The sequence below is a fragment of the Coturnix japonica genome, chromosome 8 (assembly GCF_054131305.1).
Source record: "Coturnix japonica strain WE chromosome 8, WE-NBRP24, whole genome shotgun sequence".
Lineage (NCBI taxonomy): Eukaryota > Metazoa > Chordata > Aves > Galliformes > Phasianidae > Coturnix > Coturnix japonica.
In genome coordinates this window covers 17,673,373-17,817,551 of record NC_140670.1, presented here as the reverse complement: position 1 = coordinate 17,817,551, position 144,179 = coordinate 17,673,373, and the positions used below count along the sequence as shown (strand labels likewise).

General features: G+C 41.5%; 4 protein-coding genes across 11 annotated transcripts; 3 read left to right on the top strand and 1 right to left on the bottom strand.

Moving 5' to 3' along the window:
• Positions 1–2,523: 2,523 nt before the first annotated feature.
• On the top strand, positions 2,524–13,931 carry DRGX (dorsal root ganglia homeobox). Its single transcript, XM_015866524.3, has 5 exons — positions 2,524–2,755; positions 2,874–2,975; positions 5,140–5,312; positions 5,809–5,921; positions 13,548–13,931. The coding sequence occupies exons 1-5, from the start codon at positions 2,579–2,581 to the stop codon at positions 13,808–13,810; spliced, it is 828 nt and encodes a 275-aa protein (XP_015722010.3). The 5' UTR covers positions 2,524–2,578; the 3' UTR covers positions 13,811–13,931.
• Positions 13,932–25,365: 11,434 nt separating this feature from the next.
• On the bottom strand, positions 25,366–100,624 carry C8H10orf71 (chromosome 8 C10orf71 homolog). Of its 3 annotated transcripts, XM_085555086.1 has the most exons (4): positions 75,647–76,407; positions 74,729–74,832; positions 32,938–33,103; positions 25,366–31,277 (listed from the first exon to the last, which is right to left on the bottom strand). In XM_085555086.1, exon 4 carries the CDS (start codon positions 31,099–31,101, stop codon positions 26,530–26,532), a length of 4,572 nt encoding a protein of 1,523 aa, XP_085411212.1. In that variant the 5' UTR covers positions 31,102–31,277; positions 32,938–33,103; positions 74,729–74,832; positions 75,647–76,407; the 3' UTR covers positions 25,366–26,529. The 3 variants fall into 3 exon arrangements, with proteins under 3 accessions (XP_085411212.1, XP_032301228.2, XP_015722255.2); XM_032445337.2 differs by lacking the exons at positions 74,729–74,832; positions 75,647–76,407 and adding an exon at positions 100,276–100,624; XM_015866769.3 differs by lacking the exons at positions 74,729–74,832; positions 75,647–76,407 and adding an exon at positions 42,595–42,983.
• TMEM273 (transmembrane protein 273) lies at positions 72,681–92,355 on the top strand. 5 transcript variants are annotated; one of them, XM_015866782.3, is made up of 6 exons: positions 72,681–72,824; positions 77,199–77,246; positions 77,981–78,091; positions 79,385–79,409; positions 90,374–90,400; positions 91,083–92,355. In XM_015866782.3, the coding sequence occupies exons 1-6, from the start codon at positions 72,770–72,772 to the stop codon at positions 91,126–91,128; spliced, it is 312 nt and encodes a 103-aa protein (XP_015722268.1). In that variant the 5' UTR covers positions 72,681–72,769; the 3' UTR covers positions 91,129–92,355. The 5 variants fall into 5 exon arrangements, 4 of the variants coding, with proteins under 4 accessions (XP_015722268.1, XP_085411213.1, XP_015722265.1 ...); XR_014948870.1 differs by lacking the exon at positions 91,083–92,355 and adding an exon at positions 81,327–81,435 and having other exon boundaries at positions 72,696–72,824; XM_015866779.3 differs by lacking the exon at positions 79,385–79,409 and adding an exon at positions 81,327–81,435 and having other exon boundaries at positions 72,696–72,824.
• A 7,051-nt stretch (positions 100,625–107,675) lies between the features above and the next one.
• VSTM4 (V-set and transmembrane domain containing 4) lies at positions 107,676–139,638 on the top strand. 2 transcript variants are annotated; one of them, XM_015866776.3, is made up of 8 exons: positions 107,676–107,833; positions 112,797–113,195; positions 118,834–118,902; positions 120,326–120,433; positions 123,297–123,330; positions 127,917–128,023; positions 128,447–128,505; positions 137,159–139,638. In XM_015866776.3, exons 1-8 carry the CDS (start codon positions 107,779–107,781, stop codon positions 137,282–137,284), a joined length of 957 nt encoding a protein of 318 aa, XP_015722262.1. In that variant the 5' UTR covers positions 107,676–107,778; the 3' UTR covers positions 137,285–139,638. The 2 variants fall into 2 exon arrangements, with proteins under 2 accessions (XP_015722262.1, XP_015722263.2); XM_015866777.3 differs by lacking the exon at positions 137,159–139,638 and adding an exon at positions 129,782–134,113.
• The last annotated feature ends 4,541 nt before the right edge of the window (positions 139,639–144,179 follow it).

The following is a 144,179-nucleotide window of genomic DNA, read 5'->3' as shown; positions in this document are numbered from 1 at the left end:
GTTCGGTTTAGGTATGGATTACTATTTTTATTTGTCTTCTGGATTTTTTTATATGACTGCATGTAAATTTGAACTTTTTTTTTTTTTTTTTTTTTTTTTTTTTTTTTTTTTTTCTTGCTGAGGACATTGGTTTCCAACCTGATCACAGCTCCCAGTGTGTATTTGGATGCTTTAGAAAGAAGACAGCCTTTAGGTTTTATTGCTGTTTCTTTTAGGTAAAACAGTCCTGTTTGATTTGTCTGTTAAACAGCTCATTCCTAGCTCTAAGTAAGTGTTTTTCTTTATATTATTATTTACTCCTGAGGGAAATCATTGAAGTGATTATATGTACTGATAGAAAGATGGATAAATACGTGGATAGACAGATGCATAGATGGATGGATGGAAGAGATAATCAGATGGATTGGTGGATGCTTCGATAGATGCATAGATAGCAGAATGATAGGTAGATAGTTAGCTATTTGAAGAGAAAAAGGAAGAGAAAAAAAAGAAGCAACAAACTTTTGCTGGTTCTGATTGCTGTGCACCTACCATGGAGTGTTCTGTCTTTGGCTTTTCAGCTCACTGCAAGCAGCTTTAGATAGGACTTTCTCTGCCCTATCTGGGCTGGCTCTGGGCTCAACAGGGAGTTTCAGGGTGTTTCCTTCTGGCTGTTCACCTGCTCTGTTCTTTCCCTCTCTGTCCCCAGGTCGGCAGCAGAGCCCTCGGCGGTGCCCGGCGGGGGACGCGGTGCCGACGCGGGGGTCAGCGGGCTGCAGCCCGGCAGCGGGGCCATGTTCTACTTCCACTGCCCCCCGCAGCTCGAGGGTGAGTGGGGCCGTGCGGGGACGGGGCTGAGGGTTCGTGTGTGCTAGGGTGGAGGGGTTGCTGCGCTCCGGCTGTCCTCGCACAGGGAGCGTGCCGAGATAAGATGTGGATCTATATAGAAACAGCCCCATCTGAAAGCGCCTCTTTTTCCAAGAGCAAACACAACCCTTTGCCCCCCTCCCTCTTGTCACAAGGTGGAAAGAAAGATGGCATGGGTTTGGGTTTGTTTAATTTGATTCCTGTTGGAAAGGCCTTGTTTTTACAATCCAGCAACCCCCCCCCTCCCTACCCCCGCCCTCGTTTAGCCACCTGCCTCCCCTTCGCGGATAGCGATCCCGCAGTTGAGCCTCAGGCTACGAAAGAGATGCTTTTCTCCCCTCCCAGCACAGATGTTGGTGTCATGGCTGTAATCGGGACACTTTCAGGACGTGGTCACGCCTCCTCCCTCCAGCCAAAGGGACCGCATAAATCTTTCATGTTATTTTACAAACATTCTGTGGGAGGATGGGGAAACACGGGGCACGGTAGAAAAAAAAAAAAAAAATCAAACAGACACACATAAAAAAAAAAAAAAAAAAAAAAGGGAGAGAGAGAAAAAAAGAAACATTTGGGAGGGTTCTCTTTTTGAGCGCTTTATTTGTGAGGATGTTTTTGATCGGGTGGGTTGTTTCATTTTTCGTTTTGTTTCTTTAAGAAAAAAAAAAAAAAAAAAGGCATCCTTCGGGGTTTCCCCGTGTCGTCCTTGCATATACCTGCAGCTCGGTGCGGGCCCCCGCTCCCTGCCTCGGCCCCGGCCCCCCAACGCTCCCTGTCCCGCTCCTTGTCCCATTGCAGCGCTGCAGGAGCCGGCCCGGCTCTGCCACCTCGCACCGGGCGGGGCCACCACGGGTACGCACGGAGGGCGGCTGCGAAGTGTGCTCCGCGAAGTTGCCGTGCTGGGCGTCACCGAGAGCCTGGACGGCTTTGTTCGTTAGTTTTTGGCAGAGAGCTTTGGAAACACGCTTCTGTCTGTTTGGTGGGAGGAGAGGGGGGTTGTTGTTTTTTATAACCGGTGAGTGCTTTTGGCGTCCCGAGCTGGGGAGCAGCCCCCGAGGACAGAGGGCGGCAGAAGCGGAGGGGGGGGTAGCTCGGCTGCCCTGTGCGGGGTTACAGCGCCTGGCGTGTAGCATCCCAAGTGACAATAGCAACGCCGCTTCCTTACACCCCCAAAAACAAACCCAAGAAGCGGCAACAGAAAAGCCCTTTCTGAGGATGTCTTTTCAAATGCCCGGAGGGAAGCGACTAGGTTCCGGGGTCACCGGGACGGCGTTTGTTTCTGCGAGGAACATGGTCAAGGGCTGCAGCGAGGAGGGGACCAGTGGTACTACGGGCTGAGTGTGCTGCCCAGCCCCGATGGCCCGATCTGGAGCGGGGCCGTAGGACACGGGTGGGGGGGCTCTGCGAGGGGGTTTGTGGAGAAACCTCAGTTGTGTTGTTGGGGGCCTGGGGCTTGAGGACTTGTCGGGGTTTGCTTGTTCGTTTGGTTCTGTTTTACTCTGCATTGTCTGGGAAGGGAAGGGCAGTGATGTTTAAGCAAGGCACCCCAGACTGCTGCCTTCTCTTTCCCAGCCTTCCCACAGGGACAAACTCGTGCTCAGTCAACTCTTTGGGCCCCTTGAAACACCCGGCCGGGAGGGTTCACCCCTCCTCAAACACACCTTCTACTGTTTTGAAACCCAAGTAACCCGAAATCTAGCCTTTCCGGGGGGCAGGTTGCCCCTCACCCTTGGGGATGGTAAGCTGGGGCCGGCAGGACGGGATCGCCCCCCCCCCATCTTCCTCGCGACCCTACCGCGGCTCTTCACCCGCAGGCACTGCCCCCTTCGGAGCGCACTCCGCCGGCGACTTCGACGACGGGTTCCTGCGCAGGAAGCAGCGTCGTAACCGCACCACCTTCACACTGCAGCAGGTAGGTGCGCGATCTCCTGCCCTCCCCAGCTTCGCTTTCCCCTGTTACGTGCCGAATCCTCTCCACCCCGAGTGGAAGGAGTTGCCCCTGACACCTCCGCTTTCCTCCTCTCCACCAGCTCGAAGCACTGGAAGCTGTTTTTGCTCAAACCCATTACCCCGATGTGTTCACTCGGGAAGAACTGGCGATGAAAATCAACCTGACAGAGGCCCGGGTGCAGGTAAACATCCTGGGGATGATTGAACTCTTGGGGATTCAAACCAGCAAACTTTTTTTCTTTTTCTTTTTTCTTTTCTTTTTTTTTTTTTTTGACATCATGACTGCAGAGTGCACATTTGGCCAAAGAACGCAAATGAAGACGATCTGTCATTTTCATGATGCACTTTAATAACATCAACATAATGTGGAATATTAGATTAGGTTGATTAATCGGTCATTCATAATTAACTAGTGATAATGTTCTACACTAATTTGTCCGCGTCTCCAAGGTACTAAATTACATCCATGCACATCCATTTCCTTGCTTTTGGAGGGGGTGTGCATGGAGAAAAGAGCTGAGATGTGGTTCTGGCGACCACTTGGACCACTGCAGGCCATGGGCTGGGGAAGCTGGGGGAGCCCTGAGGCCAGCAGGAGCCTTCCCACCTCCTCAACTTTTCTCCCTTTCCTCTACTTTTGAAACACTTAATTCTGATGGTTAAGGAGCCTGTAGAGCAATTCCCATGCCTTTTATAAGATCCGATGAATGCCATTGGCCATGATCACTCTTTTTCCTCCTCTCTTCCACATTTTCCTTCTTCCCTTCCTTCCTTTATTTCTCTCACCGCCTCCCCGTTTTGTCCCCCTTTCCCCCCCCTTTTATTTTCCTTCTATTTTTTTCTTTTTTTGGCCTAAATCAGAGATTGACTTTGTCTAAATGTTTGCAAGCTCTACTAAGAGCAGCACTCCAGCAGTTGTAAGAGAGCAACTCTGCAGGCATCCACACTGACTTGCAAGTCATTTTTTGAACCCGATTATGTATTCATTTTATTTATGGGGCTTTTCTACTTGCTGTTTCTGTTTATTTTTCTTTATTTTTCTTTATTTTTTTTTCCTTTTTTCTTTTTTTTCTTTTTGTTTAGGTGCTTGGGGTTAAGACTATGCAAAGATCTAATTGTAGGAAATATAATAGCTTGCCTTTTGTTCCCTAGGGTCATGTTAGTATCTCTTAAAACCCAATGGCTGAAGAGAGATAATGGAATTCACCGCAGTAAATTGGGGATTGTAAACAAATTATTTCTCCTATAATCAGATTATGCGATCCTGATTATTAAATCTGAACATGAATCATTGGTCATATGCGGGCAAATTAAACTGATTATTATTTGGAAATGAAAATCTCCTTTTGCCAGTGCATTGTAGGTACTGGCTTAAAAATAATAATAAAAAATGCCATTTTGGCTATTGGTGTCTAAAGACTGAACTGCAAATTGAGATAAATGGGACAATTATTGAGCATTCAGAAGTGGAAGATCATAACTTCTTCCTGAAAGGTGCAAGGGTGAGATAGGGGTGGTGACAATTGGATTGCTGAGAACGGGTGTTTAGCCTTGTTGTTGGCTATTATGCAAACAGACAATAGATGCAAGCATTTGTTTAGCCTGCTTTCATACAGGAACATGGGGAAACACAGAGGATGGGAGATATGTTTACATTTATACCCCTTGCTCATTCAAATATGATTAATGTGCTATAAAGCAGAGTCTTAATCGAAGATGATGTTGTCAAACAATAACTAAATAGGGAAATAAACGACTTCATCATGCTCTTTCCTCAGAAGCAGGAGAACTGTCAGTGCAAAGTCATTAAAATATGATAATGAAAAATAGCTCAATTAAATGTTGTTATAGCTGTGACCTTCATTCAATTAAGACGCAAGGAAGTGTCTGCATTTTGCTTTGCATTTAACTGCTCTAAATTTAGAATATAGATAAAATCATTATTCAACGTTTGCTGATATATGCAATTAAAAGGCAGCTAACTAAAATGGTGTTGGAGGAGGAGAATAATAACAATCTTGCCAATACTTGAAGTCATGTATTAAAATGTGGATTCCTTGACCTCGAGGGAGGTTTGGCGCTTTCCACCTCAAACATGGTGCTTTCAGAGCATCTGCTCCAAGGTAGCTAAAAAAACTCTTAAAACTCCTGGACCTGTTTTTGGCTTGTTTTCTATACAGATAAGTATTCAAGGGAGAAATATAATATTAAGACTCATCTAGGATAGAAACATGGACACAAATAAGGGGAAATTTTATCCTCATCAGTGTAAAAATTAATCAACTATTGACTTGCTTTACATTTGGCTAAATGTGGCACTCAGACTGGCTTGAACTCCTGCTCCAGGTGTGGTTCCAGAATCGAAGAGCTAAATGGAGGAAAACAGAGAGGGGGGCTTCCGACCAAGAGGGCTCTAAGGAAGCAATGGCAGAGGTGGCACCTCCTGTCAGGAACTTAAATTCCCCTTCTCCAGCTGATCAAACCAGGAATAAAAAGGAGAGCCTGGAGATCCAGCAGAGGTAAGAATAATCAGCTGCTGCTCTTTGGGACAGGCATGCATTGTGTTTATATACATACCTGCATTGCTAGATGCTAAGCCTGCACCTGGATAGTATCAATTTCAAGTTCATTCTAAACCATTGGAAGATGAACAACCATCAACTCCCTTATGCCCATGTGGGTATGAGGAACTGGTGGCTGTGGGAGGCTGATGTTACACAGGCTTAGTCCCCTCCAGTTGGTTCTCAAGACAGCAGTACAGAATCATAGAACCACAGTATATCCTGAACTGGAAGGGATCCATAAGGATCACTGAGTCCAATTCCTGGCTCCACACCAGGCCCCCCAAAAGTCAGACTATATGTCTGAGTGTTGTCTGGACACTTCTCACACTTCATCAAGCCATGATCATGAAATTGATACTATGCCCTGGGGAGTATGTTGGTGTGCATCCACATACACTGTTTTTGGAGTCAGCTGTTCTAGTTCTGAAAGCTGCTTTCTCCTCTCCCTCAGCCTGAGTCGAGCAGTCGGTCCTGCAGGACCCTTCTTCCCCTCCTGCCTGCCTGGGACTCTTCTCAACACGGCCACCTATGCACAAGCTTTATCCCACGTTGCCTCTCTCAAAGGTAAGTGACTTTAACTTCAGATAGCAGCTTAAAGAGCATCTCCATCATGTTTGATGGATACTCCCACCTTTTCCAGTGAAAAGCCCTTGGTATGTGGTAGATCCTTTCTGTTGCAATTGGTGATAGTTGCAATGACTGATGCTATGGGTACAGGAATGGTTCTCTTCTGGTAGCATGGTTTGCGGATAAGATCATTTTGCTCAGTTATTTTTAGTGAGGTCAGGGTTTGCTAGCAGGCAGGTATGGTTTGGTCCTTTAAAGTTTTCTTTGCATGTGTTCTTTTAAGAGCCAAATTTATGCTAATAAATTAATTATACACATCCTTTTGCATTATACATTGCTTGGCACTGTTACTAATACCTCATCCACTCTTCACATGCAGTTTCCTATGTACTATTTCTCTGTAACTGTTAGACCTTTCTCCTCTTGACCAGCGCATCCTCTTGAAAACTTGAACATGGCAAGTGCACGGTGACAGAGAACTATTCAAAGTAATTCCACATTCCATGGGACCCAGGCATTGGGATGCTTACATCCAGTGTCCATATCCCTTTGGTCTGCAAAAAGCAGCAGTATGCATCTTTTAAAAATAAATCGCCAGCTGATCCATTAGCTGTTCCTAGTCTAGTAATTTCTAAGACTAAGGGTGTAAGCAGGATGAATTCAATTTATAGATTTATAGGATGTACAGTCTCATAGCACTGCCAAGCACAAAGTGGCACGTAGCTTTGCTTTGTGCTCAGAGTGGTGCAATATTTTGTGAGGAAAATGTCCCCACTGAGGACCTTCTGCTCTGAAAACTGAAGTCCTCTATAGTCTTCTGCTATGCTCCATGGCATACTTCATTCTCCTCATGAGTATTTTGGTTTGAATCAGTGCAAAGTGTATTCCTGAAGAAAAGATTTGAATTGCTGACTTTCGCATTAAGTATAATGTCCTGTCCTCTCTTCCCTCTTTCCCCACGTCTTTCCGAAAAAAGAATAAGGCACAGCAAGTGTCATTTTGGTAGGTGATTTTGATTCAAGAAAGGCCACAGAGGAGAGACCTAAGCCCTAGAGCTCAAAGGATGAGAGTCAATCCAAACCGTGTGGCAGACAGTGGCTGTGGGACTGTGCAGTCCCCTCCACTTCTGCTCTGTGACCATGAGCTTCTCTACTGAGCAGGAACAGCCTCTCTGGAGTAGATACAAGCTATGTTAGGGGGGCAAAAAAACATTTGCTGACATATGTCATCCTGGGTGTGAAAATAGGAATGATTGTGTTGAGTAAATAATTTCAGGTGGAAGTGGATGCTTTCCTCCTTAAAATTTATTTAACTATTTATTTATTTATTAAATGTATCAATGCCTCCTCATGTTTCATGCCCAAATGTAGCTAAATTTTAAGGAAAATGATAGAAATAAATTGCTGCTCAGCAAAATGAAATAAAAACAGACTAAACATTTGTCATGAGGATTTTTAACGTTTTATTTATTTGGAAGACCTATGGATCATCTTCTCTGTGATTTTACAGAACAGTCACTGAATGGATAAACTAATAATCTCCTTTTTTTTGCTTGATAGCAGTTCAGGGGACAGGAAAAATCCTATTCCCCAATCTCAGGCAAATACAATCATTAGGCAGTCAGTTGTCCAGGCTAACAGACAGTGTCCCTGAAACACCATTCCCAGATGAAAATACAGATTTTTTGTAATTCAGCTAGAGATGGGCAGCTATCTGGAGTACAGCTACACCTTCAGTTCCTTGCTAAGACACTTTGGTTTACATTTTCTGTGCGACTCTAGAAGCCTCCAGATATGTGCAAGGAGATGGGCATATTGTAAGGTATTATGATTTTAAGAAACCCAGCTGCAGATCCTATCATGAGCTCTGTGTATGTCTGTTGGCATGTAGTCATGCTTGCTAGGTTGAACTGCTTCTGTCTTCTGCAGCTAGGTCTCAGAAATGTCAAATGTTGGCTTTGGTGTGTTCTTCTGTACCTTTATAAAGTCTCTGAAGCATCTCTCTTCAGAATCTAGTCTCATTTTGCAACAGAAATACTAACTGAGCTCTACCATGATGATTCTGAGAGCAGAGAACTTTGAGCAACACAAAATCCCATCAAACTGAACACAGGGCATAAAATTCCAATATTTTGCTTTATTTTTTTTTTTTTTCCACAAGATTTTGCATATTTTATTGAAAAGTCATGTGGCTAAGAGCTCTTCCTGGCACCTCTCTTCATGCTGACCACAATTTGAAACTACCAGGAATTCTTTGTGCTTTTGAAAGCAAAATAATTCCTCCAGAGACAAAGACTCTTCACTAGCAGTGGATGCATAGCCTGACTTTCTTCTATTCAAATTTCAAAGGAAATACTGATAAAGAGGTCCTCTATGTGAGTCCTGTAAATAGATGTATATTCTCTCAACTGGGAAAGCAATTCTGGTATTCTCCAGTAAGACTGTAAAAACTATCTGCAAACAAAAGGGCACTCTGAGCACATCAGACACCACTGGGAAGTTTAGGCTGTTTCCTTTTGAGAAGGCAAGATGTGCTTTGTTGGGCTTGTGAGCCAACACTTTGTTGGTGTCAGTGAGTAATATTTGACTGATGCTTTAGAAGAAGACAATTAAAATCAATATAGTGAATAACAAGTGATGATGGTGATGTAACTAATTAACAATTATTTCATCTCTCAGGGACCATTTTCATTCTGCCACCTGAGAATTCACTGTCTTTTATAAAGAAACTAATACCTCTCTCCTTCTCTGACTTTGATGGTTTGGCTCCAGCCCCAGATTTCCAAGGCTGCATAAAGTACATAGGGTACATGCTATCTGGATATAATTCATAATGTAAGGATATAACAAGCACAGCTTCTCAGATGAAGTCAGTCTAGCAAAGACAAGAAATCTCAGGATAGCTTAGCACAGGGCAGCAGCTTTGCTTTTGGACAGGCTGCATGGTGCTCTGTAGGCTTGCTTCACACTCTGTGTGGTTCTGCAGCCCTTCAACAAGCAGCACTCCTGGGTCCCACACATGCTGCTTCTGGGTAGCTGGTGGATACAGCTGGAACATGAGATTGGGTCTGCTTTGGAAGCTGAGCAGAAAACTGTTCTCCCTGTATAATTTCTCATTTGAATAATTAGCATAATGTCATAATGCTAGTGGATTATTGTGCTTCCTACTTCAGGGTTTTAGTTCTTCACTGCTGCCCATAGTCTGGAAGAAGTGTAGCTCACACAGATGAAATTTTGGCTGTTTGTTACTTTCTGAAATTGTCCTAATTTGACAACAATGCTACTTCATTGTGGTGACTTTGACATTTCCATGGTCTTCCAAGATGAATCACTTACAGTAAACTATGCATCTGCAGTCCATTTAGTAGATTTAATTGCAGACCTCAAATATGAAGGGAAAATACTTGTTTTATTTATGGGCTGTATAACAGTAGAGTCATCAGGAGAAGCTAGCATTCTGTGCACAGAGAGACCTCAAAGTACCTTCTTAATGGATGACAGCATGAATGCAATTCATTAATGCAGAAGATGTTATTAATGGGTGTAAACAAGAATCTCCGGTTTTTAGCGGAAGTGTTCTACCATTTCTGGTGGCTGAGGCCAAAAGTGTATCTGTTACCTTCCGCTGAAATTTCCCCAGACCCTGTGATTCAAAGTGCAGTGTACGAGGAGAGAAATAATTACACTTGTCAGGGAATTACTTTCATAATTCACTCCTGGCTCTGCTCTGTGCAAGTTATAGCTCAGTTGGTTTTTATGGCACCTCCACACCACTCACTGATAGAAAAGCAAGACTACATTATGCCCACCAAAGTGGATATTCCAGGGCATCATTGATTACGTTCCTTTATGGTTTGTTGCTGCCGTGGTTGCTGTTGTTCCTATTAGGGGAAGCTTAATTGCAGTATCCAGGAAAAAAAAACCAAAACATACCAACAAAGAAACCCCAGCTAGAGCTGTTCATCCATTACATTTTGATTTCTATTATGAAAAGATGAAGAGAATTTGCCCAACATCATTATGCTATGTAGGCTGAGAAAAAAGTGTTCAAGGACCTGATTTACCCCTGAACTGGTGCTTACTGAATTGAAGTGCTTCTGTTTACCTTGAGACTGGGGAACTGGAATCAGAACTCAGGAGTTCCTCTGTTTTCTCTGTCATTAATTTGTACTCAGTTACAGACATACTGGCTTTTCTCAGTGTGACTATGGCAGATCATGTAAAATAGCAAATTAGCAAGTGAGTTCTGTTTGACAAATGCCTTTTCCACAACTTCACAACTTCAACAGGCTGCTCTAAATGACGCTGGAAGTATCTGGTGTCTCCCCATTTCAGCATTTAAGTCCATATCTCTCATATTCTCCTGAATCTTTTATTTCACAGCTCTAAAAGGTTTGGATAAAATCACCTATGTTTTACCCACTTGTTTCTCAGGCTCTACTAGACATAATGTTGGCAGAGTATATGAAGAGCAAGAGGGAGCTTCCTTTTGAATCAGCTTTCACTGGCAAAATGTGAACTCAAGGTTGTTGTTGACCTTCCAACCTTCGTGGAGGTGATTTTAGAGGTTTTGAGGACTTAGAATTCGAGCAAACCTATGTGACTATAAAAAAGTATATTTAATATGAACGTAATATTTTCACCGCAAAGTAAACAGAATGCATTGGCTAGTGAGAATTTAGAAGTGAATTTTTCCTAATGTCCACCTCCACCCCTCCCTCCCCCTATTTATCTTGCTGTTCAGCTGTTCACATTAAATACTAACATACACAAATACTGCAAGAGGCAGTGAACTGAGTTTCTGCATTTTGGAAGGACTGCCTGTTAAATCCTTTAAACTGTTGGGCTGAAATAGAAAACATATATTTTAAATACTCATGTATCAATATGAGCCCCACTCCCAACTCACTCTAAGCTGAAACTGAACCTGGGAACTGCGCAGAAAGGTCCACAACCAAAATTGTAGATCAAATATCATTACAATTGAAATGTAATGTTGGCAGAGACAAGACAGAACTAATTTAATTTTTCCTGTCAGTCTCTGTAGTAGATCAATTAAACTGCCAAGTGGATCAAATATTTCAGACTGTATTTATGACATTAAGTATTTATGTTCAGGCTGAGCATTTAAAGTATGATCTCATATTGGAATATGTGGAGGTTCAGATCAATTCAGCAGAATTTGCTCTAAGTTAATGGAAATCTAATTGTGCATTTTAATTTTGTGTACAAGAGGCAGTAAGTTCCTGAAGGAAAGAAAACAGCTCTCCGTCTGTATTATAAACCTGCTCCAAATCCCATTAAAGTGATATCAGACTGCAAGAGATGCTAGAAAAAGCTGGATTGAGTTCTAAAGCTAAAGGTCTAACCCTCACTGATTTTCATGGGAGTTAGTTGGGTGCCTAAACTCCTCTGAAGATGTTAAGTAGGAACAATTCCTCCCCCACTATAAGCCCAGGTCTACTCCAATAAGATATAAGAAAATACCAATGTCTGCTACACTTGGATGCCTCTTTCTTGGGTCACATCCCCATCCATCATAGGCTGACTGAATGGGCAGCTGATTCACATACTGTTTGTCCGGGCCTTTATGCCAGAAAAGTCCAATGGATTTCATTGGATTTGCTGCCTGCATATACAGGCAATTGCAAGGTAGATTCAATCTTCCTTTTACATTAAACAGAAATAGGGCTAAGACCTGTTCTCTTATTCTCCAGCAAGATTGTGGAGCAAATGACACTAGCTGCTCTGTATTTTTTTCAGGTGGGAGCTGTTGTTTGCAAGTGTTTTAACTTGGAAGTTTTATGTGAAAATGCAAGGAGTGATTTATGGGTGAATTATTGCTAGATATCCTAGTTCCCACTACAGGTAACTCTGCACCCTCAGGTTGCAGAGCCCTGGGTAATATCAGCTCTAATTATTAAGCAAAGAGCTTAGGTTGGTACTGAAGGCTGTTAAATATTTTATCCCTCTCTAACAATGGAATTAAAATTATTCTTAGGAGCTGGAACTGGTTTATGTTCTTTTGAAATGGACTCTTATCCACTTTTCCCCTCCTCCTGCTTGGCAGTGTGTTCATTTCTGGTGGAACACCATAGTGTGTGAGAGAACAGCAGTGCAAAGACAGCTGATGAACAGGGAGACATTTATGTGCTCCATTTTGGAAACCAACCTTAAGTTAGTGGGACTTACTAGCAGTGAAAAAAAAAAAAGACTTTCCAGAGCTGAAAGACCTGCAGACTGCAGGGACTCTAAATCACCAGGCCCCCTCTCCTCTCTCTTGTGAAAGACCTGGCCATTCAGAACCCCTAAACTGGCTGCATTTCAGCAGGGCAAAACATGACCTAATGAGCACAGTTAGTGGTATCAAAAAATGTGTTACTGAGTGGATTTTGCTATAAGCTTTTGTTGTGTTCAAAACAATCACAAAATTCTTTTCTCCAGAACCTTACCTGCAAACTGCAAATTTCTAACAGTTGTGGAGAAGTCTTGCCAGCATCCTAAAAACAAACAACTGTCTGCCATCATCCCTCACAAATGGGTGCTGACCCTTGGCTAGCAAGTGCAGCAGTGGAAGAGAAAAACTACCTGCTCCCTGCAGATTATTAGTTCCATCGGTTAGTCATGAGCCATTTAACTCAAATATTAACTGCAGAAATTAAAGCAAGTCCTTGGCTTGGAAAGATCAGAGGAAGACACTGTTGTGTCAGATTGTGTGCAGCCCAGCTGTTGCCTGCTTTGTGTATCAGCTGGGAGCCTCACACGCAGCAAATGCTGCTGCCCAGAATGATCAGACTTCGGTGTGTAGGCAGAGGGCAAGGGACACCTCCAGCACGGGACTGAGGGTAGACACAGAGCAGTAACTTGGGATAGGAGCTGGAGACAAGTTTCGCCTTGGCGGTGGGGAAAGCTGCATAATCTAATCTTTGCTGCTCATTTCTTACTCTGCTTGCGCTCACTTGCTCCATCTGTGACCTGGTTGTCTTGCAATATATGAACTCTCTACAGCTACCTGAAAGGATATTGTAGTAAGTGGCAGTTTGGCCTCTTTTCCCAGGTAACTAGTGATGGGACAAGAATCTGTGGTCTTAAGTCACACTGTGGGAGGTTCAGGTTGGATAGTAGGATTAATTTCTTCTTAGAAAAGATTGGAACAGGTTGTCCAGGGAAGTGGTAGTATCATTGTCTGTGGAGGCATTCAAGAAAAGGGCAGATGCTGCACTAAGCGATATGGTCTAGAGTGGTCACAGACATGGGCTGATGGCTGGACTGGATGATACTATTGGTCATTCCAACCTTAACAATTCTATGATTCTATGATTCTGCCTTTCTCTGTGGGCCCCAGCAAAACAGGATCTAGCTTTTCTAGGAATAATCTACATCTTGAAAGCATCTACATACCTATTAAATATCAACTGAAGAGGGGACTTAGGCCACCTGAGATTCCAACCCCATCCCTGCCTTCTCCAGTTTGACTGTTGACAGAAAGATAATGTGCATGCTGTGGCACTTGCAGGTGTGAGTCACTCTGGCCAGGTCAAAGGACCATCCCCCACAAGGGTGCCCTGCTATTGGGAGTATCCCTTCCCCAGCAGTGATGCTGCCTTGTCTTCTTCCTTCTCAGGGAGTCCACTGTGCTCATGCTGCGTTCCAGACCCCATGGGCCTGTCCTTCCTGCCTACCTACGGCTGCCAAAGCAACCGCACTGCCAGTGTGGCTGCACTGCGCATGAAGGCCAGGGAGCACTCAGAGGCCGTGCTGCAGTCTGCCAACCTCCTGCCCACCGCCAGCAGCCCCACTCCTCCTGCCAAATCCAGCCCAGAGAGCAGCCAGGACAAGCAGCCCTCTCCAGCCAAGGAGCACATGGAAGGAGAGAAGAGTGTATGAGGCCAGACTGTCACTGGCCCCACAGCCTTGGAGCCAAGACCAGACACCGGGGCTTTGCCATCAATGGAACTTCAGAGTGGCCGTGCCACAGTAGCACATCAAAGGGCCACCAGGGACCTGGCAAGTCTAAGTGACCACTCTGGCTGCCTTTCACACACCTTTGCTTCTTTTGCACTGCTGTAGGTTCATTCTCCTGATTTATTGGCACAATCTGTGTTTGGAAACATTTGTGAAACTTTTTAGCTCCCCTTCCACATCCCAGAGATGCCAAAATGCCCCCCCTTGATCCTGCACACCCCAGCCATGCTTCCCAAGGCTGCATTTCTCAGCAGTAGCAGGGCCAACCCCAGCTGTCCCTGGGACTTCAATCACTTCCACCTGATTCTGACCTTGCCAAGAATAAGAGTTACCATGTGGGGAGCAGGGCTGCTCCCTGGGGATCACCACCACTGACAGTCCTTCATTCTACATGGCTGCCAGGTATAGGGTCTGGGGCAGGAGAGGCCTCCAGGCATCATTTACCCACATTGTGCACAGGCACATGAAAGTGAGTGCATGTTTATACCAGCCTGGTCTGATGTTTTCTGATGGCATTTAACTTCTTAATAAAATCTACCCCAGGCAGGTGAGGTGTAAGAGAAGCAAAAAAAAAAAAAAAATAGAACAAAATTCTTTGTAATTTTTCCTTCTTCCTTCCTTTCCCCTAAAGCCAAGCCTTCAGTGGGGTAGATTACTGGGGAATCATTGATATCAGCTTATCCATAAACAAAATCCTTGCACAGGCTCCTATGTGAACATTAGTCTCACCATTCCCAAGGTTTGACATAAAAGACACAGAACTCCAGAGCAGTGTTCTTAGCTTCAAATGGTAATGCTGGTGTTCTAATGGAGAGTGCAGTTATGTCTATATGCAGAAAGCTGGAGGGATTTCAGCATCATTCTTTTGGAAAGAAAGACTGGAAAACAAAATCATCCTGAATAGCAACACTGCAAATATGTCCTTGCACGATGAGTTTTTAATAAATAGGAAATAAAACTTGGAAGGATATTCCACATTCATTGCTGACCCTGTGGCTTGAGAATGTGTTTGGAAAGGCAGCCTCAAATAAGGTTGGCAGAAAAAATTTCTGTTCCCTACCCCAGTGGTCTCAGCCCACAAATGTCACAGGACCTGGGATTTCTCTGGGTCTCACAGGAGCCTCCCATGATGTTTTCTCTGAGACAGGGTGTGGTGTCAGGACCCACACATAGGGTGGAAGCCCTGCTGTTCAAGGGATGGATTGACAGCACCAAGTACTTTCTTTGTGCTGGGAGTGAAGGGTGCTGACAATATATGCAGGATGGGATCCATTTCCTCTGTTGATGAGCCATCAGGGAGGGAAATGCTAGCTCTGACCTTGGGCTTAAGTACAAAGAAAAACCTGACAAGGTCTACATCCCTCTGCTTGAGTCATTTTGCTTTACATTTGCAGCACAGATTTTTTTATTTTATTTATTTTATTTATTTTATTTATTTATTTATTTATTTTCAGGCAGTCCTGAACTGTCCTAATTGTGGAAGTAAACATGCAGTAATCTGTGCTCCTTCAATGTGCTCCACCTTCAGGAGCTGCTCTGCTGAGCTGTAGAAGGAGAGCATTTCCCTGACTTCAAACTGTGGCTTAGTTTGAATGACAGCAACAATCTTCTTCCACCAAAATAAAAGAGATTGTGATGTGCTTTGTTGTTGGGGGCAGTTGGAGAAGAATGAATCACTGGTTTCTTAGTGATCTTCCCAAGCATAATTTGTTTTTGAGATTTCCATGGCTTCAAAAAAAAAAAAAAAGATTAAAAAAAATTAATTCCACTCCAAAGAGGAGGCCCAACTTCATTTCAACATAATTACCTTGCATTCAGTTGAACTTCAGCCCTTCTGTACACTAACTCTTCAATCTAATTGTTTGATTAAACTCGTATTTCCTCCAGAAAGGTACATAAATAAGTGAATTGTTGAGCAAATTAAGAATACTTAACAGTATTGCATCTGAAAAGTAGTTATGCTGATTAAATTTTCTGTCCTTGAGGATTTTCAGGAAATTACTTTTGATCGTCAATAACACAATTAAGTAAACTACACGCACATTAGCATGAATAATTGATAAGAAATTATGTATTACCACGAAGCACTGATTTAATAATTCATGATGCGACACTCTAGTGACTGTGCAAAACTGGATAACATCGACAAGTCTGCCTGATGTTGCTGGAAATGCTGCAATTACAAATGAGTCCATAGTTTTGTTGTACAATAAAGAAAAGTATTCAATGCATGCTGTAGTTTCTGTTTGTTTAATACATGAATAAATTTAGAAAGAACACCCTGAAAAGTTTCTGTCCTGTTTTCATTCAGATCAATTCCTCTATCCCATCTTCATAGTGATAGCTCTCCTGTTCTGCTTAGACCTCAGTGAGGTTGCAGAGTGGGGAATCTCTCAGATTTCCAGCTGAATCCTGGGTATTTCACAACCTGCAGAATTTGAGGGTTCAGAGTTTTTCAGAGCCTCCTGGTAGGAGCAAAGCTGCTTTAGCCACCCCAAAAGTCTGAGCTCAAAGTCTTTTGGATTCCACATGGGCTGATATTGCTATTATTATTATCACTGTTCAGCAGGATTTTGTGTGTGGTTGCTTTGTCAGCTTTAAATGAAACACTTGGATTATGTATGTTTTGAACCTGCACAATGCCATGTTAAACTCTCAGCCCATTCACCTGCTAGTCTTGCAGCCTGCCTAGCATAGGCAGATATATATATATGTGCACCCTTGTTGATGAAACCAGAGGATGCTAAACCACATTTCCCTTCTGAGTTTTTGTCTGAAGCAGGGCAGCACAGCCCATGGGAACTTGCTGGAGTTTGCAGGGCAGTAGCACTAGGGCAAGAGAAAACTCCAGGGATGTGTCCCTGTCTTGCCCTCATCCAGCCACCAGACTCCGCTCCTTTCCAGACACACTGTGAAGGATCTACCTGCCCTCCTCCTGCGCTGTCATATATCAGGCTATCTCTCTTAAACCACTTCTGAAATGGCCATCTCGGTAGCTTTGATTAAGCCTGGCATTTAAAAGTTTATAACTCAGCTATAAAAAGCCACTCAGGCTGAACCCCAGTGTGCAAGACTCCAGCCCAGGGGGATGATTAACATGCAGCCTGTTCCAACATCAGCCCTTTTTAAAGTTCTGTGATAGAAAAAGAAAGCCCAAGGTTCGAGGGACAGACAGAAGACAAAGAATTTTTTTTTGCTTGATGATCACTGCATTTATCACTTGATCCCATGCAGTTATTCTCTATGTATTTCCACACTATCATGAGCCAGGCATAGAGTGAATGGCCTCTATGCAAATACCACTTGCATGATTTTAGTAAAACATCTCCTGGGCTCTTTCTTCATGTGATCACAGACATCCACAATGCCCAGGCAACCTCTGTGTGGGCCATCTCTGCTGTCTCTGCGTGTGCTGTCCCCACTCTGCAGCCCCCCTCTGTCCCATACACAGCTCATGGCTTGCTGCCGAGGTCCTTGCAGGATATTGTTTTAGGTTTGTTAATGGGCTTGGTGCAACACACCATGGGACCTTCATTATAAGTCTGTGTGGCATCCTCTCAGCCCTCCATGTATTTTCTGTCTTGCAGATCTGTTTAGGCCTCTTTCTGCCCACCTACAGTATAGCAGGAAATGAGGAGCAGAGAATGCACCTTCACTCTGTTATGCTGCTGGCTAGTGCTTCCCTCTCTGCATGCTGGATAGTAATGAGACTGTTAGGCTAATTGGCTCTTTATTAAGAGTATTATTTACAATGATGCTGCAGGCCATGTGCATGCAGAAAAGCACAATCAAACTCTTCCTTCTTGTTATCGTGAGGGCCAGGGATGTCCTCTGCCCAGCTCCTGGGTCTCCCTTACCCACTTATCCATGAAGTCTGAACTTGCTTATTAGGGGTAGCATTCATCAGGGCCGTGTGTGTAACTCCTCTCCATGAGGAGACTGTAGGGGAGACTCCATACAGCTTTAAAACCCCAAAATGTTTCTGCAGTGAAGCACTCACGTGGATCTGAAGGCAGGAGAGCTGTTGCTGAATGCCATCAAGCCCTCACATGTAGGCAGGGCAACTGCTCTCCCAAATTCAGAGAGAAAATCAAAGCCTCAGACCATGCTTCTCCAGCACCACTCCTGCCTCCCTGCAGCAGAACCAGGCAGGGCTGTGTGGGAGGAAGTCATTTGCTGTTGGGTGGACCACGAGGGAGCAGAGGATGGAGATGAAATGCTTGCGGTGCGTTTCTGTGGCATGCTCTGCCTTTCAAGGAGCTGCTACTCAATAAAGATCCTGTTGTATTGGTTGTCTGTGTGGTGGAACCAGTGGGTGAACAGGAGGAAGTGAGAAGCCCTGAAAGCATACCCAAGCTCTCAGCACACAATTTAGACCTCTCCACTGAAGGTGTCTGACACCCCTGCCATAATTAAAAGGGCAGCCTCTTCTGCTTTGTGGAGTAAATAATGCTTTACTCTTTGCAGTTAAAAACTTCCTTTTCATTGCAGTGAAATATTGACTTGGTGACCATACTACTTCAATAAATAAATAAATAAATAAATAATCTTTTCCTGATACACAGTAATGAAGTTTTTTACATAGATGTGGCCTGTGAGAATGAGAATTTCCTTGGCATATAGCACATCCAGCCTTATTTTAATGACCCAAACACAATGCCCTTGTTGCAGCCTTGAGCTTTCTGCCATGAGACAAGCAGGAGCTGCTCTGTTTCCTCAGATGTCTGGGCACCATTTTTTGGTGCTGTGGCAGGTCTACTCTGGTAAACAAGAAGCAGCTACAACTCACCAGAATTTAATACAATGTTCTGCATAGTTTTTTTCAGTATTTAACCCCGGTGTTTTCTTATGTAGCCAGTGATTTTGAAGTATTGCTGCAACAGCTGAAACTGAGAGGGATCAAGATGTCATTCAGAGAGACTTAGACAAGCTGGAGCAGTGGGCACAGGACATCATGAGGTTCAACAAATCCAATCACAAGGTCCTGCACCTGGGCTTGGCCAAATACAGCTCATTGGCTGCCAAATTCTATTCAGTTACATCAGCTTCTGCATGCTCTGGGCTGTGCCCTTTGACCCAGGCTGGGACCATGGTGTGGTCACCAGGTATGTCCTGAGAGCAGCCTTAAGAAGGGCCATCAGTAGGAAGCCTCAACACAGCCAGACTGAGATGCTGATCCTGGGGACTGTCAAGGCCAGGAGAATCATTCATTTCTAATTACACTGCTTTTGCTTTGTCAGCTGAAGTGGTTTACCTTTTAGTTCAGAATTTTTGTTTATTAAACTCCAGCATTCACTATTGGCCCTAGAGACTAACACTTGCTGTAGTGGCAAATTTATTAGGCCTCCCTTAGCTATTGAGTAGGCTGAGGTTTTTTATTATATACTCACAGCTTCTTTACACCCGCACAGTACATGAGACAATGTATTAAATAAGATCCAAGGCCCATTAAATGAAGAAGCCCATCTCTGCAGAGAAGACTCCCCAGGAACCAGAACTCTGCCCGTTATATCACAGCTGGCTCACCCCTGCTCCACCGTGCTGGCTGAAGCCATTGGGTTTTGGCAGATGCCTGAGAACCAAGATGCTGATGTGATCACCAGTCCTTGGCAGAGTGAGGCACAGGAGCATCCCTGGGAGTTGTTTATTTTTATTGGAATTTTTTCCTGTAGCAGTGTGCAAGAAATTGGCTGCCGGCAGAGAAGGAAGATCTACATGAGGATGAAGTTGACCCTATTACTTGTCTGAGACATTACTCCAGATCAGAGCAAGATCTACTTGGATCAGAGACAGGGGTTCTCCAGGGAGAATTTCACAGTCACAGTTCAGTGGGGGTCAGAAAAGAAAGCTTCAAAACTGAGGAACACAAATACCTGAGGCATTCTGCAGGGCTGAACCCAGGAGTTATCCAGATTTGTGCTGCAGCTTGTTTGGACAAATGCCAGTGAGAACAAGCAGCCAGGCATTCCTTGGTGTGTATGCACACAAGTGGGGGTGTTAGCAAACACAGCTTCATCCTTTTTGATGGGTTATTTATGAGCAGTGTTACAAACCCAGCTTCATCCTTTCTGATGGGCTTTCCCTCCAAAGGCCTCAGGACCTGCACTTGAGGGAGACACCTGCATGCCAGCTCCATGCAACCTGAGCAGCCCAGGACTGCACACAGTGTTTATCCCCACTCTGCTCTGTGGGTCAGCGCTCATGGCCTGTGTCCCAGGGTCTACTTTAATAACCGTCCCAGACTCCACTGTGTGTGACACCCCCTCAGTGAAGGCTCACAAGCCAATTGCTTCTCCATGCCATACTGCCCTGGCTGCCTTCTGTTGACACCAGGAAAGAGGAGCAGCATGTATGAAGGTGGAGATATTGTTTGCCCTACAGAAATGAGAGAGGTCAGTGTGGAATTTATTTATTTATTTCAGATAATGATGGTCAGATTCATTATATTTTGTTAAAATGACTGAGATCTGCTGCTCTGCGCAAATGTTGAGTATCTAGAGAGCTGCCAAGGCTGGGAAGCCTCTTGTTTATGGGAAACTCTGGAAAACTTCCAATCTCTATTCAGCTTAGATCAAATCAAGCTTTCTGAAAAAATAATCCAGTGAGTTAAGAGCCATGCATTTGTACTAGCCCTATGAATCAGAACTTCATATTAAAATACCCTTGGTGACACCAGTTCTTTTCTATTCCACAGTATGTCATTTGCCAGTCCAACAAAAATTCTAAGTCACGGCTTGAAGTGGTGATTGATCACCTTGTAGGAAGGCAGGGCCAACCCAGGGGAATTCAGGTAGATGCGATGCACTGAGAGACCAGGTGGGGTGGAGTCAAGATTGATGCCTTCTCAGTCCTCATTTAAGGGCTGGCAGTGGAAGCAAAGGGATCCCTGTGTACTCGAGACCTTCTAGAGATAAGCAGCTTCTTTTTTTTTTTCTTTTCTTTTTTTTCCCCCCATCATTTCTGCATCCATAGCTGTTGTTTTTGGGCTTATCTTCATTTGCTGTAGCTAAGGACTTTGCTACCCTACTGTTAGTACTGTGCTTTCCATTGCATTGTAGTGTTACAGCCAGAAACTTTGAAAGCCTGAAAGGAACAAGCAAGCAGGAGTCATCATTATTAATTAGATTTTAGAATCTCATTAATGAGCCAGGAGAGAGGAGCCAAGGTCCTGGAGATGCTTCGCTCCTATTTCCCCCGTCACAGGCATGTGACTTGGCCTTCATTTCACAGTCTGTTTCTCAAACTTGTCATACTCAGCCAAAATAGGTTTTGCATATCAGGGTGGGTACATCTGGGCCATGGTTTAACAAAGCTCATGAGAAACCTGCTACAGAGGAGAGTTGCATCTGTCAGATGTTTGGATTTTTTTTTAATGAAGACATCTGTTAACCACTCTGCTCTTCTGTGTCTCCTTTCTCCCTTTATTCTGTCTGTGACCACCTCTTCCCCAGCTCAGCAACTTGAATTGCCACTGATGGGGGGGTGAGAGGGGAATTAAGAGTGAGTGAGCATTTACTCTGATTGGGGCTGGATTTAGGATTAGCTGGGAAAAAAACCCACACACCAATATTCAAATAGCTCTGTCTGTGGCCTCTGAACATCATAGGCTTCCTCCTTCCTCATCAGGGCTACTTGGCCCTGCCCAGTGTTGTCCAGCAGTACCCACAGTATGGATGCAGGCACACACACAGAACCTTTGTTTTTACCACTTGGGTGAGATTTATTAAGAGGTTGGGCTTACTGCCATGGCACAAAGCTGAGTTTTGCTGACAAAGCCCTGCTGCCTGACGATGTGCTGCAAGCACAGTGTGAATATACCTTGTAACAGTGCTACTCTTACAGTGGATGTGGCCAGAAGCTTTTCAAAGACCTGGCTGTTGTTTGGGTTTTTCAGATGAAGCTTAAAAATCGACAAGTCTAAACCACATGATTAGTGTCCTGCTGAGTATGATCAGATAATCTCACTTACTTACCCTCCAGGGACACAGATATTGCACACCATTAAGCATATTGTGGATGCCCAGAAGGATATAAAACCACAACCGGGTTCCTCTACCATTTGAAAATGCATTTGGTTATAGCAGCAGGAGCAGCCCCCAGCGCTGATAACAAGACCTCCCGCACAGAGCTTGTCTCACAGCAGCTGTACACAGAGATGCAGGCAGCCCAGCACCAGAGGGAGCTCTGCAGTGGCTCAGTGGTGACAGCTGTATGTAAGCATGTCAGCATCAAGTGAGAGCTACTCAAATTTTTTTCTAGGAAATGTCTCAGCTCACAAGAAGGCAGCTGGAAAACCCAAACATGAGCAGGAGGCCGAGGCTCGCTGCCTGCATGGCAGATAAGCAGGGTGGTATATGGCTCTTCGGAAACTGTTGGAGCCAGTGAGTGCCAGTAGGTCTTGGTGCCAGTATTCCAGCTGGTATTTGACCTTGCTTGGTGTATGTGAAGGCTCAGCTGGTTGCTAAAGGGAGAAGTTTACTGGTGGTTAGAGCAGTGCTATGGCTGACCTCCTTGCCAGCAGAAGTGTATATTGTCTCAGGCTGATAGTGAAGGGATTTCATGAACGGAAAGCACAGCTGCTTAGTCCTCTGGCAGGACGGAAGGAGTTTTAAAAGCATTCTCTAGGTTTAAACATGTATGACTTTTTGCTGGGGTTTAACTTCTTTCCATTGCCAGAAAAATTTCAAAGACTATCCCTACTTTTCACAGCATCTTCCTACCGCCTTCCAAAGTACCTCAGATGTTGGTTTATTTATCTTTGTTACTGGACTTTGACATGGGAAGGTGTTGAATTTTTAGCACGGAAAACTGCTTCCCCAAAGTCCTGAGTTAAATCTGCTTTAATAAAAACAGAGCTTTAAGCAATTGGGACATAAATGATTTCTCTTCTGCACTATTGAAGCGCTGCTTTGTAAGTATGTTTAGTAACATATTAGAAACAAGTCTCTAATTGCACATAGAGTACCGAAGACCTGACTACTTAATGTAAAAAAATCAACATCATGAAAATATTGAGAATATTGCAAAGAAGAAAGGGAAGACCACAGGTCATTTTCAGCTGTTCCCTTTCCACTTCAACCCCATAATTACATTATTATCTTTAATATCAGGGGACAGTGGTAAATCTAAGATCATCCTACAACTGAAATAATGATCCTAAAGAAGAAATTAATTAATTATTGACCTCTATTGTTAAAATGGGCCTTCACACACACAAAAATCACATTAATATTCAATTTATTCAAAGTGTTCCATTTTCTCTGTATCTTGTATAAGGATCTGACACAGAGTTTCCTCAATAAAGATGACTGATGTAAATGAGTTGCTCCAAATTACACATGTAAGTGTATTCACTAGAGCCCACGTAACCTATCACATACAATATCACCAGCTCCTGATGCTGCTTTTGAGTGAGACAGAGGAGCAAACATAGAGGTCTTAATTTTTACAGGAAGAAAGCAGAGTACATCCCCCATATACAGAGATGCAAATCCATTTGAAGAGTTTCTGGTAAACCACACGTACTAAATTTTTCTGCTTGTGCTCTGCCCTGACCAAAACATAGTAACATTTTCACAGTCAGCAAGGATTGCTTGGCTAGTCAGGATTCAAAGCAGGCAGAATCTGAATGAAAATGCCACTCAGTACAAAAAGGCACAAGGCAGCTCCCAGACCTATGGTTGTGTAGTCCACACATTCTTTGCTGTCATCAACAGTTTTTTGGGCATAACTGGAGATAAAGCTACAGTGAGATGTGATTGTAATGAAATGACTGGTTAGAAGTCATCCCAGTACTGCAAAACAAGTCCTGTTTATTTTGTTTGTTAATTAATAATTATTTATTTGCAAATACAGAATGTACTGATGACATACGTGTTCCTAGAGAAATGGTTACAAAAGCCCTGAACACCTGGGGAGGGGAAGTTTCAACTGAAACAAATGCAGCATTTTGCATGAGGAAAGATGAGTTCCCAGAACTGAATCATGGCAGCAGATTGGCAGAATCCATCTGTTGTGTGGCAATGAGAAAGGCATTGGGGCTGCCCCAGAAAGAGAAAGGCTCAAAGTGAGAAGGTTCTGGTGACAGTGCCTTGCTGAGGGACGCCTGTGCTTCTTTCTGGGCCCGTGGATCTTAGCAAGGAAGATCCATTACTACAACCAAGCCTGGAAGCACAGAGAAATGCAACATGGGGAAACACGAACTACAAGAGAAGGGAGCAGTGAAAGAAATGGCCCCACCCATTCTCAGCCTGCTGTGCTTCTATGTATACAGAGTCATAGGCTGCCGCAAGGCAGAATTCATCTCTGTTTGCCTACACGTCTCTTCATTCTAATTTAATGTCATGGTCATTGGCATCACAATACAGTGCTTTTTTAATAAATGTTTTAGTGATTATTGCACATTTCCCATAGCTTCCTCTCCAGAAGAGATCAATTAACAGCTGTCATCTTGTCCAGCAGACCTAGATATTCCACTACAGCAATGGAAAAAGAAACCAAACAAAACAGAAGTGTGCAAAGGGAGGAAAATATTTGTTATTTGAGAAGTTGCTGATTTGCTACCTTTTAACAGACAACCATTTTGTGTTGACCATCATAGACTTTACTGCTGTCTTCTTATACTGACATGCAAACAGCAGTTCTATAGGTGTATAAAATATATGTATATTTAACAAAAATGTTGGGTTTTTTTCCTACATACATATATAATCTGTCTGGGACCCAAAGCAACACTTGTGTAACAGCATTCACTCCATGCGGCGATGCACTCTGGGGACAGGTCTGAAAACACAATAAGAATCATTTTCAAAGACCTCTGGCTCTGGTTTGCTTGGCCAAAATTCCCTCTGTGACCCATTGCAGAGGAAATGCTAATTCACTGCCTGAAAGTGTAATTAAGCACCTGGTGGGAAGGCAGGGCCAACACAGGGGGCCAGAAGGAGTGGAGCCAGGATCCACCCCTTCCCTGACCTCACTTAAAGGCTGGCAGTGGATGTGAAGGTATCTTGCTGGAGATTCCCATCTACCTTGAGGCCTTCCAAAGGTAAGCAATTTTTTTCTTCCTTTGTTTCTGTGTCCATGGCTGCTGTATTTGGGCTTGTCCTCATTTGCTGGAGCCTAGACTGTGCCACACTGCTATTATTGCTGTGCTTTCCATCTCATTATAGCACTACAGTGTTACACGCATCCATGTTTAGAGATTCAGTTTGCTGTGACTGCAGCTAACAGAAAGGATCGGCTAAAGGTGGTTGGTATTCAAGTTAGTACTGGGCCCTCTTCAGACATCCAGGCTTTGCTTTGCTGTCACAGGAATCAAAAAATTCACTATGCTTTCCTCAAATATCTAGCAGCTATTTACTGTTCCAAGTCAAAGTTCATGGAAAAACTTCAATGTCTGAAGCTGTTAAAATACTCTCGCACTTCAATTTTGGAAAAGAAAAACTATGAAATGAGACAGGAAAAAAAAAGGAAAACAGTTACTCCAAATATATATATTTATAAGCAGACACATTACATTCAGGTTTTTTCCATCTTTTCACCAAGGTTCTCTTATTATCTATGATGATAAAAAATATCTTAAGCAAGGATGAGTTATAGTTTGATACACAGTGATTATCCCAAAAAGCACTTTTTCAGAAATTAACAATTTGGCTGTTATATCTTTCTCTCTCTCTCTTTTTTTAATCACAGAATGCATGAAAACAAAATTAAGAACACCATTTTTCAGATTGTAAAAGTTAGCGCTGTATTTTAGAGGGAGCCTAACACCAAACCAAAACCAAAAGCATTTCAATTATATCAAGCAGAGATCTTTTCATCCTAACAAAAAGTTAAATACTATGGGACTTTATTCAGCCTTGCTCCTTACCAAAATATTTTGGGCCAAATATTGAGATAAATAGAAGTTTAAAGTTGCATTATAAATAACCCCTGGTGCTAGAGTGTATTTGGAAATTATCAACAAATATAAACAATTCAGCAGCAGGTTAGTGGACACTGCAAAAGTATATAAGAAGTCAAGAGCAGCTGCAACTGTATTCTGGTTGTTTAAGTGTTTCTTTGGTATGGCTGTTGTACTGTGCATCCAGTATACAATCTTCTTGTCAATAACATCTGGTTAATCAATGTGCGCAAAAAATGAATTTCAGGTTTGTGGTATCTTTGTAGCTTTCTACCTGCCAATACAGTTCAAAGGCACAGAGTGAGGAAAGTTCAAGAGATGTGGCATCTCTCTTAGTTCTCAGGATGGACAGGATGGTCTCATAGGCTTTACTTTCTGTCATGTATCGTGCAACACATCTGGGCAAAAGCATACTTGCTTTGGCAAACCCAGCCACCCTAATGGCAAAGCAGCAGTAGCAACAAGCAGTGGCTTCATGCTGTTGTATTCATTTGTTTAGCTGACATTGCCCCTTTAACTCACTAATGATTTGGGGCTCACTCAATTTTATACTTCTTCAGAGTGACCATCTCCTCTTATCTTTCAACACTGTCATCCTTCATTGTCCTTCCCACCCAAACCATAATGAGATTCAGACATAGTGTTGTAGAAACATCAGATCTGTGTGTGCTCATGTGTACGTGCGACTGTCCAAATGGATCTTAAAAATATCAGCTGGCTTGTTCTGTTCCTTCATTTTTCAAGATACTCCTTCAGCAGAAAAATTATCTAAATTAGTGAGTGACACTAGGGCTGTATTTGGGGTTGGGCTCATGTCCTTTCCTAAGCAAATGTGAGTTTCTTCAGTATCTTGGCTGCAGGATTGAGAGGCCAGTTCAATACAGGGCTGGGTATCCACATCTCCAGTGTATCTATAGTCTTGTTGGCCATCTTTTGGTAGATCTTCCAGTTCTCCTTGTGTGGTTGGCATTAACCAGGTAGATTCAGAGAGCTGAGAAGGTGACCTCAGCACTGCCACAGATGAAGCTGGTAAAGGCAGTGCTCTAGGGTAGGAGGAATAAGGAGAACTCCTAATTTCGGAAGGTGAAGGCTGGTATACATTTCCTTCTGAGGAAGGGACTGAGACTTGAACATACTTGCCAGTTTCTGGATCATAAAATGTCTTTAAATTAACTTCAGCTGGTAAATCAACTACATAGTATTGGCCAGAATCAGGATCTTGGAGAAGTTTACGCTGGGTCAAAGAAGGTGAAGGGCTTACTGCAGCTGCACCACTAAGTCTTCTTATACTGGTTTCTGGAGGAGTCAAAGTTGAGTGAGGAGCAGGATGGATAGAATACCCCAATGGTGAAGGAGATGCTAGTGTGTGTCCAGACTGAGAAACTTTTCTCCCTACAGCATCTGTGTGCTCTGTCTGATGCTTTTTCTGCTGCTCTTCTGTTTTCTTTCTCCTGCTTGCCAGCTTTTTGGCCCGTCGCAGAGCCTTTTCTGTTTTTGGTGGCACAGCAGGAGGCTTGCCTGCTCCTCTCTCCCCAAGACCCCGTCTCTCAGCTTCCCCTGCAGGATCAAGTAGAAGATGCCTCTGTGTTGGATTCAGTATTTCTTCTGCAGATGTACCAGCTTGACTCTTCAATGCCATGTTCAGTAAGGCAGGGTTTATAGCACCCTCTGTCTCTCCAAGGCTAGAAATGGTTGTTTTATCTGATGGTAAACTGACAACAAGAGAGTGCATTGTGCTTCCTGATCTGGGGCTTGTAACAGCAGAGCATTCAAGACTGTCTAACAAAACTTGTGTATCTTCCATGTCTAGCATGTCTTCTAAAGCTTCGTGGGATGCAGAAAGATATGTGTGGTCCTCTGGTATAGATTCAGTCACAGGGGAAATTGTCTCTGCAGTTATTATCTTTTTTGCACAAGAACCACCTCTGCGATTAAATAAATGTTGGTTCTTAAAGTAATTTACCTTTCTTTCTGTTGGATAGCTGGGGCTGTTTTGTGCTTGGTCATTTTCTAGACCTAAATTTGGCTGTGTTAAGCTGTGTCCCGCCTTCCTAATCTGTGGCTTTTCTTTATCTCTGCAAATACTTTCCTCATTCATTTTCCCAACTTCATTTAACAAAGCACAAGTCTCTTCATCTTTTTCCATAAGCTTCCCTAACAAAAAGCTCTCTGTATCTTCAAGAAGATTGGGGTCCAGTGTTGCAGAAGTATTTCCAGACCCACTGGCATCTCTCCCTCTGTCGGCTGCTCCTTCCCTCACATCCTGCTGCCCTCTGTGCATTGATGTGGACCAGCCTTGCTCCGGGGCATGCAGCACATCCTGGGGTTGCTTGCTGTGTGCAGCTGGGGTTGCAAATCTACCTTCCATTTCCTTATAACTGCTGCTCACTGTATCATCTAGGGAAAAGGATCTAAACAGAGGCATCTTGACAGCTCTTATTACCTGAGGTGACCTAAATGTGTTATCTTTAATCATAAAAAGACAGGGTTTGGCTGAACTTGAAGATGGTCGAGTTTGTGGCTCCTCCAACCTTGTAGTGGGTGTGTCTTTTATGCTGCCAGAAGCAGAATCCTTGCCATTGGCCTCTTCCTTTTTCTCTTGTCTTAGCTTTTCTTTCATCATGCTCCTTTGTTCATTCTCAGTAACTGCACCCTCCTTCCTCTCTGCTGCACCAGTACCAGAGCTGACACAAGCATAATACTGCAGTTTGTCTTCCCCAACTGCATTCTGTCTCTCCTCATGGCTTTTCTTACTTTCTTCACTCATTTCAGCCTTAGTCCTCTGGCTTTCTTCATGGCTTTCCTTCTTCATCAGGGGCTCTGTTGAAAGTGGCTCCTCGTGAAATGGTTGCTCTACTGTGGAGATGAAAGACTGTTCAGAAGAACTAGGGCTTCTTTTGCCTTGTTCTTCATTGCCAGTGACTACCATGTTGGTTTGGATGTTGCTGTAAGGTACATCCTCTGCTGGTGAGAGCTGGCTTGAGGGTGTTTTGAAAGCAACATTTTCATTCAGTTCATCAGCCTTTTCCTCAGCTCGGAAACTGGAATTTTGCAAGGGCTGCCCAGGTGTTCTATCTGCATCGTCTTTACTGTATAGTTTCATTGCTGGATAAGGCAAACTTTTTCTTAAATTGGGCTCTTCACACTGATGCCCTAACAAGGAGTGGCCCTCATTACCCCTTGTATTTTTAATCAGATCTTCATGTGTTGAATGATGTTGCTGCAAATTGTCTCCAGTCTGGTGAAATAAAAGGTCTGCTGTTGTCTGGGGTGAACTCAAAGTCAGGTAATTGTCTGTGAAGTGTCCAGCTAAATCAGTTTTATTGTCCTTTTCATGAACACTCTCAGACAATGCTGAAGTTATATCACTCAATTCATCTTTCTCTGCCGTCTTCATGTTATTTTTTTCTTGCAGATTCTCCTGTATACTTTCCCTAGCCTTGTTTCTATTTTCCAAGACTCTTAATAGAGGAGAAGGAGTATAAATGGTTTTAACACGTTTACGCACATCCTTCAAATTGAACAACAGACTTGATGCTTTTGATTTGTAACTGTCCCGAGACCTGTAATCACTAAACACACTCTCTTCATCGTCTTTCTCTGACACACTCTCAGTGGGAGGAGGTGTGAGTGGGATCATCTCACTTTCCATGGGGTCCATCTCCTGTTTTGGTGGTATAATGGGTGTTAAGAGTTCAGTGATGTTAAAAATGGGACTGACTGATCCAGGGGAGTTTGCTTGTTTAATCAGAGGAGTCACATCCTGATCAGGTTTGGCTCCAGATGCTTTTTCAGACAACAAACATGTTTCATTGCTGACTGGGAACTCCTCTGAAGTCTGTCTCCTGTCTGATGCCCCTTTTGTAGCCCTCAGCCTCCTCCAGGGTGGACTGATGGCTTCCTCTTTGGTTAAGGTGGCTGGGAGCACTCGTGGAGGTGGGACAGGTGCCTGGGATGAAGATGAGGGGGAAGCCATCCTGTGAGACATGGACTGGGGTGAGATGGAGGTCTGGGACATGGCAGGAGGGGAAGGTTGAGCTGGAAGTGGCAGGGGTGGTATAGGAGGGGCTTCACGGATGGGTGGTGTTGGGGGACGGGGGGGAGCTGGGAGAGAAAGTGACTGAGGGACTGGAGGTGGTTGAGAAGGATCCTGGTACATGTGGATCCTAGGTGGGGGTACAGGAGGAAGAGCAGCAGGAAAATCAGTTCCTGAAGGGAGGGGACCCTGAGGTACAAATACAGCTGGGAGGGGGACGCTGAAAGCAGTTTCTGGTGGAATTGGCTCCATCTGAAAATCTTTCTTCTGCTTCTTAGTAACAGTGGCCTTGACAGGTGGCAGTTTAAGTTCACTCGCATGAGATCCTTTAATAAATGGTGCTTCTTCAAGGTATGCAAGGCTTTCCTTTTTTGTTATTGGATCAACAAATTCCTCTTTTTCAGACAGTTTTTTATGATGGACATTCCATGATTCAAAAGCACTATTCTCACTGTGAAGAAAATTGCCTTTTTTTGCTGGTTCATTAACTTTCAAATTTTTGTTTTTCAAAGCGTTTTTGGATGAACGGGAAAAATTTGACTTGGCTACTTTTGACATCTCAATCAGCACTGGATAACAACCATCAGAACCACAATAACTCAGATCTATTTTATTAGGTATTTTCTGTGGCTCTTGTTTGCCACTGACATGGTGGCTATCTTGTCTATCCTCAGAAAATCCAGACAGTTCCTTGTGAATGTTTAAAATGGCTGTGTTATCCCAACATGTCATATCATTTCCATGATTTAATTTACATCTTTGAAAGCTATTTTTAATAGGCTGCTTACTGGCTGTCAGGGAATCTCCTGACCCTTGATTTGCAGTCTTATCAAATGTCTTAATCAGTGAAGAAACTTTTGAAACATGTTTATTGTTCCTTAGACCAGGGACTGGCAAATTCAGCCTTCTCCTTTCTGTACCAAGTGTGTTATTCTTGGCACTCTTTTTCTCTTCTGGAGCACACTTTGGTAACTGCTGGAATGTTGAAGCCCATATTGCATGTTCATTGTTTCTTGCTGCTAGCTTGTTACAGCTTGCTGTTAACTTGATGGCATGGTTTAATGCCCCTGGATGAAATTTAGCAGAGAACTGGTGAGTGAAGTCAGGTGAAATGGCAAGATCTGGTTCATTGTAGGAGTCTTCAAGTTCTGCCACACATAGACTTTTGAAAGCCCGGTCTGTGAGGCTGCTCACTTCTCGGTCTGTGTCATCCAGGAGACTCCCAATACTTGAGGAGTCACTCTGCCCTTCTGTATGTTTCTTATTTCCCTGCATTGTTCATGGAAGTCATGAATGAACTATCCAAAGGATTAACACCAGGTGTCAAACAGGCAGATGGCTGTGTTGCAGAGTTCCAGTCATACGCAATTTATAAACATAAAGCAATTCCTCCAGTCAGTGCTGCAGCATATTGATTCATCTTATGGAGCAGGTGAAGGAATCTTTCTCCTCTGCAAAGACAGATCATGAATTATCATTTTTATGTAGTAATATTATAAGAAAAAGAGTATTTTCTAGATAGATCAGTCACTGACTAATTTGCTGCTGTGTATTTTCTGTTTAAATGCTAGGAACATGTTAAACAGTATGAAAAATAATTATTATTTTAGTCAATTTGGGTAGTTTGCAGTAGATAGATTAGTTATAGGAAAAGGTCATTAAAAGTGATTTCATATCAGATTCCTTACAGACTTAAGAGCCAAATTTCAAGAACTTTTATTTGCTCACTTCTAACACTTCCAAGTGCTGTGGAGATTGGCCTTTTTATGGCCAGAAAGAATAAGCAAATTCAAAAAAGAATGTCAGTGTACATCAGTGCACGCTATGTCTACAGAGGTGAGCCTCTCTGTACCAGTCAAGCTTTGCTTTCATAATTACCTGCCTGAATATGAGAAAAAAGAATGGCGCTGTAAGTAAAGCATTAAAAAATAATAATAATTAAAAAAAGTTTGCTGTGCATTACACGTTCCAAGAAAATATTGCTGAGGGAACATGCTTTAGCCACCTATATTCAGATATGGTTGGATTGATGTATTGAAAATGAAGAAGCTGCTAATATCAGTTTAGCCAGCAGAAGGCAGGAGTGCCTAGGGGACTCTCTGAGTCCCAGTAAAGGAGTGCAGGGAACCTTTGGTTTCACTTCCAGAACTGATGGCAGTGAATGGTAACACATTCAACACAATTATAAAATATCAGTCTTTCATTGATCTCTGATTACAGTGTGAAGGCAGGATCTGCATCAAGGTCTATCCTTACATCAGTCTGGAGACAGAATGGGGGAATCCTTGGGTGGAATGAATATAAGCAGTAGACCCTTCAGCTATGCTTGGAATGTATACTCACTCTTCATAGTTTACTTTCTAAGCAATTTAGATAAGTATTCTCACTCTCAAGGACTTGAGTAGGCTATTGGCTAACTACAGTGACACTAAGTTTATAAGCATATTCAAGAGCCATAAAGAAAGTCTGATCTGTATTTCCATATCCCAGTAGAATTTCATCATTAACTCATAATGAGCTGAAACATGGAAGTTCCCATCTGAAGAAGCATCCATCTATCCATTTTATTCAGGTGGAGACCATCCCCACCTAAAGCTTGGATTCACTGTAGAACTGAGCAATGAAATACAGAATCCAGCTCCTCCAAATGTCCAGATCCACAACTCCACTTTGGTTCAGATCTGTAGGACTCTTGGAAAGGGCACATCTTTCCCCATGATGATTCAGTGCTAGCTAGTGTGAAAAGCCAGAGGAACTGGGGTTTCTCAGGTGAATTACTTGGTTCTTCAAATGAAAACACTCCTTACCTTCCTTTTCTATTTAAAAATTCAGTCAACCTACTTATAAACTGATCATAGTGAATCTTGATTTCTGTCTTCCCAGTCAAAAAAGCCCTATGACTTAGGTAGAGCTACAATAGATTAACACCAGAAATAAAAAAGAGCTTTTTTCTTTTACATTGTACAAAGATTTTTAAAACAGAGTTTTGCTTCCATCACCCCCATGTAATTTCTGCATACAATGCAGCAAGAAAAAGAGAGATTAGAAAGGCTAGCCTGATCTTTGTTGAAATGATCAACTGTTATATGAAAGGGAAATACAGGTACATACCTGCCAGTTTTGCTTCTCATCTCTAGAACTTCCTCTCATGCTTGTATTTGGCTTCATCTCCAAGCATCTTTAGTGTGGAGGTAAAAATAATCCAATGATGTAGCTTCGACAGAAGTAGTTTATTGGGACGTTTCCAACCTCCAGCATTTTTGATCTTAAGTGAATTCTGTAATTTGAAAACATTGAAGACATTTGTTTGCAAAGGATGAAGATATTCTCACATGCTATACTCATTCGTTTGTTCATTCACATTTTACAGCCATTTCAGGAGTGATTTAGAGGATTTCGTACAAAAGAGACACACTGATAATAACCTGATAACTTGTGGGGCTGGTAGCTTGTAGAGTGCAAATAACTGGCACAACCTCCAACACTGGTAGCCCCAGCAGAGACCAACAGGAGTTGTGCCAGATGGCTCCTTCCTCACTGCTTTCTGCCTCACAGCTGTGCCACGCTTCCAGAGGGGCTGCAGAGGAAAATATGTATTTCTACTCCAGATGCATCTGACTTTCTGCTGCCAATGGAGATAGAAAGATGTCCATCTGCGGGACTAAGAAGTAAAGATGCTGAGACCTGAAAGCCCATCCTTTCTTCTGCCTCTGTTGTAAAGGAGAGGAAACGGACAGATGGGATAGTGAGGGACAGTAAACAAGGAATCTTTGTGCTTCCACACACAAGCCAAAGAATGCTAAAGGAAAACTCAGTTATGGTGGACACACACAGCTGTTCCCCTTTAGCTGTGCAGAGCCCCACAGCTAGTTTGTCTAACTCTTGCAAGACAATATTTATTTTCCACAGGGGGAACTGCCTGGCACTAAGGTCAGGTAAATAGGATGCAGAAGTAGGTAAAGTAAAGTAGATTTTCTTGAAATAAGAGCCCCCTTTGAGGAAACTTCTGTGTAAGCCTGCAATAGTAAAACAAAACAAAACAAAAGCCATGACAATACTGGAAAAGGAGCAAGAGCTTGCTCACTGGGATGGTCACCTAAACCTTATCTGTGGAAGGATTGTTGTTACTGTTATCTTAAGGACAAACCTGTACCCAACAGAACTTTTCATGGTCTTTCTTAAGATTGCTGGCTAAAAATATATATGTAAAAGCAAAGAAACAGAAAAATGCCACATTTCATTGCAGCCAGATATAGAAGAACATTCTCATCACAGAGACATTTGATGAGTTATCTCTTTGCTCTGAGGTTAAATTATGATTTTACGGCTTCTATGGTACTCTTAATTGTGCAAAGCCAACATAGCTGTGGGAGCATATGATTATGTTCTGGCTCACTCATCAACAGAGCTGTTGACTAAATTCCAGTGGCACAATGCTTATCACTATTTATTGGTGGTGAGGTCTGAACTAGGAAGAAGCTTGGCTTTCAGAGCTCATGGGCAGAGGTCTGAAGAGACGTCTTGTCCCTTGTAAACTGAGAACATTTGCTGAAAAGTGAGTAGGGTAACAATAAACACAGGGATCATGAAGCAATCCCAGCAATTATTTTCCTAGATGGAGTCACTATTATAAAAACAACTCAGTGCTACTGATTAAAGTAGAATAGTGACTGTCCCTGTCTCTGAAACCTTTGTGAAAATCCTTGTCTTGGCAGGTCATAATATTAGTACTTGGGCAGTGTAGTGGGAAATGTATCCACATCAAGCGTTCAAGATACAGGTCACTACAAGGATTGGACTGAACCAACAGCACTGTACTGATCTGGATATCATTTACATAAATATGATGGCAGCTTCTGAACTGCTGAGGAAATAAGCTATTCACAGTCTGTTTGGTAATCTGATAAAATCATATTTCTCTACTTTTGTGGACAAACAGCAGTCTGCATGCAAGACACAGCGTTTGTGTTTAGTTCAGTATTTATTCAGTTCTAAAATTTCAGATATGTGAATTTATTCTACTTCTTTTCCTTACAGTGAAAAACAAAGCTAAACATATGAAACTGTTTGGGAAATGCTGAAGAACATGTCAGGTACCAGGCTCTGGGTACCATCTGATGTGAGCTACTGAAAAACCTTGTACAGATGTACAGATTTCAAGGAGCTTAATTAGAAGTTAACCTCCCTTCCCTCTTAAAAAGGAAGCTTTTTCAGTGCCTCTTAAGTGTCTAGCAAGCTGTGATGAGGAGGTTAAGTTACAGAGACTATTCCTGGCCTGGCAGAGACTGAATGTCAACTGTTTTCAATAGGCAGGAGCTGGGTGAACCAGCAAACTTGGCTGTAGAGGGTGACATCACTGCTGCTGCAATACATGAAGGCATGGTTTGTTCCTCCACACTCCCATGGGCTGCTATTTGGCTGAAATGCTTTGCCATCTCAGTGGCATTTTGGCAGCGCCCTTGCAAGTTACTTAGCAGCCTGAAGTAGCACTGCAGTAGCAGCACTGCATCCCCCTGAGCATGGGAAGGGAAGGTTTATTACATTTCTTAATCTTTTTGAGCTGTTTTCTTTATGTATCTGGTGCTCTTTGCATGGCATCCATCCAAAAGGAAGCCCCAAATCCAGAGATCAATGACTACTGGATTCTTGAGCTGCCAAGACTGTGTGTATTGTTGGTCATCCCAGGTTGCATCACAGCTAAGTGCTCACTCTGAACTGTCCTGCTGCTTGAGCATCTCCATGAGCAGTACTTCTGAGCATTACTTGGGGCATAAGCTCTGTGGGAAGGATCACAGCACCCTCAGCAAGGAGAGGAGCTCTTTGCCAATAGAGACAGCGTCAATCCAGCCACATTTCCCCGATCAATCAGGAAAGGCAATTTCTGGATTGAGATGGCTAAAAGGTGAAAGCTCTTAGAACAAGTCTCTCATCCAGCATGATCACCTTCACTCATGCTTTGTTGTCATAATGGACAGACAAAGTGAATTCACCTTCTTGGTAGAAGAGATACTACATTGCTGAAGTACAAACACCTGCTCCAACTGAAAGAAGATGGAGAACTGGGTCTGTGCAGTTTGCAGTGAAGATCTCAAACACCGACAGAAAGCAAGAGCACAGAACAAGGTGACTGCAGCTATTCCAGCATCTGATCACTGCAAAGGTAAATCAGTGTAGACTAGGGTTCATTTCCTTTGAGTATTTGGCCTTGCAATTGTGTCTCAAAAAGCTTGTCCTGGGCCAGAGAAGAGGAGACACTGTTCTTGACTTTGGGCCAACTTCTGTTCTCAGTTACACTCATATAAATCTAGAGTCATGTTACTGACGTCAGTAGAATAACTGAGAACAGAATTAGTGACTCAAAATACAATAAGCCGACACTGGTGCATTATCCAGAAGGCTACCTAAGTAACTGTAGCCATAGTACAGAGAAATCCAACATCTCTCCAGAGCCAAACCTCATCCTCATGTGGCATTCAGACCAATATGTGAAGGAATAGGATTTGGAACTTATAGTAAATTGCTAAGCTACCAAATTGTCTCATCTGGAAATTCTAGCTATTGCCAGAATGTATTTGTGGTAATTTTGATATTTCCTGCAATTATAACCAGAGTATCTAGATCTGAGAGTGGTGTGGTAGACATGGTGCAATCCCAGACTGGATTAGCAGAGTTGGTTGGCAACCTGAATCGCCACCATGCAACATTACAGGCCACAAGAAATAGCTCATAACATATATTTGAGTAGTTAAAATTGTCTATTATTATTGTCCTTAACTGAGAGAGAGCAGTTTTGCATGAATTAAAAATGCTCATTTTATTTCCTGCATCAAACAATACTCTGGTGGTGCTGTTATAGGGAATGTGATCTTGTTTTGAAGTTTCCCTAAGTAAATATTCCAAATGATCATAAAAATCTACTCCAACTATTTTTCTAGAGGAAATCCTGTTAAAATTAATGTGACCATTATTTTCTTTGTTTAATCAAAATAGCTTTTTTTCTGAAGAAAAAACAGTTGAAGCCTTTTTCTCTCAGTGAGTTCTATTGAAGCTGGTGTTTCTGCTATCTAGAACTGAGGGCTCATCAGATCTGCAACTCAAAGAAGACTGCTGCAACCTGGTAGAAGAATTAATGTAAAGAAGGTATATACATAGCTGATGACCATGTGTTGCGTATCCTGCTCTGTGTTCTGCCTCCAGAGAGAACCTCTTCCAGGCCTCAGCTGGAATGGTTATTTCTTCTGTTCAGAATGCAAGCCATCAAGCACTGAGACATGAAGAAAAATGGGAGGAATTGAGACTCCTTGCAATACTTATAGAGAATCATGGCAAATTTCTCTACCTTTCTCTTTCTGGTTCAATGGCAAAGACCCAGTGGTTATTTCCAGCTGCTGTCTAGGCTGCCAGTGTCCTCTAAATGCCCCATCCTGTCAAGAGGCCTGTCAAGGCTGGAAGAAAGAGATGTCTTTCAGACAGGGTTGCACTTGTACTGAGGCTTTCTTGCAATCCCTGCTCACTTCTTCCACTACCTGAGCCCTGTCCCTTGCCTTTGTAAAGTTACTAACACACAGAAAGGATGGAGGAAAGTAAAAGGTGTAAGCAACATAACTGACATAGGCAAAGAGCAGGTGCTGCACTTGACAAACAGTTCAACTCTATAAGAATCACAAGGCAAAAGCCTGATGCTCCTTCCATGACTTCCTGCACAAGCAAGTGACATTTAAGCAAACGAACCCAATATCTCTTGATATTAAATGTCTGACTAGATAAGGCCACTGTCTGCAATTACATCAGTCATTATACTCTGAGATATTCATACAGTTCCCAAGTAATATGGTATGTATATACATTGTAGTTATCCATAGAAACATTCATTCTACATGAAGGATTTCTACCTTGTTTACACTTCAGTAGCAAGCACACAACTACAGCTGATTAATTTGCTCAAGATCAATCAAAACATTTGTGGCAGGGCAAGGAACCTTTATTTTCTGAATCCCACAAGAGTAGAATAACCTTTGTCTGTTAAGGCATAAACAGTGTCTTTCTACTGCCCTTTCTAGAGCATGGTAGTTTATCACAAGCTCCTGCAAGAGCAAGGAAGAAGATTTATGGTATAAAACCCTTCAACTCAGTATGATGATGTAGTTCAGAATTATATTTTATAGTGAAAATCAGGCAGATTTGCAAGTGACTTTCTTACTGCAAAGTCCCCATCTCCTCCTCAGGTTCCTGACACCCGTATCTCTTTTTTAGATTGTGAAAACACCATCCCTCCTCATCAGTTCAAAGTGATGACTGACACTGTATTGCTGCAGCCCTTTCACGTAACACTGTCAGGATTCTGCCTAATTAGACAGTTATTCAGCTCCTTTCATTTATACTTAAACAAGTCTTGAGTTGTTACTTTCTGAGTGCAGGAAAGGAGATTTTCCCACAGCAAAGCTGTAGAGTACTACAGTGTTGCAATAGCTAGAGATGAGGGAAGAGGAAAAACATGGATGAGAGAACCTGGTTACCTTGTAAAGGAGTGGGCTGGACAGTCCCATCTTTAGTCAGGGGAAAAATGTAATTCACTTTCATGTATTATCATACCATCTGCACCTTCTAGGTTATGCTTAGACCACTGAAGCCTCTAGGCAAGGAGAGTCTGACCCATACCCACTCAAACAATCTCAGGAAATAACAGTCTTGCAACAAACAAGTATTGCTCTTTTACAGATCTGCTCTTTTACTCTCATCTGCTCCTATCCTTTATATCTTCTGGATATTTCCAAGCTTTGGAAAAGATTTGAATAATCTATTTATTTTCTATTAAATAAATAAAAATTAAAAATAAAAATCAAGCCATATGTAGGTGCTAGGGTTCATGTTCTAAGTAGTTTTATGACCCAGTGAATTCCACAGGACAAGTAACATCATGAAATATCTGTCCTGTGTTACTAAAGAAACCTTACAGATACATCAGTCTTGACTTTGGAAACACGCAGAACTTCTCAGAGGCCTTGGGAGACACAGATTTTCACACACTGTGTTTTGAGAGTTAACCCAAAACAATATGCGACACATTGCCCCCAAAGTCCAGTGCAACTAGTAGTATCCCTGAGAAACACATATTATGGATGATACACACAAACACAACAGAAGAGCAGAGAAGACACAACGCTGAATTGAGATGAATATCAGCACATGGCAACTTGTGACAGGCACAATGCTTGCCAATTGCACTCTGAGTCTCCCTTGACTAGCAGCTAAGGCAGTCCCTCTGAATGCTAGGGTGCAATCAGTAAGGAAACTCCATAACTGGATGATGAGAATTCGTGTACCCAGTTTTAGTTCATCTTCACACACCTGAGCAACAAAGGATGATTTTCATACCATTTAAACTGTCTAAACATGCTAAAATCAAGCCCCAGTTTTCTTCACTGAAGATCTGCACCAGAATGAATTCATCAGCTCCAGACAACCTCAGTTTTTTCTTTACAAAAAATTAAGGCAGGGTCAAGGTGCATAAGTATGATCTGTTAACAACATCCAGCATGATGCAGATCCAATCCAGAGAAAGAGCTCTGCCCTAGTAACATCCTTGCAGTCAGAATCAGACCCCAATAGCTCATACGGTGAACAGTTCAGGCCAGGAGACAGGGACATGCATCTGAGCAGGGAAGAAAAGGCAAAGGCCTTGGTTTTCAAGGTTTTCTGGCCCAGGCTACAGAAGTAGAGATATGTCCTACTTATGCCTTGCTACTGCATTCAAATGCAGCCAAGAGACCTCAGTTCTTGAGCAAGTGATGTGGCAGGCAGGAAAATAACACTTTGGCACATGCTATAGCATATGACTTGAGCACATTTTCTTAACATCTTTCTTGCAATGAAAAACTACACCTCAACCATTTGCAATGATAGCAGAGCCATTCCAGCTGAAGGACAAAATACAAACTCATGCCTGCCACCTGGAAGTCAGTCTGACAGCTACCCACCCACTGGGGGACTCTGAGAGGGCTGGGAAAGCCCAACCACCTGTGCTCCCTGTTGGTACCTCTGGAAGCTGCACTATTTTCTTCTTTTTGAAGAGAAAAAGCCAGCTATTGGGCTCCTCCTGAACAAGATGAAAGACCCTTCTAATTTGCTCTTCAATGTAAAATGTGTTATTTCCCTGGGATGTGGAGATTCCTTTTTCTTATTCAAGCACCGATTCATTGCCCTGATTTAATGGTGAGTCCCTAAGGCCCTTCTTTATTCTTTTACAGTTAATGCATATGCTAAGGCATTTCTTGAGATTATCCTGCAATAGTTATATAAAGACAAAAAGAGAGAAAGAACAAGAAAAGATGAAGTTGTAAGCAGAATCCACCCTTGTTCCCTAAGAAAGGCCATTGACTGGCTTGATAGAGGACAGCCCAGAGTATCCCCATCAGCAACTTCACTGACACTGTGACCACACCTGAAATATGCTTCAACAAAGCAGAAGTCGTCAGAAGTGTGCAGAATTGTACAGTGGTTGGCAGTGAAGTTGACAGACAAGCCAAGCTGACATGAAGGTGTAACAGTTTATGCCTGATACAGCTGTAGGCTGGCAGAGGCATGACTGAGGATCTTCAGTGGCTGTAAATTGATGGGTGCTGCTGTTTGCTGACTGTTTGTAAAGGTGTATCTAAATGTTAACAACATGTATCCCTTTTAGAGATTTTCCTCGGAATTTCACAGATTTTCATCTATAATAAGTGTAAGGTGTGAGCTGAGTGTTCTTCAGGTACCTGGCTATGTCACCAAAACAACTTCAGACATATTTTCTCAGCAACAAGGAGAACAACCCTGAGACAACTGCAAGGTGAGAGACTGAAAAAAAAGAGATGCAGCAACATTTGACCTGCTTAGCTCACAGAAAGGTTGGTATGACTGTTACTGGGTGATTTAGTTAATCATTACTAGCTAACACCTTCATGTATATCATTATTTGCAAGCATGGGAAATGAATAATAAAGAAACCCGGGACTGTAATTAAATATCTGCTTTCTATCCCTGCCTAAAGAGGATCACTTGGCCAGGAAGAGGGAGATCAGGGAAGGGCCTTACTCTGATGGTTTCGGTACTGCCTCAGTTTCCCTGGGAGCTGCCTGGAAGTAGGGTCTCCATGGTAGTCTCTCTGACCACATACACACCCTAGCTGCATGCAAGCCAGAACAGCTAAGCCTACAGCTAGCAATCTCTACATAATTCCCCTCTGCCAGCAGCTTTCTGTGTGAGTAATCCCAGCTCCAGTAGAGAAATTAAGACTGATGCAGTGGTATTTTCTCCCAAGCTGGGACGTAGGTTTAGTTGGCTTTTTACTGGTCTTAGAGAGATTTACATTGTATTTTGCTCAGCTCAAGTAATGCAAGCACAGACAAGACAATTTCTGAGAAGCAGACAGGAGTAAGAGGCTGCAGAGTGAAATCTTTGTATGCAGATTTGTGCTGCAGGGATGCAGTTACACTTGCACACCCTCACATGGCTTGGCCCTTCCAGTTCATAGGTGAGCACCTGTTAATAATGTTTTGCTAAGTAAGCTGTAAAAAAAATTAATGTGATTTAAATATTGTTCCAGCATGGAAGGATGGAGAAATTTAAGTATGGAGCCCCTGTATACTGAGAATCTCTAGTTCGTTAGTATTTTTCACGAGTCTTATCCTCCAAGCAATTAACTGAGCATTTTTGCTCTTTACATAGGCAGTTCTCTGAAGAACTGAAGGGAAAGAACCGCAAACTCTGAGCTGGTCCAGAAAAGGAACTCCTTATTTCTTCTCACTTCTCCTTCCTTCCCACTCCCCCACCAGCAATGGCAGGACACCAGCAAGGGATTACTAAGAGCTGACAAAGTCAGCCTTAGTCGGCCACTGTGGCCTGGTGCAAGGATTTTTTTTTCCCTATTCAGAACAAACTGGATTGCCTATTTACAGGACATATTAAAAAAAGCATATGTGATTTGGGTTCCCAAGCTTCATTTCAGCTATTCCTGTTCTTGCTTTGCTCTGAGTTCTGTGCTAGGCTAACAGTGTGTTGTTCCTTCAGATGGCAGATGAAGAAGTTCTGCAACAACTGGACTCAGAAAAGCCTATGCCATTTAAGAAATTTTCCAGTGATTAAAAGTGGATACAAGTCCTAGGCACAGTGTCATTTATAGTGGCCTCTTAGCGCTGCTGAAGTATTTGAAGTATTTTACTTTTTCAGGTTCTATATTACACTAATTGTAGCCTATAAAATATTCACTGTTCTCTTCCTATTTGTTTAAAAAAAAAAACCAACAAGAAAAACACAACAAAAACAAACAAAAATACCTTTGCAACCCTATACAAATCACTGAAGTTTGTAGGAGCATTTTATCTCTACACAGCAATCATCTAGAAAATAAGATCAATGTATATTTGCTTGAAGTTGCTAACAGCACAATGTGCAGGACAATTTAATAGAACAATTTAGCAGTCTTAAAAAAATAATAAAATCATCCTCCTTTACCAAAATAGTTCTAAGTGTCATAAACAGTAATCACTGCATACAGATCTGTATGTATGCCTTTTTCCATACACAGACTCTCAGAGGCAATCCAGCATTTTTAAGAGCAGAAAAAAGCTGGACAAAATGAAACAACTTTCCACCTCTCATCACTGGAAAAAAATATACAAAAATGCTGTTTGATTTCTCTCATCTGATCAGTTACACATTCACACACTCAGACACCACCATTCTTCATCATTTCCAGGTTTTAAAAATGCCCATATGCTTCCCCCTTACCTTCAATGCTCCAGCTTCCTGATCAGGGACAGTACAGTGCTGTTCTTTCTTCCCTTAAGTCAAAGACCCAGCACATTTTACAGCAGTCTGCTTACTATTAGCACTTCCCATTATTTATGTGCTTCAGACTCTCCTTCTGAACATGGTTATCTTAACAGAAACAGTCGCTGAAAAATAAACAATCAAAAAAGAAAAGCGGAGGAGCTAACCCTTGAGCCCTCACAGACCTGCCAGGCCAGGTGAAGTGAAGTGAGCAAGGAATCCAAAGTTAGTAAAATGTATTTAAATAGTTATCAGGCAAGGGGAAGCCAAACGGAGATCATGGTGGGGAAGAGGCAAACATACGTATTGGAATAACCATGCGGTGTCAAGTAACAGACAGATGAAACAAACAGTCATCAGCTATTTTTACATTCAGATTTGCCCGTGGTAATGCTTGAGAGATAACTAATACAGAAAGTAATGGTGTGCGATTGGCTTGCTACAGCCAGTGATTCAAACCTGAAAGCACTGCATTTTTGTACCTACAGGTGGGAGTCAAAGTGTTTATTAAGGTCACCATGAAATATACTGTGTAAGAAATACGGGCATGAGTAACGCATTACTGTCCTACCAATGCCTTTTCATAAATAGCTCATTTCATCATCAGAGCTGGACAAATGTATCCAGAGTAAGGACCCCATTCCACCCTCCTTCCAAAGCAAACAACACCAGCAGCCCTCCTGGAGGCACATGCCAGCATTGGGTTTCATCTGGCAAACTGCAATAGGATACTGAATAATAGGGGAAATATGCCACAAAGTCAGCAAGCTAAGTTTTTGTACCGCAGATATAAACAATGGATTGCCCCCCTGTGCCCTGCTTAAGGTGCAGAGCTTCTGGCTGGAGTTCTGGGTTTCTTCTGGGACTCAGCATTGTTCAAGACTTGAGCCTCAGCCCACAGCAAAAAAAGAATCTCCTGTGATTATGGCCCAACTTCTGTGCTAGACTAGGGCTCTATGTGAGCCCAGTGCTCAAATGCATTTTAAAAAGAGCTGCTAATTACATTGCTACAGCACGAGTAAGGCAGCAACCATGTCATCTTCACCGCTTGAGATTCTCCAAGCTCTGGGAGGCTTGGGATAAACAACAACTCTCTGCAACCCAGGAGCAGCCTGAACTCACCTGTTCTTGGAGGGGCAATGATCTGCCTTCCCCAAAGCAGCCTTCAGCCTTGATTTTCCCACCTGGGAGAGTTGTACTGCTCCCCACATATCCCAGCAGGAAGATGTTGCCAAGGCCACACTCCTACACTCCTGGTCTATGCTTTTGGTGCTCAGCTGCTTCTGCTAATTCATCCCAAACCAAATGCTGGTCTTTCCAAACATCAGGGCACTTCTGTCAAGTTCTGGTCCCAAACTGTACACTCCAACAGCTACTCATACCCATAACCCATGACAGCACCCATGTTATGATCCTGTGTGTGCACAAGCCATGGCCCCTATCTGCTGAGCCATCCAAGAGAACTGCTGCACACTGCAAAAACAGGTTGGGATGAAAACAAGCAGTGGAAAAGCAGTTTTCAGGCACCTGCTGACACTACTGGAGGCAAAACTGTCTGTATACGTATCCCTGTCTCTCCCACACATTTCTGAAGAAGGGTGGAATGTATTTCTGGAATACTTGTGCTAAAAATAAATCCATCCCTGCTATCTATGAAGAGAGGCAGGTATAGCCCGGGTTTCTGCGAGCCCATGAACTTGTGAACTGCTTAGAGGCTGAATCACAACTAAAAAGACCCCTATGGAAACTGCCTGTAAATGCCCGTGTAGGAAGGGTGGCTGAGGGCTTGGAAAATCCAACAGAGGCAGCTGGGGTTAGTGCTGGGCATGACTAATGTGCTGTGCAGGCTCCAGCTTTGAACAGGCTCACATCTTAGGATAGGCATTATATTTGTTCAAATATGATGATAATAAATACAAATATTTGCAAATTCAGTGCTCAGATGAGACTCTGGGATCAGATGGCCTGCCGTTAAAATAAAACCACTTCTGGGGAAAATTACTGAACAGCACACAGCAAACACAACCCAGAGGCACACAGATGTTGTTACCCTACTCCCAGGGAAGTTAGAAAACAAAAATTCCTGCTGCTTCCTTTCAGTGAGTGTGGAGCAATAACAGATCACATCAAACTTTTGTAGACAGCAATTTGGACTGAAATTCTAAATTTATGTGAAATGAGAATGCAATTAACACAAATATGTCAATAGCAAATGAATGTATGTAGCTTAATGAACTCCATTTTTCACACACACTTTCTCACACATATAAATTTGAAACTCAGTATGCTTGGCAAGGCTGAGAGCACTCACATGAAAGCCTTATGCAAAAGCAGCATTTTTTCAAGATTTTCAGAGTTGTATCTCACCTCTTAACACTTTCTTCAGGGAAATAAATGGAATTCTGCCCTACTACGGGAGCCAGGCTTTTTCTTTGTTACCTTAGCTGCAAGTCCTGCAGAAGCAGTAGAATGCAGAACTCAATGGGATAATGGACCAATTACATGCAAAAGGTCCCCGGTATGTGGAAACCAAAAAGTGGATCTGATTATAAGAAGAAATGAAAATGTGCCACTCTAGACTAGGAAAATGCAAGCATCAAACTCCTTTGACTGTAGAAATTAAATGGTTCATAATTCTCTTAGTGTGGACAAGCATGGGGCCTACTTAATAACCCAGAAGAGCATTACACTGAGTTTTTAGTTGTTTGTTTACAGCACTTTTTGCCCTATGGAGCAATACAGGTTCAGCCCTCATGTGGCAGGGACAGACTGAATGATCTGCTGACTGATTCCACAGTCAATGCAATAACTTCACCTCTGGGCAGAGGACAGATGTATCATACTGCCTGATAACACCTTCACCTGGTCCACATGTACACCACCTGAAGTTTTGCCAAGCCTGTTTTTCTGAGGATGTTTCTACCACCTGCATGCTCCTGGATGTGCCCAGAGGTGCAGCAGTGTTGTAGGGCTGAACAAGGAGTCATGCTGCAAACCAGGCTCTGTTCCATTTAACCCCATGCAACAGCCCAAGTACCCAGTGTTGTTTTCCAGCAAGAGACTCCACTGCCATAGGACCTGTCTGGATGGGGAGGTGGCTGCCAACTTCTGTCCCATTCCTGCATTATGTCAGCAGACCCAAATTCTTTCCAGGCTCAAGCTGATCTGAATGCATACCTACTCTGATAATAGAAATACAGTTTCTGGGGAGGAGGTGTTCAGTTTATTCTTCCTCTTGCAATCTCTGCATTTCACACCTTGCTGGATGAGAGAGAAAGACTGAGAGTGAGGTAAAGTCTCCAGTTTTGCAGTCTCCTTTAGGAAGCACTGAGCTTGTCTGAGCACGTGCACATTTTCTCTCAAGTACAAAAGCATCCCTGCTTCCTCAAGCAGGTGGATTTTCTCCTAAAGCCCTGCTAGATCAAGCTCCGGCCTCTCCTAAATGCAGGAGGCTGCAAAGGACTGAGGGTTCTGACAGAAGTCTTCTTGTTATTGCTATCGCTATAGGTGTTTTTCAACCCAAATTGAAACTAAAGCCACATCTTCTGTTCAGCTACTCTTGTTAGCTAACACAGGCTATGCTGCAACTGGCAGCACAGGAAATGACAAATAGATCTTTGTCATATTCCTTTTTACCTGTATCCTCTTCTGCATTCAGCTTCAATCCACATCTAGATTCAAAACAAACTTTTGTCCAGACAAACTCAGCGGAGCAGATGTAAGACACAGCAGAGCAGTCCCGCAGCCTGCTCCCTTGCAGCTATTTCTCCAACCTGCTGTAAAGGCTGTTTACACTCACACTCCCAAAGCCATCATCCAAAGCTGCTTCTCAAGGGGCAAACCTTGCCAGAGACTCTTAGAGCTCTGACAAGGAGAGCAATTCTGATTTATTAAGTCCTTGGATCTTTCCCTATTTACCCTTATTGCAGCTTGGAAGGAAGCCTAGGAAAATAAAAATTTGCTGTAAAAGGAAGCTCTGAAAGAAATTTCAGCATGGGTCAAACCAAAAGAAACATTTCCTTGACTTTACAATTCAGGATTTTACAATACGGTATTTAATATAATACAAAATCCAAACTGTTTTTGCTGTGCCCTCTGAAAGTATTAGGAGAGGTTTTCTTCCCACTAACCAAAAGTTATAACTCTTCCCTGAAATCAGATTTCTCCTGAAACCAACAATCTTTGCTACATCTCAGCTTTGAATGCACTTGTGAGCTCTGGCAGATGTTGGCTGTGCTATCTTTTGGGCTCTACCTTAAAATCAATTTAATAACAAATCTTTCCAGTCTGATCTGCTTTCTCTGCTGCTGCCCAGTCAGTATCACCTAGTCTCAGCTGACTCAGAGATGGCTCCTCTGGATTCCAGCCCTGAGCACCCTCCTGAAAGCCTTGGGAGGTGCCAGTCTGCAATGGCAGGCCTGGGCTCAGCAATCCTCTGATGGCTCCCAGGGACAGAAGACTCTGAAGGGACAGGGACTCTGAAGACCAGAAGTCTTTCTGACAAATGTTGGCAAGGATGTCAGTCATGGCCACATCCTATCTATTTCCCTATAATGCAGTCAGGAGCCAAGTCTTGCTTTTGACAGTAAGACAGCAGCATCACATACCTTGATCATATCTGCACAACCCCAAAAAGATGCTTCTTGCACAGCAATTTCATTCTGCTGAGAGCAGAAGACAGATAATACTTAAAAGAAACCTACTACAGGAAATGCTAAAGAGCAGAAGATGGCTAAATTACTCTGCAGAAAAGGGTTCAGTCATGGAAAGCACTGTAGTACATAAGCCACTAAGCAAAAAAACCTGCCAGGTACCTAAGTGCGTCTGGGCACCAATTTACCTTGGGAATAATTTCTTCTTCTTTACTTTGGCCTTTCTTGAACCATTAGGAATTGTCAATGCAATAAGCAAGAACAGAGAGAGTATGAGCCTGTCCCAGGATGAGCAACGAAGCAGACTTGCAACTGAATGTTAGGAAATAAGCAGGCTTGTGACAGATCAGATGAAGGAAAAATACCTGTGAATAGCTGCAGTGACCTAAAAACTAGTCCTCCAAAAAAACCCACATACGTTACAGAAAAGCCAGTGACATTTAGAGATGCTAAGACAAATGCATTAGGAATTTTATAAACATAGCTCTAATCCTTATGAGTTAAGAAAAGAGGTGGGAGGAATGTGGATTTACTGGACTAGCATAAATATTTCCTATTTACACATCACAAAGCAAAAACCAGAGACCACAGGCTAATTAAAATAGCTGGACGGCAATGATGGGAAACATAAGCTGCTATTTTTAGGAAGTCATATGAGCACCCAACCAGCTACAAGTCTGGTCAATGTGGAGGTGTCACATGGCTGCCCTGAGCACTGTACCTCACCACCACAGATTGGGGACCAGCCACTGGGACTGTTTCCATTCCCTCTCCACATCTCATCCAGATTTTGAGCAGTTCTTTGCATTTCACACAACAGCTTGGAAGATTTTTCATGGCATTTTTCTTAGGGCCATTGACTGTCTTGTGCCAGGTTCTTCTCCAGTTGAGAGATGGGCTTTGGGTAGCGTTTGCAGGGGTGACCCCTGGCAGATTTTGGGGATTAACAGTGTTTTATAGGAGGGAGCAGTGTCACACTGCAGTGCAGCTGGTACTGCAGAAGTAGCTGCTGTTCAACTGTGGGCTTACTGCTGGGTGGGGAGGAGTAAAGAGGCAAAAGATAAAACATAACAACTCGTTACATGCTTGTGGATTTGCCCTGCTCACAGTGGTTTCCATTCTGTGGTTTGCAGATAATACTTTCTGGGGGCCCAAAAGAGGAAACAACAAAAGAAAACACGAGAATTTAGTTCCTCACCAGGAACAAAGCATACTTATGTTGTCTCCTAAACTCAGAACACTTCACAGTGTACTCAGACAAAATCAGGATGCAAATACGTGTCTGTGTTGTTCCATGCTTGAGCACTGATGGGCAGGGATGGACAGACCAGCCTGGCTCAGGAGAGAGACTCCATTCCAGATGTGAATCAGACAGGGAAGGAAGGCATTTAAATTTGCCTTCCGAAACCAACACTCTTCTGAGCTCAAAGCCTTCCTCAAGAAAGAAGTGCTGGAAACCACACACAAAAAAATTTAAAAAATAATTAAAACAAAAAAAAAATTAAAATGCTTCAGTTTTGCATATCCTGGTTACATTCCATTGCATGAGAAACACTCTCTGCCTGAGCAAAGGCACTTTGTCTTCCCCCCAAGGTTGCTGCCAACCCAGCACCATGGGCACCACTAGAATGTGAGCCACAGCCACAGCCACCGCTGCCCAACCTGTTTCCAGCCCCTTATCAGATCAGAGAACATCAGCTAACCAGGAAAAGCAGTCTTTTGCTTTTTCCCATTCCAGTAATCTGAGGAATTAGACTATTGTATTTCTAAAATGGTACAATTTTAAGTTATGCTAAAGGAGAGCAGATAATCTAAAACTGGCTCTCAGTAAGACAGGAAACATACAAGAGGGAACTAGAACTTGATGGCCAGCCTTTCAGAAAAAGCCAATGTGTAATTGTTCAGGGTTTTGCTGAATGTCCTGAATGGAAGATTAACAAGCTAACAGATGGTGATGATGAGATTATCAGGGTTAGCAGGAGGAATCCAGGCAAACAAAGAACTGCCAAGAACAGCAAAAACCTGCCCTGAAAGATAGCAAATGTTTTCTGTGCAGAGAGTGCTGTATAAGACTGGGAAGAAAGAAGCCAAACAAATAGAAAGCAACTGATGCAGAAAAGCAAGAAAACAGCAATGCAGTCATCAAAATTAGAGCATGGCTGTACAGATTCACTCCAGGCATCAGCTCTTCACCAAGCACTCATCAGGGTCGTCCACCATAGCCCAGGGCCTGGCTGTCACATCCTTGGCTCCATCTTTCATGGAGCTTGGGAAACTGGGGATGGGTCCTCAGCCTGGAGATAAGCCTGGGCAGCATCAGAGAGCCCAACTGTTGGTCCTAAATATTTTGTCACAGACCCTTACTGAGGATTATGCAGATGGGTCCCTGGTAATCAGAGACTTCTCTTAGCAGTACTGTGATTCCTGGAACTGAAACTCACTGTATGAGGGTTGCTCTGAATGTAATGCCTCCTGTTTTACTCGGCTGACCTACAAAGTCAGGGTGATGGCGGTGGTATAGCAGTAGAGGCTGAACCTTCCCACCAGTATTTCATTACATTCTGCTGCTGTGTAACAGACGGCAGCAGAGGGGGAGCCTGACAAAACAATGTCAGACATGGAAGTGCATATGAAGTAAAGGTGCATGACTGAATTCCTTCAGGCTGGAAAAATGGCACCCACTGATATTCATTGATGCTTGCAGAATGTTTACAGAGACCAAACAGTGAAAGTGAGCACAGTGAGGCAGTGAGTGGTGTGTTTCAGCAGTGGTGACAGAGGTTGTGAGGTGGTGCAGAGTTTGATGAGCATGGCATGCAGGTGCCTGTTCATCTCTGGCAAAAAAGCATAGAAAAGATGGTGACTATACTATAAAATAGTGTTTTACAGCTGAGAGTCTGCTCTATCAAATAGTTCTATTGTGCTTTTGTATCTGTTGCACCTTCCACAGAAATAAACAGGAGGCATTACTTTTGGAGCAGTCTGCATATTAAAATGGCTGGTATTAATAAAGAGACAAATGCAAATAAAAGAACTATTCTTTAGTCCCTTTCCATTCAGAAAAGAACATGGTTTGAATTATGGTCACAAGAACCACCGACTTCAGACACTTTTTAAAGGGTTGCAGTTTGCAAAACTCTTTAGACATTATCAAATATTTCAATAAAAATGTAGTGAGAATAAAAAGACAAATAACGTACTTTTTCAAAGTCGCAACTGTTTTTCTTTAAATTTTACAAAGATATTTTTGACAAAAGGTAAAGAATGAGTACAGATAAAAGTTTAATTCCTGTAAAATATATGTGATTAATTATCTCCCGGCAGAGACTAGGGGCCCTTTCCTTAGGAGCAAAACTAAACATGTTTGCAGAATTAAGGCTGTAAGCAAGTCCATAACTTCAATCATGCAGATGCTCTCACTGATTTCAGCAGAAGTGTTTACACACAAAGTAGAGCACAGACTGAAGCATTTAAGCATGTTAAACTCAAAGTGCAGTTTTATTGCAAGAAAGTATTGCTTTTTCAAAATACAGCACTACTCAAAGCCAGGGTATATCTGCAATCCATTAACAAGCCGATTGCGTATGCAGACAGACCAAAATGAAGAGGCAAAGTTTGATGTCTCTACTGATGACATTTTCAACACTGTCCATGTTAGTTGGGATCACAAGCCCAATGATCTCAATATTCCAGCCCTGCTGAAGGACAGCAGATCTTCAGACATTTCAAACGATTTGATGTTCTGAACCTGAATATTTTGGAAATTGATACTGACTGCAGGAGCAGCCTGGCAGATATGGCTGAGGCAGCTCCAATCAAGAGAAACCCTCCTAGAGACATAAGTGGGAGCTGGAACACCCTCTGTTTCCCTACTGCTTTAAAGATGGAACTTATGCTATTCTCACAGAAGGGATGCTAATGATACCTTGGGATAGTCTTTTTCCAGCCTAGCTGAGCATGACAAGCATGAAACATCTCTGTAGAAAAAAATATCACCACAAGTTCTGAGAGCATGCAGACTTTCAGGAAAACAAGTACTGAAGTTCCATGGCAGTAATTTAAATGCAGAAAACAAGAAAGCAAGAATCACAGAATCACAGAATTACCCGGGTTGGAAGGGACCTCAAGGATCATGTAGTTCCAACCCCCCTGCCTAGCAGGGCCACCAAACATACGCTTTTACTAGATCAGGTTGCCCAGGGCCCCGTCCAACCTGGTCTTGAACACCTCCAAGGACGGGGCATCCACAACCTCACTGGGCAGCCTGTTCCAGGACCTAACCACTCTTCTAGTAAAGAACTTTCCCCTAACATCCAACCTAAATCTTCCCTCTTTTAACTTAAAACCATTTCCCCTAGTCCTGCTATTATCAGCCCTTTCGAAGAGTTTACTCCCCTCCTGGGAGTAAGTTCCCTTCAGGTATTGAAAGGCTGCAATGAGGTCACCCCGCAACCTTCTCTTCTCCAGGCTGAACAAACCCAACTCCCTCAGCCTGTCCTCATAGGGGAGGTGCTCCAGCCCCCTGATCATCATGGAAAGGGTAGTGTAACCAGAACTGAGCAGGAATTAAATATTATTTAAACAGCAATATTTTTACATTCTTTGACTTTGGCTACTCTCATTAATTCCAGTGTCAGGATCCACATTTTTCTTTGCACCTTTCATGACTCTACCATTTATGTTGCCTATAAAAAACCCACCCACAGATTCACACAGTCCTGTTCACTCATGATGTGAGTCACATAATTTTGTAAAGTCTCTTATCCATTCATGAGATTTTTAACAGTAATTATCAGTTATCTTACTGGTTTTCATTGTGGCCAGTACCAGAGTAAGCAAGCACTTAACTTTGCACTCAGTGGGGATGATCTTTAGAACCACACCCCAGGTACACCCAGTCCTGTACCTTAAGACAAAAACAAGCCAAAACCAAACATACAAAACAAACACAATCCCAAACCAAACAAAAACCCCAACCAGAGAAACTAACAACTGTCCATTTAAATTAAACAATTCTGCAAAACACATAAAGATTTATATCAAATAGTTGCATCAGATTATTTCTGAACGTCTGCAATATGCCTGTGTAGATGTGATTTAGATTCAAAGCAACTAAACTGTATAGTAAAGCTTACAATAAGAACCAATAGAAGAGTCAGGAAAAGAGTAGATTCCAGCATTATGGACAATTCATCAGATTAAGCTGAGTCCTAGATGGGAAAATCTCTAGGGGAGGATTTTTATTAGCACATTCTGCCTTCTGCAAATTACTTTGATATGATCATAAGGCCTTTGTGCTTTTATCTAACTATTGGTAGTATTTAGAAAGTGCCTATTGCTCTCGAGTCTGGAGCTACATAAACAACAACAATAATAATTAATAACTTTTGCAATTAAATTCTGCCAAATGAAATCTCATATTCAGCTTCAACTGGATGCACTCATCTGTCTTAAGTTGTTGTCTAGGGTTGCTGTGCACTATCTAACTGTTGGTATGTTCTATCCCAAAGGTGGATGAAAAGCTTTGAAGCTCTATAAATAGAATATATTATTATTATTAATACTGAGAGATGACAGGACTGCAGCAGTTCAGCCTCAGGGGACGGAGACACTCAAGAACACTTTCAGCATTTGAATGCATGGATGGTTCACAATCAGTGATAAGAGGAAGAGAAAAGCTCTAGTACAAAATATCCCATAAGAGCATGAAGATGAGATTCAGTGGATGGATTTAATCACTCTCAGCCCTGGACTTTTACACATTTAAGCTGGCCGCTCTGGCTGTCTTTTTATCATTGGAGGGCTCTAGGAGGTCTGAAATGCCTTTCTAACCACAGGAGGAATCACAGCCTCAAGGGGCCAGCTCCTCCAGAAACAGCAAAAGAAGCCATGGCCCCAGAGAAGGACCAAAACCCAGCACTTCCACAGCCAGGACATACAAAGGAAAGATGTATACGAGAAGAAGGAATACAAAGGGAGTGGGTGAACTGGGGTGGGGGTGGGAAGAGAAGGTGAAACAGCAACAGTCACTGGTTTTCTGGCTTTGAAACTCTGAGGGTGGGTCTGATCCTATTTCCCTTGGCTACCAGCACATTCTCTCTGGGAGGAAATATGAACAGAATAAGATTGCACAGGATCAGAAAAAATATGCTAAACAAATGAATTAGACACTTGACTTCCTCAGCGCAACAAGGAAGATCTGGGCCAAACTCTGTGAACACAGTCAAGCACAGTATTGCTGGCTGGCTTTGCTGAGAGCTTTTGCATTCATGCCCGAGTGTTTTTCCTGATCACTGCAGTGCAGTGGGGGTGGACACAGAAGCTGTTAGCAAATCTGAGCAAGATGGAGCATCACAACAAGGTCACATAAGTAAAGGGTGCTGTATCTCACTTCAAAGTCGAGCAGGAAACAGCATTTTACCTAGAGAGATGAATAGAAGAGATATATATATGGGAACCCTTGTATGGGAACCCTGCCAGAGCAGACAGCCTCCTTCCCTGACAGCTATGCTGCTGTGTCACAGTATGACAGCGTGACCACCCTCCCCCCCGACCCTGATGTAATCAGGTGCCTGTGGGGCCGTCTAGCAGAGCCGTCACTGATGAGAATGACAGCAAACCCTGATTTCACCTAAAAAGACAATTGGCTTTAGGTCTGCTTCCTTTCACTGTTTGTTTGACAGCCTTGGAGTGCACAGGTCCTTGGCTCTTGGTTTGCTGGGCTAGGGCAAAGGAGAAGGCAGCCATGGCAGAGCCCCACTTCACCAGTTGTCTGCTTAGATACCACGGGGGGCTGAGAGGTTATAGCTCAGCTCTTCATTCATCCTAGTGAGGAGCTGGCCTTAACTGCACCTCATTCTTCTCCAGAACAAATCCAACAAAGGGCCAGAGCTGTACAGCCTGCCCCTGCACAGTCCAAGACAACATGAGCTGATCTCACTCCTGCGTGTGCCAAGTGCTACAGAGCTTGGAGGTAAAGTAATGTTGACACAATAGCCTGGAGCCAGTAGTCTCACCAGCAAGATCTAGAAAGAGAATGTAAAATCAACAGCCATGAGATGTGGCCATGGGCAGTTTGGCATTTGAGAAACACTCTCTTCCATGCAAACCTATTATGTATTGCTTCTCAAGAACAACAGAAAAAATAACTTGCCTCTGACTCTGGCCAGAATTATCTTTTCACTGGTATTCACTTTGTAGCTCCTAGACTGTGAGAAATGGTAACAACTCACCCCATCAGTCCATCAGTCATCTTTCTTCTAAGCTGAAGAATTGTACCTATTTAATCAATTTTCATTGGGGGGGAGGGGAGGGGAGAAAAAAAAAGAAAAAAGTGCACTTCTCAACTTCTGCTCTTTCTTGTCTAATCTATTCTTGCATCTTTCTTGAGGTGACAGAAATTACCACAGTCAGTATTCAGAATGGTTTTACGTGGCAACACAGTATGATTCTTGATTGCTTTCCCAGTCTTCTGTTTGTCTTTCTGACTGCTGAGCACTAAACAGACATTTCAGAGTCATGAGTCTATCCTACCAGCATGGAGAGACAGACATCAAAGCTAACAAAGCAGTACACTTCAGCAAAGTATCTTTGAAACCTTTGTTCCTTTTAGTTCTATTCCAAGAAGTTCCACCCCAAGTGTGTGTATTGCATTGACCACAAAGTTGAAGCCTCAGCAACTCCTGAGACCATTTGTGGAGTTTACCACCTACTTTAGCTTGTCCATGATCTCCTTAAAAACACATTTTCAGTGCATGATTTCCAGTGCACATTTCCAGTGCAGGGGTTAGTGGTCAAGGCTCAATGAAGATCAGTGATGAGTGGTGGCTCTATACTGTGACTGATGCTCTTTAACAACTTCATCAGTGACATCAGCAGTGAGATTGAGTGCATCAGCAAGTTTGAGGACGATACCACTATAAAAATGATATGAGGAATGGACAGGCTGAGAGAGCTGAGGCCGTTCTGCCTGGAGAAGGGAAGTCTCTAGGGAGATCTGATGGTGTCCTTTCAGTATCTAGAGAAGGGCTGCAAGAAAGAAGGGGATGGACTCTTTAGCAGGGTTTGCTGTGATAGGACAAGGGGAAATGGTTTCAGACTAAAAGACAGATTTAGATTGGCTATAAGGAAGAAGTTTTTTTCACTAGGGATAGTGAAGAACTGGAGCAGGTTGCTCAGTGATGTGATTGATGCCCTGTCCCTGGAGACATAAAAGGTCAGGCTGGATGGGACTCTGAGCAGTGTGATTGAGCGCTGTTCTTTGCATGGGAGTTGGACTGGATGGCCTTTAACGATCCCTTCTAACTCAAACAATAATACCAGTTTACAAGTCTGTGATAACCCTGACATAAAAACTCTTTCCAGTGAATTAGCCATTCACTGCCAATGCACATAAATAGAAAAGAATGGAATTATGCCAGTTAACTTGCATTTAGTGGAAACTGTACCACAGATACAGGAGGAGTCCTACAAATTCTTATGCACAGATTAGGGAAGTTATTTGCAGGTACTTGCAACCTAGGCTAGTACTGGTGAGTTCAGGTCTTGATGCTACAAACACTCAAGTTGCTGATGTTTCCCTAGAAGACCCTGCACATCCAAAGCACGATCAATTTGCCTTGAATTCAGAAATGCCTTCCATTTGTGGAGCTAATTCACAGTCTTAACAACACCACAAGGCAGGTTTTTGTGGTCAAATATATTGCCACATTAATAACTTCAGAAAATTACAGGAAGCACAAAAAATGAAAATAAAAGAATAAATTAACAGAAGAAGCCTTCATGGCACACTAGAGAATTAAAGTGCCATTTTATTACACACACCTTAGAGTTAAAGTTTTAATTTTCTTTTAAAAGACAGCAATATATCATTTTCATCCTCCATGTTAAAAAAATAAATAAAGTACTTAGGTTGATTTGTTCTTTGTTGTATCTGCAGGACAAACAAAATTGCAGTCAAGTGACAATGACCAAATCCTTACAATTTCACAGAGACAACTGAATTGTTGCTATAATTCTTATTCATTATTGCTCTAATAGGAAACTTTCCTCAAAGGATCCTGATGTAGTTCATTTTCATAAAGTGTGGACTCGGAGTCAGAGAGGGACTAACTGGCATTATTTTCAAAGCTACTGGCCTTGAAACAGTTCCTGGTTAGCAGTTTGACTCAGGTCAAAGCTCTAACCCTAAGTCAGAGGCAGTACCAGGAATAATTCCCAGCCCCCTGCTCTGAGCATGCTTCCCTGTCCAGATGTATGGTTGCATTTATTGATACAGTATGAGTACAGTAAGCACTGCCATGGGTTTCACTTGCTCTGCTGAGCCGGCACTGGGGAGCCTTTAAAAGTGGAAAGGCATTCAGAGGCATCTTTTTCTTTTACAAGCTGCAGACATTTGCCTCTTAGCAAAGAAGGTCACCAACCAGGCACTGGGATCTTGGTGGATATCACTGCAGTGCAGTTTCCAAATGGCTACTCAATCCCACAGCTCTCCCCACTGCCTTATATTGCAGCCCAGCAGAGCTATATTTGGAGATAGATGCAGGGGTTATGCTCCCAAGAGCCTCTCATGCAGTAAGTTCAGAGTGTGTTGCCATGATGGACATGCACACATGTGCCCTAGCAGAGTAGAGGTCAGCCATCATTCATGAATGTGTGGAGACCACTTACAGTCCAGTTACAGCATTTGCTAGTAACACACATTCCCTACCCACCCTGCTTTCCCCCCAGTAAGCTGCTACATTTTTAATGCCTCCATTAGCTCTCAGAACAATTGACAGCTCCCAGCCTTTCCCTGCAATGAGCTTCAGTGTGGAAACACCACATCACCCAGCCTTCAATCATAGGCCAAACAGCTAAAGGTTTTGAGACAAGAATTTTATCCCTGAAGGAATAAAAAATTCTGCCTCCTCAACCCTACAGACTTAATATGTGTTATTCATAAAAAGCAATAAATGTACCTAGCACCTTCAGTATCATTCGTCATTGGAAACTGTGTATGCTGAAATCACAGGTAAATGTTTGGGTTTTTATTCTTCAGTGCTTTCACTTCTAAGGCAAGGTTGCTTGTCCTAATGCTTCCATTGAGAGTCATAAGATTCAATGTTTAATGCAGACACATTAGCTAATCCCCACAGTGCACCAATTTTTACATTTCTTTTAGCACAAGAAATGATTATTTCGTTAAATGAGAGGACAGTAAGGCTGAATGGTTTCTACACAAGGCAGTCAGACCTCACTCCTCCAGAAAACACCTGATCTGCTGACATTCAGAGCTGCAGAAGGAAAGCCTGAAGGTAGCTGTGTTATAAAGGTTCAAAGTGCCAAACAAATAGAAATAAAATGAAGCATCTGTTTTTCCTAAAATGTTGAGTTTTAAAGAGACACTGTCAGGCCCAAACATCTTGAACCAGAAAAGGAAAATGTACTCTGTTGTGGATAAAATGATGCTTCTCTAAGTACCATATGATTTAGTCTGGGAGCAGAAAGTCACCCAAGGCTCTTAATTGAAACATCACTGACAATTACATTATGAAAAGTTGGCTCAGTTTTAGTGTAAGTGCCCAGCTATGGAGAGGCATCAGCCTGTTTCCTCTCAGGTGGTTCAGCACTGCACAGCTAGAATAGGAAGAGGTAAAATCATACTTCTGTCACCGAAGGAAGCCGTGCACACAGTTTGAACACCAATTTAAATCAATTTAGAAAACAATTTTGTTAAATCAGATCCATCCCTTGGTATACTTTCTTTGATTTTAGCTTGAGAGTGCTATTTTGGCTAAGGGACTGAGTGAAGCAAGAACAAAGCAGGTCACTCTGAAGCTGCAATTATACATGCTGTGCTGATTGCTGCCAAGCCAGTCAGGAGGCTAGTGCCCAGCAGTGTTCTGGCTTAATCTTACTGCCCATCTTCTCACTCTGGATCTTACTGGCTGCTTTGGATTTCCTAGCCTGACCCTGTAGAAACAGCACAGAATGAAAGTCATCTTAACAAGTGCTTAAACTAACCTGCATCTTTCTGATGGAACTGGGCTAGGAAGAAACCACAAGTAATTAATGTTGGCAGACCCATGAGGACAGTATAAGCCTCTTCATAAATAAGGAGTTATATGTGCTAACCCATATGCTAATTTAGTCTAAGCCTTAAGTTATGCTGCCTAAATCTTTGCATAGGACAGCCTGAGAGAGCAGTATCTAAAGGGAGTTGTAGGAAGGAAGAGGACAGATTCTTTTGAAGGTACTGTGGTGACGCAAATCTGGTGTAAAGTGTGTTAGCTTAAATTCCAGTGTGTGTTTAGGTTACGTCTGGCAGGATGGCAACATGAGGAAAAGTGGGTTGTAAGGACATGTCTCTTGAGATGAGTTAGGGATGATGAATGAGAAAAGGCTGCCTATGCCTGGCTTCCAATGTAGGGGTCCAGTAAGGCACTTCCCACTCCCACTGCCTGGGCTATGGGGTTGTTACTCTGCCATCAAGTCACTCATTGCTCCCTTGAACTTAGACCTTCCAGACAGTGTCAAAACACGCAATCAGACCTCACCCTTTAATCTTAATGCACTCACTCCAAAGCCCTATTTTCAAAAACTACACAAGAGTATAAGAGAGTAAGTCTCAATGAAAAGTGATCTGACAGCAACACTAAATCTTTTTGGCACATTCAGAAATGTATCTTGACTTCTGCTTGTACAGTAGAGCCAAGAAAACCCTTTTATGCAGTAGCTGACAGTCTGTCTGCAGAGCACAGCTCTTTGAGCATCTAGAAAACCTTCAGTTCTGAACAAGACAGTGCCAAAACAAGACAGATCTCGTGTTAGCAATGGAATAGCTCTGAGCAGGAGACTAAAGAGATTCCCTGCTACCTATGTTCACCCAATTTCTACAGCAAAGGAAGGAGAAGGCACTGGAAATGAATGACTCCACATCAATCCTTTAGCACAGGAGAGTCAACTCTTCCCTAGCATCTGTCAGCATGATAATCTTCAAATTAAATATATAGAATTCTCTATAAATCCTGCTGAGTCCAGGAGCAGAAACACATCAGAAGATGACAAAAAGACTTTTTTCTGTCAGAGATGCATCTATTCTGTTTTGTCTCTAGCTCTACACTGAGAAGTGTATTCCCTTTTCCTGGGGGAAAATATAGAAAGATGATATTGTTGTTGGAGACTTACAGATTAGACATTTCTGCTGCAATGTGATACCATGGAGTTCAAGAGAGATTGTATGTGTGCTCAGAGGAATGAGCGAATCTTTGTAAGTGCTGATACACTGTAAATAAATAAATGAAGTATTAATCATCACCGCCATCAAACTCTGGGAGAAATCTATCTTTGTATTATTTGGATGAGACTTTGTGATTAGTTCAATCATGCCATTTTTAGAAATTATTAGTCTTTTATAGCAGGTCTGAAACTCTATGCCAACGAGACTGTGATTTCAATGCATATTAATGGGACAAATGGGGGAGGGGAGAGGAAGTTGATACGATTCCCTTATAGAGCAGAATACTAAATAAGAAGGTTCCAGCTGTGCAACAGGAAAGTTAAAATGGTTTGTTTGGATCATTAATATTGCAATGAAAACTAATTAAACCTAGAGCTACAAGGAGGAGCTCATCAGAGATTTGAATAGAGGCAGCTCTCAGCATCCTCTTGTTTTAGCAGTTTCTTTTATCACACCAAGTGAGATAGCAAGAGCTCACTGAACAGAGAGGAGATAGTCTGAAGAGCTAAGGTGTATAGACACCCAGTCCAGGAGCTGCAAATGTTAAGAGGTATCTGACTGCTACAGGCCTTCTTTGGAAAACTCTGTGTAAGTTTTGGAGATCTATAGGATGCGATAAGCCCTTCTTCTGCCCCTCTGCTCACTATCCCCACACAACATAATGCTCTCAGATCAATGCAGAAAGCCAGTGACATGGGCTTATAAGAAATTCTTCCTTAGACACTTGTCTCAGGAATGAATACTGCTCAGGTTGGCCCTCCCTAAATCTGCCTTACTGCCTCAAGAAACCACATCGACCCCAACTAAGCTATTGCTTATTCATCAAAAGCACTGGAAACAGTGGCTATGTTTCATGTCAGTAAAGGCAGCAAGGAGGAAAGGATGACCTCTTAACATCACTCATAAGGGACTTTCGATGAGAAGGATCTTACAGCAGAAAGACACATTACAATTTTAGTAACATTGCCTAAATGTTCCAATAACCTTAGGAGTTTTACTATACTTAAGTCATATAGAAAAGTAAGTAAGATACTAAGCTGTACATACATAACTCAGATTAGAATTTTACTTGGTTGGTTGGAAAACAAAATGCCAAAAAAAAACCCACAAAAAACAATTGGAAACGAGCTCTTGCCTCCCTTAATGTCACTGTCAGATCATTTGAGCATAGGAAAATCATGAAGTTTTCAATGATCCAAGTGATAACAGGAACATCATCAACAAATGCCCAGAAAACATAACATGGATAATTTATATTGAAGAGTAAAAGAGATGAAAATGGACACAAGCAAGTATGCAAGAGATTGGCTCCTGCCCAACCTGCATTTTCACGCAGGATTTTGCGAGGCATGGACTTGCCTAGCTAGAAAAGAATAAGAGCCCAAATGAGGTAAGAATGTACTTCTGATTGCCCCTGAACACAGCAGTCATGATCTGAATTCAGATGCATTGAACCAGATTTATTAAAATATAAAATAATAATAATAAAATCGGTGTTAGAGATCTAAGGAATCTGTATTGTTTCCACTGCTCTGGGTAAGTAATAGGGGAGTTTGTAATGATGGAACTTTTGTCTTGTAACACTGGGAAACTAATTCCACTTTCTATTTTTCCCTCTCTGGTGCTATCCCTCAACCAAAGTCCTCAACAGCATAGCTTTGGAATGACTAATACCCAAGCTTGAGTGACTGCAGTAACCTCACATTCCCTTTTCTGGTGCAGCTTGCATAGTACAAATTCACATACTTCAAACTCAGCCTCAAATTCTTCACATAGTGGTTCTGCTCCTTCCACCCCAGACATCAGCACCTCAGAACGACCTCATGTTACCTCCGAACTGTTGCATCTGATGTACTCTTGAATGAAAAGGATGGTGACAAATAAGGAGGAAGGAAAACAAGAAAACCTGTCATGGCTACAGGTTTGATTTCCACAGAGCAAATACAACCAGAGAACACGTTGCTTCATGGAAGCTGTGACCAAAGGTCACCTTGTATTTTTGTACATGACGTAAGGGCTTTTAAGGATTTCTTCAAATAAATCCATGTAACAGAATGCTAAATTTTAAGTGGAAGAGGGGCAGTGGGTGATTCCATATAGGCTATCTGCAGATGGACAACACAGAAGAATGGTATCTGCCCAAATCCGGTGTGCCTCAAGGATTTAGTGGGAAAGGCTGCCTTGTTCAGATCCCTCCCATAAGATTAATTTGTGCTGTGATGCAGGAAGAAACTAGTAATGTAGTCAAAGTCGAATGCTTTGGCTGTCATTTGATGGTGCATAGTGATGATTTTACTAGCAAAGTGACTATGCACTGAGACACTGTTTCTGCTTATTGCTCATCATTAACACTGTCTCCATGGGAAAGATCTCAGGCCTCATCTGTCAGATAGACAACACTCAACTTAAGCATTTAAATCCTAATGTAGGTACATAGATTCCCATGGAAGGAGCTAAAACAGATCATCACTCACCTAACTATACATAAATGCCTAAAGAAAACAGGGAAGTAACTAGGAACGAACATACATTTCATTTCAGGCATTCAGATTAGGTGACCTTTTTCCTTGTTTGTTCATTAATACCTTTCCACTCACTGTGCTCAGTGCACCAGAACAAGGCAGGCACCACAGATTTTTGGGAAGTTTCTGCCACTGCCTGAAAGCTTTTAGGTTTCCACAGCACTATGTAGAGAAGCAAAATTACTGTCTTCACAGACAATATATTTGAAGGGAATCTGCGTGGAAATGAGTGATGAATGGTTCTTTTATTTTAAATTGCTGTTTATGAAGATTGCCTTAATGACTTGTAATGCTTTTCAACATTTACAAAAGGAGAAAAATCACACAGTTCCAATCCCAAAGAAAGGCAATTGGCTTGTTTATGCCTATTATATTCCATTAAAGAGGCGATATCTGCTTTGTCTCAAGAGAAGCCCCAGCTTATTAATGCCTAGTGTTAGGGCAAATATTAGTTAGCACCAAAATGGGATGCAGTTAAGTGTAATGCCACGTCACCAGCACTGGCCAAATTATAAACAAAATAAGTGGCAATTACTTTGAGGCAGAACTGAGTTGATTGTTTAAGTAGCTCTACAATATGCCCATTCACAGATTGCATCCAACAACAGGATTTCGAGTGTAAAATGCAATATTTGTACATTTGAGGTACAATTTATGCAGGCTTGTTAGTTTATAAGAGCCAGCTTGCTATCCACTGGTCATCACTGCCCTTTATTAGTGGTATGATATCACACCTCTCTCTTACTACCTGGTACATAGCTAAAGATAGTCAGGATGTTTAAAGTTTTTTTATAATTAAAAAAACCATAAAAACAAAACCAAACCCAAGCTAAACTTTGCTACTCAGAAACTTACTGTGTTTTTTTAGTGAATTTCAGTATCACACCCTTTTTTTCAATAGCTGAGTTCACTAGCCAAAAAAAAACCAAACCAAAACAACCAACATCCCAGGATGCGTGAAATCTTTTGCTGTGTCAGTGCAATGCATCATTCTGTGCTCTGGTTACAGCACATCATGAGAATGCAACTCAGTTGGTGAACCAGCCAAGAGGGGATAACAGGGACATGAAGTACCTGAATCACAGCTTGGATTGAGCACATCATCTACATTCTCAAAGAGGAACAACAGGTGTATTTCAGGGGTTCATTTCTGATTGCTCAACTTTTCCATGTGTTATTGAGACATTTCTTCTATTGGCAACCCTATTTGACACCTAGGAACAAAAAACGTTTCATCCTGAGTAACACCACATTCATTAGCTGGTCATTTGGAAGAATCAAATTGCAGTCATTTGGCCATTAAAATAAATAAATAAATAAATAAAATAAAAAAACCTCTGACTTCTGCCCAGGCTAAAAGCAGCAATGGATTCTCAGACTTTTCCATCTGTTGCCTAGCCACTAAGGTTGCAAAGCTACTCTGAGAGCTTTTTGTAATTATATTGTTATATACCCATTGATGGAGGTAGTAGGTATAAGCAGTTAGTTATTATAATCTTATTATTTCCTGAAAATGTATATCACTGAGTGAATTTGTCACTTTTATATTTAAATAAATCACTAAATTTTCTAGATAACACATTTTAACTCGCCAAGTGATGATGTCAGCCATGATCACTTAAACATGTTCTCACTTTAACGAAGGTGTCCTGGTTTCAGAAGAAGTAAGCAAACTACAGATAATTTTTTTTCCTACTATATTTGAGATACGTAAGGATAGCTGTGCGTTTTGAGAGGTACCTGTGTACTACGAGGGATTGCAGACAGCACAATTTTTATAAGAAATCATTGATATCTCACTGAAAGAAATATTTGCTCCACAGACTGCCTTTAGAACCAGATGCCATGCCATTGACAACACTACTCTCAAAATACTGAGAAGCTACTTTGTCAGCACGCAGCAAAATGCTGCATCCCCCATTCACCAGTCAGCACAGCAAGTGACCTTCATTGCAACCCACAGAGGCCAGCAAATGCAGATTCTTTCAGATCAGTGTGGGGAGAAGCCGGGGAGGAAATCCTCATTCCCTGCCCTTCCTTAGCAAAACAATGAGCCTCTTCATATGCATGCTTTCCTGGATGACAGCTGTTGCTGGGAAAGAAATAGTCTCTGTAGCCACATTAGCAAAAATGCTTAAATTAAGGTTGGGTTTATCTCAACTAAGCCTACATTTGCATTTTGTCCTGATTTTAAAATTTTGCAACTAAAAGCAAGTATCTGTCATTAAAGTTACAAGATTCACTGTGAAAACTGTACAATCAGCATAAAAGCACTTGAGTTCCATAAAACATCTCTCTTTTGCTTCAGAGGTGTAAGCTACATGTTAATAAACACAGACATACCGTAACAAATTGAGATTTTTCCAGGGCTAAAGGGAGCACTGAAGGCCATAGTAAACCTTCCTCCATTTCTCCCTCACTCCCCTGCAGCATCACTGACAGCATAGTGGGCCCTGATGCATGATCTAACGCAGCTCTCATTGCGTTAGATGAGACTGTGATCACAAGCTGCACAAATCCTCTCCTGCTTCTCACTCAGCTGCCCCATCTCCTCCAACATGGCATCCTGTCCTGGGCCTGATTCAAATAAACTGTTCTCCTTCCCAGACATCAACATCACTAAAACCAAAAAAACACACTTGTGAAGACTGAAGCAAAATATCAAATCACATCCACTATAGCTACTGAAATCGAGCAAATCTGTCACCTCTGACACCTTCTGCTCCCATCTACCTCACTTGATTCTCCCCTTAAGAGCCTAACTGATTCATTATAAGTGTTATTACACAGTTTTATTCGGTCATCTTCTGATAGCACATCCTAAAGAAGAAGGATGACCAGTAACTTTAAAACTGTTGTTATCCAACAATATCTTAAGAACCTGTACAATTAGAAGTCAAATGCATAAAGAGAAGGTACAGTTCTAAAAAATAGTTCTCATCTGGCTTATTTCACATATTATTTTAAATAAGTATAGATATATGTAAACATGGGTGTTTTAGAACTAAAAGAAACAGTGGAAGCTCTCAGTTTTGGCTACAGTATCATTATTTTCATATTATTTGACTTCCTCATTTCTTTTCTGAGCACCCTTAGGTTTAATGTTAGCACAGCTATTTACTTTTATCTTCTGGTTAAAGGCTGTGCACTACTTTCCAAGAGAAGACAAGCAGAAAAACTGGAAACTAGACAAGCAGAAACATGGGCCTTTTTTCTAGCCATGAATTTTCCCAGACAGTTCATTTTGTAACCCCACTACTTGTGCCACCTGCAAAGAGCAAACACAGCCATTTCCAGAGGCAGCTTAGAAGCTTTACAAGTTATCATCATACACTTCAAAGGTATTTTAAGACACAGATGGGTGTATCAGAATGTGCAACAACGACAAAGCTGGGCTGCCTGGGATGTTTTGTTTGTGTCATATGAAAACCTACACAGGAAAAATTCCAGCAATGCTTTATCAACAAAGAGCCCTCCAGCAGAGACACTCTTGATAACAGAGGAGCAGACAATATTAACCAGTGAGTACTGGGGCCTTCATTTAAGGTCACCCAAGCAGAAGCTCACTGCTAGTTAGCCAACCCCACCCCCAAAGACCCACAAAGAATAGCTTACTACAAACGCAACATAGAGAGGCTTTCCAGTATGATGCCAAGTGTATGGAAATCCATGTGGGGTAAGAAGGGGGACCATTTTCTCCCTGAGCAGACTCAGTTCCAGTCTGGAGCAGACCTTTACAGAGAAGATGCTAGCAGAAGACAGTGGGGGAAAAAAAAAAAAGCAGACACCTCCCTTCCCAAACCAACATATGTCTCTGATGGAGTTGCATCAAGTGGTGAAGGACATCTGCCTGCAATGAGGCTCTGTGGGGCAGAAGGGCCCTCACAATGCTGCTCTGTCATGTGCTCAGCCACAGGAGCTGTCTCAGTTGCCAAAGTGCCTGCTTATGCAGGTGGATTTGTTGGGATTATGCAAGTTTGTTCTGTGTTTGGCACAAAGACTGGACAATAAATAAGGACTGTCACTCCCACAACACGATGGGAAGAAAGAGATATGCTAAACAACTGCCTTCTTCACCAGCGGTTCCAAACGAGGAAAGGATTTGTTCTTGAAGTCACGTGGGAACAAGAGAAGGAAAAGGGGACAAGAAGGACTATACTACTAAAGACGGTTATGGAAACACATAGTTCATTGAGTTAAAATTTCTTATTTCAGATGTTTCCCATAGCACCATTTCCAAAAAGATATCCTAATGCAATTTTTCATGCAGTGATTTTCATTTGCTTGTTTTTGTTTTCAATAAAGAAAAAAATATACACAGTACAGTTTCTATCTTTGTAACACCATCTGTTCAAGCATCATCACTGCTGAATTTTCCATCTTCTACTCAATACAAGAAATCCACCTATACAGTAGAGAAGGACATACAGGCAAGAATGCAATATGCTACCCATGTGAACACATTTTTTAGACAACCAAGACCAAAGCATTGCAGGAGATCTCCAAGAGATTAGTGAGAGCCAGGATCCACTGAATCTCTATGGATAAGCAACAGGACTGGTATGATTACAGTATTGCATACCCGTGTACATCAGACCTCCCAAAAGTATCTGAACTCACTGAACTACTTCAACCAAATTTGAGAGTTAAAGTATCCTAAATTGGTGAAGTTTCTGTAGGTGTAAAAGAAACTTCCCACCTGCTGGCTCTCTGAAAGATAGGGAAAATAAACTATTTCATGAGAAAAAACAGATCAGGCAGTCTCAAGTTACTACTAAAATGTTAGTTGCTCCTATTAAAAATAAAACAAGGTTAAACTACAAAAACAAGCAGAGCCTGTCTCCATTGACTACTGTTTGCAAACTTGATTTTGGAGAAACATGAGCTAATTTTCAGTCTTCTCAGTTCCTTTAACTCGCTAAACTTTTGCCCCATGTGTTCCCACACATCCCAACCAGTGACTCACGGACTGCTATGTCTAAGACAGGATCCTGATCTCTTTCCTTTTTCCTCTTTCCTTAGCCCAGTCATTTCAAGCACCCTCCTGCTTGTAGACTCTCACAACTAACTGACAGGCCAGCTGGTGATATTATGAATAGCCTGAAAGACCGTTTCTTAGTAATCTTTTAACCTAAATAAACTACTTCATCCTAGACTATTTGTCTCCAACTTTCATAAACACACTATGCAACAAGCTCCAGATTGGAACAGGGTTGTCTAAAGACAAATAGGGATATGAGTTTCTTTCCTCTGAGCTGTGGGATACAAATCCATGAGGCTGTGCACTATGCTTAAGGGTCACCAAAATTCATCTTAAGAACAAATCTGCGAGCCTAAATGTACTACCTGGAGACTGATACCTCCCCCTGGCACTTTTTTTCCCCAATTGCTCAAAACCAGGAAGTAGTTGAAATCCTTTGGTTTAAAGCACCATTCTGGGAAAAGTGTCACCTGGTCCCCTGGGATCCAAAACCTTGCTTTTGGCTGTACTAAGAGTCTAAAACTCAGTCTAGAATGAATTTGACTGTTGTAATGTGCCAGAGATGCACTTTTCAAGCAGAAAGATGAGCCACATAGTTTTCTGTGTTGATCACGGAATCACAGAATGGCCTGGGTTGGAAGGGACCTCAAGGATCATTTATCACCAACCTCCCCACCACAGGCAGGGCCACCAACCTCCACATTTAATACTAGACCAGGCTGCCCCAGGCTCCATCCTACCTGGCCTTGAACACCTCCAGGAACGGGCCATCCATAACCTGTTTGGGCAACTAGTTCCAGCACCTTATTTCTTTCAAAGTAAAGAACGTCCCCCTGACATCTAAATCTTCCGTCCTTCAACTTTAAACTATTTCCCCTTGTCTTGCTGTTATCTACCTTTTCCAGGAGCTGAAACCTTCCCATTTATAGGCTGCATTTAGGTACTAAAAAGCTGCAGTGTGGTCACCCCCTCAGCCTTCTTTTCTCCAGGCTGAACAAGTCCAGCTCCCTCGGCCTGTCATGTCATTGATAAAGATTTTGATTTTGCCAATAGTGATTTGGGTGTCTACCCACCTGCATTTTATTTCATCTCCTAACAAACTGGTTGATAGGTGTTAACCCAAAAGATAAACAACTTATTAAATGGATGCACAGGTACCTTCCCTCACCATAGAAAAAGAAATTGCCATTTGCTGTACCCTTCTTCCCTGCTGCAGCAGAATACAGATCAGTCTGGTTTAGAAACACAAAAAATCCTTTCCTCTGAGATAATGACACACAGATGCAGATCAATTGATTAAATAATTCAAATCCACTTGCAATAGAAGAAAATGTTAGGAAATCCTATACACACCATTTTATAAACCTGGTGAGAATAGAGCAAGATCTGGGGCAGGACACCTGCAAATTGAAGACTGCAACAATGAGCTGTGAACTGCTTTGACATTTTCTTTCATGGTGCTGCAGGAAAGAGACCTGAGTACCTCTGTCCCAAAACTTTTTCTTCATCTTCTTACACCTCTTTGTGTTGTTAATAGCACTAAGCTACAGAATCCCTCAAGAAAAATAAAGAAAAAGCTATTTTTAAATGTACAAGCTTGCGCCCTCATGCTGAAGAGTAAACAGAGAATGAGAGAAGAAAGAAGTAAGATTAAAATGTTGAATGGTTTTCTGTAGTATTCCTTAATGTCAAGAGAAGAGGGCACTAAATAATTGGTGCAGGCGTGTTTCCCTTTGTTAACACACCCAGCATCTGTGATTCAGTTAGTTGCTGAGACGTGGAATCCCTCCCAGTTGTCCCAGCATCTCAGAGTCCTGACAGAGGAGGAGATGGAGAAAATAGAAAAGGAAGAGCAGCTGTGAGTTTTCAAGCATGGTTTCAATTTGTTCCGGATGCCCATAGCAAAAGACCCTCAATTTTTTAGCAGTAACCAGTCTGAACAAGTTTTTCTTGATTTGTTCCATGATGTTGAATGGCACATTAATGACAGCATGCCCACATACAGCAGATAACCCTGCGATTGCCTAAGATACATTGGTACCCATCAAGCCAAGTACCGTACACCAAACTTTTTCTTCCTGAAATGACCCCAAGGTTTAAGGGGACACATTGGAAACAGATTTTGAGCCAGAATACTGGATGCATGCAACAATGCACTCTCACTAAAAACTGCTAAGGGGACAAAAGAATCAGCCCAGAGAATCATCTCACTCCATTTCTTCCTGCAGTGGCCAATACAGAGGATGTTATCAATGGTAACAGACCAGCTGGTGACAGAACATCCTGGTTAGCCCCTAAGTTTACTTTTGACTGCTCACTTAGGGATTGATATGCACCTCACTGCATTGGAGATCCTTATTTCTCTTCAAAAGTTTGGACTGCCATTAAAGAATAATATTTCTGTTTAATTTGTTTTACTTCATTCTTCATTTCACATTTGCTGTCTCTCCCACCTTGCTCAGTTCAGTCAGATTCTCCCATTAGTGCTGTCTGTGGCAGTTACAGTTCTTGATATTGTTGCCATGCTGAAAGTAGCCCGAATTTCCTTCTCTGTTCCCAACACTCTGCCCTGTAAGGACTTAACATCCACAAATCAAGCAGATGGTCCTATCTCAAACAACTAACAACAGTGAGAAAACTGCCCCTGACAAGGGGGTAAAGAAAAGCTTTACAGAATGTGCTCCTAAACATTCAAATTCTTTTTTCAGTTCAGCGTCTTCACAGATGCAAACAGTGCTATACCAGTTAGAACAAAAAGGGAGCAAACACTTGAATACCTAAGCTCTAGGAGTTTTTTAAGAAGGTCAATTTCTGAACCCACTGCAGCTGCCCTGGGAACTCCCACCATCACAGGCTCCATCACTGACCTTACTGTGCCCTGTTTTGTTTCTGTTTTTCACACATCAGGACGAATTCAGTAGAGAATCAAAGTCTGCAGGACAGAGATTTCCTTTGAACCTCAGATGGAAGAGAAGGCACAGCACTTCAGCGTGCCTCTAATTACAGCCACCATGACAGTTCATATGTGTAGCAATAAAAATAACCATAAACCTACCTAATCATTAAAATAAAGTAAACAGCTCCTCTCTGTATCATCATACACAGGTACTGGAGTTGCTAATAAACCAGGAAGAGCACTGAGGCACTGGAGGTGCATCTTCCCTATCTCCACAGTTTCTTAAACAACTTTAGAGGCATATTTTTATTAAGTATATGCAAGGCAGATGATCTTAAACCTCAAAAAGAGTCTGTATAATAACTGTGTGCTCTTCTAATGCTCTCCAAAGGCCTATTCAGAGTCCATTCTGAAAGAGAATAATATATCAAGAACTTCTGCGAACTTCCTTCTAATGAACGCATGCCAATTTGAGACCAAGAATTCTGGCCTCAGAGGACAAAATAACCACTGCTCTTAGTCTCTGGGTGTTTTGCTACTTTATTTCAGAGTGATTCAAAATCTAATTAAATTTCTAAACTCTAATGAAATTACAGAAGAAAAATCATTTAGGATTATATTATATACAATTACTCACAGTTGAAAATTACAGTTAGCCTCTTTCACCAGGATAGGGTCTCCTGAGAAATCCTTGTTACTCATATAACATATAAATCTGACACTACTCCCACTATTTACAGGTCAAAGGTAAAAGCAGAATTAATTAAACATATATATCCTGCCCAGTGGTGGAGGTGGGTAACAGAGGGTTGGTAACGATGATTGTGTCTGAAACTACATTTCCCAGTTTGGTCAAGAATTGGAATAAACCTACTCCAAAGTAGATTAGTAAGTCTGGCTTATTCTGATCAGTGCCCTTCCTCACCAGAGGTATGCTCTGAACAGGAGTAGCAAAGCATCCACACTCAGCAGTGTGGAGCCAGCCAACCAAGCTACCTGAAACAACTGGCAAAAAGATAAACCAAGAAGCTTTAGAGAGTTCAGCCAAACAACCAATATTTAAATGCTTACTTCTCTGAAGTAAGAGAGCAATGAGCTAGTCAAGTGGAAAAAAGCAAGCAAGCAAGAGGGTCAACGTTCATGTTATTTATTCCTTCCATAGTAGGTTCTCAGGATCTTAAGAGCATGGGATCAGTTGCTGATGACGTACAAAAACAGAGTTTCTCACTAGGTTCCTGATATATTTTACCTTTATCTGGTGCAGAGAATTTTGTTTGATTTTGGAGTTGCCAACTTTTATTCCAGATAAAACCGTGAACAATAAGAGAATTACACGTGTGCATTTCTACATGCTCCGAATGGGTCAAGCCATTAACAAACACTGTGGTTACAGGTACCACATTGAAACAGTTCTACTTATGCCTCACAAAGCACAACGAGCCATAAATTACCACCACCTTAGAGTTCATGGGTCATCTTTATTTGTATTTTCAGTGCTTTCAGAGTCATACCTGTTGTCTAATACTATGTTTTCCTTACACTTGCACGAACACCTAAGAGCCATAAATGAGATTCTTCACTCATATCTTGCCTGATCAACTAAACACTGCCCATCTGCAGTCATTTTTCTGCCAAGGTGACCATACATATGGATGTACTAGCATTCCTTATGGCCTACAATGGCCCTATTAAAAGCAGACTTCTGGAAGGAGGGCTTCACAGCTGTAATTTTCTCAGCCGAAAAGGTATTTTCACCCAGCCTTTAGATGCAAAAATCTGCTGAGAAACAACCTCACAAAGAGGAGAAAAAAGAAATGTCCAAGAGCTTTTCTCTTAAAATTTTGCCCTCAAGTTGTGTTCCCAGTTATTTTGATTTCATTATACAAGCAGCTATATGAGATGAGGGTACTAGACAGCAAAAGATTTACTTAAAGCAGAAAAGCACATTGAGAATCAAAAGGTAAAAAAAAACATGGAGACCTTCCAGAGACTGCTGGGTGAGGTGGGGAGCGGGCAACGTTTTGTGTCTTCCATTCCTAAGGAACAGACCTGAAGTGACTTTTAGTCACTTCACAAGTAGTTTTAGTTTTAGTTACATGTTTTTACTGTCACTTGATTTTGCAGCAGGTTAATGTGTTTGAAAATGTGAATTTTTATGAAGAAAAAAAAAAAAGACCCTACTTTTCCCCCCCCCACCATGGCTCAACAAATAAACTAGATTATCTCTAGAGGTCCCTTCCAGCCCCTACAATTCTGTGATCAGCCAGTACAGTAAGTTGCTGCTTTTTGGTTCCTACTATACCTGGACATTATTCTATGGTAGAAGCAGCACTGATGTCTTCTTCCTTGTCCTGGGACTCACTTGTAGTGTATTTGCAGCTGTGGTGAATTTTTTCCACTCTGCATTCAGCCAAGTACTCTTCCCAAAATATTATAATGGCATAAAATACAGAAAAAATACCTAAAATACAGAAAAATAAATAGGCTGGCAACAGATGGTTCTCCTTCTAAGGCAGAAAAGCCACTTGCACCACACTAGACTCAGAAGATTCCATCAGAGACCAATCCACTCTGGATGGACTTTTTCAGTGTTTTAAAAATAAATGTTAGCATTTAAAACTCCCTTAGAAACCAAACAGCTGAATGTAGCTCTGTTGATCTTCCCCAGAGTATATTTATGATTATTGTTTATATATGGAACTTAAGCCCAAAAAGAGAACTTGTTTGTAAGTTTAACTACTCAGGATGTGACTGTTACTTCCCTGCATGCCACGTGACCTGCATTTTCTGTTTCTATCTTCACTTCAGAAGAACTAAATCCAGAAAACTTGGGTGAAATTACTCTGTTGTCAAAACTTCATAATGACCTCACTAACAAGCTGGATACCAGTCCTAATGATGTTTCTTCTTCTCTTACGTAAGTGATCTATTGTATTTTTTTTTTCATCCTTTTAGATAGGTGCTTTTTTCCCGACTTTAGTGAGGTCGTTTATTTCTGAGTCTGACTGAATGTGTATTGTTTAGGAATTTATTTAGATCTCTGATCCTCAAGGAAGGAAGTTATGTTGGAATCAGTGTAGAATTCTGCTAGGTTTTCTAGCCAAGACTTCCTAGCTTGAGTGCTAAAGTATCATCCAGAAGACATCCTGAAGTTAAACGCATGCACCTTTGCAGATGAGATGGCAAAGCTGCTGAGCATCCTGTTCAGCACAATGCAGGAAAGTAGCTCAGTGGAGCTTAGAAAGAAATTGATCTACACATACTACCTGCAAACCACTTTTGGTCTCTGTCTATCTCACAGGGTGTTGAAGCTCCTGACTCAGGATGATACTTCTATAGCTTTCAAGCTAACGCAGGGCTTTGTCAGTGTCATAACTTGCCTCTTGCTTCATGGTTTCTCAGCTCCGTTTTATGTAGGGAAGAAGTGGGTCACACAGATAGGAAGTATCAGTAGAACTCACGTTAACACTGGGGCTGAGGTGGACTACCAGAGAGGAAGGAGCCGACAGCAACTCCACAACAGAAGCTTATATGGGTTACAGTGACCCTTACATTAGGTAAGGGGGCAGGCACCCTCTGGTGGCAAAACCCTCATTATCACCAGACACCTCATGCCACCCTACTTCAAGCAGAAATTCACAGAATTCAGCTGTCTTTGGGGAATCCCACAGGTAGTTTTCCCCATTTGAAGCAAACAGAGCTGCCATTTCCCCTAGCATTCACTGGAAACATGCTCCTGCCTCTGCAAGCAATCCTATCCACAGGTCTAGAACAGTGCCCTGTCCTCATACCATCTTTCTTGGTATACACAGAAATTTGTCGTTCTCACTACCATTTTGTTGGCTTTTGAAGTTCTCTGCACCTTCCCATGGATGCTCCCAAGAGCCCAGAGAGGAATGAGGCTGTTTGCCACAAAGGACATGGGTAACCAGCTGTGCTTACAGATGTGAAGAGAATGTCAGCAGCAACTGCTTCCTATTACTGACTAGCTATTGTTTAGCAAACAAATGATGCAAGTCCCATTAATACAGCAGCATTTCCCTAGAGCAAAAGCCACTCTGCAGCAGATACAGTGACAAAATGCATTGACATGCCTCCAAGCATTACACAGAAAGGCACAGGCAATGCCGTATCTGTGGGCCTTGGATAGAGGCGAGCCTGGTAAGGACTAGAGGAGTTCCTGCCTCCTTGTAGGTGGGACTCTTGTCCTCATCTATTTCTGTGGAAAAGGACAGAGGAAGGAAACTATTTACACAAATGCAAACAGAGTCCACCTTACAAAATTTAGATGCAGCTTAGATTTTTGCTGTACCAAACACCAGCCAATTTATCTATTTCTTTTTAAATAATGTTATAACACGATGGAAAGCGCAGCAATGACAACAGAGCAGCAAAGTCCTAGGCTGCAGCAAGAGAGGATTCATTCAGATGTATTAGCCATTAGCACAGAAACAAAAGGAAAAAAAGCCCAAAACTTCTTACCTTCAGAAGGTCTCAGGTATTCAGGAATCTCCACCAAGAAACCCTTGCCTCCACTGCCAGCTTTTAAATGAGGTCTGGGAAGGGGTGGATCCTGGCTTTACCTGCTTTCGGTCAATCAGGATCATTGCTTGCACCTGAGCTCCCCTGGGTTGGACCTGCCTTCCCACCAGGTGCTCAATTACTGCTTCAGACAGTGACTCAGCATTTCCACTAGAAACGATTTTCAGGAATTGTTTTCAGTGGAGTAATTGCCAGTAACACCTTCTTTCTTGAAGTCATTCACTATTTGACTCTGGAGTTGCTCACATACACACTGTGAGACCTTTTATTCCACCTCACCTCTGAGCTTCCCAGGTATTTTCCTTCTTCCTCCTTTGCTGCTCCAAAGGAGGCAGGCGCTGAACCCTTGGCTACTTCAGTATCACAAGGCCACCCATTACCTACTGCAATGAGAAGGAGAAATCTGAGAGGGCAGAGGAAAAGAGTCACATGGAAACAGGAGGCAATAGAAGGGAGTGAGGAAAGAGCAGTGCATCATGAGAAACAAGGTACATGTTTTTATTACGGCAGTTTAGAGGAGATTCAGATTCACACATACACACACACACATATATATATATGGATTCATCACCTGCTTGGCTGCTTTATCTCTAGGGTGGCAAATAAAATCATGGCCCCTGGTTCAACCATAAGATACAACATCAACACAATCAATATACTAGAACATCCCAGGCATGTAAGCACAGTCATATTTCCATGAACTCCAGGCCTACTGGAACTGGTGCAGCCAGTTCCACAGTTGGTATCTCCAACCAACCACACAGAGTTTTTGTTTGTTATCAGAGGACTTCTACTGTTGCCTTGACAAGAATCAATTCCTCATTCCAAATATCCAGCACAGATTATTATAGACAAAATCATGCAGTTGCAGATATTGATAGAATTACACATAGAACATTCTATTAAGGTTTACCATGACATAATTCAAGTCACTCACTGTTTTTACCTCTTTGACATTCTGCTCTCCGCCCAGGTATCCAGTACTGCAGATTAGGTTGGATTTAGGCAGGCAAACTGGCCATACATTATCAGTAAAATTCAGTGGTGTCTCTAACACAAAGTAATCTACCTACATTATGGTGCAGATTTCATGTTATGTATGAGTCAGGCACATTTGAGGGGTGAGAAAGCTCCATCAGTTACCTTGAGACCCTTTGAGAATGATAGAAATCACTCCAATAGAGATATCAAACTCACCTTCAAGGTTCTGTGACCCAGAAGCAAATCCTGTCGAAGTTCAGAGGGTCTATTCAAAGAATAGGAGATAGTCTGAACCCAGAGATGAGAGCCAGTCAAAAAGCTAGAACTGGGCCTGGGGTGCTGCAAAGCATTGGGAATCACTGCTATCACCTTTGAAGACTGCATTCATTCCCAAGAGATCATAGCTGAAGGTGGGACTTAGATCAATCAGTGACATGCATGTATATGGGCTGATGGCTATACTAGATGATCTCAGTAGTCTTTCAAGTCTTAATGATTCTATGACTGCATCAATCCATTTCTTTCCACCTAAGGAAAAAACAAAGCAAACAGAAGACAGCCATCTAACACTCACTCCTCAAAAGCAAAAGGTTTTCAAGGAGCATCCAATAAATGATATTAAATATTAATTAAAATCATACTGGAAGTATGATTCTCTTTAGTCCTGAGTGTTTTCAGAGATTTCCCTCCCCTCCCTTTTTTGAAAGGAAACTAATAATTAAATCTCAATATATTAAACTGACCTACATAAAATATTCCATGTAAAATATTATTTCTGCCATAAAACACATAATCTGTCACTGGTTTAATTCCATTAGAAAGCATACATTAAGGTCTATGTATTATGACCATTAGGATAATAAAAGTAATACAATATAACTTTTATTATGCTTGAATTTGAAACATTCTTCATATGAGCACAAAGAATAATTAGGGAGGTGGAAAGGTGGCTTTTTTAAAGTTATTTTTAATTCATAATTAATTAAATTCACAGGCAAGAGCAAAGAGATTAAAAGAGACTGACTTTGAATCTGGAAACCCAGGAGTTTTGCTTTTTACACCTACAGTGTAGTCTTAGTTTTATTTATTTAAATTTCTTTTTCTTTATAACTTTGATTTTGGTCATATTAAATAAACATCTTTGTTGTTGTATCCAGAAAAAAATTCCTCACCCCTCCCAACTCCCATCTCAAAGCATCATGGGATTTTTGAAGAGAAAAATGTTCTGTTTCAGTGTAGAATATGTTTCCAGACATTTTGATTATGAAAAACAGTAAAGACTTTCAGCTGAGAATTACAGCTCCCAAAATACATTTAGTTTAAAATGCAAGAGCGTTTTTAAGCTTCTCTTCATAACTTTGAAGTTTGGTTCATAACTTATGAAAATTTGGGATTAGAAATGTGTCTTAGACCAGTAAATAAAAGCAAACCTGTTCAGAGCCACCCAATATATCAGATTTTTCTGACACCATAGCAGAATTCTCAGAGCCCACACACAGCTCAAGAGAGGTTTTCAGCTGTCTGAAAAGCAAACAAAGTGGACTCTCTGAAGGGACCAAAACGATTGGTTGTGTGACTTTGGGGAGAAGAGGATTATACTTGAAGTTTAAAAGCAATCCTATTTCTAGCATTCATTTTACTGGAGAAGGAATGAAAGCACAGCCACCAAACAAAGAAAGCAGAATGATACAACATTCTCAGTTTTGCCTACATAGATATAGAACATTTCTTCTTGATGTCCTAACAGGCTAAAATGTTTGTGTTTCAGATTTTTGGAAAGCAAAGGCCTGTGCTTCTGGAAACTCAGAGGAAATAGGTGAGTTCATGGAGAGATTTTCACTTCCAGACAGGAAAGAAAAAAAACCACAAAACTATATTCCTTTTCGTATCATATACATAGAAGAATTCACCTACTTTTTACGTGTGGAAAAATCATACTCTGCTTATGTGCTTGTACTTCTAGCACAGCAAAGTCTTGCCATGGGACCACTGCCTTAAAAATTGTTTATGGAAATATAACAAGCATGTGGAGGCCAGAGCCAGGAGTAGCACAGATCCTATACACAGGCAACCCCTGAGCCTAATAGATGGAGGCAGACCCCTATGATACACACAGTATTGTATGAATCAATATATGCTTTGCAGTTTACACTTAAAAAAATCTTCCTAGCAAGGACTCACATGCAGAGCAGTCAGGAATATGAGTTTGGAGATATAGAGTGAAGGGCAGTGGGGATTGTGAAATCCAGATTGAGGGAAAAGTCGAAGTTGTAGCTATAAACCTCAGCTGAGACCTGGACACACCATAAAACCACACTGAGCCCCTTAGCCAACAGGTTTGCTCAGCTTCTGCTGTGCAGGGGCAGTCTGGCATGTTAGTATTCTCAGCTAACCAGTCTTGCTCAACTCTGTCAGCCCCTTCTCAAGAAGAGAAAAACAAGAAAAATAAACAAACATTTAACTTTGCAACTTTATGTCACCATATCTGAAACACAGTTACATTTATTAATTATTGGTGTGTACTCACAGGTTTGTTTTCAATTTTTGCAGATCTCACGTACCTTATTATAGGAGTTACTCTCGGAGCCTTTCTAGCAATTGGTTTTATAGCAGTAATAATTTGCATGATCAAAAAACAAATGCTTGACCATGTCTTCAGAGGTAAGAGAAATTACTCCTGACTTCTTAGACAGAGTTCTATATTTCCTTGTGCTTTGGTACAGACGATGTGAGCTTTGCTGTTAGGAATTACATATGTGTTACAACTCCAATTTTTCTCTAGTTACTTTTAGTTCCTAGAAGAACTATTCTGAAGCATCTGAAGTTCTAGGGTCCTTAGAAGTATGAATTCACTTTTCAGTGTAACTAACTCAGCTATTCCTCACAACTAGAGAAATAGGATTCACTACAGCTTACTGTCTGGGTATCATTTGAGTAACAAATTTTTAAAACAAAATTCTAACTATTCAACATAAGTCTATTGGATTTGTAGGATGGACAGGAGTGGATTTCAAAAAGCAACTTTGCAGTTCAAGTTGCATGCAAAGCACCAGTTTGTAGTCCATTTTTCAAAACAAAGGAATTCCCCTAAACTTAGCAAATTTCCACTGCATTAAAAAAAAAAAAAAAAAAGTTATTAATGATGTCAATCAGAGAAATTCAGTGAGAGAACTCAGTGCAGCCAGGCTGCTACAGCTCAGGATTGGGAACCACCTATCTGTCCACCATATCCAGAAGAACTTGCTTCTGTGACTATATCTTCACATTAGTCTTCAAGTGACAAACAAGTGACATCCCAGCATCCCAAACTATATAACTTTACTAATTCAGCAGTTTACCATGACCCAGCACTTCAATAGCAGACAGTCTCTTGCTTAGTAAAAAGAACAGAGCTGTCTTAACTCTCAAGCACGAAGTGGACTGAGTTCCCTGAGCCTAGCCTATTGGTCTTCATCATAGCATGGATTCAATGCCATTTTCAGTAAATGCCGATCTCTTAAAGGATTTTTTTGCAAACAGACTCTCCAGGTACCCCATGTGGATGCAAATGGAACTGTAATGCCACTTCTTGAAAGACAAATGGCTGATGCTTTCATATGGGCAGTACACAGTGGCCCTAAGAAGAAAGTACTTATTCCTAATTCTCATCAAGCATCTGTCTTTGAAGTTGTTTCTCATTACACTCCAAAGATGTAGTACAAACACAAAATATCTAAAATTAAAAAAAATAATAAAAAATTCAGAAAAACTGTCATGAAAGATTCTAGCTGGAAGAACAGGGGAAGACTTTAGGAATGTTATGTAGCACTAACAGTATCAGAGAGTTTTGCCTCAGATAGGATAGCTTTGTCTACTTCACCACCTGTTCTGGTTGCACCCTCACTACTTCTGAACAGGCCTATCACCGCTATTCCTTGTTTTTTAACTAACCCAATTCTCCTGTTCTCTCTTTAGAGTCAGAGGGCAAAATGGATAGAAGGTAAGAATCATTGTTCCCAGGGTTTTCTGAAGTGCAGCATGATACGCCAACTGTAGTAACTAACCTCTCTTTATGCATGATGCTTCCCCACAGCTGTGATTTGAAAGATAACACAACATACATGCAGGTCTCTAGAGGACCACACTACCCAGTTGTAACAATCAGAAAGATCAACACTGTGGAATGGCAATACAGGAGATATAATGACAAAGGGACTCATGCAATGGAAAGATGTTACAAAGAAAAAGGAAAAGTGCTTACCAGTCTCTGAAGCTCCCAGCTTACAGAGAAAACTCAACAAAGGAGGGATCTTCAACCAGAGAACTTTCCCCAGTGTCTGTCAGCCCTTAAATAGGGTCTAAGAGAGGTGCAGCCAGGCTTCACCCCTTCTGGTCACAGAGCTGAATTGCCTTCACCTGTGCTCCCAGGGCTGACTTGTCCTTTCCTCAGGTGATCAATCAGTATTTCAGGCTGTGACTCAGAACCTGCCATACACTAGTACATCTGAAGGAGCAGCATGAAAAAGGGAAATCCTATTCAACAGGGGTTTGTCATGTAAGAACTAGGGGAAATAAATAAATAATCAGCAAGATGAGTTTCGTCTTAAAAAGAAAATCCTTAAAAATGCTTTTGATTCTACCTATTTGTTTTATACTACACATTATAATTGCAAGTTTCAATCACCAACCCTCCAAAACAACATCACTGAAAAACAAACAAAAATCCCAAACTAAAACCATTAAATGAATTACTAGATGAAAGCTAAAGGCCTTGTTTCATGGGTTTTCTTTCACACTATTAGAATTTTTCTGTATTTTCTGTTTTTCTATACCGATATTTTCACAAGTGCTTTAGATTAAATACATACAAACCAGAGCAAATGGCTTTGTCCAAAGCTTCCCAGTTACTATGACTGGACCAGTTCTGAAATCTCCCTTTACCCCAGGTTCTTACAGATCAAGTCATGCAGCGATCATTCTGGAAGGGATGCATTTTTACCCTTTACCCTGTAAGTTTGGAGCTCATGGAGATGAGGGGCAATCCCAGACTGCTTGGGAGATGGCTGCTCCTCATCTGAGGTCATTCAGTAGGGCGGAGATGTACAGAATGAGAAACATAGCCTGCAAGTTTTCTGTTGGATCACAGCAATCTGCAGGAGTAGATGACGTTTTGTGTTTCTCCAAGACATTTTATAAGTAGAAAAGAGATTACAGATATTAATCAGCATTCTCATAAAGTGAAGGCAACAGCTGTTCTCAGTGACCTAAGAAAAGCCTTATAGCCTCTCTCAGAGAGGCAGATAGGAGTGCTAACAGGCATGTCCCCATCACAGCCATTCCTCACAGAAGCCGTACAACATATGCAGACACTCAGTTGAAGATCAAAGCAAGGACATTCCTTGAGAAAAGTATTTCAGCATTTTGCTTGACAGAGAAAGCCCCCAGCCTGGAGCATGTGATGTTTTCCCAGGGAGATGCTTTCACAACCTAACCCAGCTATCTGTCACAAAACCCATTTCCTTTCACATCACAAAGCATTCAATCTATTTTCCTGCAAGGCACTCACAATTTCTGTCTATCAACCTAAAACAAAATAGGACTATCATACAGTCAGAAGACAGAAGATTAAGCATGTAGCAAACTGTTTCTGGTGTGCTAAGGACAGTATGGACAGCAGCAAACGGGGAGGAGCAGATGAGGGAGAAAACCAAAGCAAGACAGAAACCACAGCCACCAGAGTTGAGAGAAAGAAGAGAATAGACAAGGAGAGATGTATCTCAATGAGATACAGATGGCATGATGTATGAACTGTTCTACACTGGATTTTGTTTGACTACCATATGGCTGTCTATTTTGTATGATATTTCCTTCAGAGATGGTATGAGCATCCATGATACCTTCCCTCTGATCTTTCTAGGGGAAGCAACTGATTTTGTCGTGGCAGCAAAATTTAGCAGCCTTAATGATGATCTTACACTGACCTCTCAGATGATTCCTCGTTCCAGTCTGCAAGCAGTTGCTAAAAGGTAGAAGTTCCCAGTTGCATGTTAAAATCCTGGTCTTTAGGCCAGAAACAGGATGCAGTACATATAAGTTTTCAGCCTTTGAGCCACTGACACTGACCTGTGAGAGAAGCTGTAATTCCACAATATTTGGGGGCAAAACTATGTATGCTAAAGATAATGTTTTTCTGCTAAGTGGAAAACAACTAGAAATCCACTGTCTTGTCTTAGTTGTACTTTTAAATTCTATTGTAGCACTGAGTAATTTACAAACTCCTTTGTTCTTGTTTACTTGAATACACCTGTGTACTACCTCCTAGTGGATTTTAAAAAAACCTGAGAAAATGATCTTGACTTTTACTTGAGGAAACCATTGTTTTGTAGCATAAAAGAGTAAATACACAATGCCAGCCTCAGTAACTAACAAATATGAAATTTGTTCTTGTTTGCCTACCATAATGATGGAGTAGCACAACTGATAAAACAATGCTGTAGACGATACAAGCATGTACATTAGGCTCTAAGGAGCTTATGAGGAGGATATAAGTGAGAAAACCAACAACAGTATTATCTGTGAAATGCAGCTATTCTTGAGATAGCACTACTTTTTAGCAAGGAAGCATATGTTGTAGTTTGTTTTATAAACAAATCTATACTATTCCACAAACAAACTTGTTTTTGCACCATCATTTTTCAATATAAACTATCTAGTCACAGAAAAATCACAGGGAAATACAGCATACAAAATCCAATGTCCTATTTCATCTTTTTCCTACCCTTTGGAGGGGGACCTTATCAATAATGGCATCTCCTCTTTGTATAACTCAACAAATGGTGGTATAGGTTTTAGATTTTAATATTCATCACTTAAGTGGTTGAGAACATTTGTATACATCTAAAAACAAGAGGTTTTTTTTTTAAAAAAAAAAAAAAAAAAAAAAAAAAGCAAAAGCAAGCAAACAAAAAACCTCACAACACATGAACACTGCAACCCCGGTGTGTGCCCCGGTGGCGCAGGTGGTAGGAATGCCGCGTTGCAACACCGGAGGCCCTGGGTTCGAATCCCCCTGTGGCGCAAGTGGTAGAAGTGCTGCTCTGCAGCACAGAGGCTCGAATCCCAGGGGTTGGACTCGATGATCTCTAAGGTCCCTTCCAACCTGCACAAGACTATGATATGATACTATGAACCCCTAAGGAAGCTGAACCAGAAACCATAACTTTCCTGAAAACCACATTTAAATATCGTAGAATCACCAAAGTTGGAAACGACCTCCAAGATCATCTAGTCAACAGTCCACAACTATTATAACATTGAATACCTACATTGTAAATGCTACAGTATTGCAAGTACTGTGAAGTAATCAAGAAAGAGTAACGAAGCTACATGCTCATTGTATTAGATTCATTTTTTCCTATAGGTCAGAGGGACAACTTCCCATTTACTCAGGTCAATGGAGACACAATAATCAGATCTAACCTAATTTTCACTACTTGCTTCAATACTATGTGGACTCTAATTCATGGCATTTTTAGGTCAGTGGCTCATTCTGGAAAACCCTTTTGGTAAACCAAACTCCTCTACCACAAATTACTTATTTACCTAGGTTTATTCCAATCAATCATACAGCTATTCTGAGTGATAATCAGTGTATCACCCCTTTAAGACTGGAGAGGAGAACTGGTATATAATCTGCAGATATCACTGATGCTTAGGGAAAAGTAAAACAAAAACCCACCACATTATTCCAACTGGCACCAGACTTGCTGAATTCAGTGTTCAACAAAATGTTGTTTCAAATGTCACACCATTGTACCCACAAGTGCCTCAAGCCATCCCAATGACTGTCATATATTTAGGAGAATGTCATCCAAAGCAGTGCCATCATGGTCATAGCACTTACGCTAGTCAAAGGAATGCAGAGAATCTCCTTTTGTTCTAGAGCCCTGGAACCAAACTGAAGAGAAAACATTGCAAAGTCATGTTTTCACCAAAGTCAGAGAGCATTCCCACATGTCACTTTCACTGCTTTCCCAATCCATTAAAACAGAATTGTTTCTACCTCCAAATGATACCAGAAGTTCACTGTGAAATAGCTGTTTACAACTTTATTAAGTCAGGTATATAACACTGTGACTGAAACAATCAGTTCATAATGGGCTGCCCTTAAACACAATGGAATATTTACTAACACCTGAGAAGGGAAAGAGCCTTCAGGCAAGCTGCTGTCAACTAACAAAACAGTAATTTAGATGTCAACTGACAATTATTTAATGTCCTTTTTTTAATTAATAGCTCATGTCAGTTTCAAATACCATCTTGGTGTAAGCTTAGTAAATTATAATGCCTAAAATTTCATGCAAGTTTAATGTATTAATAAAAATGTCTGGGCACATTTAATGCTAGCAATATTTTGAGTTAACTACAGTGTATGGCAGCCAGATTTATTCTGACAGGAGACAAAGGAAGAGGCATACAGAGACAAGGAGAAGGATGGAGAGACAGAGGACATGTAGTAAAAAGGAACAGGCACACATTTGAGCCTGCTGAAATAGCTAAAATAATCTGTTGCCTCAACACATTCCTGGCAGCAATGTATATCAAAACTCATCATGCATCTCTCTGGGTTATACAGGCTCATAAGTAAATCACTCAGCATAAGATCAGGTTTTAAATGCAATTCACAAGTCATTCTGATATGTGAAGGAGGAGCTTCAGAGCTGCACACACAAAGTGCCAAGCAGACTGGTGATTTTCTTTTGCTACCTAAAGAAACACATAGATGTTCTTGAGTTTTACACTTGGCTGACTTTTCTTTCCATTGCTGGACTTTTCTTGTGAAATGCATGGTATGCGTATTAGAGGATTCTTTAGACAAAATGCAGAGGGCTTGGAACTAAACTAAGTATATCTTTAAGATCTCTTTTTTGAATGGAAAAACAACTCTGCTAAATAATCACTATTCTCAGCTGGTGTAGATCTTCCAGCGAGTTGTAGCAGACCATGCCTGTTGACAGGAAAAATCTTCTTTCCTCATTCCCACCACACAGTGTCTGTGCACTCCAAGCATGAGCAATGCATCTTCCTGGTCATGACATATTTTCATAAATAATAGTGATGTCTATAAACAATTTCTAGGCAGCAAGACACTTAAAGACTATAATTAGAAGCGGCTCCATGAAAACCAGTTCTCCTTTCTTCCTATACCATCGTGGAACAAGCATAAGATGTCCTTTACCAGCAACAAATCACATTGAGAGGCACATGATGACACTATATTCTCCAGGCACATGAAGGTTCACTATAGCTCAGAAACGCAGGATGCAGTTGCATCTCTAGCTCAAAGGTTTTCCTCTAGGAGGCAAGGCTTAATTTTAGCCACATTTAGTTTTAGCCAATCCAGTTTCACTGCGTAATGGGAGCCTGCTGGAACAGGTCTACTATCCTCTTGCACTGAACAACCCCATTTAGCAGGGGCAAATTACAATTGCAGAGTGCAGGAAGTGTTTTGTACAAATAGCCTGTTACTGTCCAGGCTGCCAGCAATCTGTGAAGGGCTTGCAGCTGAGCAAACTCTTGAAGCCCCTGTGAAATTCTAAGCTTTGAGGCTGAGACAGAGTTTGAAGTCATGGCTCATTGCTTCCATCTAACCTCCCTCTCTAAAACCAAGGAGAAACAATCATTGCATCTTGAAAGCCTCCATTCTCTATGTTGTTCAACTCTAAAAATATTGCTATGGATTAAACAGGAAGGGAAATCATACACTTGGAAAATATAAACATCAGAGATGGATGGCACTGTAAAGACCAGTCTTGGAAAATGAAGCACAAGTTTGAATGTTGAGATTCAGTTTCTTCCAGAAAGCGTATAGGTTGTAGAACTGTCTCAGCCTATACATTTGTGTTAAGAACCCTTTTTTCCCATTTTATCACTTTTGGGCTTGTGTTCAGCTGCACAGACAGGCAGAAATAAGATCAAGAGCTGATCTAAGTTACAAAGCTTCCCACAGAAAAACATCCTATTTTCAAGTGAAGAACAGTTCTTAGTTTTCTTTTGATCTAAGTAGTCCAGACTGGTCTACACCACCATGTCTGCAGAATGCATCATTTGCCTGAATTATTGGAAGACTGATACTATTAGCTGAAGTCTGAGCTCAAAAACTTAACCTGTGACCTGGTTTTAATGCTAGGGTACTTGAGAAAGTCTCAAGAATGAACACTTTGGAAAATAGGGCCAAAATTCACAAATGAAAATCTTTAAGTAAAAATGCATTTAAAAAGAAGAGGCCTTGCCCTTATCTAAATGTGTCATGGGGAGTGGTGGCACAGGGAAAAAGAATTAAGATCTAGAACACAGGCTGCCCAGGACAGTGGGTGCTGAAATACTTTGCAGTGGGTCAGCCCCAGGATCAGTTATCCACATGTAACATTATATGTATAGCCTGCAGCCAGGGAGAGATACGGTCTCAGTCACTCTACTATCCATTGAAACAATATCTGCTTAAGATGCAAACACATACTGCTGCTCTACGATAGGCAAGTTCACAGGAAAAAGTTCTTGAAATAGCAAGATGCCAAAAATACATCTGCAGAGGAATTCTATTTTATAGTTACTAGTCAGAGTAACTAAACTGTCTTCTCCACAGAAAATTTTTAAATGTAGATGGGAGGGAACAGGCACTGCTATTGGTTGTTTGAAACCAAGACAGAGAAATTTTTGTGAATTTTAATTACTTTTCAGTGCACCAATTTCCTCCTGTGGAAATATGTCAGCCTTGAAGGTGGATGTTTTCTTTCAAATAATCTGAAGTTAAGAGAACATATTTGCAGCATTAAGGTGTTTCACTTTTCAGCCTGGAGTTACCTGGCATAAAGGCTAGTCCATTCTCAGTGTTTCACTCAAGCTGTGGTCTTGTTCAGGATTTGCTCAGACATCTGCGTGAATGCTGCCATTCACTGCTATAGTTTCTCCCTACAGGAACTAGCACCTCTTCAATGAAGCTTTCTCATGCACATTCATGAAGCATCTTGTAACAGAAGTAAGGCATCAAAGGGAAAAGAATTAGCTGTAGCTTGCATCTCTGTTCTCTTTAAATTCCGTCATTCAGGCAAGCCCAGCTTCCCTAGTGTCACTGGGGCACCTGCGTCTGTCCTTGCTTTCCTAAAACAAGCCTCTCTTTTCCTCTCTGAGGGATATTAAACTGTGATGGTCAGCATCTTTTCTTGGGTCTGGAGAAAAATCAACCATTCGATAGAATCTCTGACACCCCAGAGTCAAAGAGAAAGCTTTCTCTTAATGTTCCTCAGCTATATATATATCTTGAGCTAATCTTTCATCACCCAAACTTTCCAAAGAATACTTTCTCAAATTCTCCCAACTAATGCATTCTCCAAACAGCACAACCATCAAGTCAGTGGGGTTTTCATAAATCATTACAGGATTACAAATAAGGGAAAACAAACTTGGCAAAGACATAGCCTTCATAACCTAAACGAGGCTCACAAAGAAGGCATCTACCTTACCAAATCAGTAAAAAACGATTCTTTGTAGTCTGCTTAAATGTTTTAGTTTCCCTTTGCATAGTCACCATGACAAAATACCAACAGTGAACAACTACTGGGGGAACACAAGTTGAAGACAACTTGAAGTTGCTGTCTACTCAGGCAGGAGTGCTTTGACACTTAGCTAAGGACCAGTACAAATCTGCACAAGATGAGCCCAGCCCAGCTGGAGCAAGTCTGATTCTTTGCTCAGAGTTAAGGACTGGTGAGTGACTGATAGCCTGAAGGCTGCACTCATTGCAGCAATTCTTTGGAAAAAATAAAATCCAAATAGGTGTTCTCAGTATGCACTCTGGCAACTGAGGTTAATGAAAGACGTTTAAAAGTTACCCAAAACTATAACCATGCATGCTATTGCCAGTAAATATATGTAGAAACAGGCAAAGATGGTCTAAACAAAATCCATGTGTATTTGTAACTATATTTAAAAAAAGAAGGGCAAGTATTCCTAGTAAAAATGGCTGTCTTAACATCTTGCAAATTACATACTTGCAGAAGCTAATTTTAAATACCCATTCTCTGTTAAGGCAGTGGTGGTCACCAACAAATGGAGCAATAAACTGGCTTTTCTACCTGGTTCTGTAACTATCCTGCCTAGCAGAAGGTTGCTCTTCTGAACAACCTTGGCAAGTTACTTTTACTCAGGCTACCCTTTAAATAAAATGAAATTAATCTTTATAATTACGTACTTCAAAACCAAGGACACTGAGCTTTGCACCATACTGGGAACACCAGGCTTTAAAAAGCAGTGCTAAGACAATTGGTAGGCACTTTCAGGCCCTCAGTACCTTCAGCACTATTCATGAAACCAGGGAATACTTCATCTACAGGCACATACACACAGAAGCAGTATTATATACACACAGCCTAGATTGTTAGGGTTCATTAAATCCCATTCCAGGATACTTCCAGCTATTAGCCTGATGGGCAGAGCCACACTTCTGGCTATTTTTTCCTCCTTCCTGGCTACTTTCCACATTCTCTAGAAGAGCATCTGCCCCAAGATGCCTGTGCTCTCGTCAGATCTGGGGGCTGCATTTGCAGTTGACCTTTCTACAGCTGCCAAACAGGCAGGAATCCTTATTCCTTCCTCCTCCTCTGCACAACTGTTTGAGGCTAGTCCTGAATAGCTCTAAATCATTTGATTGTAAGAGCTGGTCCCAAACCTGCTGAGTGAGGAAAATGTTTTCCTGGTAATATTCAGACACCTGTTGGAGGCAATTCCTTCCACAGCCATCTTGGTCTTTGCTGGCAAACTCACTGGTGCTCTGACTCCAGAATTAAATAATTCTGCCTTCCCCTGGAGCTGATGCAAACCTGGATAAAAGTTCACAAGTGGAAGACCACCCTCTGGGCTGCTGCCAACACCGACCTGGGTTAACTCCTGCCCTGGCTGCTGCAAGGCAGAAGGACTCCTGCTTCCAGAGGGCACCTACCCCACACCTAGGCTAAGTCTGCCTTTCTTTTAGTCATTGCATGCACTCACCTCTGTGCTTCATGTGCATTTTGTACGGGGTCTCACTGGGTACCACAGGTTTGCAGCCTGGCGTCTGAGCGCTGAAAGAAAAGAGCAAGCGTAACAAACTGTAACCATGACTTCTGCCTTGCAGGCTGCAAGTGTCCTGGGAGGTCTGTAGGCTATTTCTGAGGGGTTTACAGGGCCTAAAGGCTTTTCACATGTATTTAAATTGGGCTTAAATACCATTCACGGATGCCTACACTTCAATTGAAAGTGTGTATGGACTTGTAAAGAGAAAGAGACAGAAAACCACTAGCTGGAAGTAAGTAGGGCATTTTCAGTGCATTAAATCACAACACCTGGCCCACTCCCTGGTTTGATTTACTAGTACAGAAGAGGTGGTGGAGGCAGAAGCTACCCTTTAGTCAGCAGTGCTGCCTTTCAAGTCCTTGTGAGCTGATTTCCGGGAGTGAGCTTCCACTGCTCCCTGGAGGAGAGCATGGTACCAATGTGAGCTGTTCCCAAAAGATGATCCCATCTCACAGAAGTCCTGCCTTGCTCCCCACTCCCTCCAAAAACAGCTGTGTGCTCTGCCCAGGGAATCAGACTTGCTGCAAATCTCCATGGCATACCACTACCACTTTCAGCAAGATCAGGCTGCTCAAGCATGGCCAGCACAAAGGAAGCGATGGAATTCTAAAGCCAGCATGCCTGGGAAGGCTGAACCACCTTCTGTGCACCAGCTGGCACTGCTAATTGTGGGAAAGAAGCCTGAGAGCATCAGCAAGAAAACCATTCTCTATAAGCAACTTACCAAGTACATGGGGCAGCTCAAAGAGCATCAGCCTCCTGAGCAGTCTTCTCTGCTCCTCCCGAATGCAGAGAATTCAAGTTATTTAGGACTGGGCTGCCAATCTCTTCAGAACAGTACTGGAAGACAGTGCCTGTCCCAGCAGCTCCCTGCCACCTCCCCCCAAACACAGGCAGGGGATGGGATCAAGTGAGCATCCCTAAACCTAACCCACTGCTGATTCACTCCAGTTAGCTCGGATCACTTTGCACTGGCCTCATTCTGCATTAATCAGCAGCCTTGACCAGACTAAAAGGGGAATTACTATTTTAATGACTACAGTTGCAGACAGGCAGAAATTCGTGTGACTTATTTTACATGCTTAATTTTGTGTCTTTTTATGTGTGTGTAAAGAAATTTTAACAAGTTCATAAGCACTGCAGACATCAGATCAGATCCCCTGATGGTGTTCTCAAGTCTCTCTCCTCTCTGGAAAGAGTTGGTATTTAATTGTAATCCCTCAGACCACAGCAGAGCAGTGTTGCTGCTTGGAATTACTTTGTCTGCAGAGTAACCTAGTGAAGGCAAAAGAGAAAAGCTCCAGGAACCTGTGGGCTCTGTTACATTCTCCTGAGGACTTTACCCCCAGCTCAAGCTAGAAAGTTGCAGATCAGCTCTTAGCTGTTTCTTACTGACACAAATGGTTGACACAGCAAATTTCACATTAACAGATGATTTCGGCACAAACTTCAAAAAGAACAATGTGATAAAATTTTTTTTTAGAGGAGGAAAAAGTTTGAGGCATGCTACAAGAAGCCTATCCCTGGGTGCCTGGTGTCCTGTGAGGTATTCCTTTAGCAAAATCATGAGAAAATGCCTAGGAAGTATTGAAGGAGGGGGACTGAATGCCACTCCCCACCAAGTCACAAGATCTAAGAACATAAACAGCTGAGGGCTGCAAGGCTCGATGAGATCTTACTTCCAAGCACTGACACTAGATGGAGTAAAGCTGAATTATTAAGAGCAATGACAGAAAGAGAAAGGAGGAAAAGTTCCTGCATTTCACCAGCTGCAGACATGTTGATGCTTTGCATATTTATTTTGAGGAATGCACTGAAAGTTGCTATTAATATCTCACTTGCTGTTTTTTGCAGGTCAAACATGGGATCGAGCCAGAACAGGTGTGTTTCTGTGTGCACATGGGACTGGGGACAATCTGCCTGGTTCCAACTGACATCCAAAGAGTCCAGGTCTACTCCGTGTGGGCTGTGACAAGGCATACAACTGCCTCATCCTCCTACATCCTAGCTGCACACCTGGGATTCCCCAACATAAGGCATACTGCAGGCCGCTTACATTATGGCTTGACTGCGCTGCAGTGCAGCCACTCCACATACGTGACCACTGGAGCAATGAGCTCTTGGTGCTGCAGCAACAGTGGGTACCTGAGCTGCTCCCCACTGATGATGATGAGAAGGGGTCCTTAGAAGCAGCCCTAAGGGCAATGATGCAGAGAGATTCTCTCAGCAGGATGCTGCCCTGAAGTGCGCTGCATGCCCCTCCCTAACAGCAGAGGGGGCATCTAGGAGTCACATCACAGCCAGGATCCCTCATTTGTTCTGTTAGCTCACTGAAGAAAAACAGGCACCTCCAAAGAGACAGACGTATCTAGAAAAGAAAAGAACAAGTGGGGAGGACTTCATGAATGCAATTACAACCCCAGTAATAACAACTGTGTGGAAATCCTGTCATTTTTCTCTGTGTAGCACCCACTTCTGTTTTTATAATGATGCTATGAATCAGTTTTAGATAAACAAACACCAGAAAGTTATCATTAACCTGTAATGTCTTTTCTTTTTTCAGAGATGACACCAACACACCAGAACAGCAAAGTACAAATAAGCAATAATCCTTTTGCTATTGACAGTTACCTGTTCTGAGAATCAATGGATGCCTCTTGAACACAAACAGGAATCTCACTAGCAGCAATTCCTTTCTTTGTTCTGTAATTGAAAGACTAATCGATTGATTGACTACAGGAAGAGCTTACAGTGTGTGCTAACTTCCATCACCTGCACCACAAAGCCTGCAATCCCCAACAGCATGCACAAGAAGGAAATGTATGAGGAAAACAAACAAGATGAGCTCTGCTCATTAACAGATCCTGTTTAGTCTGTGACAAGTGTATGATTGATTTCTAAAATCAATTAAATACAGAGTAAACGAAAAGCTAGCAATACATTTTGGCTGCAGAATTCACAGTTGTGCTCATATTTCAAATGAGGTTGAATTAAAACTCATTCATTTGAGACTGAAGTAAGATGGGAAAGATAATTTGCGTTCATTTGAAAACATTTCATTCACACCAAAGTTATACTTCTAAAATCCACCCATCTTCATTTTATTCAATTTAAAAGAAATGCACTAAATTCAAGCTGAATTCAGGAATCATTTCGGTGTCCCATTTCTTCACTCTTTTTCTAGCCTTGTATATTCTGTTCACTTTGTTTCCATCAGCTCCGCATCACTTAGATCTAGTTACAGCCTTCTTACAAATGACAAAAAGAAAGAAGGGCAACTCAACTCCAGCTTGGAAAACCTGTATCTTATTAAAAAGTGTGACTTGAAAAACTCATGGATAGCAGGTGCCCCCACCCAGTAAGTAACTTCCAGACTCGGAACAGCCACAATCAGCCCCACTTATTATAGGCAGAGCTGATGCACTGTGTCAGGGGTTTAGAGTCAAAACCTTCAGAGCAGAAATATCAAAACTGTATTTTGTTGAGGAAGATATTGTTCTAAATACCAATGGAAACTGAAATGATTTGGATGTATTTTTTGTATTTTTGTTCTGACCATAGCAAGTCAGGTAATTTTTCCTGTACAAAGGAAACCCTGTTATTTGATTTTTATTTTTTTTTTTAATGTTTTGAACAAGAAAATGCAAGTTTCATTTCAGAGAAAAGTGATATATTGGAATAATTTCCCTGGATTCCCTAGGTGTCTGTTACCCACTTCAGTACCAGTGCAGTTCATTAGTAGCGTTTGCTAATGGATAAACTAAAGCAGTAATGTGATGCTTGCAAGTAATTGTGTGCGTGTACATGTGTAAGTGAATAAACCATCTTGTAAGGTATCCGTTAATTGATTTGCTTCCTTTAGTACCATTTTAATTAAGACTTGGAAAAGAAGAGAGCATGTGGTCAGGGAGGGAAGCTATTACCTTCCCTTATTTGTGTGAACAAACATTTCTTTTGCATCATTTCAGTACTTGACAGGAAATAATGATGAAAATAAACAAAAAAGGATAAGTTACAAGCAGTAGGGGAGAAAGGCCTGGAGAATTACAGTTAATAATTTTGATCAGACAAAGGCACTGGACTGGAAAATACATAAATCTGCTCTGTGTGATGTAAGAGAACAGCCAGATTCAACTCCTCCCAGACAGAAAGGATAGCAAATTTCCTAAAAGTGAAAACAGCTGAAACTTGAATCTTCCTTGGTCTCTCACTCTCATGGCTATGAGTGAAGAATGAGAACAATTTAGTCAAGTGTTTTTTGTTGTCGTTGTTGTTTCTTACAACCACACTTAAATACAAAAGAAGATTATTACAAATATTTTCACTAGCTAGTTTCAAATGGTAAAACAAAAACAGAGGAAACCTACCAAACCTGCTTAATAAAATGATTTTTATACTCACCTACAAAGAGAAATATAAATGGAATGTGAATTAAAGAAAGGGCAAGGAAGTGTAGCACGGTATGATGACATAGACCAGGTATGAAATACCAAGTGCCTGCTAATGCAGAATCACAGAATCATTAAGGTTGAAAAGGACCTCTAAGATCATCTAGTCCAACTATTGACATATCCCCACCATGCCCACTAACCATACGCCTCAGTGCCACATCTCCACATTTCCTAAACACCTCCAGGGATGGTGACTCCTCCACCTCCCTGGGCGACCTGTACCAATGCATCACCACTCTTTCAGAAAAGCATTTTTTTTTTTTTTTCCTAATATTCAACCTGAACTTCCCTTGCCACAACTTAAGGCCATTACCTCTCATTCTAAGAAGAAACAATTCCGGTAGAAGCTCCAAACTTATGAATATCACAATCAATGATCCAGGAGTATTAGAATAGCCATCCTAGGTCAGAATAAAAGTTTACCTTCTCCAACAGCCTCTTTGCCACAATGGCTTGTTACAAATGCCTGCACAAAGTCTAAGCCCTGCAAACACATGCCTCTGCTTTCCTAGGAAATGCTACTGGCCTCCAGCATGCTTCTGCTTAGCATCACTAAGCCCAAAGAGATGCTGTTGAGTCTGATATCTCCAGATGTATTTTCCATGGTCAGAAGTGGTGGATACCATAGAAAATACATATACTAAAAAAATAGAGGCCTTTACCCTCACTGTCAGTACATTAATGAATTTGCATGGTCCCCACTCCCACGGTGTGAAAGCAATTCCCATACTCCTAAGAAGGCATGTTCACAATTTATAGAGAGGGGAAATGAGACATGGAGGTGCCAAAGTGCTATGCCAAAGGCCAATGCAGCCTCAGCAGAGCAGAGAATACAGACATTTTCCAAGTCCAACGTGGGAGACCTAATTATTATTATGAGACCATCATTCTTCTTTACTACTGCTTCCAAGAAAAATACCACTTTTGGAATAGTTAGGTGCTAAGTATTTCACCTTATTGAATATTATTGGTCTCGATACTCATATTTCAGGCTTTAAGCCCTCAAATATCCCTATCCCTTCATTCACAGCTGTACTGGGCACTAACAGCAAAGTCAGTGGTATTGCTCTGGGGTTGAATGCTGTGTGTAATAAAAACAAGCCCAAAAGCTTCACAGGCAAACTGGCACAGCGTGCAGCCCTTGTATTCTGCATTTAGTACAAAAATATTCCCTCCTACAAGTCATGCAGTGCCTGTGGGAGGCCAGTGATGTTTTATCTGCATTCCTTATGCTGCTCCTGGCAGCACTCTATCCTCAAGCAGGAAATCCATAAAGCCTTTCACTTTACAGATCAGATTCCACTTATTGCTATCAGAAATCTTTCTAAGTCAATGAGCAATTAAAATAATTACCTTTAATCATATTCTTCAATTACTCCACAGCACCAAGGGAAGACTCACAGAACTGGGACCAGATGCAAAGATACTCTGCTGTGATTAAAACTAGCTGAATTGTTCCAATGGTGATAAAATATTGACAGTTCACCCCCTCTGGGAGCAACCCCTGTACGTTTTAAGCAGTCTCATATTTAAAGTCATTAGAGTGGCTTGAAGGAATGAATGGATACCCATGGGGACCCCTTCAAAAGAGGTGCCACCTTGGAAGGGATATAAAGCAGAAAACAGCTACTTAAAAGAAATGGCTACTGCATATTCATAGGATGAGCAAAGCAGCTGGCAATGCTGGGCAGGCTGGTTGGTGAACCTATCCTCATCCTCCAGGTACCTCCAGCAGCTCTCCGCCTCTAGGGGCTTGCTGTCTCTACTCAGGCCTCTATATGGGACAGTACTGGTGGGTTTTTGTCCTGGGGGTAGTAGCAGGTTGGCAGAACAGTCAAGGGACTTGGCCTGGGAATGCCAGGGGAGGTGCTTCTGATAAGCAAACTGATGACAGAAAGGAGAACTAATTATAAGAGACCTGACTGGTGCTGGGAAGGTACAGAAAGTGATTGCAGAGGAACAGACATAATACATGAGCAAGCAATCACCTCAAGGCAGTGTTGTAACCAATTCAGAACCAACAGAGAAAGCAGATTGCTGCCAATAGACACTGTTTAATTTGAAGTTTTATACTATCTGATACTTTACTTGGGACATCAGGTCTTCAAAGTGTGTGGTTGTGGCCAATACCCCTCTAAGTTAAAATACATTGTGCTCTTGTAGAGGCTTGTAGAGTATAGCTGGAAGCTTTGATTTCTGCTATGACATAAAGGCTCAGAAACCAGGAAATCAATAGAAATATTAGTAATTAATAGTAATAATAATTATAAAAAACAACCAAACACAGAACTTTTAAATTGTCAGGGCTATTTTGTGCCTGCTTGTAAATATTTGAATTTTCAGTTACAAACACAGGCTCAGTAAATGGCAAGCTCACACCAGCGTGATACAGAAGAAGCAGTCACTTCCTAGTGACACACACCAAGCCCTAGAAGTTTCTGTCATACAAAGTACAGAAGCCCTTTTGGACTTAGTGTCCAAAATGTCTGCGTCTGGACCAACCAGCCCATGCTGGGCTGAGAGCCTGCAGTTTGTTGCACAGTGAGTGTCCCACCTTGGTTCGTCTCTGCTCAGTACTGGAGCTTGAGCTACAGCAGCATCCTAGCAACAACCACTAAAACTGGGCAGTCCCAGAGCAGATACCAAAGCCTTCTCTTCCAGGAGAATTCATGTAGCCACCAGCAGTCCCTAAGGTACATTTTGCTGAAGGGTTTAGATGTGTATCACATTCAGAGCTTGTCATGGCAACAACTGGTATTAATTCTTCTGTTAAGTGGGAGCAAAGTGAAGATATGACTGCACCTTCTGTGTAAACTATAAATGTCTTCCACTGTGACTAAGGAAAAATAAAAACCTCAGCTCATGGCCTCGATTATTCATGAAGTAAGAACTAGTCATTGGCCTAGCAGCATGTGGTTTTTCGGGCACCTTCCTTGAGGATGCCATTGATCTGAAATGAGAAGGAGCTAAGGGAGACTTGTCCTCAGCAGGCCCAAAGAAAGCATCCACAATTCAGGCTAAGTCCAGAATCAGGCTCAGACCAAATAACAGCTGCTAGTTCCCCACTCCCAAGCCTTCCTACTGACTTATTTATTATCTCCTCCTGTGTAATTTGTCATAATCTCTGACTCGTCAGGCCAATTAATCATGCTTCAGAAAAAAATGAGATTTCTCACAAGGAGATTATCTGTCTCTGACAAACAAGGGATAATTCAATTAGTTTCCTTTTCTAAACATTTATTAACTGGTTTTGGTAAATTAGTCCTTTTTGTAATTTAGCTATAATTTAGGAAGATTTAATATGTCATTAGGCACACCAAATTCTGTGTTAATATAACATTATGGCTGAGATTTTAATTGCCCCAGAGTCAGGAACTGTATACATAAATGGCCTGATTCCCACAAGGAAGCAGCTGATAGGAGGTGCACATTGCTCTACAGAAATTCTCCTTAAAATCTCTTTTTCCACAAGTTAAGCACATGCTAAAGGACTCTGGAGAATAGGACACTTTCTCTGACTTGGGTAAGAACTGTCAGAGAGATAAATATTTGCATATTTGTTTGCAGACCTTCTACACTACAGAGTTTCATAGTATACACGGACCTTTTCCAAGGCTGGGGTGTTCTCTACATCACTCTCTATAGATTACCCAGCACCTAACTATAGCCACAGCCTTATTTAGCTAAAAAGCCATGTAAGCAGACAACACAAATCTGTTCAGAACTGGACTTCAGTAGTTCCGCTGCACCCAAGACAGATCTGCTTACACTTGAAACACACAGAACACACAGCAGGAAAATGGCCACAGTTTAAGTTCAGCCGATCAGGCTGCCATAGCCAATGCGTGCCAATTCCGTGGTAAGCCACATTTAAGAAAACAGAGTTTTTTACTGCAGGCAGCTGCCTTTCTGGCTCCCCAGTTGAAACAACTGGTACTCATTTGCAGCTGAGATGACCACGAGACGCCCCAAAGCAGCGTGTTCTGATTCTCTACCTGCTTTGAAAATACTCATTGCTAGCACAATGGGGGAACATACACCCCTGGCAAAAAGCCAGACATTGTAACCACTGACATTACACCCTCGTTTAGGGAAAATAGAAACTTTCCTTAATTTTGTTTTTTTTGCTAACATACGCCAGGAGTCACTGGGTGGCATGCTGTGCACTAGTTTAAAGCCATAAATTTGTATTTGAAATAAACTGTATAAATCTGAGGCTTTTTTCATGTGTTGTTTAAAGTGGTAACAGAAGATATGATTCCCAAGTGCTGATAGGAGGCACTTAGCTACACCAACAAAGACTGGGAGACTTGATAGAATTACTGCAGGAAAGAGTGAAGCAGACAGAAGGAGAGCAGAGCCTGTGTATTTTTTAATTTAAAAGTGTTCCTATATTTAACTACATCCCCCAAACTCAATAATTATTACCACTAAGGGATCTATTAGGCAAGGACTGCTCTGGAGAAAGCCCAGCTGACCTTAGTGGGAACTGTGCCCGAGTAAACTTCCCATTGGAGCATGCAATACTCCTCATACACTAACACTCACAAGTATTAGCAGAACTCCAAAACCTATTTCATTAACTCTCAGGGGTGTCATTAGCAGCAGGGGCAAAGCTTTAAAAACTGTCAGGACAGATTCTATCTGCCCCTTTTTGGCCTGAGTAGTAATGTCCATTAATACTCCACAAGCAGCTGGATGAATGCACAGCCTTGGCCTGCAGAGTGCATTAAGCTCTCTTAACTTTTCTCCTCATCAATCCCACTTCAGGGCACAGAGAAGATACGTGGAAAGTAAATGCCCTGGGGAAAAAGGAGTGTTCAAAGCACATGTGGGTCTGTGATGGTAGGAGATGTGCAGAAGGAAATGTTTGGCTTGACAGAGGTTTGTGCAGAGTAATGTCAACAAGTTTGGACATCACATTTACAGTTTGTCAGTACGCCAGGCTTGGCATTATCTCAGGACAACATTCAGTATTGGGGGAGAACTGAACCAGAAAATTATTCTGCATGAATGCAGAAAAGCATGAGTAAACTCTCTTCCAGAGAAAACAAACCTTGTAGAAATCCTGCACAGTCTCCACAGCTACAAACAATTTTTGCTCACAGAAGGATACTGGGCAGAAAGTCAATTTATTTCTGATAAAAGTTGGATACAAAATCAAGGTTTTATTAGCCTTCAATTAAGATAGCCAAGACTCTCAATGGAAATGGTCTGCAGAAACTCACAGAGTACTGCAGAACATATGGGCAAGATGTTTTTAAGACAAGAGAGCAAAATGGATAAAAGACAAAAGTGTTTGCAACTGCTCTAAGATTTGACAGTTGGATTCTTTTTCTGAAGAAGGGAGGAAGGGAGCTGGCTAACCAGGTCCCTGATAAGAGAACATTTCTTCATCGGCATATAAGACACGCATACACGCGTAGTCAGAGGCAGACTAAGAAAAGACCCAGATATAAAATTTGGCAAAACATCTGGAATCTGCCAAGCAAAGGAAGTCACCCAGACTTGACTAAAGTTTACAGAGTGCAGACTGCTCTGATACAGCAGACATGAGTATATGTAGAAAACACTCTAAGAAATTAAGACAGCTTGCACATGGATCTGCAAGTCTGAAACATCATTACGTGACAGCACACAAGCCACAACCATGCTCAGAGCACAAAACAATGTGAGAATCACAGCTCCCAACAAGCTTTCAAGTAAGGCCTAGCAAGTTCAATGATGACAACACCAACACTGCTGCTCCTGCAGAAGTATGGGCAGCATGGCTACAGACTGGGACTTGGCTGCCAACTGCAGGATACTTACTAATTTTGTTGATGATGAGCAAATCAGTGAATGCCCAGAGTGATGTTTGCACTACAATGGTAACAAAATAAATCAAAGGCAAGGCCCAGCAAAGAACTTTATGAATTAGATGTATGGAAGTTTAGCTGGAAACAAGGTGATTTGCTAAGACTGGGTGAAGAAGGAAAATCTTACAGAAGACCTTAACAAGGTAAGTCTGAACAAGACAGAACATTCATTGGACAAGGAGTGACTGAAAAATCTAGAGAAGATTTAAGAGAATCTTTCAGGGAATTAGGAAGCTCCCAAATAGTGCTGAACAGAACAGAAGGGACACACTTGCCTCAAGGCAGGTCTCCAGGAAAACTTCTTTGTGAACAGGGGGAAGAAGAACCAACCTGGCTGTTGAACATCAGTCTGGTTGCTGCAGTGGGAAAACACACAGAACTCCTGGAAAGACATAAATTCCCTGAACACATGCTGATATAACAGAAATCATAGTATGGCTCAGGGAATTATCGTTTTTAAATTTAAAATTTAAGTGTGCTTTTGCACATTTTATTAATCCATAGAATGTCCAGCATTTAAAAAAGGAAATATCCTAGCTAGAAAAAACTACAGATGTAAGTAATTAGTGGCACATTGCTCACATTTCTTCGTAAAACAGATGTGTGTATTATTTTAATTACAATGACTAATATAACATATGCCTTTTATATATAACGTTTTCTGTGAGTCAGTGCTTTAAGTATGTTTTAATTTTATTTACTTTCCTAAGTTCAGCGTTGGAGAAGGAAAGTATAGTTTCTGCATGCTAACTCTTAAAAAAAACACACACACAGAAACGGTCTGTGTGTAATTGAAAACCTGTGTTTTGGTGGTACGCATTTGCAACTGGTAAGAGGAATGTTATGATCTCCAGCTTCACTCAAATTACTTTTTCTTAATGACAATATTTCCTTGTCCTGGGGATAGGCCACAAACAATTATGGAATATTTTGTAGCCCGAATTGTGTGCTGTGACTTTTATCACACTTCTCTTTTTTCCCCCACATTCTCTTTCTTTAGAGTGATGTTCAAATATATTCCTTTTTGAAAACCACTTGTGTATGCCACGGCCCATGTTATGGTTATTTGTATTGGCCATTTTACACCACAGCTAACTTTTCAGTTAAATTGTTAACAGCTTTTGCACCGACAGTCAGAGAGAAGTCTCTTCAAAGTATGAATAAAACAGACCTGCACGGCCATGCAGGCACACACTCACTTTTGAAATGTAGTCCCACAAACTCATAGAACACCACAGAGAGGTATTGGCTATATTTACCAAACATTCCTTACCCTAACCAAGGGATTACTAATTTGGAGATCCTGAGGTATTTTAAGCAAAAAATAAAATAAAATTATGCATTTCCAGGCAATAACCTAGAGTGTTTTAACCAAGTAGTAGAGAATCATTCATACAGGTTTTCTGTCATTTAAAGTGTGCAGAGGAAAACCCCCTTATGTACTTACACAGAGGAATTTTGCAGATGCTTGCTTGTGATGCTGCCCACGTCCCTGCTCCCATGCACAAACATTGTTCCATGTAGCCATGGAGCCAACAAACCAAGCAGGAAACAGCCAAAAGGGAGCTGACTGTTGCTTCACCACATCACAATCACTGTGTTGGCTCACTCAGGATCTCCCCCCTTCCCCAAGGCAGTGCAAGAAGTTGGGCACATTTCTACAGCCCACTCTGGAGGCAGTTCTCCTCTCCATGCTGCAGGAGGTACACAAGGACCTTTTTCCTTTTGCTCTGTCAAATGAGAAGAAAGCAGGAAAAAAGGATCAGGTTCTTTTTATTTTTAGTATGTAGTCCAAATTCAAAAGTTTATGCAAGATTACTTTTGAGACAGAAGAAACACAAGCTAGTTTTGTCACATGGCAACCCTATCTCTTAGCCAAGTGGCCACAACACTGCTAAGAAAAATATGTTTGGTTAAGGGATTTATCCAAGCATACGGTATGTTCAGTATGCAAAATGTGGCTTCTCTCATGCTCTCTGCAAAGAATCATTTAACAAATAGCACCTACATTTCTGTACTTTGAAAAAGGACAGATAATGAAATTCTTTTCCTGCTTATTTTTACCTTTAAAGGAAATGGCGAAGAACACATGATATTCAGCAACTAATAGCTATGTGAAGGAGATGCCTTTAACTTACTGCAGCATCATTTTATTTTTATCTTAAAGGCAGACACTATATATCCCTATCTACAGCACACAAAAGACTATACCTTGAAGCATTCAGTATTTGAAGGGCATAAAAGTCAATTATTTTGTTTATTCAAAGCTGTGCCAAAAATTCTTCAGAATGGTCACTGTAGAAACACAAGCAAGGTAATTTTTTCAGCAATTCATGGGTCTGCTGGATATTTGGATGGGATTCCATTAGTATTTCACTGATATAACCACATGCCTCATCTGTAAATCCTCCTGAAGCTCAGAAGCCCAAATTTGGCCACTACTCAACCACAGATAGCATGCAAAATTTGTATGAAGCCTATGGCTTGAACTATCTCTGGTAAAGATCTGTACTGAGAGATTTCTTTAAGAGACAGTATGGTTTTACTTCTGATTTAAAGTGTAGAGAATTTGTTTTGAAGTTTGCAGCTGCCAAAGCGTAGCAACACCATTCCTGATGAGAGAGCAAAAGGCAAGCACATCTTCCAGGGACATTCCTGAGGTTAGGGAAGGATTCCCTGCTTTTCTGACAACAAACCGTGATGTGGTTATGTGTGTGGGTACTTCGCTTCCAGGATGGAATGTTTTAAAAAATGCAAAATAGATTTTTATTATCCAAATCTAATAAAAGCAGAAACACAGGAGAGTCTAGGAGATGGTAGAAAATGGAGATAAGAGAGCAAGGTGCTGTCTATGTCTGCATGGGGCAAGCTAAGTCACAGCTGAAATGTTATTCCTTCAGATGTGAAGAGCTGAAGTGCCTTTTCTATTGCATGTTCAAGGACAGTCATTCTGCTAAGGGAGAAAACTGAGAGAGAACACAATATGGTATCAAAAAAGAAGCTAGTAAAGCACTCTGGATCTCATTTAGTTCAACATCCTCCTGAAAGGCTTCTTGACTACTCTTAAACTATTTCTGACAGATGTTTGTGTAATCTACATCTAAGTTCTCCCATAAGGAGGGCCCCTAAGCTCCTTATTCCAGTCCTTGACTAACCTTGTGGTTAGAAAACATTTTCTGCTATCTAATCATCCTTCCTGCAATTTAGATCCATATTTTCTCATTCTACTGTCAGTGGACATGGAGGACTGTTTACTCCCTCTTTTTGCAAGAGCCTCAAAATACCTAAAGATTCATTATACCTCCCAGTCTCCACCGAGAAATCCAACTTTGCAGTATTTCCTAACAGACCACATTCATGAGAGCTGTGACCTTCCTCAAATAATGTTTTTTCCTAGCTGTGAGCTTCAGGTCTTTCTAAAGGTGAGATAGCAGTTTCTAAAGTCCCAGTAGTAGTTTGGTTCCAGTGAGCCTTAGGAGAGGCTCAGTGCCTCTTCTGAAGATCCATTTAACCTCAGAAAGCTTTCCCTCCACAAGCATTGTGCTTTACTGCTACCAAGGCCACATCCAGCTTTACCCTAAGCTGCCCTGATCAGGGAGGAGTACACTGGCAAACTGTGTCTTGCTTGATGTTGACACAATGTCTTGCCAAGAAAGTCAGTGCCGCAAATCATTTGAAGCTGTAAAAGGCCCCTGGGAACACATTACTGTGCGCCTGCCCTGACCATACCACTCTTCTCCAGCATTTCTTGACAGCCAGAGTCAGAAAGACAGCACTGAGCTGGGCGGATGACTGCTCTGTCCCAGGAGAGCCATTCTTACCTCCTTTTTTGTGATAAAGAAGCCACAAGACATCTCTTAGAGTGAAGATCCAACCTTACTAGCACAAGATGAGCAGAAGGCACAGAGCAAATGCCATGAGGCAGCAGATATCACTGACAAGCCATGTCACACTCCAGTAGACTCAGTTACTCCAGTAGACATCACTTACTGGGGAGACAAACAAGCCAAAGCAGGAGCCATCACAGTGCAGTATGAGGGCAGCACTCTCACCATGAAGCTTTAAGATCTACGCCTCTTGAAGCCAGGCAGGCTGGGATGAGCAAGCTCCTTGTGGTCAACTCAGAGGAAAACAGGAGGAATATTTAGCTGGGACACATGCCTAATGAGAGTGCGTAGCCAAAACCTATTAATGCACTGGAAAGGAAAGGCTCTTAAATCTATCTTAGTGTGACATGTACTCATCTACTTCCAGAAATAAGGACAGCTAAATGCTACGTTTTCACATAGTTAGAGAACAGAGCTGGAACTGGAATAGATTTTTTAACGAGCCTTAATGACCCTGCTGTCTACTGCTATATGAAGCTGTGACTATGCCAATGTACATGATGATGCATAGTAAGGCCTAAGAAGACTTAATCAGATTTCAACAACTTGCTTACCTCTAAAGAAGCAGAAAATACAGAGGTTGTCTCATATGATGGAAGCTCTTAATGCTTGTGGAACATTCACAGTTCTCATTTTTGCAGGTTTAGCAGTGCCCTCCAAATTGGAATGACCAAACTTAAAACAAGGCCCGAAAAAGACATAATAAATATCCTCTCTTCTCATGCAAACCCAAATGCAATCAATCATAAAAGTAGTAGCAGAGCAAGTTTTCTGGACTAAGTAATGTGCTCTTATTTAAAGAAAGATAAAATGGAAAATCACAGACTCATAGAATGGTTTGGGTTGGAAGGGACCTTTAAGATCATCTAGTTCCAACCCCCCTGCTATAGGCAGGGATATCTCCCTCTAGAACAGGTTGATCAAAGCCCTGTTCAGCCTGGCTTTGAATGCTTGTCTGGATGGGGCTTTGAGTAACTTGTTGCAGCACAAATTCTCAGAATAGGATTTCATTTTTCCAAGAAACATCCCACAGAAAAAAACAGATCCTACCCAGGTACATCAGCAGCATTCATAAATCTGAAAGAAAAAGGGGAAAGTTAAAGGTGCCCTTATGCAATCTCCATAGCGTTCATGCAGACCCAGAGCTATAGAACTATATTTCCCAAATACCAGCCTACAACATAGCCAGGGAAAAATACCAGGGTAGAATTTTAAATCCCAGATCGAATTATTCAGCAACTCTGAGCTGTTGAAATCTAAAGTTAATTTTGCCCATTAAAGGGATGGGAAAATCTGGATACAGATCCAAGCTCCCTCCTTCCTTGGCAACTCTGAACAGGTCTGGATTTTCTCCATCTCTAATCATTGAGCATTCATTTATAATTAGGATTCCCTGGGCCATGGAGTTACCTGCTGCTGGATTCTTAAGATCTGGCTGTAACTGCCTTTGCTGGAATGTTTGGGCAGGCAGGGAGCGTCGTGCCTGTGGTGTGAGACGCAAAGAATGGGCATGTCTGCAGAAGCCAGGAGGCTATGGCTACCTCCCCTGACTGTGGCTGTGCATGGAGACAGGGCAACTTGCCCAGCAGGTCTCACCTCAAGCATGAGCCCTCACCAACTCTTCTCCATGGGTACACAGCTAAAGGCTGCATAGGAAGAGGAGACCTGACCTGCGTCAGCTGCTTCAGAGTGCTGAGCAGGCACTTTCCTCCTCCCAGCAGGCCTGTCCCGACAGGAAACTGGGCTGCATTGCTGCTGCCAGAGCTGAGGAAGCAGTATCCTGTGGGGCTCAGCTCACCTGTGTCGGCATGTGCTCAGCTGAGCTGGGGAGGTGCATGAGCTGATGCAGCCCTGTAGGGATTGCACTGCAAGCTCCTGAGGCCTCTGAGATCTCTGGTGCACAGATTGTGACCCTATCAGGTCAGCAGCATGGACAATCTGGAGAAAACATTTTGCAAAAGTGGAAGAATCAGTTTTACAATGCAGCATAATGGGTTGAAGGGGTGGAAGACTTTAACAGTGAAATAATGCAAACCATACAGTTGCAACCCTTCATCCAAGTTGCCGAAGTATTTACAGTCCCATCACAGCCCCTTCCAACCCAGACAGGAGGAGTTTACAGATCACCCAGCTGCAGCCCAGAGTTGGGGCCAACTTGAGTCAAAGCGAACCAGAAATCAGCAGCAAATCTGAGAAGATGGTGGGGGTAATGGTGGCCTGTGTTTCCTATTTGCCAGCCTGACTAGTACTGTCTTGCCCAGGGGTACATCCCAAAACAACGATAATAGGCTTATTTAGGTATGTTAAGTGCTGTGCTGCCCAACAAATGCATCTGAAATGCATATCAGTGGCAACAGAGAAGCTCGCAGGTCCTATTTCCAGCTGAGCAATGCTCACCCTTAGTAAAAGCCACACAAGGTCAGCATCACCCATGTTTGTTTACGTCATAAGTACAAAAGAATTTCAACTTGAACCACTTCAAAAAGTGCTTTCAAAAATTTAAAAGAAACACCCCTATAAGAATAAGGAGCACTTCTCATGCTGTTATATTAACAAAAGCGTTTCAGTGGGGGAGAAAACAACTAAATGCTCTACTCAATACAGATAAACCAGAACACACATCCAGAGATTGCAAGCTGCAAAACCGAACACATTTCATTGAGCTCACGTGCACATAATGCTGGATAAACCTCGGAGGGCCTCTGACTTCTGCCTATGTTGAACCACAGGCAAACACTTCACAGTAAGCCTTCTAATTCACTGATTGATCCAGCTCATCCCACAGCTCATTAGGGTTCTTGATACAATTATAAGAATTGAACACCACTGATAATGGATGGTTGCAAAGAGACAGATATTGATTGAGGCTGATTTTCACAGTGCACCTGCTCAGGTACCCGTATGAGAGCTTAGGTATACTTTGTTGCTATCTTTACATCAGTATTTTGTATACATCCTTAAAGGATTTGTAGACTGAAGAAATTTATGATGTGGGGTGAAGCCCAACAAGCAGAACAATATAAGAAGTGCTAGAAAGCCCATCCAAGCCAGTATCTTTCCTGCAACAAGGGCACGCAGCAAATGGCTTGGTAAAGAGTACGGAACATCAGTCATCCCTAGTTCACCTTTCAATCAGCATACCAGGCATTTCCTCAGCTAGATCTTCCATTAGGACCATCAAGGTAAGTAAATGCTGACACAGCTTTTTGTGAGTCTGCCTGCTTCTTTTTGAATTAGTTTTTCTCTTTGATAGGATTGTCTTTTGCTGAGTTAAAGGAGTAGATTTGAACCTACAGATCTCCTGCTTCTTTCCACGTATGTTAAAGACAATGTTCAGCCTCAGAAGGATCAGATGAAACGCATACTGATTTTTCTGTGATGCAAAAAATCTATGATTATATGATTCTGCCTCAGGGATTCCTAGGAGAGGAGTGGAGCAACTAAACTCTTACTAATTGCCCTATCCATGCAAGTAGGAATGCCAATGTATTTGTATCATCAGCAACTCATGCAAGATGGATACTAAAACCAGATATAATTCATCGTAGCTGTTGATAGAAGGATTAAGTCCCTGTCTCTGGAGATTTGTGGGTTTTCAAATGATAATCATCAAAAGAGTCAAAGGGGAATGGCAGGGGGAGGCTGCCACGTAACAGCTTCCCCAACAGAATTGCCCACCTTATGCCATGCAGAAGCCAATACAGGATGAAAGTGCTGGATTAGGATAATTAAGGAAGTGGTAATCATGCTCTTTCTTCAGCCACAGCACAGTGATTTAGCAGTTCAGCTATCCTCCTGCCTACCAGTGCCTTTCCAGTCTCCCCATTAAGAGACCCAGAACTCTTCAGTTTACAGCCCCTCAGTTCAACTCAAGCCTTCCTCACAAATGTGAGAAAGCATCTGGAAAACAGTGTCAAACATACCAAAACAGCTGCTCCAAGCAATGCAGCACTGCAGCCCTCACCTTCTGCCTTCTTATGGCCAGATTCTGGACAGACCTTCCCAACAAAAACAGTTCAGTTAGATACCAATCAAGGTGGTGACCAGCAACCTTTAGCAAACACTTTTCTTGCTGTTTTCAGGTGTTTATGAGGCTGTGGTATCACCAAAGCCTCCTTCACTGTGAATGCCATCTTCACTGAGGTTCAGGATGGATTATTAGACTGCACATAGGCTGAGGCAAGGACACATCCCTTCCCACAAGAGTTATTGCTATATGGCTTGGCACAGAGCTACTGAACTGGAATAGGTGGTGATGGTTGTGTATAGGAGCCCAGAAATGCATTTGGTCAGTGCCTTAGGAGTATCTTCACAAAGGAGTTATGTTGAATGGTTCCTTCTCATCTATAACACTGTATCATTTGGCAAAATAAGCATGGAACTCTTGGAGTAACGTACCTTAGGCTGCTCCATCACTAGAACACCAGTTGTGACATCCCAGCACAGGTGATCAAACAGCCTCTAGCATCCATCCCCACCCATACCTGTTGAAGGTTCAACCCCAGGTTGCCACGAGCAGAGCCCCTGAAAGGGAGATTGGCTGTTAATTGAAATCTCATAGTAACAACAGTTCTGCTCCAGCAGATCAGTGGGCATGGGGAATGGGCATCAGCACCTGCAAAATTTCAGGCACCTTTAGGAAAGTGGAGGATGCTGTCCTTGTCCCATGACCAGTTCTCTCACTTGTTCACAAAAAGGCTTTCTGTGCATGGAGAGGGGAGCATCCCACTTGCTGTCTGCACAGATCCGTGTCCTTTGGGCAGGTTGTGCTTGCTCAGAGGCATTGCCAAGCCTGAAGACAGAGCAGCCCCCAGCCCCTCCTAGTGCCATCGCAGCGGGCTCGAGCGTGAAAAGGGAAGAAGAGGAAAAGAGGAGGGGAGTTCCGGAGGGGGCAGGACGGTGGGAAGAGCAAACAAGTAGGGAGGGTAGGAAGAAAGCGGAAAAAAAGGAGGAGAAAGGGGAGGAGATGAAAGACCAGGGGAGAGGAGAGGATCGGCCGGGGAGGAGAGGAGGGAGCCAGCTCGGCGGAGAGTGAAGGGACGGGACCCGGCGCCCCGCGGGCCATGCGTCTCCTGGCCACGGCGCTGGCCGCCCTGCTGGCCTCGGCCCCGGCCCCAGGTAAGCGGCAGCACCAGCAGCCCCTCCCTCCGGCTGCTGCGGGACCCCGTCTCGGGGTCCGGGAAGGGTCTGGGCAGCGCCCGGGCTGGGGGAGCAGGAACCCGGCCCTGCACGGCGGCCGGCTCGGCGCAGAGGGACCCGCCGCCCCCGTCCGCTGCTTTCGCATCGCCGCGGCAGCAGCGTCCGCAGCCGTGGGTTCAGAGCGAAACCCCCCCGCCTGTACAGCTGCTGCTGGAAACGCTTTCTCCACCGCCTCCTTTGTCAGGCGGGACGGCGTTCGTACAACTGCAAACAAAGTTGAGGCATAAAGGAATAGAAACACCAGATCTCTTGTTATTAAAAACAACCCTCTGCTCAAGCCTTATGCTTCCAAAATCTAATGAGTGTTGGTGAAGTTGTGTTCTAAAGCTGTAAAAAATGGATAAGATTATGGATCAGAACTTCAGGACGCAGTGAGGATGAGGAGGGTGAGGAAGTCTCATTCATTAGCGATAAGGGCTGGATTTAGGATTTCTGCCTCAGACAGGAGATGACAGAGGCAAAGGTTTGGTTCAAGTTCAGTCACTGCAGAAGCACTGTGAGAGAAGGTTTCTCTGACTTGAGAAACTTGCAAATGCAGCCGTTCAACTGAAAACAGCTGGTTGCTTTTGGTGATCTTTCTAGCCAGCTCCTAATTATGTTCAGTTAAACAAAGAGCTTTGCTTCTTCCTGGCTCATCTGCTCTTCTTACTGTTTAATAGAAATAAAAATAAAGCAAGCTGTGACAGTAATATCACTTCACAGAACAAACAGTAGGGCAAATAGAAGCCACCCCACCTGCCTCTAGTCACACAAATCCAAGATGAGAAAGCAGCTACCCTGATGGCAGGTCTATGTAGTCCCCTCAACAGGGGCTAAGGAAAAAGCCCTTTTAGCCATGAAGGTTGGGCTGTAGATTCTGCCTGTCAGTGTCCATGGAAAAAGGAGGAGGAGGAGGGATCTGTATAATGCTAACAATGCTAAATCCAGATTGGGTGCAGTAGTGTCCAGGAACAGCCCCTCTCATGTGAGCATCTCTAACGAAGGAGCTGGGATTTTCCAGCAAGCATGCAGGCATTATGACCGTTGGTCTGCTGCTGTTCCAGCGCAGACCATGGGGACAGCCCTGGCATGGACAGGTTTCTAGGTGCTAAACTGGTGTCATGAATGTATTTTGCTAAGAAATTTGGCAGATAACAAAGTCCAAACCTATTTAATATGTCCAGAATAGGGATTTTCAAAATGGAATTTAAGTTACAGTGCTAAATTTCTGTGACTGCAGTGAGAAATGCAGGTAGAAGGTACCAAAGAAACAGGGATGGGGGCAACAAAATGAGTTGGTTGCTGATAGGAATATCAATGATAGGATACGCAAAGGAATCCTCAATGTTTGACCCACTCTCCTTCCCTTTTCTATAAATAGTTTCCCTTTTCAAGTACAAGTAGGACTAAACTCTTCTAGTGAACTCTGCCAGAGTGGCACCATGCTATACTGGGAAGGCAGGAAAAGAAAGACAGTGATTCCTCACTGAAAGCAGGAATCTGAAGTCTAGGAAGTAAGTGCTGCGTTGGCACATAAACCTACTTTTAAGTGGTGGAGGAGTCTCCTGTCTTGGCATAGAACCCACTGCTGGGACAAACCTCATGTTGGGGCTGATCCAGCAGCAGTAAAGACTGAATAAGCTTCCACAAGTGCGTGGGAGCCATGAACGAGGCTTTTCCTTTCCACATGAGAGGTAAATGACCTCTTTCCTCCAACCATCCAGCACCATTCCACCTCCAGTGGGGGAGGGTAGAGTCCAATGGATTGTTTTCCTGTTTTATATAAAGCATCACCTGACCCTGCTCAATGTAAAATGAGAAGAGGTCACGGGGAAAGCATCAGAAATTTTGAAAGCTTTTCCTTCTGTTACACTGATAGCTGCAGAAGAGAGATAAGAAGAGATGTTTCCACTGATCATACAAGCCTTCAAACAGCTGGCCTTCGCAGCAGATGAGCTTCGCTACATGAAAGATGCAAAATTTGATATTTCCTCACAAAAGGGCACATCTCCTGAGGAAAAGTAGAAACCCTATATATAAAACACCAATGTTTGTGTGACTGTAAGCAGCTAGAAAGGGATCAGAGATGCCACATACAATGCTTCTTTATCTTCTCACAGAGGCTTCCATCATCACTATATCTGAATTCCTCTCTATTTTCTCGGGAGTACTTTTTGGCAGTGTGTTCTGCCTAGTTTCGAATGAAGCAATGATTCTTTTGCTTTTTATTTAGGGACAGTCTTCTCCAATTAATCCTAGCCAGCTTTTTCAAACAAGAAGTTCACATATCAGGAAAGTGACATAATTGTTTTCCTTTACAGTTTTTCATGACACGTTCATAATTTCAGTAGAAAAATCTTGCTTTTTTCATTTACCCAAACCATATTTTTATAATTGATTTCTTAATCTTTTGTAGCACAATTATAAGTAACTTCAAAAAATTCTATATTTCTGAACTTGTTTCTTGTTTCCCAAGCAGCACAACCTTCAAAAATGGAATGTTATTTTGATGGCAGAGGCAGCCACCTTATCTTCACTTCTGCCTGCAAAGCACCAGAAGGTTTATGCCTGGAAATCTTTGGTGGTATTCAGACTTCATTTTAAATTTCAACATCCTGTTTTTCTTTTGTGCTTTGTATAAATTACCTCTTGATTTCGAGCTTGCATTAATTGCACACACAAACTTCACGCACAGGTAATTATAACAGTAATTTAAACAGTGCTTAGCTTTCTTTTTCTTAAAGAAGTTTAAAAAATAACATACAACTTTCATCATACAACTTACTTTCCTTCACAAAGAGTCTATATGGCTAATATGCCTACTCCACAGCATCTGCCTTAAAAAAAAAACACCAATCAGTAATGCTTTCTATTAAAACAAACAACCCCAACGGGTAATATTGTGAACTTTCTGAGGGTTCTCTCAAACAGTGGCAGCACACAACTTTTTTAATTCAGAGAATTTAAATAAATTGATATATTTAATCACTCCATCTCACTAGTCCTCTAGGGCCACAAAGTCTTTATCTCCAATGCTCCTTCAGAAGTAGATGGAAATACTTTACTTGCTTATTTTGAAGATAAATACATGTTTGCGTTTCAGGAGCTGATGTCAACCAGGAGTCTGCCAAAATGCTCATCCCCTTTCTTAAAATGTTCCTTCCTAACTGATACGCTAGCAAAGTGTCCAGAAATGAAAAAAAATACATCTCCCACAGTTGCAATTCTCATTAGTTCTTCAGTACATAACTGGAAGCTTAATATTCATATTTTAGAGGACGTTTCATGCTTCTCAGAGTGTACTGCATGGATTGCTTGCTCCCTCTTAAAATGTTTTTTCTCTCTAGTGGATGCCATCAGAGAAATAATTTAGGGAACACAGTGTCCCAATATACTACTGGTCAAAAATTGATCCATCTGTGATATGACTAATAGACATTCTTAACATACACTGAGAAGGAAATAGAATGAGTGTTTAATCCCATGCCTCAGAAAAGATGTTAACTGTGAATAAGTAAGGTCAGGAAATAAAAATCTGCTAATGAACGGCTATGGACTTCTTTTAACCCTTGCCTATGTTGACTATTGGTAGGAAGAAAGCAGAGGGACAAACAACTGTTCTGAGCTAGGCTAGCGATGGCAAACAGAAAAGCATGAGTCACAGATGAATGGGAAAATGTAACAACTGTCTGTCTCAATATAACCACGTGTCACATTTTGTCACACAAGTAATGTCATTAAATCAAATTTGCAGTCAGAAGGAGTTCTGACAAATTTAATCCAGATGATTATTAGGTTATGACAAGAAGAGCATTACTTAAAACAGAAGAGATAAGGAACTGTAAAGAGAGAAGTTACTCATATACGAGGACTTATGGACGTTTAGGGAGGTTGCTAGACTTTCAGTGACCCATCTATGTAACAGTATTGTGTAAGGTTTGCACAAATATGTCTAAAAGAAAGAAACAGCTTTCTTTCTAAGCTTGTGACTTTATCAAGTCACCGTATGATCAGAGTAGAATGTAGGAAAAACTGAGGAACAAGAAACAAAAGTGGAGCAGAACTTAGTAAGTCATGCACTTGGGGAATTTCTTGGATAAACTAGGAGCTGAACCACAAATGACAAAGGAGGGAAAACATTCTATTGCACCTAAATATAAACTGTCAAATAATCTCAAAATAGCATGAAAAAGGTCACGTTTGTTTTGGGATACAGATGCAAGGTATTTCTAATCACCTGGGGTGTACACTGACTATTTCACAGGACATTAGAGGTCAACGACAGCAACAAGAACATCACAGTAAAACCTAAATTGAAACTGGAACCAGTGCACAGGAAGATTACTAACTGAATAGGGAAGTGGACAAGGAAACAAAACATTTCTTTGTAAGAGTAGACTAACAGAACCCGACTTCTTTAGTTCAACAAAGCAAAAGCTGAGAGACCAGTTATTTGGAGTCAGGAAGTAAAAGGCATTTAAAAACTTAAAAGATAAAGTTGGCACAGAAGCATGAACTGGATATTAAAACAAATTAGCGTGGAAATTCTCAGAAGGATGCATGTTGCCAGAAGGGCTGGTCATGGAAGAGCTTGCCAAAAGATATTCTGGGCTTTTGCTCCAAGCTAGCTTCACATAAGGCTTGTCTAAAGCATTGGGTAACAGGGAGCCTGTAAAAGCACCAAAGTGTCCACCTCAGCCCTATCTCATTAGAGAACATGAGAATATTTGAGCAGATTCACTGAAGGATGTATTCTGATACATCAGGTACTAGAAGCTCACTGAGTTGCTGCACACTAACTGATGATGCTGTCTGTTTACCTGCTGTGGGTTTGTGAGCTGAGAGAGATTATGGTGCTGCTCTGCCTCTATGGGATTCTTCACTGTCTCTTCTTCCTTTGCAGATGTCTGTGAGGCTTTAAATGTGACAGTCTCTCCAGGACCAACAGTGCGGTACTCTGAGGGAGATAATGCTACCCTTTACTGCCACATTTCTCAAAAGAGAAAGATGGACAATTTGCTGGCTGTGCGGTGGGTCTTTGCTGTGTCACCCACCCAGGAGTATCTGATGATCAAGATGACCAAATTTGGGTCTGTCCAGTATTATGGGAATTATACTCATAATTTCCACAAGCAAAGACTTCGTCTTCTTAAAGAAAAACATGGAACTCTGTACAAATTTCTTATTCTAAGCCTCCAGCAAACAGATCAAGGACATTATATATGTAAAGTTCAGGAAATTGGGAAACACAGGAATAAGTGGACAGCCTGGTCAAATGGTACAGCAGCTACCGAAATAAGAGGTGAGAAATCATCAATTACAGTTCTACAGCTTTCCTTATCCCATGATCTCTTCTTTCCTCTCTGTTAAGTTCATCAATAAGACATCTGAAGGAAAACATTTTTTTAGTATTATCTGTGAATATGAGAAGAGAAATAAATACTCTGCTTCTTAACTTAAATGTAATAATTTAAACGTTATTCAGCCTGTAATAGACTTTAAAGAAGAGAGATGAGTAGATTTGTTGAAAACAGGTTTTTTTTGTTTGTTTGTTTTTGCCAGAACTGCAGCAATTCAAACTCATCTACAGGTCTCCATAACTTTTCAAGTGGGAATGAATAGCTGCCATTATTATTTAAATGCAAAAGAAAAATGAGAGAAATTAACTTATTTTCAAATGAATATGCAGGGAATCAGTCAGAGATGGAAGCTGGGTATTTTCGGTGTATATTTTGTCCCTCTTGGTATGTTCAGTGCATTTTAATTCTAGTCTAGAAGCAGTTTCAAGTAGCATTTCTAGTATCATTCCTGAACTTTTGTTTATACCATTTATATACAAGGATCTATATATCTTAACTTGAAAACAGGCCTTCTCTTTGGTGTGGGTGATCTCAAACCTAACACCACCAGATATGAGCTTTCAGAGAGGAGTGAAACTGGATGTTGAAGAACAGAATCCTTTGAAGAGGTAGCTGATCTCAGCAGTTGTGCTGTTAGGGTTAGCTGGCAAACAAGCCCTCTCTTGTGGTTTTACAGACAGAAAAGCTAATTTCACACAGAGCCAGCTCTGAAGATAACACTGAAAAATCAAGTGGTACTGCTTAGTCCATAGGTCTGGATATTCAAGAGGTTAATTGAGCAGTCAGAGAAAAACTTGTAGGAGAAAATAGCACTTCATGAAGTTTATGCCACTAATGCTAAGTTTACAGTTGTGTTTAGACCACAAACGTTATTCCTGTAACTGAGAAAACCCAACCCCATTTATCTAACTAATGTTTTGCAGAAAATGGCCCTAACTCTCCTCTGAAAACAATTTTCATTTGAGAGAACCCTACTGAGGACAGGCTTTTCAAGATAGATTCAAGTACATTTATGTAGAGTCTACAATGGTAGACTAAATGCAAAGCACGTTCCCTCAGTACCAACTTCATTGGCATAATTCATGTTTCTCTATCCCTCCTTGGATTACACACACAGCAGGTAGACAAATCAAATGGTAAAAAATCATCTTTGTGAGTGCATGATTTGTGAATAGCACTCAGGTATCATAGGATTTCACTATAATCTATGAGAAAGACAAGAGCAATTGTGCAAAAAACAGGAGAGAAACAACATCTTCACTTTGACCAGCAGTGTTTAAATCTGCCATACGTAATTAGTTGACTTCTAGTAGCAATGATGAAAAACACTAACAATCTAATGCTGAAGCTCTGTTTTAGTAACAAAGACTGAATCGGTTTTAAACAATCACAAGAAAACCTAAACTGTTTGGGTTACTGGGTGTGCAGAACTTTTCTTTCATTGAAGGAGAGTTACAAGTGCAAAACAAGTGACTTGTTCTTGATTTGCCAGGTGCTCAAGGACCTGAGTCCCAGTCTGTGACTTGGGCTCCTGGACATACCACAGGAGAAGGTGCCCAGTACAATGGTTATAGCTGAGAGTGGAGGCATTAGGAAAGGGGATAAAGGATTTATTAACTTCACAGTTCCAAGAATGAACAGTTTCATGCTTGATTTTTACTGTTGCCTTCACACTTCTGTTTTTAAATGGAGTGGAGTAAAAATGCTGGAGCCCAGCATCTCCTGAGCTCAGCCATATTGCATCTCTGGAGATCATTAAATTTCACTAGCACTGACCCTACGATGGGTGGCTGGAGCCAAGGCACAGTTGTTAGTCTCAATTACATGGGGATATGAAATTAAACTTTATTGTATGTGTGATTTAGCTCTACAGACTTCAGGCATTAAGTTGCTTCTCACTCAGCAGTTATTCTTCCCTGCTGCTCTTGCCTAGGAACTGGCACTCCTCCTCGTCCTCCTCTCCCTCTTTTTTCCTTCTTTACCCTTCCATATTTGGCTAAAATGAGAGATTCAACCACTGTCATGAAAGAACGAGTAGGAAGGGGGACCTTTGGGTCCTAGTATTCAGATAACACACTGATTGTACAGGATTTGCTACTCACAGGAGGGAAGGCACCACTTTTCAGAGTGGTGATAAAATCTCCAGTTTCCTCAGTGGTAACACTTGAGGTTTTAAAGGAATTTTTTTTTTCCAAACACATTCGGTATTTTATATTATAATCTGTTACACTTTTTATTGCAAAGGGAATTGGTGATATTACAGCTAGAGCCAAGACAGAGCAAAAGGAGCAATACAAATTGCCTAAAGCACTTGGATACTTAAATTGTATTGCTTGTGCTGTATCAACTAAGGTAGCAGTGTTCACAGACATTACAGTTGCTGTCTTTTCTTCCATTTTGTTCCATTTAATGCAGCTGCAGTTATGTACTAATTCAATATGACATCTTTTTGCTAAAGCACCTGATAAATTTCGTACAAGCTTTCACATCAAGTGGACACAGAAACAGCATTTATATTGCTCGCTTGATTCACACAGGAAGAAGAGGTCACTGAGTAAGAGAAAATTGCAGGGGAAACACAGAAGGAAGAGTCTTTCTGCATCTTCAAAAGCAGAAAAAGCCCAGGGCAGTTCAGCCCAAAGCCTTTATCAGTCACAAAGCATAGGACCATCCCAAGTAAAGTAACTTGATGGATTAAGCTTGAGACTGTAGTATATAATGCTGTTAATTCAGATTTTGTTGTTTGCTAGTAAATTTGTGTGAATTTGTACATTTCTTACATAAAGAAGTTCCAAATGTATTTTCTTGAAGCACAATTCTTTGCAGACAAACACACTGGAGTTGTGAAGAAAAAAGCTGAGTTACAGCCTATACTGTTTCTTATTGTTTAGTGGTGGTAGTTAAAAGATAGGTTACGTATATACCTTCTTCAGGACCTGAATACATTTTTCTGAAAAGAAGCCTCATTTCAGTTTGCCCCTTCAGGTATATTGACAATACAGTAGCAAACATTTTACACAAAGAAACTATTAGTAGTAAAGCCCACAGAAATCCACATCCTCAAGTTACCAAGAAGTGTCTCCTGCTCCAGCCATGCAGCATATTAAATCTAAACTATGGTGGACCTTTTCCCCTTTGGCCATCTTCTCATTAGGGGCATCTGTTCTTTTCCTGGTCTGGTCTGGTCAATATTAGCCTAAAACCAAGTTAGTAATCTTCATTATAGTACAGAAAACACATACAAATAAAGAGTTTATTTGAAGAAAAAGTGCCATTGAAAATGTGTTGCTCCTACTACCTTCCTATAAGAAATCTCAGAACAGTGAGTAGCCTTCAGAACAATATGCAGCACGTCTGTCATTTACAGTCAGGTAATCCCTCAAGTACATTGTACCAAGTGCTGCACATGGCTTAGGAACAGCAGTATGTATTCCAAGTGGTTTATGATCCAAGAGATGAGATTGTAGGAGGACAAATAGAAAATTAAGCAGTCCAACTGGAATCCTGCTGGCGTGCACAATACAAACATGAAGAGTTGATCACAACAATCTGCCTTGTTGGAAAGTTTGTGTGTGAGTTTCCTATGGGACAGATCCTGAATTCTTTTGAATATTAGCAGCTTGTGATGCTTTCTTGAAGTACAAATGTTGCAAAATAAAAGAATGCAAGACTTTTTCCCCCCCAAAAAATGAACAAAAGTCCCTTTTCCAGTGAATGTATTCTAAAATGCTTGCCAAAAATCTACTGATGTCATGCTGAGTAGACATGTAAAATAACTATTCCAGATGAGCTTCCCATCATAACTAAACAGCAGATTTCATCAGACCTGAAAGTAGTTCCATATTCATTGAGTTGACCCCACACATCACAACCCTACAGGACACACGTTAACTTCCCTTCCAGTAGGATACTTTTCTGTAGTGATTTGCCCTGCAAACTGCTTTTGGATGCAACCTGAAGGACATCACCATACAGCTATTGCATTAGAATGATGGCTAGCAGAAGAATTCATGGATTAACATGAATGAGATCATCTAATCTTATGTCATAAAAGAAGTCAGTATGCATAAACAGTCAGGCTGAAGAGAACAGAGAGGGGTTTGGACAGTGATCCAGCAGACAGAGCATTTGGATTCTAGAACTGGGTTGTACAGCTGATAAAACACTGACATTCATCTGTTTGCCTAGAGCTCTGCAGTCTGCTCCTCTTTCAGAGAGGACAAGTCTGTGCAGAACTTGCTGCCGTTTACCCTGTTGCCTGTAGTAGACCATAGTCATTTCAGTTAGCCTTTCCTCTAGGCTATAAAAGCAAGTCAGTACAACTTGCATGTGCACAAACTTTCTTCTCACATGTCAGGAAAACCCCACAAAATAGGCACAGCAATTTCCACAGGTAAGAACGTAAGCTATTTTGCTTTCAGCCGGCAATGTCTTTCATATGGCAGTGATAGAGCAGTTTATATAGTTACACTGTTCGACACAGCCTGTTTATTCTGCTAAGCCAAAAACACTGAGTGTAAGAAGCGTTCTACTTCCTAGCTCAGATATGCAAGCATCCTATCTGTGTATCTCTAAAAGGTGTAAACAAAAGTCAGCTTTTGAGGGAAGCAGGAAAAAAAAAAGAACTCACGAGCATCACTTTCACTTTGATGGATTATTTGGGTGCTGATGTTGGAATTACAGGGAAGAGACAACCTGTCAAAGGACATCCACAAGAGCTGTAGAAATAAGGCAAGCTGGGCAAAAATAAAGGGCCTGGAAAGTCATTCCTGAGGCTGGAGAATCACTGCCATGTTTGCAGAGATCACTTCAGTGCCAAGCATTGTCAGAGTGACTTCCCTGTTTTTTAAAAGACCTGTGCCTAATTTGTCTGGCTAAAAGTCAGTACTCCGGAAATATTCAGAGCTGCGTCCTTCAGTAAAGCTGTCACTTCCAGTTGCTTGTTTTTCCTTTTAGAAATGGACTACAGCATTAGGAAGCTTTCTTAAATAAAACAGATTCCTGCTCTTTTAAGCAAAAAAATTGTTCAACTCCTTTCAGAGAAGTAGCTGGTTTTAGGATGGACACACAAATTATAGCCCTAGAGGCAGTAGTTCTGGGTAACTGAGAACAGAGGGTGGGAATAAAAATAGCCACATATGATTTTAATGGCAGCTTCTTCCCTGGCATACTCAGACCATCCTCACAAAGCCATTACAGATCTTACAGGACTGTGGCCACCATTGTCCTAAAATCTGGGCTCTTTAAAAGTGTGTTTATCTCTCCTTCACTGCATTTAACTGCATTGAAGAGCCACATGCTGCATCTTTGCAGCATAAGATGACAGAAGGAATCCCATCTCACAAGCCATACAGCCCTCATTGGGGATACCAAACCAGATGAGACTTGATAGAACAAATTTCAATAATGCTATTTTATAAGTGAAGTGTTTCATTGAAAGTTAATTATCCTGTGAGTTAAATTACTATCTTAGTGCGCTGACGTGTAAGCCAGAACAACCTTTACTCCAAGCAATCCCAACACTTTACACTCCGTATTTTAAGTTCTTGTTATGTCCTCTTTGTTTGTTTTTTTTTTCAGTTATTTCGTCAAAAGCATCTGATGATCCCACTTACAAGAAAAAACATGAAGCTTGGAAGTTTTTTGAAGGTAAAGGCGCATCTAACTGCTGTTGGTTGCATACAAGATGTTGGCTTGGCCAAACACTACAGTACCTGTTTTTGCACACAGTATAAACACAGGCTATGCCTCAGAAGTCATCCCAAAGAGAATCAGCTGCTGGCAAAATTTGAATGGAAGGTTCCAGTTCTTTATATGCTTATTACAGTCAACAGGGGAATACTGAATGCCTGGCTGACTGTGAAATACAAATGCAGACCCTTACTCAGAGGGGTGATGGGCATGTCTGAAGAGGTACCCAGAACTGTGTGTTCCCACTGGCCTTAGAAATGCTTCTCTGCATTGCATAAAGCTCCCTGGAGTTTCAAGGCAAACAGTATTTTCTCTGTAGATTAGAGAACATGTGCTCCAAGAGACTTGAAAATCCAGAGCACACATTCAGCTGGGATTCCCTTCTCCTCCACTCTCTCCCAGCACAGAACACTGGTGAAGTGGCAGCCCTGTGTTCACAGCCATACTGCTCTGCTCCCTGCAAGTCTCTGCTCACATCATTCTGTGGGGAGCCTTGCTGTTTAAACCACAACTTACAGACTCTATTGTTCTGCGTATGGGAGGATAGGCTGAAAACAAAGCACAGAGCTGTAGGTCAGGGGTCTAGTTCCAGCAGTGCTATTTTCTGCAAGAACACTTGACCTCTGAGGCTTGGTTTCCTCTCTGTAAAGCAGGAAAGAAGCCAATATACTTCCCTAAGGGCATTTCAAGACATTAATGGGTAGAGCATCCTTGAAGCGCACTATTTAGAATTCTAGTAAAAGCAAAATAAGTCACCAAAGCTGGTAGAACTCTTGGCCCCTCAGGTGAGAATGTGCTATGGAAAATGACTGAAAGCCATAAAAAGAGTCTGATGCTGCAGACTAAAAAAAAAAAAAAAAAAAAAAAAAAAAATTATTTTATAACAATTTCAAGCCAGTACTGCAATCGAATAAACAGTTGCAGACTTCCTTCCTTCCTTCTTCCTCAGTCACTCAGCACTCCCACATTCTCCCTAGTGCCACTTTTAAACAGAATTTTCTTTTTTTTATTATTATTATTTTTAAATCAGTACAGCTGTTTAAACTTTGGAAATAATCCAGCTTAAGTTGTTCTGTTTTCTGTTAGCCCCACCAAAACCAAACCACCACCACTACAAGAAGAAAATTAAACAAACAAAGAAACCAAACCAGCTCTCTCCTTCCCAAAAGCAAGCCCTCGTAAATACACCTATTACTGCTTATGGAGACTTCATCCAAAAGGATACTGTATGAAAATTTCAGGAGAGTTAATTGCTTCTGAACAGTTACCCTAATTCTTTCAGGCCATGCTCTGTTTCAGTCTTGTTGACATAACATTTTTTGTCTTGTAAGCATGAAACATGCAGCTGCAGCACTGAGCCTCCCCTGTGCTTGCCTTTCAGATCTGTATGTGTATGCAGTGTTTGTGTGCTCAATAGGAATCATCAGTGTCCTCCTTTTTACACTCGTCATTCTCTGTCAGTCACTTCTGAACAAGAGGAGATGCGCAGGTGAGTGAAAAGGCCTTCCTTGCTGGCTACAAAACCCACACCAAAGAGGGAGAGGGGAGAAGGAGAGTGGAGAAAATGCACAAAAGGAAAGGTAGGAAGGAAAGACCACTTTACTACTGTCAGACAAAAATTGGATTCCTCCACAGGTTAATTAGAACAAAGGCATTTTGATCCCTTTGAATAGTTATTTCATTACAAATGAAATAGCTATTCATAGTGGCAGCTCTGCTTTCATTTCTGTTTAAGAATGCTATGTTTGGGAAACCTCACACTGGGAGAACTGAAATGCCTGCATGCTTAGCAACCACCATGTTAGAGAGAGTGCAAAGGGCCACTTCCAAACAGAAGCTTGGAAAAAAAAGAGTTTGGTTAGTGATTCGTCCTGATAATGACAGGAGAGAATCATGACTTGTTGCTTCTTCAGCACTTCACACGTACCACAGAGAAATGTGTGACTCAGATACATGAGGGAGAAGACACGTAAGCCAGAACATTGATTTCTACAGAAGCCCTTGCCTGACCACAGCTGTATTTCAGGCTACAGCTCTGTTTTCCCGGTAGTGTACTCAGTAGTGTAACTCAAGTTCTGTTTCAACCCAGCCACAGTGCTTGCCAAAGAGGAAGAATTAAGATCAATGTTATTCTTCCTACCCTGCTAAATGATGACAAAGGTTTTGTGCCAAGGGAGTACCCACAGTTAAGTGTGTTGGTCATGGTGAGTCACCTTGCAGCCACAAGCACTGATTTATCCTTTTTTTTTTTTTTTTTTCCCTCCAGCCAACATTGGGCTCGATTTTGTTTCCGCTTATGTTTATTCACTCTGGTATAAGTGAATGAGCAGCATGGAGAGTATCTCTCTTTGCAATGAGCCACCAGAAGCTAAATATAAAAGTAATATAGATAAATACAGAGTACAAAAAATGTATGCAAGAGAGAAAAAGTAATTTCTTCTGAGTTGCTAAATTCTCACTACCCTAATATCTGAATAATTGCACGCTTAACCAAAAGTTATTTAGATTCTGAGCATTATCCAGTAAACACTGGTGGCATTAAACATGGTTTGAATGGAAATGTAACAGAATAAGATTTAGCAGATAAGAACTCAGTATTCAACACTTACACATATAGCAAATATGTATGTATACACTCAGTATTCAACATATATATATATATGTATGCAGCCTTTTACCCAGGGCCACCTGATCAGATGTTTTCCAGAGTCACATTAATTGGCTTAGCAACCCACTAAGCAGCAGGAAATTAAAACAGTAATGCTCTCTCATTCAGACAGTTAGAATAAGTGTTATCTTACCTTCTTTCCATCCTTGTCCGTCTGTACTTCCTTTTTCCTCCACCATTGGTAAAGTGATGGTTTACCATCACCTTCCTCCCCTTTCAAGAGAAGCCCAGCTCTGCTGTTCTCCTTAAAACTATGTCAGAGGCCTAGAACAATCAAAACTACCTCCTTGTCTCACCTGCTGGGTATATTTCCATTAGAGCTTCTCCCTGACTATCTCTAGTCAGAGGAACTATCTCTGTCAGGGGAACACACCTGAAACAAAACATAAACACACCTACAACTCCCTCCACTCTCCCCCCACCTTCTCTCCAAGTTCCTCCCATTTTCTCAGCCCTAATACCACAAAAAGAATCACCTGCCCCAACCCCACCCTTGGGCTTTGGAAGAAGTCTGCTCTTCACAGTCCTTGAGTCAAAAGATGTGAGCTTTTGCTCTAGGGCAGAATAAAGCCATGCATACCTAGCAATGGTCAAATATATTCCAATAGTCTGCATGGTATCTCTTGATGGATCAGACCTACTGTCCTAAATGTACACCTGGAGAAGATAACAGAGATAGATGGAAGCCCTGCCTTAGCCAGCCTAGACACAGAGACCTGGTTCTGTTGTGTTAGCCTCCTTTCCCAGTGCTCTCAGCTCCCCTTTCCTTTAGTTTGAAGTATAGCCCAGAAGGGGCTATGCAGCTTCCTTAGGATAGGGCAATTGAGGTAAGAAAATGTGAAAAGTTTCCTGCAAAGAAGAGCATAATTCTGCAAGAACAGAAAAAACTGATAGACGGTGTGTGTGCATCTATGTTGCATTACACAGGGTACACCTTTTTTTTTTTTTTTTTTTTTTTTCTTTTCCTGAGAAATAAGTTGGCCCAAGTTAAACAGCAGAACCAGAGACTATCCTTCTGCCTGCCTTTCTCTGTGCTTAGCACATGGCCCAGATTGGGCAGAGTACAGAAACCACAAAGCCACAGGGGAGCATCTCAATAACCCTGGCTCCTGAAAGGCTGCAGGAGGGAAGCTGCCCTTGCTCAAGGCTACTGATTCAAATCGGTATGAAGCAAAGGGATTTATGCAGTTCACACACACGTGCTGTCAGAGGTGGCTCTGGCTGGTCCAGATCTCCAGTATGATCCCAGGAGGCAACTCCTGTATGCCTGAGGCTGCAGCTCAGCCTGCATTAGGAATGGCAGTGGCTCCTGTGGCTGAATGGTTTATTTTGGGCTTCTGGAAATAAATAGAGGCACCATAAGGGAAATAAAAGTCTTCAAAGTAAAATTACTGGCCTGCTGTTCTTTTCCTTAGTAAGCCGTCTCTTGGCTGGGCTGACCACTGGAATGTGAGCTGCCCAGTAGTTCCACAGCAGATTGTTCTTGTTATTTGATACATTTGCATATCCCAAGTGTAGCTTTGTGACAGACTGCATTTTAATCCTACTACATACAGTGCTGATGGGCAGCTCTCCCAGTGGCGCCTCTGCAGTTCCAGCATCACTGGTCTACCTGCAGTGTCCATTTGTAACATAAACTGTGTTGGTGGGAAGCCACATTTTCTCTCTTTCTTTTCTTTAACAGTGAAGCATTACCTGGTGAAATGCCCCCAGAACAGGTAAGAGATTACAGTTATCTTTACAGTAATTCAAGGCATCAGTTCTTTTTTTGGTTTTGCTGTGTGTCAACCCCACCCGTGGCAGGTGATTGGAGCTCGATAATCTTTAAGGCCTCTTCCAACCTAAGGCATTCTATTATTCTATTCTTCTATGGATGCTAGAGAAGGCGAGTAAAGCTTTCCAAAGTGCCTACCTTAGTGGCAAGCCTTTCCTTCACAGTCAGAATTGACTTTTGCAGAAGCCTGCTTTCATCCTGTACGGCCTTCCAGGGTTTTCCAGCACCTCACCAGATGTCAGTGGCCTAAGCCATCCTCCTACACAAAGCATACCACAATGTGACCCAACAAATCCTGCATACATAACCTGGTCTGGGGCTCAAATCAGACTTTCTAGGCCCGCTCTGTTTCCAGCTGAAGACTCCAAGGGATGGAAAAAACTCTATTTCTCTTGCAATAATTAATCACTTTAAATAGTACTGACTGCCAAGTTTCTGACTGCACGGTGCTATAAAACTGATTTCCAACATATAGCTTCTTGAGATACAACTGTGATAGACCAGCAGTAAAGGAAAGATGACTAACACACTTCACAAACAAAAAAGATTAAAGAGTGATATGTCATAATAATTTGAAAGAACAGCTGTTTCCTAGTTTTCAGTGACAAAAACCATATGTTTCTAGCACTGTAGTTTAAATCCAGTATCACTTGGTATCACAGACACTATTTCTCATAGTATCTTTTTAGCAAACTGATTCTTTTCCAAGTATAGCATGTCCTAGATGCTCAACTAGTGTAATTTTTAGTGCTCTCTCATGAAATAATGGCTTTATTCAATCTAACCAACACTCAGATGTTAGCAAAGACAAAAAAAAAAAAGAAAAAAAAAAAAAAAAGGCAGCAGTGAGTTCAGGAAAGGTCAGTGCAAACTGAAGCTTTCATGTTATTCATTGAAGATCTTTGTTCTGTGACCCTAACTAGCCGTTGCACCACACCAAAAAAGTACAGACAGCTCAGCATTTTTCATTTCTCCCTGAAAGTACACTGACTTCAGGGCTTTGAAATAAGCGTCTATGAATGTGTTACTAGTATCACGATTTTTGTTCTGTTTTACTCTTATTACCTATTATTTTTCAGTCTCTACTCCAAACATGAACCATCAGTTTCTTAAAACGCATTAGGACTGTTCTCATACCTAAAAATTTGTAATTGATATTAGACATGTTATGATCCATATCTAATGTAAAACGTTTGTGTCCATTCATTCCTAGCCAAGCATGCACTTCAAGGCATCACAAAACCTGAATTCCAAGTAGATCTCATATTATGGCTCATCCAGATGTGTTACTGCTGTAGGTAAAGCAGTTGAAAGGAAAGAAATGCAGTTGTGTGAGCTGGTATTGGGCACTGCTTCTTCTTCTATCTAGGTGTCAGCAGTGTACCTGCAGCAGTGTACCTGCAGTGCTATAGTCAGGCAGTGACAGAGTTTAGAAGTTCAGAGACAATTCAAAGTGATAGATGATATGAGATGTGTAACAGAGCCTCATCTACCCACACTGTAGGTAGATCTTTACCTGCTATTCCTCTAGAAGCTAGCATGTCTTGGAACTTAATTCCAAACATTTGAATTCTTAATTCAAAACATTCAGACTTGGAACCCAGGATGAACATATTTGCATGGGATTCCTGCCAGTCAAAAGGGCTCAGCCTGGACTAGAGAGGCTCAGCTACAACTCCCCTAGCAATATTTCAAGCTCAGTTAGAATCCAGTTTTAAAATTACATGACTAGTCTGGTGTCTAAGAACTGTCAGCACTCCCACTGCAGTAATACCTAAGCAACTTAAAATATTTCATGTTTTGACATCATAATGATAGCCTCAGTTAATTGGAAACTGAAGCTAAGTGATTTGCCCCAGGTCTCGCAAAATACCCTCAGCAGAATAGAAAATTAAAACCAGATATCCTGAGTGGAACAAAGCAAATGTTTGGGCTTTGGTTTACTATTTTACCAATAACAATTTAAAGGGAAAAAAAAAAAAAAGAGTTAACCCAAACACATTTTTTCCCCACATTTTAAAAATAAATAACTAAATAAAAAGTATGGTTATTTTGGGTTTTCCAAACCACTGAATTCTATTTTCTGAAATTTTTAAAAAATAACCTCCTTTAAATATCCTTTTTATTATCTGCCTTGTTATTGGATCATTTTCCGGTGTTCAGATAAAGAAACCCTCAGGAGGTGTAACATTGAAAATGGGATATTTTTTCTGCCCTTTATTTATTTGTTTTGGCCTGAGCTCTCCTCCAGTCCTTCTGCCATTGCTCTTCCAGAGACAAATAATTTGAGTTGCAAAAAACATTCATCTCACCAAGCCATTCTTCCCAATGCCTTTGTCCCATGCCACTGATCTAACAGCATAGGAGCAAGTTTTCCACACTGAACCAGAACCAAGCAAGCAGCCCCTTGGCACCCTCCCATGCAGCCATCTGTGTGAATCCACCAGTGCTGCCCAGGGAGGTGGTGGAGTCACCATCCCTGGAAGTGCTCAAGAAGAGGCACTGGGGGACATGGTTAGTGGACATGGAGGCAATAGGTTGATCATTGGATGAGATGACCTTAGTGGTCCTTTCCAGCCTCTGTGATCATCCTTGTCGGACCATTGACAAAAGGGAATAGCTGACCAAGACAACCAGAGGAATAGTCCCACATCTTAAGGGTAGCAGTGGACCAAATAGGTGCAGTTTGCCAGCTCTTGGGATAGTTTACTTCAGAATTACCAGCCACAACCTCCAAGGAAACCACAGTCTTGGTGACACAGCTTTCAGCAACCTCCCACAGGCTTTCTACTCCCCAAACTCCTGTCTCTTTCTCACTCTAAAAGCTCATTAGATCCTGCAAGAAATGCACAATGTGACACTATTGAAATAGAAGCTGGGAGGCCAGAGGAGGAGTTAAAGATAAAAAAAGTAACTTACTTCCTCAACACAGAACAAGATGAGCTCACAAAGACGCAGTGTTTCAGAGCCAAGGAGTCTTTTCTGAGCCTTCTTGTTTGGTTTGAAGAGCTCAGCTGGGAGACAGCAAGCACAGTTATTGTATCTCCCAGAATCAGTTAACCTTGTACAGCCCTGGCAAATACAAGAAAAAGTGTAAGCCACAAATACATTATTTTGTAGCTTTGCATTTTCAGCGGCCAAACAGGATTAAGGAATGCAATGAAGTGACACTGAGCCTTTTCATATACTATGCTAAAAGCAGCGATATTAGAACAGTAGTACCTTTAAGCTATATGTCTGCCTTAATGACCAGAAACACCAAACAAAAAATCATTTCCCTCCCCATTTTGATGCTCTCTGTCCTGTGCAGTTTGCTGTGTTTGAGCAATGGAACTAGGCAGGACAGCTTCATTTCCTGCTGGTTTAAAACAATTTAACATCTTGATTTTAATAGAGAAACAAATGGTTGTTGTGGGATAGGTTCACAGTTAGGCAGGCAGACTTTAAAATTACTTTAATGCAACCCTCAGTTTACATAATTGATATGATTTGTTTATGGATTATGAAACTATTTTACCTCTTACATATTTTTAAAGAAATTTGGCAAAAATCTTATGCTTCGGACTGAATACAAGGAACAAAATTCAGCAAAATCAGCAAACCACTGGCTTTTTTAATTGACACAAGCGTAAATCCAGAGTGATTTCACCTATGATAGTGATATTCATTTGGATTTACAACTGTGTAAAATTGTAATGCCTGTTATTTTGTTATTCTTGTGTGGGCAATAGATGAGACATCTCAACTTTCATTAAGACTTTGGCCCAGTTTGAATATTTAATTCTATTAATAAAAAGAGAATGTTTCATTATGCAAAAGAACCTGGAGAGGAACAGCATCTTGGGACAAATGACTTTAAATTCAGAGAATTCACTGCTGTCAGTGTGCAGGGTTTCACTGCATGGTGTAATGCACCAGCACAGGCCAGGATCATGCCCACAGCCATCCTACATCACTACCGTTATTGTAAAGAACTTCTTAGATATAGGGAAGAGAGCTTTTATAGTAACAGTGGTGAGGCATTAGAACAGGTTGCCCAGAGAGATGTCTCCAGGACCCATCCCTGGAGACATCGAAGGTCAGGCTGGATGGGACTTTGAACACCTGATCTCACTGTAGGCATCCCTGTTCACTGCACAGGAGTTGGACCAGATGGCCTTTAGGGGTCCTTTCCAACTCAAATAGTTCTATGATTCTGTTTCACATTAGTTACAAGCTAGTATATGGTGACAGAATCAAATAATTGCAACCTGACTGCATATCCAAGCCCCTCAATATTCAAAGCAGGTTCTATTGTGTCAGACTTTGGGACATACATCTGATGGTTGGACTAGATAATCTTAGTGGCCTTTTCCAACTTCATGGCTGAAGAAATGCAAGAAATTGCAATGCTCTCTCAGAGGCTTTTCAGGTCAGAATCCAAGTTGTTGGGCTGGGACTTGCACAAGTGGAAGGCAATAAGTCAACTTGCATGAATTTACTGGCACTATTTGTCACTGCACTGCTTTCACTTGTCCCTCTGCATTGCAGCTCAGGGGAGACCGTGACCAGTGTGACAAGCATGTCCCCTCTGCAGCCTAAGAAGGGGAAGAAAAGGAAAGAGAAAGCAGAGCTGCCACCAGCCATCCCAGAAAAAGGTATGAGAAAAGAGATGCAGAGAGAGTTCAAAGCTGGGCACACTGAGGAGGGAAGAGTTGTGTGTTTGGTGACAGGGTACTGCCAGCAGTGGGGAGGAAAAGGAGCTGGAAGATTTCTGTGTATAATATCACAAGCAACCAGCTCTCAAGAGCTGTGTTGACCCTGGCTTCTGCATACAAACAGTATCGTATGCATATCAGATCCTTGAATCTAACATTTTTTTCCAATTCATAAGCCCTATGCTTCATTGTAAAATGAGTTGTCTGAAATATAGATAAGATCCTATACAAGTGAAACTACAGCTATTTATTTACTCCCAATCCACTATACACCTGAGATTTATAAATGGTTAATGCATATGCTAAAAAATGACAGTGAATTACAGTAATATGAAATGACCCCCTTAATATTTATTTTTACAGCTCCAATAGCCAATATTCCTAAGCCCAAGCTCTTGAAACCTCAAAGAAAACTGATCCTGGTAAGTAATTTTCTATGACATTTTCTTCATATACTTCTCTCTCAATGTAATTGCTATAATGTTGCCAGGTTCAGAAAAAGCAAATTGGCTTAAAAATCATGAAAGTGGTTTTTTTTGTACAGTAATTCACTGGCACTGCTGCCTGGATAGCTGTGGGTGCCCCACCCCTGGAAGCATACAAAGCTGGGCCGGATGGGGTCCCTGGGTCCTGACCTTGTGGGGGACAGTCAGCCCATGGCCGGGGGTGGAACTGGATGTTCTTTAAGATCCCTTCCAACCCAACCATTCTGTAATTCTGTGACTTTGTAAAGTGATGAATTACCTTGGACCTTTTCATTTTGAGCCCTAGTTTACATTGGACTGCATTTTTCCACTTTCTTGCAGTTGTTGTACCTATAGATTTAGCTTGTTCTTAAAAGAAACTTGCTATTGATTTTCACATGCTGCTGGGAGCTGGTGCTCTGGAGAACACGCCTGTCTCCAACAGATCATAGCTGTGCTGTCATGCTGTCATGTGACTTTTCAAGTCAGAAAGAGGGGGGCTGGATTCTGCTCCACAGTGGTGTAAATCAGCAATAGCTGAAGCTGAGGGGATGAAATGAACGTTTGCAGCTCATAATAAGGTAAAAGAAATCTTAGATCTGATTTCTGTTGGGTGTTCTGTTAATTAACACCTGTGGATATTTGCCAGACAAGTCAGCTAGATGAGCAAATGTAATATAGCATCACCCAGCCAATATACCTGGGGTAGCAGAGACAGCTATATAGCAGTTACTTCAGCTGCATCCATGGCTAAGCCCCTGCAGGGCTCCCTGTGGAGCCAATATGCTGAGGTGAGTTGGAGCAGGAACCCAGCCACGTGCTCTTCATTTCTGGGGATACTTTCTCCCTTCGCTGGCAATGGAGAGGGTGACTAACTCCCTGACTTCATCACCTGGGTGGATGTGGGTGCCTAAAGTTACGCTTTGTGAGTAACATAAATGCCTCTGCGATGGGCTGACTTTCAGGTGAGGACTGGGATTGGGAACCTTCCCACCAATTGTCACGGAATATTCCCTGCTCTTTTACACATGGTCAGGGCACAGCCTGGCTTCCTGGGCACAAGGCCATTTTTTTTTTAATCCTCAAAAATCTCTAAGATTTTAAACTTTCAGTCTTCTTTGGAGTGAAAAAAATATTATTGCCATCCTGCCAAATATCTGCAGGATAAGAGATTGCTTTCCTCCCAGCAGTAATGATTGCACAGCTGGTGTTAGTACTGGGCCTTTTTTCACAGATGGCACAAAGTTGGAACAAGAGACTCAGACTGTTGAGTTTCAGGGCTTCTTCTGCAGCTTCCCAATGCAGCCCAAGGAAGTACCACAACAGGAGAATATTCCAGAAAACCTAAGCAAACAAGCTTGCGTATGAGGAAACATTACAAAATAATTCCAGTGTTTTGGGAAATTTTTTTTAATAACCTAAATACCGGCAGAATTATTTCCAGAGGACATGTGCTTCTGGTTTCTTGAAAGATGTTTATAATAAACCAGAGAATTTCTTTTGTTGTTAACATGCTAGAGTGGATTGCAGTATAATTTTACAAGAATACAATAACCTGGATAAAATATGGACATAATCTCAATGAAAATTAAAAACAAAAAGAGAAAACCTAATATCATGTTCAATTGCACAGCTTTGAGCAAAGCCTTTAAAAAACTCTGCTCATGTCATATTGCTTTTGCTTTAGCCAGAACAACAATTGTATGCTCCCCTTGTTGCAAAAATATTCCCCATCAGTGTCATTCTCTATTAACATCAGTGAGAAATGTATACAGATCAGAGGAAATAGAGATGATGAACTACAAAAAAGAATGGGTTTTATAGCATGCAAGAAGCACAGAGAGTCATTAGGAAGAAGAAAATTCTAGAAGCCCACAAATTCTTCTCTCTAAGGAACATTCAGCTACAGCCTTTGAGTTGGTAGATGCAAGTCTTGTACTTTTTTGACCGTATTTTCTGTTAAATCTTTCATTACCTCCTACAGCTTAGTTGTCATAGTCCAAGAGGTTCAGGTGCTGAACATCAAAATGGAAAGGTTTTCACAAATGTTTGCACCACCAGACATAGGAGTCCTTGTGAGATTCATTGGAGCTAATGGAAAGAACCCAATTTCAGGTTATACCAAGTACTGCAAACTTGAGTAAAATTTTTGTTGACTTCATCACCTTTACATTAAATTAGAAGGAAAGGAAAGCCTGTGCAGGTAAGGCAGAATCCAGGGATTATGACTGATTCTGCCACTGACAAGTCAGATATTCATCCCACTTCGAAAATGAATGAATTTATTCCATGTTACAAATAATCCCACTGGGCCTAGTTCCTTTGATACGGCTATAAAGCACATGGTTCACAGAAGTTGGCTTTTACTGCTCCTTCATTGACTAAGGTGTTACTAGAGGACGAGTTCTGTTAATCGCAGAACACATATTGGTCCTGTTTGTCTTCTAAAGCAGAGGGCTTTCAGTGACTGTATTTGAGCTATCTGTAAGAAGCATCACTGCCTATAGCCCACATGGTGCAGATAGCATTGTTTATCCTGGCAGTGGCCAGATTGCAGGTGGCTCAGCACTATGTGATGCTGAGACTTATGATGATGATGTAAGCACTTCTTGAGGAAACAGGAAAGGTTATCTGCGACTGAGGGAACTTTCTGAGAGTTATTTTGTTGACATCCCAGAAATCCACAGTCCCAGTTTTTACAGATGTGTCAAATAGGAAGCTTGGAATTTTTTTTTCCCAGCTTTGAAAAATCCCATTCTTATTTACCATTGCAGGCTAAGCACTGACAATGTGCTGCATGCCAGGCAGTGCACATCAGTCCCTGCACTGTGCTGACTTTGCAGTGAGCAAAGCAGTGTGTCTGAAGGCCTGCTGTTTGCAAACAACTTATTCAAAGCACAGCTGTCCTGATTCTGCTGTGTCTACAAGGCAGAAGGAGGATGTTTTGGACAGGAACTTGACATGTGTTTGACACCTGTGGAACTGCGAATGCCACAGTTCGCTCTTATTGTCTGCATGTATTCATCCAAATTAAGCTTTTATCACCGTTAGCTCAGTGTTCTATATAAGTGTACAATCCTAAATCAAGCAATGAAGAAGGGTGCTCCTAGAGTTGCCCAGAAGCTGAATGGTTCCTTCACCTAAAAAATCATTTTGATTTTTAGGTTTCAAGAGTATATTTTCCATTGTACAATTAACCAACCAGACCTACTGCATGTCTGAAGTGGTGACTTTGGAGTCCTTTTGGGAAAGGGTCTAGGTGTGCAACTGAATGATCTGCAGTCTCAGAATTGCTTCAGGGAACCTTGAAGCATACATAGAGAAGCTCCATTTGGTTTTTGCTTGCAGGGGAATTTGTGAATTCTAAATGATGCTCCAGGCTGTTATCCTACAACTTTAGCCTCATAGGAATACAGGAGCAAATTTTCCCATTGCAAGATTATTATGCATGATTAACAGATTCTTTCCCTCTTTGTCATCTTACAATTAGGCAGTACGTTATTCAAAACCAGTCTTACACCATATTCAGCATGCTAGCTAGGAAAAGTGGGCTTTTCATTTTTTATGCAACAAATAGAACTCCTGATAAGTCTCAACATGATCTTTTGTGTAAGAAAGAAAAGGAAAATGAAATACTGCTCAGTAACCTCTGGGTCTCTGGATCAGAGAACTATCAGGTCTCCCTCCCTCCTGCACGATTTTAAGTTAAAAGTCACTCTCTGCTAAAGGCAGTTTCCTCTACAACATGTAAGAGTCCGTGCTTTAAGATCCCAGTTTCTCTACAGTATTTATCTCCAAAGACTTTTAAGTAACGTTGTACATATGATATATGAAGAAAAAATTTTCCTCAGCTCCCTATGATCCTTGAATATTTCCATTCAGTCCACATAATTTATTTCTCTGCCAGATGAACAGTCCCTCTTCAGCAGTCTCTCAATAAGGTGTGAGAAGTCCACTTCTTCATGAGATCATTTATATTGTCAGGCTGAAATTCAGAGCTAGTCACGTTCAAGACTGTTGAGCTATGTCTGCTTTCACATCCAGGTCCCACATTACTACCTTCACCCCCAAGAAAGAACAGGTTATGTACGTACAGAAAAGCTCTTGCTAGATTTGTATATTTACAGAATCCCACAGCAGATGATTTTTATGCGATAACACCTTTGGAGCACTAACTATGTCTCACCAGAAAAGTAAAGTCCTTGAGCCTTTTTGAAAGACAAGAAGAAATCAGCCTGATTTCTAACAGTGTTGGCTTGGTTCAGAATCAAGAAATAACTCTGCCACCTTGTACAGTGGCAAAACACATTAGCAAAGGGAAAGACTCTTTTGTAAAAGATGTTAAAGCAGTCAAGACAAACTTCTGCCAGGTACATTAACTCTACTAATGAAGAAAGATGAACTATCTCCATATAGATATGACCAGCCCTATGTTCATGGAATTCTGTTTCTTTAAAAGAAATGTTTCAGTTTGACTTAGTGAGTCATCTTTGTTTCTTAGTAATCATAACTTCTGTGGGATTCAAAAGCAAAATCTAGATGTAGTGCTGTAAGGGCCAAATTGTTGTGGATGTTGTTTCCAGTGATGAAGCTGCTTCTGGGGATTAAAAACCAGGCATCTTAGTGGAAAGAAGCCATCACTTTTTAAATTTGATTGTGCCACTAAAAGACATGCTTCCTATTCCAGAGTTTTCCAGTGTCATATTTCTCAGCCTTGGCACAGAGAACACGATGGCTCTCTTGATACCACAGAGCTCCTACTGGCCAGCAGTTGCATTTCTGAGGGATAATTCATCTCATAGATCTAGCTTCAGCTCCTCAAAAGGTCTGCAGAAGTCAATTTTGAAGTTCCCCTCTGTTAGGTAATAATTCAATTTGCTCTATAAGCAAATTCTTCTCAACCTCATCCCTTGTTAAAGTCATTCTGCATCACATCCCAAAAAACTCCATCACACGCGATTATGTGGAGACAGAATTCTTAGGCAAATGTCTGAAGCGGTAGTCAATGATGCACTTAAGGCTTTAGTGAATTGGGAAGTGAGCTCTTGCCTGCTTACTTTTGATGGTAAACTAGATTTGATAGGGTATCCATATTATTTTTTTTATTAGAAACTTACGTTTGTTTTGCCGTTTTCTCAATAACTGGTAAGGTAGTCAAAAAGTGAGGGTATAGAAATTTGTAATTGAAAGCTGGCAGCAGTTATTTTTCATAGAATCATACAATAGCTTAGGTCAGAAGGGACCTCAAATATCACCTAGTTCCAACCCTTCAGACTTGTATTCCAAGGAAGTTAAAAATTATGAGGTTAGTATTTGTTTGCTTTCTCTATACCTAGTTCTTCTGGATAGAAGTAGTCTAAGTTAAAATGTAAAAAATTCGGTCTGACATTGCTCACAGTAAACATCCTGAATGCTGCCAAAAAACAACTCAGCTAAGCTTAAGAAGAACAAAATTGACCCATCTGGACATAATCAGAGTAATTTCCATTAAAATCTCAACTCAAAAATGTCTTTTCTATGCACTTTTGTTCTGGACAAACTCAATAAACAAAATTGTGTACACACATGCTATAGCTTTTTTTGTAAACGAGCTACGTGGCAGACTTCACAGATTGTCTTTTAGAGAAAATGTTCCTATGACTGAACTCTTTCAAATAGTTGCCCAAGGAAAGAGCTGTGACTGGAATAAATAAAAGTTAAACTGGAAGTGATTTTGTATTTGCTAGAAGATACACTGGAAAATGATGACTCTTCCTAATACATGTTTCTGCAAAGGGTACAATCCCAAGACAAGAACAAAACAGATGAATAAGATAAAGGCTACATCTAGAAATGTCACTTTGGAACAGAACTCTATTCAAAGACACAATTTCAATATCATTTTAGAACAATAATGTTATTTCACAGAAAGACATTGTAGCCATAGAAATCCCAATGACTTCCTGGGTGGAGAGCCAGGACAAAAAGAGAGAGGTGGTCAGTCATTCCCTGCTTCTCATTTTATGTCCAAGCGTCAGTCCCACCTCAGACAACACTTACTGAAAGTCACATTGTTGTTCCAAAAAGGACGCGGTGGCAGGATTCCAAGCTTACATTGCCAAACTGCTGACCAATCCAAATGAGAGATGAAATCACAGAATTAGCTTCCTTTCTCTGCCTGAAAAAAAAAAAGAAAAAAAGAAAAGAAAAAAAAGCTTTTGGACAAACAAACCATCAAAATTAAATTAAATACGTGGTTGATAAATGAAGTATGGAAGAATGCATGGGAAAACAGCCCTGGCTACCATTGGTACTCCAAAGTAGTGTTGGCTTCCATGTGCTGTTATTACACGTCCTTTGCTGAAAACTGTATACACTTCACAATTTTGAACCTCCTGTGTGTTTCCTCATATTTTCAATCAAATTATTACATACTAGAAATATGCATAAGGGAAATTATTCTACACATTTTATGGTGTGCTGTTCCTTGTAGCAGTAATTGAAGTACCTTTTCCACTTATGAAAGTACTAATTTTATTTGGTTTTATTGCTTTTCTAGATGTAATTATTTATTTAGTGTGTTTTGGCTTTATTAAATTATGTTTACTATAGGAACATCATAAAAATGTATGAAAACAACACATCAGCCACTACTGCCCAATGACCTGTTTTGGGGAATCTAGTGTTATTTTTCATATCCAAACATAATAGAATAAAGTAAGAATAAAGAGATAATCTACACTGGAAAACAATGCAATTTTGAGATAATACAATAAAACACCTGGACAATATGATTTCATAAATCTTAGTTCTGAAATTTACATGAGTTGGGTGTTGATGTGGCTATTTTAGGACATGATGCATTTTCTAAATGGAAACATAACGTGAAATGCAATTAAACAATGGAGGGGAAAACACATACAGATTTAGTATGCCCTCAGCAACTGATTTCTACAGAACAATGAAAACATTTCCACTTCAGAAATGTACTGGATTGGTCATAGGAAAAGTGGAGTTTTAATCTAGAAGTGAACAATTGCTTGTTTGTAAATTTTTATCAGATTCTTTTTTAGAAACCTTTGTGTTTGCAACATATTATTCTATTCAGGGCCTGAGGTGACTCCACTAAAGCCAATAGCAAAACTCCCAATAACTTCAAACAGAAGCTAGATCTACTAAGCAACCCTGAGAATAAAATTTTCAGCATTTGCAGGTGCTACTGTGATGTCCATCATCAACTTAGCTCACTTTCAACTTAATAGACAGGCAGGTATAGTTTTGAGGTCTGAAAAAGAATACTTTTAAAAAACATACAAACAAACAAACAAATGATTGCCCATCTAACCATGAGGTTAAATACTTTCATGCCAGAAGGAGGAGAAATGTAATTAATCACAGCAGATGACTGAGAACTTATTTAACTCTTTAAACCATAGCCAGGGTAGCACGGATGCCTTTCTGACCTTCAAGTCACTCCCAATACGTGATCAAAAATACTTTATGTGTTATTTATGAGGTCCAGTCGCAGTCCATAAAACATCATTTTGTATCATAGCACCAGAAAAGTACACAAAAGCAGGAAATGCCGTGAAGTCAACAGCAAAGCACTCAGTAGTGAATTAGAAGCATAAGTTGCGTCAAGTCAGGCTACCCATGCAAGGTAGGGGAAGAACATACAAAGAACCAAATGCCAAAGAACCAAAAAAGTTAGAATCCTCCAGATGGCCATTACTCACATGTACAGATCAGCTGAGTGCAGCAATACCACTTGCAGTAGCAGCTGCACAGAGTATTTCAGCATCAGATCTACAGAGGAGAATTAAGATTAAATTCACAGTGGAAAAGCGTAAACTGATCCACCCAGAGGGAAACAATCTGAAACAAAGAGTGTGAGTAACTGTCAGGGCACAATGAAAGGATTCCAGGAGAGCACAAGAGACAGGAAGCAGGGAGCAGGGGGACTGGCTACAGAGAATATTCAATATTTATCTTCTTAGTCAGAATATAATAAGTACTCAAACACCTCTAAAGGAAACAGTAATCATTTGCATTAAATCAGAAGGGACAAGGTAGCAGTAACTGAAACGTAAAGGAATTTTATTGCTGGGAAAATATTTTGTGTGTGTGTGTGCGTGTTGGTATTTTTTCCCCCCACTATAATGCTTAAGTACTATACAGAACTTTATGAACTTTGAGTCAGTTTGCAGCTGGAAAGCCTTTCCTGATCTCAGAGATGCTTTCCTATGTGGTATAGTTTTGTGACTGCAACAAACTGCATGACTGCTTTTTTAAATTGACCTTCTTACTCTTCAACATGAGAACAGAAGAGCATTTGCATTTCACCCTATTCCGAGGAACACAGACTAACTTTCTATGGACAAACCAGAGCCCAGTTGAAATCCAAGGCTCAGATACAATCCAAAAGCAACTCCTTTGTAGCTATAACTTGTGAAGCACTAAAGTTATTTTTATTTTCTCTGTTAACTACATTTATTGCAGAGTAAATTTGTTGGCAGCAGAGTAGAACTAGCGTGTTTGAAAGAAGAAATACACTGTTTTATAGGATATTTAAAGTGACTTTTACATTCTGTGATAATGGCTTTTTAACTGTAATTTGTTGTTTGTTTCCTAGCCAAAAATTGCAGAGGAAAATTTAACATACGCTGAACTTGAACTTATGAAGCCAATTCAGGAAGCCAAAGGCATTCCCAGTACAACAGTCTATGCACAGATACTCTTTGAGGAGAACAAGCTGTAACAGTTCATGCCTGCATAACTGTCCATTGTCTGTGTTCTATTTAATTCTTGCTGTGCTGTTTATTTATAAAGATCATACAAATGTCCGTATTTTTTTTTAATTGATATTCATGTGTTTTTGTATTTTGATGTGACTTTTAAACAAAACATAGCTGAATGCAATTGCAGAATAAGCAACTGGTCAACAAGTGACAGCCCAGAGACACCCTTGCAGCATTCACTCCCTCCATTTTAAAGAGGATGAAGCTCTCACTTTGGGCATTTTCAGTGCTAATGTTTATTCCCTCTTTGACACTAATGTCACAAGTCCAGCTGCAGACATGGACATCTGATCCAACTCAGAAACACTGGTGACAAGATCAGCGCACATCGGCCTCCTCCACCACAGAAAGACCACTGACCAGAAGTTCATCAAATATCTGCTGTTCAACCCATCAGAAAAGTATTAATTCAGTAAAATTGAGATTTTTTTTTCCCATAGCAAATGGAAAGCTAGAATTACTTCTCCTGCCTTCTCCCCAGCTCATAGTAGTTATCAGAAAGTTTGGTTTCTACATTTCTAACTTCCCTTTGTATGCACACTTGAACTCAAACACTTCAAAATAATCCAAAGGAAACATTCCTAGTTAAACCACACCAATCTGAGGAAAAAATATTTATAGCCTGGGAACATTTTCCAGGATTTGATGTTTTTATAGTTCTGGTTGAGAATAGGAAAAAGCTGGTAGTGAGTCTGAAACTTCCGGAGAACTAGGACTCTGGTTTTGGCCTTGCTGTGGGCTGGTGCTCCTAAACCTGCAAAAGTTTGCTCCCATGGCCTATTTGCAAGCTGCTGATGTGTAAGGAAAATCACAGACCTTCTTCCTTAGCGCAGAGCAGACTCTATAACGCCCTGCTCACTTATCCTGGAATTGTTTCTCAGAAAGGCCATGGCTTGGGAGATGGGAAACTGGGCTGCAAAAATGCTCTTCTTGCTTCCTATCTTGCTAGCTGAGAAGGAATTCTTCCTTTTCCTATGATATCCATGGATGAAAATTGGTTATTCTCTGGGATGCCAAACTCCTGAATTTGCAATGCTCTGTTTCCATTCATGGTCAGGGGTTGAACACCCAGCTCCTTTCTGCTGTTAGAAGCTTTAGCCCTTGAATAACTGCAGAGTTAACAGGGACATAAAAGCACGGGTTCTTTAGCCCATGCCTGGATGTCTGATGTTCAGCACATGCCAGGTACTCTCCAGGCCTGTATAAGGCAGAGGCAGCCCCCTGATGGGCCATTCAGTTGGCAGTGTATGTGTGGGGTTCTGAGTAGCACTGGTAGGCCACGTGCTTTGAAACCCTTAATCAAAGTGATCCAGGTACCTTCTTCCTTTGCAGGTCAGGCCTTTATAGTGACATAGCAAGTTCATGGCAGGGCTCAGAGCACCGCTGGGAACCCTTCAAGGAACCCTCACGCTGCTGCTGCCATTAGCACTTTGGAGCAGAGGGAAGTAGCGGCACTGCAGGGAGGGACATGTGACAGAGAATAGCAGTCTTTGGATGTCAAGTCCATAAAAACTACTTCTAAACGTTTCTTGAATGGGGATAGAGCTTACATGTCATACATAAAGTGTTATCTTTCAGACAGGGTGAGTAAATGTAAAATGCAGCACCTGTTTCCATGCTAGTTGAAAACCTCTTATAAAAAAGAGAAGAATTCAATATGTGTCAGGCTGGCCCTTGTGTACAGTACTAATCCCACCCCTACCTCCTCACTGAAGTGGTTCTTTCCAAACTAAAGCCAGCTTTTATTAATAAGATTGTTCCAAGTAATTATTTGCATTATTTATTTTTTTATGTTTGGGATCATGAGCTGTCAAGGATGTTTGTTTTACCTTCTCATTACCGTAGCAATTTCATCACCCACCAAAACAGCATGGTATCATTCCTTATTCTCTCATGAGCTTTCAATTCATTGACCAAAAAAAAACGGTGCTTAAAGAATCATCAAACATTCAGGGATACATTCTGTAACATTCAGAGTCTGGATATTCAGAGAGGAGAGCTGTAAGGAAAGCATTAGAAAGTTACAGGACTTGCTAGTAATTTTTTTGGAGTTAAAAATACAACCCTAACATATTACTAATTTGGTCAATTAATTGCAAAAACTTCACAAGTTTGGTATATAAACATTGCTTTTAAATTAAACTGGCCATTATGTCAATTTTTCAGACAAGTCCTCTACTATAAGCTTATGCCCAGTATTTTAACACCATTCTTTGTGTATTAATATTCTATATATTCTTGTTTATGTTTTATATCTAATTCCCCAAAGTAATAATTAATTGAGCTAAATAAATTACCTTTTTTGTCAAGATAATTTCTCCCATTTTGTGTAGGATTTATTGCTTTTAGAGAATGATATATAAGTATTTGTCAAAATGCAAGGCACAAGATGATCTCAGCAGGTGAGAACTGAGTTTTTCATTCTGCAGAAAATTCCATGATTTTTAAGTGTTTTCCATTTGTGACTGAGATCACAGCAGAATCCTGACAGCTGAGAAAGAAGAGGCTGGAAACATTACTTAGAATAACACCTGTCTTCATGAGCAGATATCTCTTAAGCTGCTTCTTACACAGGGTCCATCCAAATTTACTAGTATCAAGTCATTTTATTGGAGAACGGAAGACGCCATCCTTCCTATTGCAAGTACTAGTGTATTTTTAAGTTTCAAAGCAATTCAGTTCAAAGACCACAGAGAAGAAAATTTCCTCGAGTATAACCTGGGAGAAATACAGAATAAACTGGATTGAGTTCCTTCTAACAGGAAATGTAAGGTACGCACTCTGGCCTAACTCCATCATGCTTAAGCAGAATAGTATCAGAGCTGAGTGTGGACCACTGTTCTTTTTACGACAGGAGCTTCCATGAAGACTCTTAATACCTTATTAAACAGCAGTTCAAATCTGCTGAGTCACACAATTTTGGTTACTCCTTCTGTTGTCATTGGTGAAACGTGGCCCAGTGCTGAAATTTTAACAAATACAGCTCTATTAGCTTCACTCCAATTTACTGTCGGATTGTTAAATGTTAATGTACTGCACCCTATAGCTGTAAACAGAATTAGAGATGTTTACAGCTTTGGTTAAATGCTCCTTGTTCCCCCACATTAAATTTTATTACCAGAATCCTCCACCAGCAAATAGGAGTAAATCATATTAGTGTTGCAGGCTGTGTGGGGGTTGATTTTGCAGCCCAAGGAAGAGGAGTTTTTATCACTCTTTATTACAACTTTCTAATTGGTAGGTGTGGCTGGAATGTCATTATTTCTGTAATTACAAGCAAATTATTTGTTTTAGAATAACAGTTACATTATACTAGGTTTCTCTAAGAAGTTCAATCAACTTATATCCTTAGCCAGGGCTTGGCCAAGTTCTGCTGACATAGTTAGACCCAAATCAGATGAAATTTTATGTGACCTCTGATATGTAGGTCACAATCTGTTGATCATTTATTTTTTTGAGGACTTTTCCAAAGCAAAACTGGTAAGCAACATCACAGTACAAAGATTATTTTGGCTTTCACAGTCTAAAATGCCAGAGTGAAACATATAATCCATAAATTCTACTAGCTAACATTTGTTCTTTTGAGTTTCATTTGGTGTGCTCTGTTCCACATTTAGTATGTCTCAATTTTATTACTGTAGTTGGGAGGTAGAGTAGATGGAAAAACTGCATATAAGTTGAAGACTCCAAATTTGAATTATTCCTCTTGGAAAGGAGAAAATAAAGGTGGAGGTGATTGTGAGATGCAAGCTAGCCCACCATTTGGTCTAAAGGTTGGATCAACTCAGCCTGACTTAACCTGACTCAGTGTGGTTGATCAGGTTGGTGTCACCTGTTCTCAAAAACTCACAGTGATAGGGTTCCGTACTCTCCCCTGTTCTCACAGCCCTAATCGCTCCACGCCATTGTTTCAACTTGTGAATCTCAAACATCCCCTTCCCCTCTCAGAGCTCTTTCAGCAAACTGGCAGCTATTGCATATTGCAGCATTCTGCTCAGAGGCTAAATGAAGCTATGTGTAGGGCAAGAATCCTACCTCTCCTGCCACCACATGCTAACTTCCTGCTACTCATCAGCATTGCTGCTTTCTTTGCTCAACCCTCAGAGGCTTTTCAGTCTTTGACTGTCCCAGTCAGAAATGAAGTCTTTGTTATGCCTCCAGCTGAGAGCTGCACAGGTTCTTTATTTCAATAAATAACACAAGTCAGTGCTGTCACACTTCTCCCTGCTGTACAGAACCTGGGACTACATAAAACACCAGGAGATCATAGAATTGTAGGGTATCCTGAGTTGGAAGGGGCCCACAAAGATCATATACTCCTACTCCTGGCTCCAAACAGGACCACCCATAATTCAAACCATATTTCTGAGAGCACCATCCAAATGATTCTTGAACTCTGGTTAAAATCCAGCAACAATGTTTCACAATCAGAAAGTGAACAAGAACACAACAGTATATTATGGCTCTGTACACAGAGAATCTCATGAGATAAGACCTTCTTTGGGGTATTTTTTAACTTCCTCTTCTGTGCTGTCTCTGGACATATTTGACAGCAGATACAGTATACAGCTAATTACAGCTCCACATCTCTGAGAAATTAAACATAGATCCATTTGGATTATCCTCAGGAAAAATGAGACTTCATATCACTACACTCATCCCAAGGCTGAGAGGTAAGTGAAGAATCCTGGCCTAAGTGCTCAGATCAGAGGGGATCAACAAGGTTGACAGCCAGCTGATATTATTCTATATCACATCTATGCCTGAAATAGTCTGCCCTGCAAAGTCACTCTGCTTTCACTAAAATTTGTGCCCTTCAAATCTCCCAAGCAAACATAACTACACTCATTTCTACCCCTATTTCTTCCTAGTTTACTCTCAAAGATCAGTCAGAGAACAGGAGAGCTCTATCCTGCTAGGGAACCAACTCAAAAGCCCAAATGAGTAAATCATTGTGCACATGATGACAGCAAATGGCAAAGGCCACTTCTATGTATCACTATAAAAAATAACATTAATTGGGATGCTTTGCAATTTCCTGTACAACCCATAATTAGGTTAGATAAGAAACTAGCAGTGTCTAAGTGCTATAAATGTCTAAATTAAGTTATTTTGAAAGTACCCAGCACTTTGACATTTGAGAGTTCAGAGTAATTGCAGTATTGAAATAAAATTGCTTCTGTTATTTAAAAGGTCATTATCTTCTTCGGGTAGATATATGAGGACTATTTTCCACTCTACTGAGCCGTTCTATTTGGTACAATTAGACCTGCTTGAGTAGATTTCTAGTGGGCCTCCTCCCACTTATCATAGACCTAGCATTGCTCAGGGAAGGGCCTGTAAATATACAGCCCAAACATGGAGTATATATTCAGATCATAATAGGGTTTAGAAGAGTCAAAAGCAGCCCAAAGCTTCAAACATACACCCACCAGGAACACCACATGATGCTGTACTCTGTAAGACAGCAACTTAGTCCTTGCACAATCAAAGTCAACAAAAATCAGGCTACACGCAGAGGACAACCTCTTAGACAGGCAAAAGCTATGGAGCAAATGAGCATATCACCTTCCCAACCAAAATAACTCCTAGGTTGGCAGCAACCCCAGTTACTTCAATGAAACTACTGGAATCCGTTGTTTATAATGCATGTGGTCTCACCGTAAATAAATAAGTGCCTTTTGCTTGTTTACCAACTGCAACATTCAAAGGCAGCAACTTATATTACTGCACTTTGCATCATAATTCAATTATTCCAGTACTGTCAATAAAATAAGAAGGCAGAGGTTTTAAACACAGATGCTGGCAAAGGAGATGCAATGTTACCATCAGTATTCACTGCATCAAATGTACTGCTTGTTGCCAAGATCCTTATGTTCTCCTAAAACTCACCTGGTTCTGGACTCCAGACTCCCATAAGACATTAGCATATTGCTGCTAATGTTTTTTATTCATATGGTTCTCAAATACTACCCTTGTAACAGGGATATGACACCTTGAATAAGATGATATGCTTACCAATTCCCCCTTGTAACAAGTTTCAAAATCTGTGGATGAAAAGAACCTGGAAGCACTAGCACACAGTGAAAATCATGTGAAACTTCCCTGTGTGAATTACAGATAGGTTTGCATGAATTTACCAAAACAATATTTGAGCAAATACATTTCCCCCCCCCCCCCCCCCCCCCATGAAGGTACAAAGGATCTTCAGTACACAGACAGTCCTGCAAGTACTGCTTAACTACCATTTACTAGCCAATAGAAAACAACATAAATCAGACAGGATTCAATGCTCACTGTAACAACTATGGAATCCAGAACAAGGAGGCAGCATGGTCTGTGCTATAACCAAATAAGTGCAATTGAAGCATTTAGGTTTCATGGTCCCCAATTAGATTAAACTGGTTTTTAAAGTCACGTAAATGTTGTGCTGTTCTATATTTCACTTCTTGATTTACCTAAAGGGCAGAGTTATTTTGCATTTTGTATCCTAATACAATTGGATTTCTTTTAAAGGTAATTCTCACCCCAAGCAACTCACCCCTTACAAAAGTTGCTTCTGAGATAATTACAGCGCTTTAGTAATGCCTGCATTGTGCCACTTACAGCAGCAATGGAGTTATGCTGAAAGCATTTGCTGTGGAATTGCTCTACCTGGTTATTTTTTAAAACATATTCTAGATCTTCCAACCCCAACATCCCATTAGCTATTAGAGAAACTATTATATTCTCCCAGATTAAATATCCTTGAGTATTAGAACAGGTTTGGCTCATGAAGACTTTTGTTCTTAACTTGATGACTCCCATTCACAGACACACACACATGCACTGGATTTGCTCTGTGATCCAAAACAA

What these genes read in the sequence shown, in the direction of transcription:
- DRGX (XM_015866524.3), top strand. Translation starts at nt 2,579, where the DNA reads ATGGTAAGCTGGGGCCGGCAGGACGGGATCGCCCCCCCCCCATCTTCC. An exon ending in CCACCTTCACACTGCAGCAG is followed by an intron (nt 2,756 to 2,873) that starts GTAGGTGCGCGA and finishes CCTCTCCACCAG; the next exon opens with CTCGAAGCACTGGAAGCTGT. An exon ending in CCACGTTGCCTCTCTCAAAG is followed by an intron (nt 5,922 to 13,547) that starts GTAAGTGACTTT and finishes CTTCCTTCTCAG; the next exon opens with GGAGTCCACTGTGCTCATGC.
- C8H10orf71 (XM_032445337.2), bottom strand. Translation starts at nt 31,101, where the DNA reads ATGCAGGGAAATAAGAAACATACAGAAGGGCAGAGTGACTCCTCAAGT.
- TMEM273 (XM_085555087.1), top strand. Translation starts at nt 72,770, where the DNA reads ATGACCTCACTAACAAGCTGGATACCAGTCCTAATGATGTTTCTTCTT. An exon ending in GATGTTTCTTCTTCTCTTAC is followed by an intron (nt 72,825 to 77,198) that starts GTAAGTGATCTA and finishes TTTGTGTTTCAG; the next exon opens with ATTTTTGGAAAGCAAAGGCC. An exon ending in GCTTGACCATGTCTTCAGAG is followed by an intron (nt 78,092 to 79,384) that starts GTAAGAGAAATT and finishes TTCTCTCTTTAG; the next exon opens with AGTCAGAGGGCAAAATGGAT.
- VSTM4 (XM_015866776.3), top strand. Translation starts at nt 107,779, where the DNA reads ATGCGTCTCCTGGCCACGGCGCTGGCCGCCCTGCTGGCCTCGGCCCCG. An exon ending in GGCCTCGGCCCCGGCCCCAG is followed by an intron (nt 107,834 to 112,796) that starts GTAAGCGGCAGC and finishes CTTCCTTTGCAG; the next exon opens with ATGTCTGTGAGGCTTTAAAT. An exon ending in GAACAAGAGGAGATGCGCAG is followed by an intron (nt 120,434 to 123,296) that starts GTGAGTGAAAAG and finishes TTTCTTTAACAG; the next exon opens with TGAAGCATTACCTGGTGAAA.